At 32.1% G+C, this 121573-nt stretch overlaps 6 protein-coding genes across 12 annotated transcripts; 1 reads left to right on the top strand and 5 right to left on the bottom strand.

Moving 5' to 3' along the window:
* Positions 1 to 2800: 2800 nt before the first annotated feature.
* LOC134716017 (uncharacterized) lies at positions 2801 to 4677 on the bottom strand. Its single transcript, XM_063578684.1, has 2 exons — positions 4555 to 4677; positions 2801 to 4108 (listed from the first exon to the last, which is right to left on the bottom strand). The coding sequence occupies exon 2, from the start codon at positions 4028 to 4030 to the stop codon at positions 3170 to 3172; it is 861 nt and encodes a 286-aa protein (XP_063434754.1). The 5' UTR covers positions 4031 to 4108; positions 4555 to 4677; the 3' UTR covers positions 2801 to 3169.
* Positions 4678 to 7833: 3156 nt separating this feature from the next.
* On the bottom strand, positions 7834 to 12737 carry LOC134714200 (fucose mutarotase-like). The gene is made up of 6 exons (XM_063575443.1): positions 12596 to 12737; positions 12264 to 12332; positions 11051 to 11121; positions 10109 to 10210; positions 8926 to 8999; positions 7834 to 8160 (listed from the first exon to the last, which is right to left on the bottom strand). The coding sequence occupies exons 1-6, from the start codon at positions 12675 to 12677 to the stop codon at positions 8109 to 8111; spliced, it is 450 nt and encodes a 149-aa protein (XP_063431513.1). The 5' UTR covers positions 12678 to 12737; the 3' UTR covers positions 7834 to 8108.
* Positions 12738 to 16775: 4038 nt separating this feature from the next.
* Positions 16776 to 27154, bottom strand: LOC134716016 (lipase maturation factor 1-like). The gene is made up of 10 exons (XM_063578683.1): positions 26942 to 27154; positions 24184 to 24493; positions 23690 to 23700; positions 22973 to 23121; positions 21378 to 21443; positions 20754 to 20921; positions 19595 to 19775; positions 19111 to 19264; positions 18524 to 18817; positions 16776 to 18131 (listed from the first exon to the last, which is right to left on the bottom strand). Exons 1-10 carry the CDS (start codon positions 27144 to 27146, stop codon positions 17942 to 17944), a joined length of 1728 nt encoding a protein of 575 aa, XP_063434753.1. The 5' UTR covers positions 27147 to 27154; the 3' UTR covers positions 16776 to 17941.
* A 10599-nt stretch (positions 27155 to 37753) lies between these two features.
* On the bottom strand, positions 37754 to 53354 carry LOC134716015 (carbohydrate sulfotransferase 15-like). Of its 7 annotated transcripts, none has more exons than XM_063578680.1 (8): positions 53256 to 53354; positions 47807 to 48149; positions 45986 to 46301; positions 44305 to 44421; positions 41771 to 41927; positions 40310 to 40469; positions 39792 to 39939; positions 37754 to 38255 (listed from the first exon to the last, which is right to left on the bottom strand). In XM_063578680.1, the coding sequence occupies exons 2-8, from the start codon at positions 48104 to 48106 to the stop codon at positions 38008 to 38010; spliced, it is 1446 nt and encodes a 481-aa protein (XP_063434750.1). In that variant the 5' UTR covers positions 48107 to 48149; positions 53256 to 53354; the 3' UTR covers positions 37754 to 38007. The 7 variants fall into 7 exon arrangements, with proteins under 7 accessions (XP_063434750.1, XP_063434746.1, XP_063434749.1 ...); XM_063578676.1 differs by lacking the exon at positions 53256 to 53354 and adding an exon at positions 52906 to 53015; XM_063578679.1 differs by lacking the exon at positions 53256 to 53354 and adding an exon at positions 52961 to 52984.
* Positions 53355 to 56553: 3199 nt separating this feature from the next.
* Positions 56554 to 109413, top strand: LOC134716014 (Fanconi anemia group I protein-like). Its single transcript, XM_063578674.1, has 33 exons — positions 56554 to 56599; positions 57991 to 58233; positions 59634 to 59709; positions 60403 to 60533; positions 60906 to 60991; positions 74648 to 74773; positions 75958 to 76123; positions 76636 to 76724; positions 77174 to 77303; positions 77761 to 77853; positions 78408 to 78544; positions 78817 to 78991; positions 79935 to 80022; positions 80803 to 81004; positions 85041 to 85155; positions 85746 to 85868; positions 86221 to 86289; positions 91758 to 91859; positions 92381 to 92554; positions 92907 to 93028; positions 93802 to 93978; positions 94575 to 94754; positions 95237 to 95394; positions 96385 to 96446; positions 97221 to 97389; positions 99867 to 99994; positions 100770 to 100932; positions 101208 to 101395; positions 105312 to 105428; positions 106209 to 106295; positions 106552 to 106647; positions 108257 to 108391; positions 108845 to 109413. Exons 2-33 carry the CDS (start codon positions 58150 to 58152, stop codon positions 108983 to 108985), a joined length of 4089 nt encoding a protein of 1362 aa, XP_063434744.1. The 5' UTR covers positions 56554 to 56599; positions 57991 to 58149; the 3' UTR covers positions 108986 to 109413.
* Positions 109414 to 115648: 6235 nt separating this feature from the next.
* Positions 115649 to 121158, bottom strand: LOC134714199 (hydroxylysine kinase-like). The gene is made up of 5 exons (XM_063575442.1): positions 120355 to 121158; positions 118683 to 118787; positions 118154 to 118281; positions 116931 to 117105; positions 115649 to 116196 (listed from the first exon to the last, which is right to left on the bottom strand). The coding sequence occupies exons 1-5, from the start codon at positions 120605 to 120607 to the stop codon at positions 115769 to 115771; spliced, it is 1089 nt and encodes a 362-aa protein (XP_063431512.1). The 5' UTR covers positions 120608 to 121158; the 3' UTR covers positions 115649 to 115768.
* Between the last annotated feature and the right edge of the window lie 415 nt (positions 121159 to 121573).

Raw genomic sequence — 121573 nt, 5'->3', positions numbered from 1 at the left:
GGTCAAAACAATCAGGTTTCTGATAAAACGTCGCATTCATAAGTTGAAAAACTGTGTGAATGATCGACCTAAGTCCATTTTCAGTGACAAAGAGGCTGTGAAATGTCTATCATCTCTTCAAGATAAGTATGTTGTTGTTCCTGCGGACAAAGCTTCAAATAATATTGTCTTTGTATGTAAATCGTATTACTACGAGTGTCTTATAAAAGAATTAGGAATAAATGAACACTCAGGTAATCCCACATACAAAAACATATCATTTGACAAGGATGAGATTTTGGCGAATCATAAGTCCTTCATGGCTTCTATGAACATTGCATTGAACGACAAATCGGAGGACTTACCTTGTTTGTATTGGATACCTAAACTTCACAAAATTCCTTACAAACAACGGTACATTGCCGGCTCATCTGCTTGTTCTACTAAAGAATTGTCCATTAGACTGACTAAAATTCTGTCCGCAGTTAAAGAGGGTCTTCAGATATACTGTGAAACTGTTTACTCTCGTAGTGGTATTAACCATATGTGGATTCTGAAAAACTCTAAAGAACTTCTTGATAATTTTAAATCTCGGTCTTTTTCTGAAATTAGTTCTATTAAAACTTTTGATTTTTCAACCTTGTATACAACCATTCCCCATGTGAAATTGAAAAACCGTCTAAAAGAAATAATCCACAATGCTTTTCATCATAAAAATGGTAGCATACGCTATAAATTTATCACTTTGGGATACCATAAGGCATATTTTGTTAATAAGGAACAAAAGGGTAAAACATACTACACAGAGGAACAAGTGATCAGTATGCTGGAGTTTCTTATTGACAACATATTTGTTGAATTTGGAGGTAGACTTTTTCAACAAATTGTCGGCATTCCTATGGGAACGAACTGTGCGCCTCTCCTTGCTGACCTCTTCTTATTTTCATATGAATCGGAGTTCCTTCAGACACTTGTCAAAAACAAGAAGATCAAAGAAGCCAGGTTATTTAATTTCACTTTCAGATATATTGATGATGTTCTTTCCATTAACAATCCGAACTTTTCTGATTGGATTCCATTAATATACCCACCAGAACTAGAAATTAAAGAGACCACAGACACGGCTTCCTCCGCCTCATTTTTAGACTTATACCTCGAATTTGACATACACAGTCATCTCAGTACCAGAATCTATGACAAACGAGACGATTTTAATTTTGAAATTATCAATTTCCCCCACCTTAGTAGTAATATACCAACTTCACCTGCATATGGAATATACATTTCCCAACTTATTAGGTATTCAAGAGCTTGCAGCTCCTATTCAGACTTTGTAAAACGTCACCAGTGTCTGAGCAGAAAGTTGATGAACCAGGGGTATGTCAAAGAACGTCTCGTCCTTTTTCTAAAAAAGTTCATCGGAAGATACCAAGAACTTGTTGATAAATATTCCGTATCAACTTCACAAATAATACAAGATGGTCTTGAGGGATAGATTTTGCGTACTGACGTTTGTTATCATCTTAATTACGTATTATAGAATTCTTTTATAAGTCTTTTTTAGATAATCATTTGAAGTGACTCAGTGGTTATGTAAAACCACATACTTTGAACGGCAAAATTATTTCATTGATTGATATTACTTTTACTTAAAGATCTTGAATACTATGAATGACAAAACTATTTTATTCAATAATACTACTTTTTCTGTTTAGTCTGTTTTGACGTGAAACTGTACTTATGTATCCCGTCATACTTTGAACCACACCATTATTTTATTTATTATTATTACTTTTACTGTTAAGTTTGGTTTTTGGTATATCTACTTTACGTGAGTCTGTATTTATGTATGCCGACATACGACAAAATTATTTTTTATGTCTACCTGTGCGAATTTCAAACGCGCTATTTTACACCAGTAATGAAAACCTTCTATCATTTATGGGTAGACTTTACATAGATCAATTCAGCCGTATTTGACGTGAAACTGTTATTATGTATCCCGTCATACTTTGAACCACACCATTATTTTATTTATTATTATTACTTTTACGGTTAAGTCTGTTTTTGTTATATCAACTTTACGTAAGTCTTCATTTATGTATGCCGTCATACGACAAAATTATTTTTATGTCTACCTGTGCGAATTTCAAACGCGCATTTTTAAACCAGTAATGAAACCTTCTATCATTATGGGTAGACTTTACATAGATAAATTCAGCCGTATAAGAAAAGCAAAATGAGAATGTTAAATTAATGTATGCCTTTTTGTGCTTCTTTGTTACATTTGTTGTTTATGTAGAGATATTAAGATGATAACACAATATTGACTGTTGTACCCCTATTTTTGACATTTTTACTCTTTGAGTATGTTTGTTTTGTTCATGCATCGTTGACAATTTAATGGAATTTGATGCGACTGTCATATAAGTGAGAGGTTTAGCTAGCTATAAAACCAGGTTCAATCCACCATTTTCTACATTAGAAAATGCCTGTACCAAGTCAGGAATATGACAGTTGTTACCCATTCGTTTGATGTGTTTGGACTTTTGATTTTGCCTTTTGATTTTTGATTTTCCTTTTTGAATTTTCCTCGGAGTTCGGTATTTTTGTGTTTTTACTTTTTTCCCCCATGCATCTTTTATAAAAAATCAAATATATTTTTTTAATCCAAAATAAACTTAACTGCATCGTAATTAAGGTCACCTGAAGTACAGCTACCAAATATTTACAAAGTTGGATTTTTTTTCTGTTTATTTTTTTCTTATTCATTCATTTATTTGATATTCATATATTTCAAATAAATAAAAAAACAATCTGCTTTAATGCAAAATAACAATTTAATATAAATTCAACAATTTTTAACAAAATATTCAACTATCACATTCTGTCAAATATAGATTTGTTTTATAAATGTGATTATATATTTAACATTATAAGTTACATTTAATCTAACAAATCATTCATAGTACCATATAACAAATATCCCTGATTATCCCTGTGGAGAACATACATAATAAGCTTAGGTATACGATAATACTGAGGTAAAATTAAACATATATAAAATCTTGACCATCATAACAAACAATACTGATTATGAGCGTTTTCGTAAAGTTTGCTTGGAAGATTTTGATTAATTGTATGCGGTTGTCAACGAAGCCACGACTGGATCATGGTCAAAAAGAGAATTTTATGCGGTTGTCAACGAAGCCATGACTGGATCATGGTCAAAAAGAGAAAGTACACCATCTACTTTCGTCTCAGTCTTTAAGTCTAATGTTTTGATGTTTGACATAGATAAAGATTTGGAAGAAATGTAGAAGTCAATCACGCTTTCTTCGTCTCTTCTTTTAGTCGGTGTGTATCTGTGCAGAGCTAGAGTAGACGGTATAAGTTTTTCGATATCTTTTATCTTCACATTGAAATCCCCGGCTATGACAAAGGGTAGCGCTTCTTTCTCTGACAGTTTAAGGATATATTCCAAAAGCTGTTTAAATTCTGCTTTCAAGTCCTCTAATTTTGCTTTATTATGTCTTCCATGCCAAGAAACATTGATGAACTCGACAATCGGAACTCCTTTTGTTTTAACATTAAGAAGACACATTCTTGGGATTGGCGTAAAGCCTTGTTGAATTTTACCGATCCGAATAAGTTCCTCAAGTGTGCTTTCTAACAACCTTTGTGAATATTGCATTACTACAACTTCATTTATGTCAAAAATAATGCTTGCGTCTTTATGTCCTGTATATTGTAAATTATCTGGCCATTCAAATTCATTCCAAGCTCTACTACGGATACTGGTCCATCCAAACTCTTGCAATAAAACTAAACTTGCTCTTGATTTGGAGATGACGTCATAAATTGCTTGTTTTCTTCTCTCTGTCGGTTTCTCTCCAGTGTTCTTTCCGCCCGTATTCATAATAATAAATTTTAGTGACGAACTACTTGGAGATCCACGGGTGCCAAAAGTGTCACCCTTGTCTGATTTCCTTGGCCTTCTCGCCTTGTCTTTATCTTTTGATGTGTCTTTTCCTTTAGGTTTTGAAGCCATAGTTGTCAGCTTATGTATATCTACAGTATTTCACTGCTATGTTACCTCATGTAATGTTCATGACTTCATTATGAAAATCTGAAATAAATCACGGAAAAGTAAAGTCAAAATGTCTAAAGATTTTGTGAAAATTTTCAAGTTTTCTTCCTTGTGTCAGAAGATTATTTCCTTATTGTTCCTCTACAGTTTTATTTTTGTACAAGTCCAAATAAAGACTATAGTTATATATAGCAGCATTCACAATATTCGACATTTCTGCTTAATGTGTTAAAATTTCTTATTGTTGTTAAAATATTATATACGTATCATATTACTTTTGAAACAAAGATTTTTTGTTTTGGCTTAGTCAAGGGTTGTTATTATTGATATTAAATATCAGTTATTGATCGTTACCCTGACCTGTGCAAATATTATTTTTGCAAGTGTGTGTTATAATGTATACGTCTTGTTAAGAGTAATGAAACATATTAATGAGAAAAATATTGAAAGTACTAAAATACGAACGAGGAAGAAATAAAACTTACCATTACTAATAAATGTTCAGACACTTATTTTATCATCACATTTTATAAGCATCCCGAATAAATATAACACAACATCTAATGGTCATATGATCGAGTGTACAAACATGCTGAAACAAAACAAACCATGTCCTGATTGGTTAAATACCAGTGTGGATTTCCCTCAGGATTTCCTAGTTAATCATGATTTATAGATATGGTTTACATGTGAAGATATGCGGGTTATTTAAAGTTACATTTAGTCCATTAATGTATTTGGGAGCTCCATTAGCAGAACAATTCCTTTCTTAAAGAATTATTGATAATACACAAAATAAAAACACGCTTCAGTGTGGTTACTAAGGAAACGTTGAGTACAATGTAACATAGTTCTGTAAACAGAAAAGAGTAGAATATTTTATTTACCAAATTATGGTTCACATATTGTATTCAGGGCCGTAACTACATTGAGGCAAATGAGGCAAATGCCTCATGTTAGAAATTTTAAAAAAAAAAATAAAAAAAAAAATAATGAAACAAAAGATTGTCTTCATATATATCAAATTGTATTCACTCAAAGTGTCATGCAAGAAGCAAGTTCTCTTCACTCTATGGTGTCGCCAAGGCATGTTTTTCGTGAACCATGTTTCAATTTCACTTTTAGTCTATTGTTTGTACTTGACTTCTGTGTTCCGGGTTTGTTTTTTGTTCATTTATTGTCCAATACTGTATTACTATAGTCTGAGTGTTGAATTTCATTTGTAACCGTCAGATTTTGCTATGTTGCATGTCCACTGATGTCCAGGCCTACCAGTCATAAAATTTTCGAACATGATGTTTGTACTCAGACTCGAGACTCAACCAACCAAATTGCTGGATTTCATGTTTCGAGCATGATTTGTGTGCTCCGAGCACTGAGCAAAGTTTTATGCCTTCAAGGCCAGATATTGTGCGAGAAAATATTTTAAGACTATACGATGCTACTGATGACTGGACACAGAATAAAAATGGTTGTTTCTACATGGGGAATTGAATTTGATTTCAAAGAATACAAAACTGGCTTTTTTGGTCGATAAGACTAGATAGCTTACATGGTTTAAATTAAAGTAAGGTCACCCAATTTCTGGTATCAAATAATTTGAAGAAAAACAACAACAATGTATTGCCATATGACCCTTTACATTGAAGGGTTAAACTTGCATTAAGTCGTGTTCAGACCCTTAAACAGAAAATAAAGGAATATGGAGTAAACGGGCCGTATCCCACAGAAAATCAATGCATAGTAAAAATACAAATGATCAATGGTCAAAGTCTTTATTTCTGTTCTTCATCTTGAAAGTTGCTGGAGGGTCTTCAACGATAAGAATCATTAATACCGTAAAACAGGGTCAAGATGGTCCCTTGTGTCGATTTAAGCAGTATAAGTACTTTAAGTATAATGCACTGTCACTATATTTTAATCTAGTCATTAAAAATCACCAAAGTCTGAGCACAATACAAGACAAAAACAGACAGACAGATCTGGTACAAATGATTATGAGAATTACAATATTTGCTTCATCCTACATATCGGTCTTTTAATGGTGTCTCTAAAACCTAAAAGACTTGAAGTCTTAAATTACCATGAATCTATGTTTTTGCTTTGAGACCAGAATATTGTCGAAAAATAGATAAAAATTAAGTATGTTTCAATGTAAGAAAGAGTCCGGGAAAAGCTCAGAATGCACGATTTTGCGTTATTTCGCTCCGAGCTTCTGGGGGCCTTAAACGGCCCCCAGACCCCTCGCCCAAAATTTTTCGCCTCGCTACGCTCGGCGAACATATTTTGCCTCACAATTACAAGAGGCTAGTTACGGCCCTGGTATTCATTGGTTAGTTGTACTGTAACACCACTATCACAAGATTGGGCTGATCGGCGCCATAAAACTAGTTTAACCTTGCCATTTTCTGTTTTGCCTCTCCAAAATCAGGAGTCTGTAATTTAGTGGATGTTGTATATCATATTTGTTATTCGTTAGATGTGTTTTGTACATAAATCATTCTTATCCTAAATTTGAACTTAGAACTGTCACTAACCAATAGAATTGGTAGGTTGACTGTGACAAAAAAAGAAGACAGCAACTGAAACGTCATTCCAGTTATAATAACTATATTTTAGCAAATTTACCAACAGGGGTGACCAGGAAGTCGAACAGCAATGTTTCCGTGTATTTATACATTAAAACGGACACCGCTACTTTATCATTTTTACAAAATCTAATGAAAAATACCAAACCGTCCATTAGATAATATAAAAAAGTAAATATGGCCCGAATGTAAAAGAAATATTTAAGGGTAGCGAAATTTTACAATTTACTTTTTGGTAAGCTGTTAGGGGACAACATGTGATATTCTGGGGGAGAGGTCAGCAGGATTTCGAAAACAAATTAACTGAAAATGCTATCAGTAAACTGAATACTGTTTTCAAATACAACGTGGAAATGAATATCCTGACCAACGCAATTTTATAAAATACTTTTTTGTTTAAATAATGAAACTAAATATTCATACAACATTGACAAAAAATTAAAATATCGGTCCTCGCAATTACCGTCTATCCACCAGAATATCAACAAAATTATTACAATAGTATTTTCAATTTGAATAACACTGCTTTTCAAATAAGTCAACGTATTCGCGTTTTGACCACATTCTTTTCAGTATTCTTAAAATTGGCCATACATTGAATATTTGAAATAAACAGAAATAATTTTGCTGCTTCTCCACTAAACCTGAATAGTATAGTAAAAAGAACAAAGTTTCACTGGTTACGACATAGTCAGAATAATTTGTCCATTAGATCCGTTAGACTTTCTTTTGTGAACAAGTAGGTTTAAAATCTGACACATCATTACTGTCTAGTACAAAGCAGGCTTAATATTCGTACAACATTTGCATATTATCGTCCTTATAAGCATGTACTATTTGCCACTAAAAGTTAAACTTCACTCCACCATCATCCAAAAGTAAAGCCTTTACCAAAGGTTCCGTAACAGTTGTGTCAATGAACAGTCTAGTGTAGCTTAGACGTCTAAACACCTTTTTAACTATTATTTTTCCTGAATGTAATATAATTTATGTTTAGCCAATATACAGAAAAATCCATGTTTCATTTAAGATTCGTGGGAAAAGCTTGCAGTATTCTTTTTTCAAATACTGCTTTGCCGTAACGTGACTCGCTTAATGGGCAACTTACTATTCATACACTTTTATGCATCTTCAAGTAACAATGTGGTGCAATGAAAACATTGGAAAGACTACTAAGCCAATATACATATTTTATTAAACATTCATGTTTATTCAGCAATAATATTAACATATACCCACCTTTAATACATCATTACTTTCATCACTATTTTATTATCATTGTAAAATTTATCCCAAAAAATTAATGTATAAAAATAATATTTTAAATAGTTTTTGTATATTGCACCGAATTAAATTATATTTCGGGAATCCACTTCCTTTCAGCAAGCAGTACATCTTTAAAGGAAAATGGTTGTCACAGGACAGTTAATCTTATGTTGACATTAAACAATTTAAACAGCAACTCCCTTTTTCAAAATTATATTTCCATACTGTGCAGTCTCCCTGTAGAAATACATAAAAATATTCAATATATGATTGTTTATTCCAGAAGTATGTTTATACATTCATTTCTTCTGAACACCTACTTAGTAAAAGATCAGAAAAAAATTGGTATGGTAAAATAATTATAAATAATATCCACGTGGCCTTATATTTGCAGTCATTTTATTTCTAGGAAAATTAAACCTTAAAAATATTCAAGGAATATAATTATATTGATGTCTTTCAATGTGATGAAGAACATTGAGCAAGAAACGATTATGATTGTTCTTATTCCTGTTTCAATTATGAACGGAAGTGCAAATAGAATCATTTTCATAACAGCATGGACAAGACCATAGTTTTGCGCACTCAGGTTATCAATTGAGTATCAAATTTTGTGAACTTTCGTCTGTATCGCCTACTTTTCATATCGCACGTGTTTTATAAATTTAAACTGTGGGGTCGCCAAAGAATCTAAACGCTTAAAACAAATAATACCATAACAACGTCAAGCAGAGGACTAAACCTTGTGTTGATAAAAATGATGAAAACTTTTTTATCTCGTGCACCTGCATGTACTTTACCCTTTCATTTTATTAAAATCCCCACTAGGAGTCCTCTGACAGACTCTGACAGTGAGCGTAAAATCACGATAGCCGATGACAAACAATTTAGATAAATTATTCAGTATTATTGCCATCATAAGTGTTGCGGTTGTACACGCGGTTATGGAATTATTTTAAGAGTATATATATAGAATACCTATGTGTTAAAACAAAAACATACCCTGTGTGAACAACTGCAAATGCCTTCTTTGCTTTTTCGTAAAATGCAAACCTTTCAACCTTTTCTGTCTGTATCTGTAATAGGACATCAAAAACATTTATTTGACCATATTAAATTTGATCAGATATAGGATCAATTTTAAGCTATAACATGCCTTTGCGCCTGTCCCAAGTCAGGAGCCTCTGACCTTTGTTATTCTTGTATGATTTTTCAATTTTAGTTTCTTGTGTATAATTCGGAGTTTAGTATGACGTCCATTATCGCTGTATTAGTTTACATATTTTTTAAGGGGCCAGCTGAAGGACGCTTTTGGGTGCGGGAGTTTCTCGCTACACTGAAGACCCATTGGTGGCCTTCGGCTGTTGTCTGCTCTATGGTCGGGTTGTTGTCGCTTTGACCCATTCCCCATTTCCTTTCTCAATGTTATCTTCTCCTTATAAGATAGACATTGGAATGCATGCGGATTTCCCTTTTTCTAAAATTGAGAGTGAAATGTTTTGTCCCCATTTCTATCCCAATTAGTTAATTGAAGGAATGTAATAAGAAATCAGCTCTTTACACTGAATTATTTCTGTTCCAGAAAGATTACCAATATAAATGTAACTGGCTAACTGCTGATATTGCTTTTTTATGTATGACTGATAGTATTTGCTTCACAAAACCTATGTTTTAACTGGGAATGAAATTCTGCCCTTTGCAACCCCAACCTAAAACACCATTCTTGAAATACATTTATATCCCGTTAATACTATGTTGAAAGTTATTTTGCCTCATTTATGGACATTATTTTTTCTGATCTGTGTGTTCGTTCGTCCGTCCGTCTGTCCCACTTCAGGTAAAAGTTTTTGGATAAAGTTTTTGATGACGTTGAAGTCCAATCAACTTGAAACTTAGTACACATGTTCCCTATGACATGCTCTTCCTACTTTCAATGCCTTATTATAGTTTGACCCCGAATTTCACTGTCCACTGAACATACAAAATGACGGTGCGAGTGAGGCATCCGTGTATTATGGACACATTTTTGATGTTTTAATGAATTTAAAATTCTTTTGAGTGATGTGTTTTGTAACACACCTGAATGTATTGTGCGTATATTAAGTAGAGACAGGCTGAAAATATTTTCAACAAATAGGTTATTATGAAGTATTGAAGAATTACTTAAAAATAACCGTGCGTTTACCTTTGAACTCTCGTGTTTATCAATTATTTGTCTATATTTTAACCAGACTGGGGTCTGTAGGTTGCGATCTTTATCACTCTGTACTAAATCCATTAAAGAAACCTACAATGTACAACCACAATATAAGTTAAATAATATCCTTTCAATTATGTCTTGCTTTAAAAATTTAGGTACTGGAGTATTGAACATCCGATGACCGGAAGTTCTGGTTGATAGTCACAGGTTCTTGTCTCTGAAAATAAAAACGCATCTCTATACCTTAAAGTAGGGTTAAGTTACATAGTTTATATACCTTTTTTTCTGGAACAAGTTTCTGTGTGGATTTATGAAAACATGACAGAGAATCTAACATCACAGTAATAATCATTATATTGTAGTGATATAATCATGAGACAATCATTTGAAAATTTTGTCATTTGTTATCAGTTTAATCTGGTTTGTTGTTATATATTACAACAGCTACGTGTTGCGCAATGCTAGGTGGTGTTGTCGTAGAAGTGGGAAATATAAAGTACAGGTTCCACTCGGGGAGGAAGTTACGAATCAGATTTACTCTCAACATCGTTAGGTTGATTTCTAAGCACTAGCAGATCATCTTAATAGCTGGCTACGCCGGCAATTTTTCATCCACTTTTACCATCATTCTTTAGATAGTACCGTGCAAGTGCATGGTGTACCTTCTGTAATAAAAGGTTTGATTTGTCACAGTATCCTTGAGATATTTTCCAGCATTTTTTAATATTCACGAGAGGACATGTAATCGACTTTTTATCTGAAAACGATGGTGCGTGTTTTAGTTGTGATGAATGCACCTAGCTACGATCAACCGTATTCTATCAACTATATAAGGTGTAATATGTATGTTATTGAAACTTATATGATACAGTTAACTAAGATAAGCCGAAAACCGAATTCATGTATAAAACTTTAAACCATACGTACTGGAAAGTTTTCGTATTGGTCTAAGGGAAGTAACTGTAGTACCGCATCTAACAATGTAGGAATGTCCAAACCTACAAAACAAACCAATGAGTTAAGATATCTCAGTTTTTTCACAACTGGATTCAATGTTGGAAGAATCATCCACTTGGTAATCCCAAATTATAAATAAACACGTTTATTGTCCCAACTGTGTCATTTTTAAAATATACTAAAACAAATGGTGTGTTATAAATATTTTGAGAATGATATATTAGAAGTACACTTATTATACTAATAGATCGGCCCTAGTTGTCTTTGTGTTTGTGATGGTGGAGTGCGCTGGATGTATAACAGTACATGGCCGCCAGACAGTGGCTTAGCTAGACCGAATAATCTGTCTCTAGTGTGGGTACATTTGTCATTCCATATTTTCTTTTCATCATTTGGCTATTTTATATTTATTTTATTTTTTTGTGTCCACACGGACACAAATTTTTTTTTTATAAAATAGCCAAATGATGAAAAGAAAATATGGAATGACAAATGTACCCACACTAGAGACAGATTATTCGGTCTAATATTTTTACCGATACAAAAGGTTTGGGGTGCGCAGTTGTTGTCAATTTGAACAAGAAGAATAATTTAAAAATCAATGGATATGTCGAGTTCAAAATTGTCCTGAGTCCGCTATATAAAGTGGTGTATGATGAAAACCGAAACTATTTATTCCACAGTACAGTCATCTCAAAGTTATTAAAATAACAAATCACGTGAAGGAATCACATACAAGACATATATCTGCCAATATATTTCCAAGCCGTCGGAAATCGTTTACAATATTAAAAAGGATATATGTTGTTCTGATCAAATGCCAATGCTGGAACTACTTTGCATAAAATTTAGAATGGAAATGGGAAATGTGACAAAGAGACAATTAACACTCCGACCACAAGTAAACCTATAATATACAACCACAGAAGGTCACCAACATGTCTTCAATCATGTCAATGCATCGAGAAATTCCCGCACCCGGAGCTTCACCTCCGAGGCGTCCTTCAGCTGACCCTTAAACAAATATATAAGTTCAGTGATAATGTACGCCGTACTAAACGCCAAATTGTACACAAGAAACTAAAATTAAAAGACTAATAAAGGCCAGATCGAGGCTCCTGACTTGGGACAGGCGCAAAAATGCATGCTATATGTACAGTATTCTATAAAGGAAAAAACGAACCATCAGCTCTAACTTCAATTGGTCCACTTCGACAGATAGAGGATGATGGAAAATGAGCATCTGCCAAAACTGAAAATAACAAAATAAAATAAAAGATCTATTTCAAAGAATATCTGTAAGCCAAGTTATATTATGAAGAATATAATTTTTTTCATGCTTTAATTCAATTAATTAATTCTTAAGGAAGAAGACTCGGTAACACTTAGACGAGGAAATACTAAGTACTAAGTAAATAATTTGATAGACCTGAAAATATATGCAAGTACATCTGGACACATGTACAATCATAGTGTGATTACATAATAAATATTATATAACAGTTTTGACAATACCTATTTCGTCTCCGTGTCCCATCAGTGCTAGGACCTGTAGCAAATGTGGAGATAACACATTTGGAATCGTTTTCAACGGCATTTTTTAATATTTCGATCAGCTGTTTTCGTTTGTAAACAACAAATGGGCGGTTAACTCTGATCAAAACCAAGGGAGATAATTATACCTTGATAACGTTTGTGTACTTTTTTCTAAATTAGATATATCAGTATTCATCTTATATCCTATGTTTACCATGTTGTTCTAATGTAAACATGTTCAAACGTAGTAACATATCCCATGCGGAGGCTTTAGTGAAATAAAATGTAATATGTCTAAAATATGTTATTTATATATAAAGATCCCAGAACTTTACATTATATGTTCAATACTATATTTTCAAACGGTTCTCGACTGTTATACCACCTACTTTGTTTGTTTTTATGAAATATTGATATGGCAGGTTTCAAAATAAAATATAACCATCAATGCAATATAACATATTTTATTTGTAAGTTTTGAAAAGTTAAACAAAAATACTGTACTCTGAGGTAAATTCAAAACGGAATGTATATATCAAAGTAAATGGCAAAATCAAAAGCTCAAATACACCAAACAAATAGATAACAGATGCCATATTCCTGACTTTGTACAGTCATAAAATGATTTTCTTAAGTAGAAAATGGTGGAATAAACCTAGCTTAATCTCTCACTTGTATGACAGTCGCATAACACATACATTAATTAAATAGATGTTGAATATTTTAATTGCTGGTGAAGCAGACTGCAATCATTTTTACGTTTCTCAACATCTCTTTTTTATGACCACTCCCTTATGTAGTACAAAATGGAAAGGTCGCGCATATTCAGCAAAAGAACCAGCAGTATTTTGTTTGTTCCATTTTTTAGAGGAAGACTGAAATGTAGGTACCGTCTAAATGCACCAAGGCAGCGTATGTTGAAAAAAAAAAACTTACGCATTTCTGTGGATTTGCGTTGAAACTCATGCATAACTTACCGTTCGCTTTGATATAATAAAAAAACATTTTTTAGAAGTAGACTTAATTGGTTTAAAAAATGATAGCTGTAAAAAAAGTAAACCATATTAAATTATTTTATTGTAATTTGTAAGAGATTGTGCTATACATTAATGTATTTCAGAGCACTTGCGCGGATATGTTATGCACCCCTACCCCCCAGTCGAATTACGAATTACGAGAATCTTGGGTTTGTCGATTGCAGGATGTAATACATGTGCCGTAATGGCTATTGGGTTTAAACGAATTTTAACAACTCTCAACCCCGCTGTAACTCTTTCCTTTTTCTGTGACAGTCGATACGTGAGGGTCTGAAGTGTGGGTAAGAATAGAGAAAAATGGAGAAAAAAGAATTGAGTAAAATAGGCCAAAATTTAAGAATAGAAAAAAACAGGCTGCTAAAATATTAAGAGGGGGGAACTCATAAAGAATAGCAGTGGCGGATCCAGATATGTTCATAGGGGGACCACTGACTGCCTATGAGGGTCTCGCTCCAGTCATGCTTCAGTGATTCCCTAAATAATCAACCAAAATTAGTTTCTTTTGTTATTGACAAGACCAAGAAGACAAGATAGATCAGAAAGGGCAGTTGTTGGGCTTTACATATCGCTTATCGACCTCCTGTTGATGCCTTATGTGTTCAAGAACACAAAGAAGATTAAGTAAGTAAGTATCGACCTCCGTCTGTTGGCATTCATTAACTCAGTTTCCTTTGAAACTACTAGGTACTAGGACGAATTCAACAAAATTTCATCACAATCATCATGATATGGGTATCTAGTAAAAAGCATGTTCTTCGATGACCCCGCCTGTATGGTGGCATGTAAGTGACATCGACTTGTCAAGATAGCAAGATAATTTATAATGATATTTTCATTATTAAGTCGACTTGACAAGATAACTATCATGATAAGTTGACATTTAATTTCAGATAACCCTAACACCACTAACACTAACACACCAAACCATAACCTGCAAACCAGCATGACAAACCTGGCTAAAATAGAGCATAGTGATAAAATGTGTATAAAATAGAACATAGTGATACAATGTGTACAAAATAGAACATAGTGATACAATGTGTATAAAATAGAACATAGAGATTAAATGTGTATAAAATAGAACATTGTTATTAGAATCTTATTAATAAAATAATAATAAGTTTATTGCAAATCAGCATAAATAAAAAACATAAAGATTTTTATCTGATGACATCACAATCACAAATACGTCATTATATGTACTATTTTCACAAAAATGATGAAAGATACAGAATTTATAGTTTTCTATCTTTATTTCCATTGTGGCAACATCGTGCGCAGCCAAAAATCAACAACATGATTAAACATAAGCTTTATTATAACTAATGACATAATCTCACCAAATATAAAGTTGTGTCTTGGGTGCGCACATACTTTTGCAATCTAGTATATACTAAAAAATTTGATGAAAAAAACAGGAAAATCACGAAATTTTATAAAATATGCAAATTAAGTCATGATTTGTTGCAATGGTAATTTGTTCAATGTTAAATTTGTTTTGCTTTTCTGAATACTGGGACAAATTAAACCATACAGTTACTTGGCCTAAATCATCCTTGGGATATAAGGTTTTAAAAATGTGTTCGATGAACCGGCCAAACAACAAATGCTTTGTTGGGTTGCTGCCTTGGAATTTGTAATTTTGAGGAAATTTTGCAGTTTTGTGTTCTTGTCTTGAATACTATAATAGATAGAGGTAAACTGAAAACAGAAAATTGTTCTTCAAAGTAAGCTCTCCTACAAATCGGCTAAATTGTCAAATGACCCCTTCAGGAGTTTTTAAAAAACTACTGGGCCAAATTTTATAGATATAAATAACTGATAACAGGAAGTATGTTCAGTAAAGTAAGATCTACAAATAAGTAAGCATGACCAAAATGTAGGAATAATAGACAGCTTAGTAGTGGAACCGTTGGGCAATTGCTTGAAGACGAAATCCATATATATTTCGGAAGCTAGTAGATAGTTGAAACTGGAGTCTTTCATATTAACATTCCAACTGACTCAAGTTTCAGCTATCTACTAGCTTCATATACACATTCCAACTGACTCCAGTTTCAACTATCTACTAGCTTCATGTTAACATTCCAACTATCTCCAGTTTCAACTATCTACTAGCTTCATGTTAACATTCCAACTGACTCCAGTTTCAACTATCTACTAGCTTCCAAATTCAATCTGGTTGTCCTTGCCTGTATAAGTCCTTCATTGTTTTCGTATTCGATATTGCAATGCATACTTAAGCATCCAACATCATTAATATATGGAATCATTCTTCCTATAGAACGCCCTCTATTTGGGAATACCTTTGATTGTCTTAGTTGCTATGGTCATTAAACAATACAAATGCAAAACATCTTGTCAGTTCAATTTTGTTACTAGAGAGATCCATAAAGCTTTTTGTTATATTTGCATGTTCATGCCACAACCATCGACTGTATTTTTATTTTTGCTACTGTTCTACTGGTCTCTATCACATACACCATACTGGTCACTAATTTAAACAAAACATTTGACCAATAAACTTTTATTGGACCTCTAATTGATCCAAGAGCAGCTTTATCAAAGTTACCAAACACTCACAAGATCATTTATATCCACTTCTGAAAATTTACTAAAAAAAAATGAATTTAACAGTTGTTTACTATTCTTTCCCTTTGTTGATATGGTCAATCATTTGATTTTGTCCAACCCTTTAAAATTTACATAAGGGTTTGTATTTTTGTTAATACTTTTTTATGGATTAGAGAACTAAGAATCTGTAGAAACTAATTAAGTTGAATATGAAAATATTTACTTTTAACAGAAGACTTGTAAAAGAAATTGCTCAACAGCAGTGTTTATTTCTGAAGTAAGCACTTGACTTTCATTGCGCAAAGACAAGATAACTAGTATTAACCCCTATTAATGTTAAACAATACCACGCTCAGTCTGATGATGAAAGAAGAATGTTAACAAAAGACTAAAATGCCAATAAAAACATTTTTTATTAAAGAATTTTCTCAATAGATGTTTTATAAAGTTTTCTTATTTTTTCTTTACTGACATACTACTGTATATCTCACTTGATTGAAAAGCATTTCTTGAAAGCTGGCGTAATCAGTAAAACATATGGAATTTATCATTTTAATTCTATTACAAGTTTGAATGCAACAAGACATTTTAAAACATAAATTCCACAATATAATAGGTTTACATCATGCAATAGTCAATAGGGTGCTTATCTAAAGGCTTGAACAATATAAAAGAGATGAGTTAATATCAAAATAGAAATATGTATGAAGAACTGTTCACACAAATTTTACAAATAAATAGTCACTGTTTTAATTGCATATCAATAGTTGACAATAACTGCTGCTTCAAAAAATTATAAAGTATGTGTCCAGGAATGTAAATATGGTCATTGTATCAAAATCAAAACTTAGAAAAGTCCCTGCATTTAAACAATGCCGGTTTCTAAATTTCCATGTTAATTGTCAAAATAGTCAAAATAATTAACAATTAAATCAGTAATGCATAGAAAATGTTGGCATATTTGCAGTGAAAAATATTTCCTCTTTTAAAAAATAACTAATTGAACACATTATTAAATTAACCACTACATACAGTGATGTAAGAAGTATTTCAGTTCACAAGGGAATTCATTTTGCGGACAAAAGACCTTCACCAAAATATTTTTTTTAAAAAGCTTAAAAGCGAATTAAAAGTAAAATTTAAAACCCTTCTCCCTGGTACTCATACTAAAATGTATTATAATTATGCCTATTCTTATCAATGAGATTCAGTCCGACAAAACTGTTATAACAATTAAATTTATTGAAATTATCCAACTCATTAAAAAAATATCTTTTGAATTTTGGCAAAAAAAATGTTGACTTTCCAACTTTTGTGTCAATAAAAAATAAAAGCTGCCCTATTTATCCTGATATATAAACTTTTGTTGCATTCTATATGCTGTTAACAAAGAAATGAGATCAATTAAAACATTCATCACCTGGTATACTGTACATATCTAACAAAAAGCTTTAAACTAATTCAAACAAATAGCCTATTATTTGTCAAAAAAATCCCTAAAGCAACAATTTTATGTGACAACAAAAATAAAAACACCAAATTTAAAAAAAAACAACATGAAAATAATGTTTGACGAAAATCTTTAAATGTATAACTTGTTTATCTAAATAATGTCTACACCTAACATAAAATGGACATGTGTGACATGTCTATTCAATCTGGCTCCAATAATTCCAATGAAAAAAGACGTAAACTTCATTTATTTTCTCTGTTCTCAATGCTTCCTCATCTTTCTAATTCTTGGCATGGTGTAATCCATTTGTTTCATAAAATCTTTGACAGAATCTAATGATATAGGAGGTAGATAACTTCCAACTTTTGTCCTTTTCCACCATTTTCCAGCTTTTGCTTCTTTGCTGTTAATTTTGGTATATCTATATCTGTAATGTTCTGCTCTTATAAATCTGAAAAAGAGTAAATAATGTTAGAAGTTGATGAATTAAACCCTTTTGTAGTTAATTAAAGATTCTTGCAAAACAAAAATAAGTATGAGAGTTATCGGTCAAATAGTTTCATAGGAAGTTAGTCACATTCACAAAGTGTAATGTTATCATACTTATTGTCTAGAGAATACCAGGACAAATAATCCTACCAAGTATTCAAGCTCTCTGTCAAACAGTCATTGAGTATTGGTGCATTTCAAAGACAGAAAACAAAGATCATTACAATTATATTACATTACAAATATATTACATTACAAATATATTACATTACAAATATATTTCATTACAAATATATTACATTACAAATATATTACATTAGTTTTTATAAGACATAACACTGATGTAAATCTTACCTTGGAGGTGACTTTCCTTCAAAAGGATTATTTTGAATCAATGATGTAGCATCTTCATCATTAGCTAGGAGTTTGACACCAAGATGAATTAACCAGGGATTTCTCTGATAATTCTGAAAGGCTGCAAACCACATGAGCCAGTCCAGACGATAATGGTAAGGTGATATTAAACATGGCGCCCTTGTTATATTTCCAGGTTTACATTTAAACTCATACTCCTCCCATTTAGCTGTAGAACCATGAGGATCACCATAAGTTCCTTCAAATACAACTTCTGTTCTTTCTTTTGTTACACTGCCAACATAAATTAACATCTTATATCCATATGAATATGTTAAACAAATACTTTTGCATTAGCAACTTTAAAATTGAGTTCATGGTATTACCTTGTTTTAACATCTCCCAAAGTTGAAAATATGCAGATTATCAAAACGAATTATCCGAACAATAAATTAAGATAACTTAACTCCCTCAAAAAATAATCATAGTAAATAAATTCATTCCACAAAGACTCCACATGTATACTCCGGGCCAAATATAAATCAAAACAAGTGAATTTAACTCCAAAAAAGAACCAACCAAGTTACCTGCCAAAGGCTCCATATGTATTGACTAATCTAAGAGGATCAAATGAGGTATTCATAGCCTGCCTCTGTGATAGAAGATTCTGTACTACTGGAATGCTCAGATAGGCTATTAAACCAGCTAAACTCAAATTAAATACTTGTCTAATATAACAACCTGAAACAAGTATAAATATGTAACAAATCTTAAAAAATAAATTATGAGGTATTAAATGCATGGTAACATAATAATTTTTACTGAGACCTATTATGCAAAAAAAAATTTGCATAAATGCTACATTGTAAGTACTGCACCTTTAAAGAAATCCATATGCAAGTATACAATTAAAATTAAAAGCCTTTCTATGACTGATCATTGTCTTTAGAGATAGCTGTAATTTTATAACACATAAGGAAGTTAAATCATAAGTTATATAAATTCAAATTTCCAAAATAAAGACTAGGTCACTAGATATGTTTATAGTTGCTGTGATTTATACAAACTTACCAAGTCTTGGTGGTTGTTTGGAATGTTTTATTTCATTTTCTACTTCTCTAACTTTCCATTTAACACCATTTCTACTGTTGCTGAACAACCATGAACAACTAGCATCATCAAAACAAGCCAAGCTAGGAACTATTGTCAACCAGTTGAGGAAACTTAAATTACCACTTATAATCAAGACAACCTGAAATCAAGCGTTAAAAATTACACATAGCATTAATTTTGACAGGAGGTTACAGTAAATTATTTTATACCATTTATTTTTTCATGTGACTTTATTAATTAAAGTAGTATTTATAGAAAATTCAAAGCTGTTCTCATTAGTTAAGGGACAGAAAGTCACAGAACAAAAAGTCACAGGACAGAAAGTCATAAATTTGATAGGAGATTAATTAAATTCTAATCATGCAAAGGATATATATCTTAGCACCATGAAGCCATTTAGCCATTTAGTTACCACGCCACTTTGCTTTTGTTTTCTAAACAATTATTTTACCATTATCGATATTCTTTAATAAATTTTGTAAACTTGAATCAAGGACTTATATATATATATATACGTCCCTGCTTATTATTCAAAGAAAAGAATCTCAAAAACTCAATTGAGACTTTTTGTCCTGTGACTTTTTGTCTGCAACTTTTTGCCCGGTGCCCTACATTCTTACTCATCGAAACATACTATGAAAAGTTGAGGTCTTTGCCCCTTGTGCATGTTTGAATGAAATAAAATGTTGACCTTTAGTTGCAGTACATTATTATTTTAGTCAAGAAGCACATAATGCTTTCAGTTTATCAGCAATGGGAGCAATATCTAAGAAAATATCTTTACATATATATAAATCATACAATGAAGAAGATTGAGAATATACTCAGTAACTGACTATAGATAGATGAGGGCCCTCATGGGGTTTTTGATTATGTGATTACTTGGCCGTTTTTTTAATGATTATTTGATTATTAAGCCAAATATTTCATGATTATTTGATTACCTATATATATAGGACTGTATTTTTAGTTTATGATTATTTGATTACTAAAGATAAGCAAATATTTAATGATTATGTGATTATATTGGCAAAAAAATGGTGATTATGTGATTACTAGGACCCCCCCATGAGGGGCCTCATAGATCACTCCTGAGCATTAAAAAATAATCACAAACCTGAAACAATATCTGTATAGCTCCTCCAACCATACATAACCGGCGTGGTAAAAAAAGTAGAAAAGGAACAACCAACTCTACAAAATGATTTGTTAATGTCTCAAACTTGTGGAAAACTTCTGGTGACTGGTGCATAAAGTAACTAATTGGGTTTGGTACTGGCTGCGTCTTGAAAGAAAAATATATATTTCTGATGTACAAATGATTATAATCTTGCTTACCGGTATGTCATTTCTAATAACTTAAAATCACTGAAATTTTCCATTGAAAACCTATAAAAACAAACATTGTAACTTTTGCTGTAAATTCAGAAATTATTGCAAGGTTTTTATTCTTGCAAAAAAAGCAACAAGAGTTGTAATAGCAATAATTTTGAAATATTTTGAAATATTGTATATGAATTAAACAGGACTTTTCTCAAAATCGTAAATATTAAAATTGCATTTTGGTTTAAAATGACAAAAGTGTAATAATAAATGCATGCAATAATTTCTGAATTTACAGTATTCTATAGTGAGTATTTGGTCAACTGTTTGATGATATCAAAAGTTTAAAAGAAGGTTTTGAAATGATTTTAAACTGTGTACAAACTTGTGTGGTACCAAAACATCCAACAATACTAACCTCATAATGATAATTCATACAGGTTAAATCCCTCCAACATTGATCTCCCCTGATCTTTATCATGCCCTGGAAATATTCACATATTTATATATATTATATTTTTTGACAGGTGATCAAATTGATATGGCTTTTAAATGAGCAGGTAAAAAATAAAAGTTAAAAGCAATGAAGATATCTAATATAGCTTTTCTTTTTAATACAAGAAAGTCATTATAGATGTTATGATTTTATCCATACAAAGTAATTGTTTGTATTTTGTGTGTATTTGGTATTCTTGATGTCCATTAATCATACAGTTTGTGTTCATGGTGTTTAGAATGTTCTGATATGTATACTTTACTGTTTTATATAGTGCAATTATATGTATACTTTACTGTTTTATATAGTGCAATTATATGTATACTTTACTGTTTTATATAGTGCAATTATATGTATACTTTACTGTTTTATATAGTGCAATTATATGTATACTCTACTGTTTTATATAGTGCAATTATATGTACAGTTAACTCTCGTTGTCTCGAACTCGGTTGACTCGAAATTTCGGATGAGTCGAAGTTTTCACGTGGTCCCGACCTTTGTTCCATATAAATGTATGTAATTCGACTCCTGATGAGTCGAAATGGGATATGTCGAAATTTCGGTTGAGTCGAACTAAATTTACGATTCCAAGGTTAACAAAAGCATTAAAAATTCATTATTTATCTCGAACTAATACACATATGTCAAAACATGACCTCCGGCATTTAAATGGATTGAAGAGTTAATCTGACAATACACATGTAATTAAATTTCCAGTCACTGACAACTGTATTGATTTATGAAATGCTATTTCCACGAGTGTTTACCTAAGATCATCTTTTGAAAAAGTATTTAAAATGTTTACAAAACAATTAATTGTGATTTACACTAATGAGCTTGGGTGTGTATAAAGTAAGGATTATGACTTCCTTTGATGATCACCTAAAAACTACTCATTCTGCGTCTTTAATCATGTTGTATTTTCTTTTATTAAAAGAAAGAGTGAGATAAAACAAAATGAAGAGGAATCTAAATTTTCTAAAGTCTTTTTGTATCCGAGAATAAACAATTTTGTCAACTTTAAACGACCTGAATAACGAAACTATCGATTCGAAATTACTCTCTCGGATAAAAGCCATAGGAAACATTGTAACTGAAACAATTGAATAAGTAATACAATGTTATTATAATAACGAAAGACCATGACATACAAATACATCGATCTAATACCAGAATATCGATCCCCTTCCCATATTCACCCGGATTTATTTTAGCTTTACCATGCTAAGCAAGAGTTGTGTCCCTTGTTCAGTCAAACTTCCGGTTTTCGTTTGAGTCGAACTATGTGTATCTCGAAATATTTCTCCGGTCCGGCTGACTTCGAGATAACGAGAGTCGACTGTATAATTTACTGTGAAAGTCTGTTTAGAATGTACTTATATACATATACTTTACTATTTAGAATGTACTAATATATACTTTACTGTTTAGAGTGTACTAATGTATTATACTTTACTGTTTAGAGTGTACTAATATATACTTTACTGTTTAGAGTGTACTAATATATACTTTACTGCTCCAATCATTATCCTGAAGATGAGCCATCTGTATGCCATCAATACAATCCAGGATGTTGGAGTGTGTTTAGGAACTGATGCCACATTGCAAATAGGACATAGAAAAATGGCCAAAAATCCTGTCTCTAAAAGCTGAGATTCCCATCCTGGTGAGAGAAAAAACAAGATGTTGATTTTTATTAAACATAGTTCAGGACTATTATAGAGTTATTAACTCAGTTTATTCTTTATCTATCCTGGTACATGTATGTTTTCAACATTACCTGTTCTTCTGGATTCTTTACCCTAGTTAAAATATTTTATATATGGAAAGATTTGTAATGTAGTTGTTTATAACCCTAATTCATATTAGACATTCCAAAGACAAATTACACATGTATATGCATGATATTATAGTGTCAAAATCAACTCATTCTTCAAAATATGTACTTTGCTCTCCTTTCTCCAGTTAATGACACATAACCAGCATTTAGTTGAATTGTTCTTTGTATCATTTTTGATACTTACTTTTTCAAAAAAAATGCAGACTATAAAAATGCAGTCTAAAATTTGTTTTTTGTTGGAATTACAGGGGTATTAAGATATTGCAAGTTTACCGATTCTACGATTTTTTCATAAACTGACCAGCAAAGCAAATATGATAAAGCTCATTTACTTTTGACAAACTAGAAAGCAAACTAACTTATCTTTTGAGAAGAGAATATCAGTACTTACCAAATCCATACCTAAAAAAACAAAAAAACAAAACATTTAACAAATTTTCATTAAACAAAATAGAGAAAAATAGGTTGTTATTTTTTGGTTATAACTACATGTATTGATAAAATAAAAGGAATGGAAAATAATCATGATAATAGGCAAACAAAATAAAAAATGTCCTAAAATTTAAAAAAAAATAACTATTCTAAGATTTCTTTTGTTCCCTTTATAAAATAAATAACAATAGTACAGAATATGAAAAAAGAAATACCCTAAAAAAACATTCAGTAATAAGTATAAACATATTAAAAAGAAGATGTGGTATGATTGCCAATGAGACAACTCTTTATATGAGACCAAATAACACAGAAATTAACTGAACATGTAGGTCACTCAGTGACTGTAAGGCATTCAACAATGAGCAAAGTCCATATCACATAGTCAGCTACAAAAGGCCTCGAAATGTACCTTTATACATGTAACATACCATGATAATATTTTTTACTAACCATGTGCTGCCGATGTTGACAATGGAATGATATAATATCCATAGTGTCACCATTATTAACCAATTAGCTCCCCCATTTAATATGACAATTGATGACAATACAAGGCCAACATAAGCAACAACATCCAGGAACCAGTCCAAATCTGTATCAAAGTCAATCATCCAAACCAGACTTGGAATCCAAGTATATGTGTCCAAATTTATACCACCTGTTGAATTCTTTACTTTGTTAAGGAAATTATTGGCTGGAAGTAAACCTTTGTTTCCAATTAATTCCTTATTCTGGTGTAGAGCAACAAGGAAAGCAACAACTGTAAAAAAACAAAATGCCCATCAAAATCCAAAAAAGATTTTATCTTTCTGAAATACAAAATGCATTTAACTTTTATCATGTTTATATAAAATAGAATATTTTAACATATATATGTCAGGTAAATGCCAGGACTGAGGTCTTTAAATTTTCCAACTGCACACAAAGTCTGTAATCAGCACAGTTTTTTAGGTGTTATTAAAATCTAAAGCCATTTTTGTTCATTTTTCAAAGTATTGATGGCATTATTCTTTTTAATCAGATATACAAAAATGTGCAAGGGCACTCCTACAGTCCTATGTCTTGCATCAACTACATCATAGCAGTAGCTGTCAACAGAACAGGGACAGGTAATGCAAAAATAAAGTTCATGATTTTCAGTTCATAATTTAGTACAATGGATATTGATTTTTTTATATTGATTTTCTATATAGATCTGCTCTTGGGTACTTAAAGTCAACCTATAAGTTAGTCCAAATAATTATGACTTCTTGAAAGGCTATTATATTTTTAACCTTTCAAGATGTCATAATTATACACCTTATCGCCAGGAAAAACAGTCCTTTATACAACTTCCTGTTTGGGTCACCGGCTGAAAAATGGAGGTCATCAGTAGTGAGCTGAGGGAGAAAAAACTTTAGAAAGTGATCATCAAGAAACTTTGATATAGTACATGTAGTATGATCCACTTTTTTTTAAATTAAAAGTGAAGTAAAAAAATATTGTTTGAAGTATTTACGGTAGTTTAAATGGGTCTCATTAATAAGTATCATGCATGGTGAATTACTGGATGAAAAAGTTGTGTAATTTTAGAACTTATCCGGAATGGAATAAATAGCCATTAGGTGTATTTGGACTACCTATAGGCTATAACATTGTTTGTATAATGTAATGTAATCCCATTGTAATTGGAGATACAACAATAAATTCCCTTTTATTTGCAGATGATATAGTTTTATTATCAAATTCTGAAAAGGGACTACAAACAGCTTTAAATGTTCTTAGTGATTTTTGTAAATGCTGGAAACTAGAAGTCAACATAAACAAATCAAAAGTCATTATATTTAACTCAAATGGAAAAACCCATAATATTAAATTTTTTTAAATAGTATAATGAATTCCTGGAAACTGTCAAATCATACTGCTACCTTGGCATGACACTGCAGCACACAGGAAATCTAAATCTGTGCAGCTCATTGCTTGTTGAAAAGGGTAGAAAAGCACTTTTTAAAATAAAAAAAACAATTGGACTTAATAACCAATGCAAGCTATTAGAAAAATTATTTGACTCCCTAGTTGTGCCTATTGCTCTATACGGTAGTGAAGTATGGGGAATAGGCAAACAGCACAGGGATTCAGATCCCTTTGAACACTTGCAGTATAAATTCATTAAAGAAATTCTAGGAATACATTGTAAAGCATCAAATGCTGCATGTTTAGCCGAGCTAAATAGATTGCCTTTATATACCAAAATAGAATTTTCAGCAATAAAATATTGGCTTCATATACTTGAATCAAATAATTCACTTGCCCAAAAAATTTATAAAGCAACTGAAAAAAATAACTCTTGGATAATAAATATGAAAAATCTCATTTCAAGACTTGGATTTCATTTTATTAATCTAAATCCTATTGATATTAAGATGTATTTAAAACCCATTCAAGAAAGAATCAATGATATAGCCTTCCAAAAGCAAGAAACTGACATCAATCAAAATAAAAAATTGATTTTTTTTAATATACTTTATAAACCAAATAAAAGACCATCGTATGTTGATCAATGCAAATCCAAAAGTGATAGATCAACATTATGTAAATTGAGGTTAAGTGCTCATACTTTATCTATTGAAAGAGGGCGATATCTAAAAATACCAAAGCAGAGTAGGGTATGTCTTTGCTGCAACAATGGAGACATTGAAGATGAACTTCACTTTCTTTTAAAATGTTCCTCCTATAAATATGTGAGAGATAACCTTATTAAAAAATTAAATAATGTTCTATTGAACAACAAATTTCCTTCCTTATCATATAACTTGCTTATATCAATTCTAAATAGTAATTCCCAAACAATATTAAAAATTGTTGTCAACTATTTGAATGAATGCTTGTTGGTGAGAAACTCATTATTAAAAGGTACTTGATTTCTGTAATAATGTATATGCTTCTCATTTTTTTTTTTTTTATATATATTTCTCTCATAATAATATCCACTGTCACTCCTTCATTGTATATATGTTATTGTAGTTAGTCTTTAATTTGTTGCCATAACCATTTATTGTCAATGTGTTAGTGCTAATAAAGTTATCTTATCTTATCTTATCTTATAAAGAAAGAAATCTAAAATTGTGCATGCTATGATTCTCAATAGGAATCGATTTATAGTAAACATAAACATTTTAAAAAATGAAGGCAAGTTTTCTTTCATTTATGTTCAACTTCATGAACTTACAATAAATAAATCCAATATAACGTAACATGACAATTCGAGTTAACCAGTATGAACCATAACCAAAACTATCTTTTGTCATTATCTTTCTGTTGTCAGAATCATTGGTGTTCTTTTTTGTTTCTTTAACTTCATTTTCAGAGGTTTTTATGCGTTGCTTAGTAAACCTTTGTCGAATATTTTCTGACGGTTTCTGCAGCTTCTCCATCTCAAAAGTACAACCCTTACATCAATGAAAACAGAAGAAAGATCAATCCACAAATAACAGTTAGAGAAAGGATTACCCTTAAAAAAAAATTTTTTTAAACACAGCATGTTTTGTATTGTAAAGTATAAAAAAAAAGTAATTTCAAAAGAATTATATACATATAATGTATTTGTGATGATGTAAGCATCTCGAGAAATGACTTAAAACCAAAATTGCATTAGCAGTTTAAGAGAACACCAACGGTCTAAAATAAATTATTAGTCTTTTTCTTTACTCTAGGAGACCCGTATTTTAGTGCATTGAATAGTATATAGTTAGACTTAGATGAGTATTTATAAAATATTATGATAAGGCTAAGGTTTAGGGCTAGTATAAGGGTTATCCATGGATAATGGTTACAGAGTCATGATTTGTTATATAGCTGAAGTTACACGGATTTACTTGAAGGGGCACTAGCTAAGAGATATGGAAAGAATTAGAATGTGAATTCGTTTGGTTCAATCATTAATTAAAATAATGAAATAATAATTCGGTTTTTAGTAGCAAATTTGATTCAATTTTGTCAAAATAAAAAAAGAAATATCACCGATAAATTATTTACTTGCAAGTGAATAATTCTACCTCATAAATTCGTATTCATGTGGAATTCAAATTAACCCATTATCTAAAGATTGGTTACTCATGCATGAGTGGTTTCATCCATTCAAAAACAACAGGTACTAGTATGCGTTTTATGTCATTAATTTGAAATTGTTTTAGTGCACGAACTTCTTTAGCCTTCTGCGCCCAGTATAGTGAAGTGCAAGTAATGATGCCCCGACGTATAAAAACAATCGCTTGTGAATTGTCACCATTTTGATTTTTTTTCCAGAAATAAATAAATGTTGTTCTCCTAGCTTTTGGTGTACAACAATATTTCTATAGCCCTCTTTCTCATAATCATGTTATGAATACGAATTTAAAATAAGGGTGGTGGACAACCCTTCTATCCACATACTAGAGCAGATGTTCTGCCCAATCACACATAGAGGAAACAATTCTAGGTCTATTCAGGTAAAAATCACCTGAACCATATAAGAAATTATCAATCAAGGAAATAAGTGTAAGAAAACAGATACTTGTGTGTTTTCCCTTAGTTGGCCAAGGTAAAGTAATTGTAGCGAACTCGTTCAATTGGATTTTCCTAGATCTGTTTGATTTCATATTATAGGTTAAAACAATATGTTAATAATCGTTTTTACCTGTATGAAAATGAATTTGTAGATCAAATCTTTAGCTAAGAAGTTCAATTGAAGTTCACATGAATACGGATTTAATGAGGTCGAATTATTCACTTGAAAGTGAATAATTCATTAACGACGTCTCTTTGCATATTTTGACAAAAATGAACCAATGTGACTGCTAAAAGCGAATTTTTACATTACTATTTCACGTTCTTTAATGATTGATAAAATATAATCTCATCTTTTTCAATATCTCGTAGCTAGTGTTCCTTTAATGCTAACAAACCTATTTGGCACAACTTTTTTGGAATTTTGGGTCCTCAATGCTCTTCAACTTTGTATTTGTTTGGCTTAAATTAAACTGTTTTGATCTGAGCGTCACTGATGAGTCTTATGTAGACGAAACGCGCGTCTGGCGTATTAAGTTATAATCCTGGTACTTTTGATAACTATTTATATTAATCCAAAGGGAGGATTATAATAAAATTAAACAAAGCTTTACCTGTTCAATCCCAAAATTCTAAAAGCTAAATATATTTGAATTTCTTCAGCGATGTTCACATAAAAGAATGTACTCTAACACCAACACAATGCACATCTCCCCTTATTATAATACTACGGTTCCAATCATATCATAAATCATCAAACATGGGTCTCTGAAGAAATTACCTTCTCTAAAACATATATTCAAAAGCTTAATTGGTGATTGTTAATGTAAAGCTTTTGCAACAGAGGTATGGTAAGTTAACAATGAGAAAACGAAAATCGTCACGTTTGCATAGATCCCAGTACGAAGTCGTTTATTCAGTAAATTTTAAAACAGGACATGAAGCACGTCTTCTATTTTCGATAATATCATCAATGTAATTATAAGGTGTGCTTGCGTATAGGGGTTTGATGATGATAAAACCCTTAGATTTATAAAATAATGTGCAATGAAATAAGTACAGAACAGGTTTCTAAATTGATGAACTCTGGGCAATTAACAACAAAAATTCGAAGCTTCTATTTTCGATAGTATACTCAAGTAAAGTTCACTTGAATATATGATTTTGATGAGGGTAAAACCCTCAGGTTTACTTTAGTATATAAAAATGTAAATAAAAATCGGTACAAAACAGATTTCTAACTCTAGGAACACGAGACAATTTTAAGGAAAATAATAAAGTAACAATAACATAAAAATACCATATTGTAATATTAAAGTATAAGTTTTAAGATTTTTTTTAGAATCAAATGGCTTTTACATTTTCATACTTTTATTTATAACAATTGACCACCTTACATGCATCATCTTCATTGTTATAAAAGCTGTGAATATAAATTCTGATAACAATGTATCTTTGATTTTTTTTTTTATAGTTAATCTTTTTATTCTTCAAAGCTATATCCAGATCTATCAAGGTATACATCCTGTATTATTGATTTGTAAGATTGGTAGTAGAAATCGCACGTATATATCTCAATTTTATATAAGGATGTCAATGTAGATTTAATTTTCATAAAATGACATATTTTTAATGTGATGGTTATTTCAAAGCATAATCGATTATAAATAACATTGTTTGCGTTTATTAAATTTGAAACGCGTGTAAAAATACTAATGAAAAACAATTTCACGTTGCAGACAAGTAAATCAATGAGTCTACTATTTCTTCAAAGGTTTCGTTTCATAACGAACCAAGTTCATCATACGGTTGACATGCAATAACATTGAGAAACATTTTCGGTTTAAGGCTTAACGTCACCTATACATTCACCAGAAGCAAGTTTATGACATATCTCCCGAGTTTCTATATGGTTAAAAAGAATTAGTAAATTAAACCTTTGAATTTTTTTGATTTTTTGATTTTTTTTCAAGCAAATAAGTAAAGGCAGCAGTAGTATACCGCTGTTCTAAACTCGTTAATCGATAGAAAAACAAATCCCATTTTCAAACTAAAACTGAGTGAAACGCATTAAATATAAGAGGAGAACAACGACACAACATTAAAATGTAGCACACACAGAAACGAACTAAGCATTAGACAAAATCCGATGAAAATAACAAATATAACATCAAAACTTAATACATGAATTTGGGATAGAAAAATGCCGTGACACGTCTAAACATCTCGTTTTGTTTTTTTGCATTTATGTTGCTAGAATCTAGATTTTGTGCCTGATAAAGATAAGATTTTTACAGACGAAAAGCAAGAATATTAGTTAGCGTCCCATTAAAGTTGTCTTATTGGTATCTTAGCTTGAAGCGTTTTATGGTTTAATTTTACAGTTCCTTTCATGTTTCCTCGAAATCTTTTTTTTCTGGACCATCAATACAACTTCAATTAAATCATGATGAGGAGCGATATCAGGGTACTGGAGAGTTCTCCTGAACAAATCTATACTTCCACACTTTGGTTGTCCAATAAAAAAGACGTATGGTGGACAACTGATTTTTTTTAGGAATTTAATCCCTTGTCAGTCATATGCTCCATTGTGTCATCAGACGAATCATGCGGCTTCACATGTGAAACGGTGCTATTGAAAGGTCTGTAATACCTATATGCAAGTTCGGATCTAGAAATGTTTCAAAGGGTACTTATTAGATAAAGGAGTTCAAACTGACTGTTTCTCTGTTTTTACTCTAAAACCGATAGACTCAAAAGGTTGTAAATCTCTTTATATTTTTGCCACATGTAATCTACAAACTTGTGTACAAATAACAGGAATACAAATATTCGTTTTGCTTCATTTGTGTAGAATATTATTAGTTATCAAAGGTGCAAGGATTATAATTTGATATGCCAAACGTGCTTTTCGTCTACATAAGACTCACCAGTGACGATCGGATCAAAATAGTTATAAAGCAAAAAAAAGTACAAAGTTGAAGAGCATTGAGGACCAAAAATTCCCAAAAGTTGTGCCAAATACGGCTATGGAAATTTATTCCTGGTATAAAAAAAATCCTTAGTTTTTCGAAAAATCAAAGTTTTGCAACAGGAAATTTATAAAAATGACCATATAATAGATATTCATGTTAACACCAAAGTGCTGACTACTGGGCTGGTGATAAATAGGGACGAAACAAACAGTCGCATGTTTCTATTCTAACTATAAATATTACTAAGATGTAAGCCATATCCAAGTAAGATATGTATCGCCTGCAAATATATGGACTATTATTATTATTATGGGGTTCGTGTTGTTTATTCTTTAGTTTTCTATGTTGTGTCATGTGTACTATTGTTTTTCTGTTTGTCTTTTTCATTTTTAGCCATGGCGTTGTCAGTTTGTTTTAGATTTATGAGTTTGACTGTCCCTTTGGTATCTTTCGTCCCTCTAAATTTTTTTCGATATGTCATTTATGAAACAATGACTTAGGCATGGGGAAACTATCGAAATCAATTATACTACTACACAAGAAGTGATATATTGAAAGAGTAGAAAGTATGCACTACCTCGTCAACCAGTTTTCATGAAGTTGCATATGAAAACTGATGTTAAGGAAGAAAATGCCTATGTCATGTTTAGATAAAGGAAATCGAAAAATCACTCAGATCATATAAAGGCAACAGAAGTATACCGCTCAAATGCCATAATCGATTGACAAAACAAATTTGGATAACAAACTTAAACCGAGGGAAACATTATATACTATAAGAAGGAAATAGCGAAACAAGAGAATCACTGCATTGCAACGAAAACAAATGACAATGCAATATGCATAGAAACGAACTTTTAGATAACAACTGCTATACTCCTGACTTGGTACAGGACATTTTAAGAAAATAAAATGGTGGATTGAACGTAGTTTTGTGGCTCGCCAAACATCGGGCTTTATGGCAATGTTATTGCACAACGTTAAAATGATAACATAATACGACAGGAATACAGTACAAATAAATGCAAGCACACTCATGACAGAGAAATACACAAATAAATGAAATAACAGTTCATTTCGACATGTTAAGTACAGAATAACAAGGAATACGTAAAATTGATTTAGGACGCTACACAAAAACAGCATAAAAGAATTAAGAAATGTGTGTCCCACGACGTATCCACGCCACAAAAAAGTGACCCAACAGGTAGATTTCTTTAAATTGAATATTGAATATAAATCGAGAATTACTTTGTAATTATGTGGTTAGATATACTTATAACAAAACAAGAACAGTTTTGATAGTTATTAAAACAAAACCATACAAAGAACTTTAATTTTACATACAAATAGAAAATAAGAAGGAACAAAATAATTGCAAGTACAAACGATAAGACACAAACAAATATCCGATCATAATTAAAAATAAAACATCATAACTCAAAACTTGAACGCTGGATAAATAAATACTGAGACATGTCTTCTAGCAATGCAAATTCACCCAGCAAAACCATATTCGGAAATAGGTCACGTTCGGTACTAAAAAGACCATAAAATAAGAAAAAAGGAGCACACCTTCGTGCACAGTAGAAACTACCTATTAGGGTGAATTCTCTCCAACTATATTAATTTATTTAAAAAGTGAGACACGGGCGATGACGACGACGGATCATAAAATAATATTAAGAGTTTCAGGTATTTTTGTTTGTTCCTGATGGAAAAGAAATGTCTTTGGATGAACAAAATTAATTTTTGTCCTTTTTGATTTATAAGCTCTTCATTTTTATAAGTTTTGGATTTTCAAATAGTCTGGCCGCGATAATCACTGCAGATGCGCATTTTGTGCAAAAATATTGTTGCCGTTGATATTATCACTGCCACTGGGTCCTTCCGTGATGGACTGTAAGTTATCAGCAGAAATCACAAACCCAGTAGCTATATAGTACTTCGGTATAACCCTGAAAATACGAATTATGATGTGTTATTAGAATTTGTTGTTACAAACTTGTGAAAATTGTTTTAAATTGAAAACTATACCTCCCTCACGCAAAGCCCGGATAGCCAGCATGTATGGGTTGTACATTTTGTATATATATAAGCACGCATTTTCTAATGAGTTTTGGATTTTCAAATACTTTGGCCTCGATCATTACTGAAGAGACATTTACTGTCGAAAAAAGTGCATATTGTGAAGAAAAAAAATGATTATAATTCTGTTCTTATTATTAAACTGTAGAATTACATCATGTTATTGATTGTAATTGGATATCATGCCTTTATCCAAAATCAAGGTCGAATTCCTGAGAGACTGTTTTTCTAGTTCATGTAATGCTTTATGTGTCTTCATATAAAATGTCAGTTTTATTAGTTAATACGAGAGTAATTTTCACTTTAGCACATGGCTCAGCATGTAAATATTTTTTAAATGCTAAATTGTCGCATTAATACTAAACAAATCTGACAAAATACCAACAAAATGTAATTAAATACAGCAAAAACTGAACATTCGGTATAATGGTTTAGAAAAAAAAACATATCTGACAAGCTCGTTTGGCTTTTCATTTTTTGACGAAGCTTTCTCGGAATACATGTAACAGTGAATCCATTCTACGTGTTTGTCTGGCGTTTGGGATCTACTGCACCCCGATTACATATTAATCTAATGTTTATGATCTTCGGTGTACCCATTTAAATACCAATATGACGTTTGTCATCAAACATGTACTCTATTGAAATGTATATATAACGTTTGTGATTAAAGATATACTCCTTTAATTGTAAATGTTATTTATTTTATGTCGTGTATACCTATAATTGATTTAAATACTTATTAGTAAAGTAACTAATTTGGTTATAAATGAAGTAACAACTTATACATACGGATGTTTAAATTTGTTTAAAGCTACATGATAGAAAGGTATCTTAACCCTGTGCATTAAAACAGAACACTTGTGATCATAAATGAACAACTTGAACACGTAATTCGGACGTTTGTTGTCAAATGTGTACATCCTTTATAGTCCAGTCAAACTAAGGTTTAACCTCAAACTAATTGCAACAGAAAATGTTTTAGTTCTGATCTTTAGCATTAAGCCCCAAATATACAAAGAAAAAAATCTATCTTGAGGAAAACTGAAATCAGCAATTTTAATTTCCTATGGAAACTAACATTAGAAGGGAAGATAACTCTGCAAAAAATAGTCTTTTTTGTCTTTTTTTTTTGGTTGATTTTCTTAAAATAAATGTAAAGCATGATACTCTGATTGGATTATAAGTTATTATTTGACTATATTACTAGATTGAAGCTTGATGAAAAATTTAAAACATATTTAGAGCTGTTTGTTATACCATAAAGACGGCTAAAATATCAAAAATCAATACATTCTGTTACAATAGTTATCAAAGGTACCAGGATTATAATTTAGAACATATCAATTTTCATTGAGTTTTTTGCCTTTTTTGCCTCCATTTATCTCCAATTTCAATGCAAATCTCCATAGGAATTCTAAAATCGTTATTTTTTAGTTGTTCTGAAGTTATATTTTGTTGGACTTTTTTCTGTGTACTAGTATATTTAGGGTAAAATGCTAAAGATAAAAACTGAAAAGTCTTCTGTTGCAATAACTTTAAGGTACAGTTCCAATTTCTGCCTGATTGACTGAACTATTACATGTATCTCAGGCTTTTAAGTATAATTCGCTCCCACATTGTTGTAATTAAAAATTATGTCTATGCGACTGTCATACACTTGAGAGGTTTAGCCAGTTTTAACAAGGTATAATCCTCCATGTACTACATAAGGAAATGCTTGTACAACGACAAGATTATGACAGTTGTTTCTTATTCGTTTCCTTTGAGTTCGGTAAGCTTGCTATTTTACTTGTTGTGATCAAAGATGTACAACCATCACATGTAAATATGACGTTTCCAATCAAACATATACAACATTCACATGTAAACCTGACATCTGTGATAAAAATATACAACTTCTACTTTTTCGAGCGTCACTGATGAGTCTTTTGTAGACGAAACGCGCATCTGGCGTCTTTACAAAGTTTAGTCCTGGTATCTATGATGAGTTTATTTACAAAAACTGGGTCGATGTCACTGCTGGTGGAGATTTATTTCCCCAAGGGTATCACCAGCCAAGAAGTCAGCACTTTTTGTGCTAGCACGAATTAGCATTGATATGGTTATATTTATAAATTTACTGTTTACATATTTTTAAATTTTTTGAAAAACTAAGGCTGTTCTACCTCAGGCATAGATTACCTTAGCTGTATTTGGCAAAACTTTAATGAATTTTGGTCCTCAATGCTCCTCAAATTCGTACTTTATTTGGCTTTTTTAACCTTTTTTTTATTCGAGCGTCACTGACGAGTCTTTTGTAGACGAAAAACGCGTCTGGCCTATTTCCAAAGTTAAGTCCTGGTATCCATGATGAGTTACTAGTAATTACATGTAAATCTGATTTTTTTTATCCAAGATGTAAAACTTTAATATTTAAACCTGATGTTTGTGATCCAAGATAAAAAAAAAACTTAAAATTTAAATCTGACGTTCGTGATCCAGGATGTACAACAAAACAAGTTAAATCTGACGTATGTGACCAAAAGAGGAGCGAAAGATACCAAAGGGACAGTCAAAGTTGTACAACTTTTAAAAGTACATATCTGACGTTTCTGATCAAAGATGTACATCATTTTCAATTGCTACATATACTATGTAGTACTGTATCACATAAATAAAGATTGTTCAGTCGCCAAACAAAAAAAAAAATGTTCCTATGAATTTCCATGTTATTATTCGTTTGGTGTGTTTGGGTTTTTGATTTTGTTAGATACGGACTTTCCGTTTCGAATTTTCCCCAGAGTTCGGCATTATTGTTAGTATACTTTTTATTGTTCAATATACAAGGCCCCGTTCCTTATGGAGTTAATATGATATCATCTGTTTTGTTTGTTACCTTGGATAGTCTCTTAACCGATTTACGAAATTAAAACATCTGTAAACTGCTGTCGCTTTAATTTAGGTACTTTTCGTTAGCTCATTTTAATTATACAGTAAATATAGTTTTTTTTCAATGTGTAAGCTATAAAAGCGCCAGTGTAGATTAAAACAATACTAGTAAAACATCAAATTCTTAAGTTATTTTCTGCAAACTAGAACCCTATCGGTATATATGTCTTTTTTTCATCTTTATACTGTAAACCAACTTATGTTTGCAAGCGATTGATTTTCGCGACATTCGCGAGTAGAAAAATGACGCGAAAATAAATCTTCGCGAAAAACTTTGATCTTTCCTAAACTAACAACATGGAGTGAATTTTAAATGCGCTTTATTAAATCGCCGTGAGTTGGGGTAAAAAGGGCTCAACGCGAAATAAAGTATACGCGAAACTAAGTTGGTTTACAGTAGTTCTGTTATTTTGTAGAATTTTGTTCAGGTGACATGTCTTTTGATAGTTTCTGCATAATTATTCTTATTACGAGCAAAACATCTTTGTGCAGACATTTTGTCTATTTTTGAAAACCTATAGATATGGAATATATCCCGTGTTGTTTTTTTCATATGGAAGGAATATGGCAGTTGTTATCTATTATTTCGTTCCTGTGTATGTTGGCGTTTGTTTTTGTTGTACTTCAGTGTTAATGGTGTTCCTTGTTTCCATCGATTGTAGTTTGTAACCTGGATTTGTTTTCTATCAATCGATTTATGACTTTTGACAACGGTAAACTACTGTTGCCTTTATTTCTCCAATTAAGGAAAATATCTCTCAAGCTAGCTTGTTTGAATAGTTATGTACACTTGTTTTACTTATGGTTGGTTTTTGTTTTTATAAAACCCAAGATTATGTCAGTAGCAATTATTTCTTTCATTTTTGGAAAAAAAAATTGAGACCTGGTTGTTTATTGAAAGTTTTTAAAATAACAAATTACGCCTTTTTTCAATTTTCATTAATTTTATTATGCTTAAATGCATTGCATTTGCGAAACATTATAATAGACATTTAATGTCAACATTAACTTATTATGTACAATATAAAATATACACATATGAATATCTTAAAGGTAGCATTTATACATAGTATAAAATATTAAATAAAAACAATTGAAGTGAAATTATAATTTATAAATGAGTATTTCGTCATATATTTATATATAATTTGCATCCAATAAAAAGAGTTGACAAGAGTCATGTTGAATGTCTATAGCAGTAATGAAATGACAATAAAATAAGAATAATTAATGATAGTTGATGGGGTTGTAATCAGTAATTAAGTTTTACTGAAAAAGAAACAGTACCAACAGAGGTTGCTCCAACGTTTACAGATGTTCCTGTAATTAGTTGGTCTATATACATAATACTCCAATGGCAGTACACACATATAAACAGCCTTAGTTCACAAGTAGGTAAAAAAATCCTTAAAATATGAATGAAATTAATCCCATACATTTTAGAAATATAAAGTGTAAAGAGTATGGAATCCCTGACGTTAAGATGATTACAGCATATAATGTGTACGCCAGCTGCTTGTTTGTTTTTATGTAATGTTGTAAAGCCTTATTTGATAAAAATCGTCATTATTATAAAGTATAGGAGCATATATGAGCCAGCTGTTAGTAAGCCCTTACATACATATTTCTGTTCTGAAGCATAATTTGATCAAAGTCGTCATTACCATCAACTAAAGCACCATTTTTGACGCAGATGTTATCAGATACCCTGTCATACTTTGTTTGTTCTTATATTATGATCTGACGCACTATTTGTTCACAAATAATCATTATCATCAATAACGGGAGCATTTTTGATGTAACTGTTATTATGCTCTTCTGTACTTTCCCAGGAAAACTCGTAGCCAAGGATTTCTGATAATTCTCTATCAAACTGTCCATAAAATGTCTCAAGCATTTCTTTGGTTTTGTTCATCATAGCTCCCAGTTTCTTATCTTTAAACTTTCTTTTATTCTGCCTTCTAAGCTTTTTCATTGCTTCAGATTGCTCTTTCGAAAGAGGTCCTATTAAGAAAAATAATATGTAATAGTACAGAAAATCAAATAGTTACAAGACCTTAGCCTTATTTTCTCAAACAATGTTAAGTGACTCTTCTCACAAAATGTGTTACAATTGAATAACACTGGAACTGTCGTGAAATATGAATATTTTTTCTTAGAGATTTTTTGGAAGATTCACTGATTCTATTTTTTTATATTTAAAGTCTTCGGCTTGTTCAGGAACAATGGCTCCACACATATTTTATTAAAGTTCCTGCTAAAAAGCAATGTTTGGTTTGCACATGAACGCCACCAATGCAACTAGAAACATCAAAGTCAGTTCTTATTGAAACTATAAGCGCGTTACTGTGCCCGATTTATTGTTGCAGTATATGTACACTAATTATTTGAAAACTATTTGTCTTGGTTAATACAGTTTAAGATTATGTTGCATCTATGTTGGAGAATATACTATTATGGACATATGAGCTTTTATCAAGCTTAAATGCTATCTACCCTCAAGCATAGATTGCCTTATTGGAATACTAGTAATTGTTTTTAATGTTCTTTAATTTTGTACTTGATTTGGCTTCCCAACTGTTTTTTTTTTAATTCAAGCACCACTCACTGACGAGGCTGATTAAAAAAAAACGCGCAGCTGAAGTACCAACTTGTTATCCTGAAATATTTGATATCACGAGTTTTCATATTCAAACATTATACTACCTTAAGCAAAAGGTGACTTTCGGTGGATTTGGCTATTTTTGTCTTTTTTTGTCATTAGTTTCGGTTCTTAAACATCATTGACTCTAAAATATGTGGTTTCAGCCTTCTCTGTTGAAGATAAATCCAGAAAAGCGATTTGAACGCATGAAATTTATAACGAGACGTTTTCTTTTTTTAACTTGAAATAAACAAAATAATCAAAACGAATTAACATTGTTTTCATTCATACATGTTGATTGTCATTAAACAATGAACATGCATCTATTATTTGGAAATTTGTTGACAAAACATACTGACTGACATCATAAACATGTCATAATCATAACAATATCACTGGCTAAATGACAGTTGTAGAAACAAATTTTAGGTCAACTATATTTTTTTTCTAAAATATACTTTTGCTATTTGTTTCATGTATTTGTAAAACTTTATGAAAGGGGCGCCCACTACACATTCGTCATGGAGGTAGGACAGGTGTTTTGCAATATTTTGGTCGTTAAAGATTGATGTATTATTGAAGTCAAAATCACCACTTGAGACAAAGATATCTTATATATTATAATCCATACTATCTGACTAGTAAAGGCTGGTTGTTGTTATAACGAGTTTGTGAATATTTAAGACCAAAACATGGCAATTTAGTAGTTCTTAAAGTGAATGAAAAAGCTTTAGTTTTTGAGCTGAAAGCAAATATGTATACATAATTTCCATTTTTTAGATATTTTCTTAAATGTTGTATTACTCTTTGCATAATTAATCTGCTCTCAGCCAATCTTTAAATAGTGATTAGCTATAGGTGGTATTTGTCAGAGTCGTACTGTATGCACTACTTACGGAGTTTCAGAAACTTGAATACTTTCTTCATGGTTTTTAGCATTTTTCCAGAGTACTCATTCAAAGTAAGAACAAGAAACTGTTCTCGTGGATATAATTTCAACCAATCCTTTAAATACACGCTATAAACTCCTATCCTAAGTCGTACCTGTTCCAGAAAAAGAATCATCATTAAACTATTTTTTAAGCAGTTGATTCAAACCTTAGATGTTTATTTTTCATACTTTTTGTCAGAGCACCAGGTACTACTTTGGTATAAATAAACACATTCAAAAGGAAAACATTTTAACAGCGGTGAACTACTGTTGCCTTTATTTATATTTCTTCCCAAAGAAAATGTTTAAGTGTTGATTTTGAAATGCAAGCATAATTTAATGTATTTCATGTAATCTTTTTTAAGACATTTAACAATATGGAACGGGAACTATCTATAACACAATTGGCATTACTGTTAAAGTAATGTATTAAAGATGTACCTTCAAAAAATAAGCTAAATATCTCTGAAAAATCGAACTAACCTGCGATGCCATGCCTATTGTGTAGTTATAAAGACAGTGGCGAATGGAATGGTTATTAAAACAATTTTCATAAAGTTGCACAGAAAAGTTGACTCTGTTGTGGAAATCTTCTAATGACTTATTAGCTGTGGGATTGAAGTAAAGGTAATCTGAAAATAACCTGGAAAAAATCGTATTTTCGTAATTGATTATTTTTCATCAGTCATTAATGTAAGTGAAATAATGTTACATTTTTAATAAGGCAATTGTTTAAATGATGGTCGTTTGTTCAATGCACGCCTTTTGTAACAAATGGTGTGTACTAAACCAATTAAACAATGAAATACCTAAGTAGTTTCTACAAAGTGCGTCGACGAGGATGAAGATCACGAAATTTAAACTACTTCTTGAAGAAATAGTGCAATAAGAGTAAGAGAAGAAATGGAGACCTGAAGGAGATCATCACAGACGTTTCACAGTTTAATAAGAAGGTTTTCGTTTCAGTATGATTCCTACAAACGTAACATCTGATTAACGGCTCAATTCCAGTGGATTTATCTTTAACCAAACAGACATACCATTCTCTGCAGCACTGGGCGTGATTTGTTTAGTTTACCATCATTTATGTACCCATTAAACCTTTTTCAAGTTCGCTGAAAAAAACCAACACATTCGAACATTTCGAGTGGTCCCTTCTATAAATCTATTATTTGTGCAGGATGTTTTTAACGGTAACCGATCCACCGAGTACTCTCAGATCTATACTTTGTTTGTTTTGTATTTGTGCTGAGGCTTCCTTGTGCTTTGTATCGATCTGTTGAATTAATCCCTTTTAAACTGATTTATACAACTTGACGTTAAATTGTACTATTACACCTATCTATCAGGTTTGGTCCAAGCAAACTAGTTAACCACGCCACATTATTTGGTGTGTATGTCTAAAGCCAGTAGTTCAGAGGTTACCGTTTGTTTCTGCATGTCATTGTGGTTTTTTTTTCTCGTTTATTATCTTTCGAGTTTCACTTTTACATTCATCATTTCGGGGCTTTTATAGCTTACTATGGGGTATTGGTTTAGCTCATTTGGTCTCTAGTGGAGAGTTGTTTCATTACCTATTATACCACGTCTTCTTAATACTATATATTCCAGATTATATGTATTTCAGTTCGCTATAATTTCTACAACGTACAAACAAAGCACAACAGTACTCTTTAAATCTTGTCTGTATAATCATGATAATGAACAACACGTTGTATCGTATTGTCGTAGTAAGAAAATCACATGGCACAAAAGCATTTGAAAACAGGCAGTATCAATGTGACTGATCCTAAAATTGATGTCAATCGTATTCTTGAATGATAAAGACTAAATGTGAAGAGTTTAATGAACATATCTGTTATATGCGAACTTGCGGACAAAGTTAATACAATATAGCCCATGTTCTTTGAATAGGGATATAATTAAGTGTATTTCAACACATACCTTTCTGATGGGTTTCTCAAAATAATTATAACTTTCAAATCCGGTATAAAGTGTTTCATATAATCAGCGTTTGTGTACAGTGGTTCATCTTGTCCTATATTTTCTGGTAGATGCCACCAATCATCATTCTCCCACATCACTGAAACACTGGCTTCACCTAAATCAGTGAAGCGTGAACATGTTTTAAAGTAAAATATATTTGACATTATAAAAATGAGATCGATTCATGAAAGTAATAATGTTTGTGCGTTTAAAATAAAAGTCACTAAATAAATATATTGGAATTTGACATCCATTATTCTACAATTGACATTTGTTTATCAAAAACTATAATACATAGTTAATGGGGGAAATGATTTTGATTATGTGAAAATGAATGACGGTATATGTTTTTTAACGTACTTTGACCTATAATGGTATACTTTTACAAATTATGACTTGAATGGAGAGTTGTCTTATTGGCACTCATACCACAAAACAAATGTTATAAAGTAAAATATTTGTAAAATTTACTAAAATAAGCATTGCAGAGCTCATGAAACAACTATAATAGAATTGAAAATGGAAATTGGGTAGTTGTCAAAGACACAATTACCCCACTAAAGAAATAAGATTAAGTGTACCAATGGGTCTTCAACATAGTCATAAAAACCGCCCCGCACCAGTAGTCTTTTTTTAGTTAAAGTAAATATAACTAGAGGCTCTAAAGAGCCTGTGTCGCTCACCTTGGTCTATGCATATTAAACAAAGGACACAAATGGATTCATGACAAAATTGTATTTTGGTGATGGTGATGTGTTTGAAGTTCTTACTTTACTGAACGATTTTGCTTCTTATAATTATATCTATCATGAACTTTGCCCATTAGTAACAGAGAACTATATTTGGTAAAAATTTACATAAATTTATCAAATTAATGAAAATTGTTAAAAATTGACTATAAAGGGCAATAACTCCTTAAGGGGTCAATTGACCATTTAGGTCATGTTGACTTATTTGTAGATCTTACTTTGCTGAACATTATTGCTGTTTACAGTTTATCGCTATCTATAATAGTATTCAAGATAACCAAAAACGGCAAAATTTCTTTAAAAATTACCAATTGGAGGGCAGCAACCCAACAACCAGTTGTCCAATTCATCTGAAAAATTCAGGGCAGATAGATATTGACTTGATTAACAATTTAACTTCTTGTCAGATTTGCTCTAGATGCTTTGGTTTCATAGTTATAAGCAAAAAACTGCATTTTACCCCTATGTTCTATTTTTAGCCGTGGCGGCCATCTTGGTTGGTTGACCAGGTCACGCCACACATTTTTTAAACTAGATACCCCAAAGATGATTGTGGCCAAGTTTGGATTAATTTGGCCAAGTAGTTTCAGAGGAGAAGATTTTTGTAAAAGATAACTTTAATTTACGAAAAATGGTTAAAAATTGACTATAAAGGGCAATAACTCCTAAACGGGTCAACTGACCATTTTGGTCATGTTGACTTATTTGTAGATCTTACTTTGCTGAACATTATTGCTGTTTACAGTTTATCTCTATCTATAATAATATTCAAGATAATAACCAAAAACAGCAAAATTTCCTCAAAATTACCAATTCAGGGGCAGCAACCCAACAACCGATTGACCGATTCATCTGAAAATTTTAGGGCAGATAGATCTTGACCTGATAAACATTTTTATCCCATGTCAGATTTCCTCAAAATGCTTTGGTTTTTGAGTTATAAGCCAAAAACTGCATTTTACCCCTTTGTTCTATTTCTAGCCGTGGCGGCCATCTTGGTTGGTTGACCAGGTCACGCCACACATTTTTTAAACTAGATACCCCAAAGATGATTGTGGCCAAGTTTGGATTAATTTGGCCAAGCAGTTTCAGAGGAGAAGATTTTTGTAAAAGATAACTTTAATTAACGAAAAATGGTTAAAAATTGACTATAAAGGGCAATAACTCCTAAACGGGTCAACTGACCATTTTGGTCATGTTGACTTATTTGTAGATCTTACTTTGCTGAACATTATTGCTGTTTACAGTTTATCTCTAACTATAATAATATTCAAGATAATAACCAAAAACAGCAAAATTTCTTCAAAATTACCAATTCAGGGGCAGCAACCCAACAACCGATTGACCGATTCATCTGAAAATTTCAGGGCAGATAGATCTTGACCTGATAAACATTTTTACACAATGTCAGATTTGCTCTAAATGCTTTGTTTTTTGAGTTATAAGCCAAAAACTGCATTTTACCCCTATGTTCTATTTTTAGCCGTGGCGGCCATCTTGGTTGGTTGACCGGGTAACGCCACACATATTTTAAACTAGATACCCCAATGATGATTGTGGCCAAGTTTGGTTTGATTTGGCCCAGTAGTTTCAGAGGAGAAGATTTTTGTAAAAGTTAACGACGACGGACGACGACGACGACGGACGACGACGGACGACGACAGACGACGGACGCCAAGTGATGAGAAAAGCTCACTTGGCCCTTCGGGCCAGGTGAGCTAAAAAGTAATACATAAATAGTACCTGTAACAATTTGATGTTTGGCTTCGTCGCCTCTTCTTTCTATCTGAACTGCTGTCTGATCAAACATGTCTATATAGTCTGACAAGGGTATTATATCGGTATAGTTAAGTCTTTTACCTGTTAGCAAATATAATAAAAATACAGTGAACGCTGCACGAGACGACTGCAACCTCTGACATTCACCTGTGAGATCAATTGAAAATCGGTCTCCTGTTTTTATATTTATTTACTGATATATGGATTATTTATCAGATCAAAATGCAGGGGTTTTTTTATTACATAAAAAAATAGTCATAATCTCGGTTAATGAAACACACGTCTGGCGTATTAAATAATAAGCCTGGTACCTCTATTAACAATAAACAGTACATGTCAAAGAATATTTTCTTCCGAAGACTTTGTTACAAACAGTGCTATAGTTAGTTGTTGTTCTGCGGTTTACATACTGTTTCGACTTTTATATAATTTGTTTGCGCTTTTCTCTGTGGTGAATGTTTTAACGTGTTTGTGTGCTGTGTTTCTGTCACGTAGTTCTGTCTTTTCAGCGATAATCTTTTTTAACATTGCCACAAAGCGGGATGTTTGGCTAGCCATTAAACCCGGTTAACCCACCTTTTTTCTCAATATGTCCTATACCAAGTCAGGAATATGGCAGTTGTTATTAAAAATGTTCGTGTAAGCTGGCGTTTGTTTTTGTTGCACTTCCGTGTTCCTGTTCTCCCCCCCCCCCCCCAAACCCCACCCCCCCCCCAACCCCATCTTATAGTTGATGTGTTTACCTCAGTTTTAGTTTGTAAAAAAAGCACTGGGTCGGTGATTGATGAAAAATACCATCTTGGACGTGTCATTTTCCCAGTGTGGAACTACTAGGACAGTTAGTTTACTGATTGATTGGTGGGTGCCTATAAACGTCCAATGGTAAGTTTATTTACAAACGAGTATCCAGGTAAACAAAATCTTCATTGACGCTGCTTGGGTTAGACCGACACGGCAAGTCTATATTTAATGTGCTAGACCACAAGGTAAACAATCTGTATGAAGAAAATGACCAAGACGACATTGTATTCAAACTCAAAGCTGATCCGTCCATATTGATTTTACTGCTTATTGATGTCATGGACTAAGTTAAAATACAACAAATACTATTTTTTAAGGTTTTTTTTTATCTAACCAGGTCATGATTCAAACAGATAACCCCCGTACTAGACGCGTTCATGCTAACATACGGCAGGAAACAGGAAAGTAAGACTATATATACATTGTACATAATCAGAATGTACTTTAACAGTAAGAGGATTAAGGTCAAACATCTCAAATCAAATACGAAAGTTTTAAATATTTACAGTGTACACTTATTCAAAGTTCGAAACACTTATATAACAAGCCTTGTCGGTTTATGATGATATATACATGCAATGTATAATACGTACGTCACCTATACATTCATATGGTTTATAAAAAGGGCTTAAATAGATTAGAAATCTAAATGCCATTTTTCGCAAAATGTATAGATCTCCTGGGGTCAACTATATGTATTTCACCTATATGAATATACCTATTTCCACTTACATAAAGATATGATTATTACAGATGAAAAACAATATTTTCATTTTCATAGAAAAACTTCTTCAAATTAGATATATTATATATCCTTGGTTATTCACAGTCACAAGATCCTTACCCATTCTGTTTCTGGACCACCAATGGAGCTCTTTAATTGGAGGAGAGACTACATCAGGATGTTGTATAATTCTCCTGAATAAGTCAGTACTTCCACATTTTGGCTGTCCAATTATAAAGAAATACGGTAAACATCTAAGTCTTTGAGGTATTTGGTCCCTTGTAAGTCGTGTGCTCCATTCGGTCATTAAACGAATAATGGTGCTACGAACATTTGGTGACAGTAAACTGTATTTATTGTTCTGATAAACATTCGTGGTGTATAAAGGTTCATGCCAACATGGATTCTTGTACTTCTTTAAAAAATGGAATGGTTCCTAAAACATTGAAAGCGTTTAATCAATAACACGGGCAAAGGAAACAGTGCATACATGGTATATTTTATAAATATTCATACAAAATGTATTGATATCATCGTCTAAGGCATAAATAATACGCAAATGATACATGAAATGACAGATTTGTAGTTTTGGCACACTAAAATGTATCGCCTGTTTTGTCAACATTTTGATTATTTAAATGTCATTAAACTTGAAAACTAGAGCCAAATGACACTCATCAATCTTGTGAATAAATCTATATACGTGACAATTCTACATACAATAAATGTTTTATATACAAATATCGTATATAGTTTCAAAGAAGCAGATACATTACAAAAACTTTAAAATAAAACAACACATGAAATGAAATTATAAGGGTACACTGATTAACTCTTAAACAATAAGACTTTAGTATTAATTTTTTTATTTGATTTTATTTTTTATCACTTTCAAAAATTGTCCTCTTTTTATTCCACTCCACTTATCGACGAACAGACTAAATTATCTAATAATTAAAAATAACAAACGACTTTAGAGCAGAACATCAAGGTGACAATGACGAACTATTATGCTTTTCAAGTCAAGTCAAGTCAAGAGCCTGTACTGTAATTCAGTGGTTTTCGTTTGTTGTTATATATCATATATATTTGTGTTTCTTGTATTGTTTTGTACATTTCTCAGGCTGTTGTAGTTTTCTCGTTTGGATTGTTTTAACTTTGTTATTTCGGTGCCATTTATATCCTGCTATGCGGTCTGGGTTTTGCTCACTGTGTGTGACGTCAAAATAGGCCGTTCGGTGATAGTTGCTACTGTCTATGCCATTTGCCATTTCCGAGCAGTCAATGTAGTCAAACTACTGTAGCACTAGCCTATCAACACCGAGGTTGTGAGTTCGAATCCCGCACGTTCCCGGTGCGATGGACAACAAACGTAACTTGATTTTCGGTTTCCTTACCGAAGGTTTGTGGTTCTCTTTGGCCACTCTGACTTTCTCCACCAATAATAACTGACCGCTACGAAATACCACAGTAGTCATGGTAGTGCTACAAGGGTCATTAAACATCAAATAATCAATCGATCAATCTACGTCATTTGGTCTCAGGTGGATAGTTGTTTCATTGGCAATCCTACCGCAACTTCTTATCTATATATAAACCAACCACTTTTTTTATCAAAGCAAAGTTAACTTATCTCGAATTATGAGTTGAATGTTTCATTCAGCACATCTACTTCATCATTTCTGACAAGAATAGATGAAGCATTGGTTTCTTTTTCATGCTATCATGGCTATAGCACATTGATAATATCTCAATTCGCATTTCGTGAAAATCGATTATTTAAGTGACGCACCATCATTTATCTCAAACTTTCATATTGCTATATTTTCAACTGTTTATTTCAGGAATTTTAATCTCTCTTTGTTTTTTTTTTCTTTCATTGTCTCATAATCATCATTAAGGTTAGCATTAGAATGAAGCTAAAATTAACAACTTGTTTACCTTGTTTAATAGGTCTATTTCTGGATGTGTCCAAATGAACTTTGTTTCGTTTCTTTCTGTGGTGTTGGTAAAGTTCGTGCCATGAATTCCCGTGTCTGACAGAAAGTGAATTGACCAATGGTGAGCAGGTGGTGAAGTTGTCGTATGAACATGGAATATTTGAGAAAGTGACATTAGCATTGTTCCCAGCACACATACAACAGCAACCACGTATAGAGTCGAGGCTGTTGTCCGAGGTCGGACTAGCCATTTTAGTAGTATTTTAACAATCTGTTGAGTACAACATCGGCCATATACCATTTCCTTTGGATCCTCACCATTTAGGCAATATGTAATTTATAACCTGAAAATAGTGTTGAGATATTTAAAATACACAAGTTCTAATAAGAACACATGATACATTCATCTAGTCTTCCACACGTAATCATATTTTTTTACTTGGAACCCATACGTTCATTTCTGCAATTATTTATATATCCCCCCGAAAAGGGTGAGCAAACATTTATGAGGCGATGCGTTTTAAAATATTATGAATTATAATTTTTCATCTGGTAATATTCCAAAACTCTAGGGAAATTTTAATGTGATTTTTTAATCATACAACTCATCCTACATTTTTTGTCTCTGAACTCGATGGTATACTATGAGTATATTTTCAGCTGTCTGGTCTTTCAAAAATTCTGGATCCGCAGGTGCTATATGCAATAATAGTCATGATAGTGTGAAAAAAGTTAAACAATAACTCTAAAAAAAAAATCAAAACGAAAATTCCTTTATCAATGCCAAATTAAAATGCTCAAACACATCAAACGAATGGAGAACAACAGTGTCATATTCCTGATTTGGTACATACATGTATAAAATGGTTGATTGAATATGGTTTCATAGCTTTTAAAACTTCTCACTTATATATGACAGTAAATAAGTCCTAACCTTACGTGTACTAGTATTACGGTACATTGGATTCTTTATGCTCAGTAAAATAAAAGGAAAGATCTTCCTCGTGTTCCTTATAGTTTCATTCAAATTTTTCTGACTTGTAATGGTAAATTTGGGACTTATTTGAAAAATTCAGAAATCCCCGTACCTTAAGTTTATACATTTAGAAATCGAAGACTCGTTATGGTTTTGAAACAACTCTCGTGCTCGGTTTACCTTTTAAAATTTCGAAATTCATAGCCAACATTCAAATTCAAATTCATCTGGTCGTTATGGTTCCACTCCTTTTGGAATTTTCTTTGCCGACTAAGAAATCATGAAAAAATGAGATGAAGAACATCGATCGTTCGTTTTGTGTTTTTTGTTTCTCGTGGGTTTTTTCTGTGCATTTTAGATTTTGTGTCATAGATACCCAATATCCTTTCTTAACTATTCAATTAACTTATGAAAATGAAACGAACGAAAACACAAATGTAAACACTAAGAGGTGCGTTTAATTCTTATAATTCTTTAATATATCCAACACGTGTGTATTCGACTACTATAAACAATATGAACACATTTTAAAAGTACATGCGTATGGATGACGTACGTGTTCTTACAGACATTTTGCTTATATTGGTTGCGTAAGTCTATTGTCTTAGCTTCTATAGCAATAAATAAACTGCAAAAAACTGTCGAAAACCGGAAGGAAGTCTTGATTATGTAATTCATGTCAGAATTATTGTATTAAATCACATGTATGCTCTATAAATATTTACTTACTGGTACATATAGCTTATGGGAAGACTTAATACGTTTTGTTTTAATTGTGTAAATAGTAAGGAAATGGATTTTTTTAAATATCATGACTAAGGGGGAAATAGTTTTAAAGGATTGTGAATATTCATTTACAGTTGCTCATGGACATTAAGTACATATAAATACAATAATCAATGTTCTGGTTTCATAAAATATATGATTGGATTATCCGATAATAAAAAGCTAATATGTTAACAGTTTTACTTGGAAAGTATTCACTTCACCAAACTGTTGGTCAACCCTAACCACATCCAACCCTAACCACATCCAACCCCAACCCCTGCGTGTATATAATATTCATTTTCGCAATCAGATTTTTTTTTTACATCAACTGATTATTTTATTTATTTTGTATGCGTTCAACTACCTTCAAACGACTATGATGACCAGCAAAATCAAATTTAAGTAAAACTTACCAGCGAAATCAATTTACCAGGTTAACAATATATACAATATTTATGTAATACCACGAATGTATAATAGATACATAATACTCTGGGGTTAGTCTCAAATGTTATAAATATGTTTGACACTTGTTCAAATGCCAACAGTTTATACTAACCATTGTCATATGTCATAATCATGATATTATAAACGTACACGTTTAGGGTACATATGTTAGTATTTTACTGTACACGAAGCTCACTATATACTGCTGATAACTATATATAACTGCTTTTTAGTTTGAAAACATGACACTTGTTGAACTATCAGCTGGTCATATTTAACATATAGCATGAAATGTTGTGCATTTTCAAAGTACGGAGGATTTTCCACATCTGATGGTTATTTAGTAGTGCTTTGTAGTCTTAAAAAATGACATTTGTTCAACAACCAACTGTTCATACTTAACATTTATATTAAAATTAAGTGAATTTTCTCAAAGTACAAAGATTTCTCTCTTTGTAAAATATTTGCTACTAAGTCCGTCTATTGACGTATAATCTACTCTGTTTACATCTTTTATCTATCGGTAAGATCTTAAGGTTGATGATGCATGTGCAATGGCCTTGAACGAGGAATGTCCCTAACCTTGGCCTACGCATACAGTATAAGTATACTTAAGATTAATTTATATATCACGATACCTACTGCTTTAAACACTTTTAAAGATAATTGCTTTTGTGTTCGTGTACAATCTATGCGATAAGATGAAGTATAGAAGTTACATGATAATCATTTGTTCAGATAACACTTTTAGTCTTTAAAACTTAGTAAGATTACAGAGTATGTAATTTTAGATGAAGATTATATCAACTTACTGTCGTTACAAATTACACAGTAGCCCATCGTCAGTGACAGACATTAGATAATCATTTATCCTGATTTATATACAACTGTGAAAATACGACAATGAATCATGACAATTTGCCAAAATCAAAATTTTAAACATGTTAACTTAAGGTCTATAGAGATCAAATGTTACTAAAACAAAACAATTTAAATTACTGTGTTAAACGGGGTCCCAAAACTAAGCAAAAGAAGTTGATAATATTATGGAACATGCAAACCAGTAAAAGTATAATAATCAATCATAAACAATAAATGAATATATATAATTGGAAATTAACTCACAGTAAACATGTGTGCGGCTACTGGCTATCCATCAAATAAGATAAATAATGATGTAGTCAGTCCTCCGGAAGTGATTACAGCCAGAGTTGAACGTTGATCGTACGATGTTCAGATCATTTTGACAAAAGCATGCCAACTGTTTAATGCATTTGAGGCACTGGGTTATTTTGGCTTAAAATCAGATCAATTTTGGAGTCTTGGAGACAAGTGACGTAATCCAGTTTAATGCTTATGGCAATTAAAGAAAATGTAAATGGCAAAATATAACTTGTAAGATGGACTATATGATACCGATGAAAATGATAATGGGTCGTTTTGGATTCAGATACTGCCTATTAAAGTTTAACACACTCAACTTTTGTTTTAAATAAATGATTAAATCATTATGAGTTTTTGTATCGATCACACAGTTTCTTGGAACTAGGGTAGATTTCGAGGTAGATTTTAACTCTATTGACACAAATAAAGAATGTATTTCTGTGTGCACATTTCTGAGACACATTTAGATTTTATCAGACTTATCAATTTAAAACAATCCTCTCCAATCTGTCCTTTCCATTTTATGAGATCCATTGTATTTTATAAGTTTTAAATATCAAGTCATGTTTATAAGAAGTTTTAAGTTTTATTCTTTGTTTTCAGTCTCATCATCTTTCAGAGGTCGCATTCAAGGTCATGTATTTACAAAATTCTAATTACCCACCCTTGAAAGGCAAATAGATCAAGGTCGTGTCCAGTTACTACAAGTACCCATACTTAATGGTAATAACTCTCCTTATTTACGAAATATGATTCACTTCAAACGAGGAATAACTATTAACATGCACTGATGGATATCAAAGGGGTGAGACAGTACATAACCATCTTATTTGAACCTTGAATGACCTGTTAGCAGAATACAAGAATTGATTTAATTAAATAATTGCGTATTTGTGTAGCCGTCTAGAAATTACTATTATTGTTTTTATTTATATTTTTCATCTGTTCTTAATTAAATTTGAAATGCATATCAGTGTTGATTTTTGTAAGAAGTGTTGATATAACTGGTTTAAAAGTGCATATTGTTATTAGTAAATTTACAAATTATGTTGTTGATATACAAATATAAGAAGATGTGGTATGAATTATGCCAATGAGACAACCCTCCACAAGTGATCAACGGACATAGATTAGAAAAACTGCATATGTCACTGTATGGCCTTCAACAATGAGAAAAACCCATACCGTCAGCGCTTAAGTATAGACAGCAATAAAAGGCGTCGAAATGACAAATATAAAACTATTCACACGAGGAAACTAACGACTTAATTTGTGTATAAAAATGAACGAACTTTTATGATATCAGAGACATATAATAGACACACATCTCTGATGATATACAGCAAACATGCATCAGCAAAAGTTAAAGAAAGTTTGAAACTAAAAGTGTATACTACTATCTTTTTAATAGGCGATAATAGTTGTGTTTTATCAATGAGAAAATATATCGTCTCTATGTTTGTTTTTATTTTCACGTTTGTATAGTTTTAGAGACATTTATGTGGCTGGTATTTTGTAAAGGATTTGTAAAAGATTTGATTAGAAACTTTAGTTACATAAGTATGGAATGACTGACGCAGAATTTTTATTATTGGTATTGCAATGGCGTTGATTATTTAAGGTCATTATCGGTTTTGTATGAGAGTCATACTACTAATAGTAGTTACATGTAGTAAAGGGCTTAATAAATGTTGTTTATTTACTTTGTTAACTAAAGGATTCTATTATACAAACAAAACACAAACCTTCCAGTCGTAAGTTCCTTAAGTCCTGATATTTACCTTTGAATGAACAACTTACTATCGTATAAATTATCATGCTCGTTAACAAATGGTTTGAATACCCGGGTTAATTATCCGGAATTCGATATTTTATTCAGCCAGGTAAAAATGGTGGATAAGGGGTTACCTGAGAATATAAATAACAACTAAACCATGTTTATAAATACCCCGAGAAAAATAAAAACGTGTATGGCTGTATACATGTGTGGACAGACTGGCAGTAATCAAATTATCAAGTGTGGTCAAGGAAATAGGTCAAAAATAAAGAACAAACTTTTGATTTCTTCGAAAATATTCCCAAAAGACAAACTTACCTGTTTCCTACTATTTTTAAAAGGTAAAAGATATAATGATTAATACCACACATTGGATTAACTATGTTTATCAGATTTTGATTGGTCTAGCAAGTCTCGCCTCATGAATGAACCCAAGCTAGATCAAACTAAGCTAATCGTATGTCCCTGTTAGGGTTAAAATAACGAATAAGTCACTATGAACTATCATTTATTCACAGGGCAGATCTTGATCTTGATCTTGAGATATCTTCCTTTAAAAGTAACATTTCCAGTTGAAACATTACAAAAACCTGAGACTACTATAACACTGTGTTATAGTAGTCTCAGCAAAAACGTAAAAGAAAAAGTTCAACCATCCCTTAATAAAGGTGGTATGGGTGTCTAAAATAAAAATGATAGAATTGTTCATACTTTGCCAAAACGTAGTATCTATTGATATATGTTGAAATATATAATAAAAATGATAGGTCACCGCACATTTTCTCAAGCTACAGGACACGACAAAATGACACATTTTGTAAGGATTATACAGGAAAAAACACCATTTTGTGGTTAGAAACTAAACAAAATGATAGAATTGTTAAATACTTAAGGAAAAGATAGCTTTCATACAATGCTTTGAGAATTTATAAAGAAAAGATGGAGTCACCGTGAGTTTTTTCCTGCTAAATTACAAAATAGGAAAATTCTATGAAGAATCCTTTAGTAAATGCACTATTTTCGAGTTACCTCCCCTTAAAATAGCAATTTAAAAAAATAAATAAAAAACAAACAAAAATAATCAATATTTGCAAAAGTATTAATATTTATAAGCTATATTCTTATAAATTTGTTATTTTAAATGAAAATTCATATTAAATATCTGCATTCCTGCATCAAATTTTGCTAACTTGATAGAAAATCTGGACATTTGGTTCACTGTTTTTTACAATCCAAGATGGAGGAAGACACCCATACCACCTTAATTAAGGGCATACGATACAGTTTTGAATCTGTATTTACAAGTTGATGAAAATTTGCATATAGGCTATTTTTTACCTGATTAATCAAATATGTAATAAAAAATATACCTTCATGCGCTACTTTTTGAGTAAAATTAGGTCGAAATTTTGTATATTTGCTCAAAATTCAGATTTGTGGCCGAAATTTCTTTTTCGAAAGAAAGACATAACTTTTTTGTTATAAAAGATAAACACAAATTGTTTTTTGTTAAATAATCTGTAATTTCTGTATTTTATAAGTATCTTAAAAGTTATGCATTTTTTTATTCAGAAATATCTCATATTTATCAAATGTTCATGAATTGAGGAAAAAACGTCATTTTTTACTGCATGTTTATCGAAATTAAAAAAACTCCTCTATTTACAGTTTTATAAAATTTGGGTCACATAATCTTCCTGCTAAATAAAACAAAATGCCGTTTTGAAAAATAGGGGTCCATGAACTCGTTTTCAAATTAAATCAGTTTGAATGATAAAAATCAGTCGAAAAATGCATCTTTTCCCGATATGTCACAGTTTGACGTCGCGAAAATAACATATTACGTTAGCAACGTCATTACCTTCTCTGTAACTGTATCGTATGCCCTTAAGTCCACCCTCTCATGCAGCGCTCCCGTTTTCCCGAAAGGTTTTTAAATTTTATATGAATTGTCACACCCATGCATGTATCGGTTTAGTTGAATTGAAAGAGTGTAAATTACCCAGGGTTCGAATATCATGCTGGGATAAAAACTCTTTTCAATATACAGCTGCTGCATTCAAATTGTAAGGTTAAAAAACTTACTCGGCATCTAATTTTACCTGTTTTATTTACATGAATTTCTATGCGAAAATAACAGTTTAATTAGAAATACAGTGTTGTTCATGCCTAAAATGGTGTTCTTGAAAACGTCAAATGAGTACTTCATGGAAACGTATATTTTGAACTCGTCACATGTTTCTTTGAACAGGTACCTGATTTAGATGATTTGAAGAGCATCTAATTATAAGGATAATAACCAGCCTTAAATAGTAGCTACATTTTCAGGGATCAGTATCATACATCTTTACTATAGTAAAATGTAGAATTTGACCATATATTACTTAACATTAGTATTTTCTATAGGTTCAGGGATTACCTATATCCGGTGGTGATGCCGCCGCACAGTAATCATATTTTCGTCATTAAATTCGAACTTAAAAGATCTTAGATATGGGGTGTGTCTAGACGAAGTGCTCTCCATCAGGTTGTTGCATGCTTATATAGGTATTTTTTCATTTACCTGGTTTGCTAGCTGATATAAGTGTGTTGATTTTGTATTAAATTCGTTGTGTAGCCTTTTACCGTTTTTCTTTCTGAGCTTTCAAATCTGCTATGGACATTCAGTAGTTTTTTTCGTGGTGCTGTCTTCTCGAAAAGTTTGCAATCGACTTGGAAAAGTCTAATTTGGTAATTTCTGTTTACATTTCTGTCAGCCGTTAATGGGACCTATAGGAAGAGCAGCTGTCCATATACAGTGCTTTCATGATGGATTGAAACACAAGGCTTTGTGGTAATACACCGAATGCTCACTTCAAAACAAACGACAGGGGTCGCTTTTGCAGGTATAGCGCTAACCATACATTCTATGTCAATCTTTTTCATAACCATTTAGTTTTGCCAAGTCTGTCGTATATCATCGATTTTCTAGCTTTTACCTCCGAATCCAAGTAGAACATCAATTTTGCCGTGTGTTTCTCATTCTCATTTTGTTTGCTTGTGGTGTGGCGCCACCGCGGATTCGAATGCTTTCAGTCATCAGTTTAAACAATCTCCACCATCACACACAACTGGTCATTCACTTTCATTATGGGGACCTGGGGAAAAGTTGTCTTATTTCTTATCTTCACGAGAAAAAGCATATGAAAAAACTTTGGATTACACTAGATTCACTTAAAATATTACTATACGAGCATGAGCAGAAGTCCACTTGTTGTATTTGGAATATTATTTCAGGAACCAAGACTGTGCAAAACCCCTACCAACGAACATAGAACAATATCACCAGCTAAAAAAACAACCGTGACTCCCCCTCCTCCCTAAAAAAAACAGGACTAAAAAAAATACTTTTAATAGGATATTTCCATATTTTTTTATCCTTGGCTTGTCCAGATATATATAAATACATGTCTCTGGCTTGTCGAAATGATTTTGAATAATATCCAAATCTATGTCTTAAAAAACGGAGGATTAAAAAAAGAAAAGAAAGAAAAAAAAAAGTTTCAACAAAAAATAATTTATAAGTCTAAGGCAGTGCTTTGTTGTTAAAGGTCTGTGTTTGGTTATTAGCTAATAAATACCGGAAGTGAAAAAGACGCGCACTTTTTGGATTGAAAAAAAAGGTAAACATTAGTAAAAACTGTATAAGAGTTCAAAGTTGTCACTGACATATAATTCATGTCAAAGGATTTTCCTTAAATGAAGATAATGCCTCAAGCAAGCAGAGTGTATCAAAAACTTATATGATTTATAGCTTAAAGGTTAAAGTTGTAAATTAATTATGTTATAATTTGTCTTTATCACACAGGCACTTGTCTCTAATTTAGGGTCTAAAGATATAATTTTGATGAAACATTTATTTTACTAACAGTACCCAGACTGATAACAATACATAAAATCTTTAAGGGTGTAAATCATACTTTCTTTACAGGAAAAAATTGGTAGGTAAACAAATCAATTTTGAAAATAAATTAATAGTATCCAACCATCAGTCATCTTGCTAGTTTGTTTGGCATTGTGCTTGAACTTAAATCACAGGGTACTTACGCATTGACTTCACCAGGGTAGAAAATTAGTGCAGAATACATTTTAACTATTCTTTTGAATAAAAAAAAACATATCTAAGGTAAGTTTTCATTGTTTTCTCAATTTTTTTTAATGTTCAAAAATGACAGTTTCAAACCTGACTTCTAAATGTCTACAAACATTCTAGAAGTTCACAAAATCCCACTTCCGGCCTCCATTGCTTTGTGTACGTTCCATTCAGTATCATCAATCTTGTGGCAGGTAATACAGGTCAAGTAAATCATATTTTTTATGAATTTCAAAATGTCAAGCTCCTTACGTCTTTTGCAATTTTCCTGTGAAAAAAGCCCAACCAAAATGAAAGAAAACTTTATAAAAAACAATGTCCATGCCATAACTTTGTGTGCAGGAATCTGGAGGAATAAAAAGTAGGTTAATAAAAAACAACTTACATTTTTGTTGTACATTTATTTTTCATAGAAAAAAAAATTTGATTCATTATAAAAAGATCGATATTCGTTAATACCATCATGACTGTAGGTAAAGATTTATACATAATTCCATTGACAAAAGAAATAAAAAATCAAAGCTAAGTGTACAGAAAAAATGTCCTAAGGTGAATGACTTACATGTATCATGATAGCTGGATAATAGAATTATTTTAACATACCTTTACACTTAAAGGCAATATGAAAATAAAAGAAGAAAGACCTTGCAACAATTAAAAAAAAGAATGAACAGAAAACCTAAACATATCTATATGATAACATGTAAGGTTGGGCACAAGTCAGAAAAAATTGGATATTCCCTGATTTCAGGGTATAGAAATCACCGCACTAAGTCAACAAACTGATAATTAATCAAACACTCAAGGAGACTTATTAACAATGGTCCGCAAATGGTAAAAAAATAACATAAGGACCTATGAGCGGTTCCGCAGCTAAGATTACTAGGTCAATGAGATTCTTTTTAATTCTTTCTATTGCAGATGTTTTATTGTAAAACATTTCACCTAATGCTATTGTTGCAGCAATGATTTGTGTAGAGTTCTAGAAAAAAAACCAGTTTCATCTAAATACATATTTGTAGTTATCTACAAGTTTTCCAAAAAACAGTGTTGTAATACTGTTTGGAAGAGGAATTTGTCATGGACAAAAAGTTAGTGAACACAGCCAATGAAGGAGATTCTCAGAAAGTGGCTGAACTTTTACAGAGTATCAGTGAAGATGAGGTATGAAATAAACTACACTAAGAATTCTTTTATTCCAGAAATATCCTTTTCTGAAACTGATATAATGTCTCTGTCAGAATCCTGAAGAACATTCAAATGTTTTTTTAACATAGATCTATAACATGCAGTTTATGTACTTGACTATAAAGGAGTAGGTCCGGTAAGGACTGATTTTGGTCTCAAATTTCAGGTTAATCTGACGAAAGATTTTGACCACTTTTTAAACACTTAAGTGTCTATTTCATTTCAATCAATTAGTTTATGTGAAAGATTTTAACTGATCAAGTCATTGAAAACGGTCCGATTCAAGCTTAAACATGTTAAATATGAAAAATCTACCAAATATGCAGGGGGGGGGGGGGGAATTGCAGATGGTTTTTATCAAAAATTAAAGTGGCCTCATCCGTGTTCATCCTCAACCTTTATATATCTTATGTATTATCATAAAATGCAACTTACATTTCAATATTAAGGATGAACACAAAAACGTCTAAGATTTAACTAAAATGCTAAAATTGTGAAGATTTCAGTAATTTAGTATGATTTAATGGTGCTAGTTCCCGATATATGTGCATTGTATAGTCAAAAACAGCCGATATTTATGTAGCAGAAGCATTCTACTGTCCAATAAATAACTAAACGTTTACATTTTAACAATTTTGTAAAACTGCTATATTTTGGGGCCAAAAAGGGGTCTTACCGGACCTACTCCTTTGATTAAAGTTAAAAGTGAATCATTTGATACAAAAAAAACTATAATACATGCATAGAGAAACACATGAAACAGTACATTGCAAAAATTACATTTTCCCTGTTTTTGTTGGATTTTTTGCAGAAAATTAGTACTTGGAGACAAGCTGGAAATATAAAAAAAAAACATAATTATTCAATGATATCAGCATAATAACACAATCTACATATATCTATAAGGCCAAAAACATCAGTCAACTCCTATATGAGTTATTGCCCTTGATTGACAATTTTACTTAACACACACATTTTCCAGAATTTGCCAAGAGGAATTTAGAATATATATATGATATAACAATACAACCAAAATATTAAACAAATATGAAGTATTTGATTATACTGTCCTACATGTTTCCATCTACAGCACTTTTGTCAAAAACATAAAATTAACATGTACATACATGTACAATGTATATGTAATGCTACATATGTTATCACACTCTCAGTATATAAAAAAGTTATGTTCCAACAGCAATTATAAAGAAAGTTATAATAAACAGTTTGCATCAAAAGATATTCTGTCACTCTATTGAATTGAAACAGGGTTTGTGTTTGGTTATGCAAGATATACCTGAACAAGAGTATCAATTATAGAATTGATGCAATTTGATAGATAAAGTATTCATAAAGAATTTATTGCTGTTTTACAGCTAGTCCATCTTATTCAAGGCAGAGCTTTGAGAGGAAAGGGTGATCCTGTTGAATTAGTAAGAGCTGTATTATTAGGTATGATTTACAGTTTTTTATTATACTAGTTTAAGGTGGTACCCAACCACCTAACCTAAAATCAATTTGGCCTGTTTAGTTTTCTAAAAAATTTTAACAAAGTATTTACTTTGAATCTTTGAAAAAAATTAAAAAAAATTTGAACCAAACGTTTAATCAGAAAAATTACACTTCTTATATAGCAGTTTGACAAACACTTATTTTGATCATTGAGAAGCTTGATATTCGCTTCCCTTCACAATACAACGTAACTAAAACGTTTTGCTGATTTTACAGAGTTATCTCCCTGTAGTGTTAGGTACATGTACCACCTTACTGTAACCATTTTTCAATGTCATTGTTATGAACTTATGACTGTATGTACTGTACTAAATATAGATTATAACATTCTGCCACGATGATATATTCAAAATTAAAGTTGTTTTCCTTTACATTGTCATGTTGTACAAGAAGCATATGGTGTCATAAATGTTGCATTTTATTCAGAAACAAAATTCAGTTTTAGAATTCCCATCTGTTGTGTTCAACCAATCAAAATAAAAAAGATAATTTTTGCATCTTGAAGATAAAATTACAGAATTGAATTTGTTAATTACCACAAATCAAGTATACAGTGACCACAATTATAAAATTTTGAAAGAATCTTAAAAAGCTGATCCCATAACAATATATATTTGCATTTTTGCATTGAAGGATCATCTGATGGCAGTAGTAAATCCAACAAGATCAGAATACAAGTATACAAATTATGTGTCCAGTTACTGGAGAAAAATGAAATGCAGAACAAACTGGCCTCAGATCTTGTTGGTTTATTGATGTTACAGGTAATAGATTTTAATTTTGAAACCTCTGTAAATAGTGAACAATTTTATACACTGTAATTCCAGGTACTTTTTGTTTTATCACCTCTCAATAATAAAATATTTTTTCAAATTAATTGCTCTGAATGATACTTGTCAAAGGTCATTTTGAATTTTATACTTATATACTATATATATTATATGTATGAGTGAATGTTTGTTTTTCCCCAGTTTGTCACAAAAATGTTTTAATTTGTTTACATGAAAATAAAGATTATTAAATACTTTTTAAAAGATTTTACAGTGACATTTGCAATGTCTTTAAAGACATTTAAATGTAGTTGCCAGTATTTAATGTTATATCTTATACTGAACAACTTCTCTCTTTTTCTTTAGGCTGATTCATTGACTGGTCCAGCTTTGGTAGAAATATCCAATGTATTTTCAGATCTGGTGAAAAATGGACAAATACAGTCTGGCAGGTAATTGTTTTAAAGTAAATGACTGGATTGCTTCAGAATTTGTAGTACAATAGTACAAGGTTAATTGTAGAAAGAAAAACATACATATTGTAATGTAATCTTTTGGTGCTGATTGAAAGATTAAGAAAACCATTAGCAAAGTAAAAATTCACATATCATCAGGAAAAAGAGATTTTTGATATAATTTTCAAGAACAGATGGAGTGAAATGAAATCAAACCATTAAGAAGGAAAGTTCTATAGAAGATGCATACACAGTTTATACATGTATATACATATATGATGAATGAAATGTTTTTTAGAATGTCCAATCACTGGTAGACCTATTTGGCAAATGACCGCGATTTTTGGCAAATCTCCGCGGAACGGATAATAAATAAAGGTTTATCGTAAATTTTCCGTTTTACAGAATATTTTGCGGTTCTCCGGAGATTTTCCGTGTCTCAGGGAATTATCCGTTTGTCCGATTAAACTGGTGTGTATTGAGTCAGTGATAGAACCAGTGATGCGTGAGCGACGGTTATTAATAGATCGTTTGTATAATCCGTTATCTGTGAGCAGCGGTTATTAATAGATCGTTGTGATTATATACACTGTTTACAGTCAGATAAAAATAACCGTCTTATTACCCTTTTCAGTCGAGAAATAAAAATCGGTGGTTTTGATATTAAAGTTACTTGCAATTTAAATATCGAATTTAGTTCAATAAAGAATAATCTATTTAAATGTGACCAATGAACAGGAAATGCACGTGGTAACTTTGCAATACTACAAATATGTTCACCTTACAAAATTCTTCTTTATTGTCGTGTTAAGATAAATCAGTTCCTGTAAAATCAGTAAAAACAGGGTCTTAATTACTGCAGATGCCGTAATCCGACATAATGTCATACTGATTTGACACTTGTCTACTGTGAGTAACACCTGCTGTGATATTTTTGCAATACAACATGGACAAGCGGAAGGTCGTAAATCAATCTGTTGATCCGAATTTAACTTTACCTGTGCAGATATTTATTTATGGAGGATATCATAGATACATGTAATAAATTGTATTGTATTCAACAGAGATAATTTAAATACACAATTTAATTTATTAAGACATATTTGCAGGTATACATTGAACATGTTTATTCCAACCAAGAAGGTTTGATATTGAATGTTTGGTTTTTTTTTTATCAAACTTCGATCTGATCAGTCTCGTAGATTATAAACGAGTAATACGTTTATAGTTACACATTGTTACTCTTCTAACTCTTCTGACGTCTTTTTCTTTGTGCTATTAAAAAAACCTCACAATTTTCCACATCAGATCGACATTTATATATATATGAATACTGGAAATCTGTTTTCCGTCCGACACCACGCTCCCCACAAGAGCCCCAAGATATAATCATACCTGTCAATCACTAGCCTCAAGTTGAACATTTTGGTCAGCCTTCCTCGTGCTTTCAATTATGACATCGTTGCGAATTTTTTTTTTTTTAAATTGACATGTGAAAAGAATAAAGTGATGGGAAGTTTATTTTACGACCTATCAGAACTTCTTGTGATTCTAAAAAGATTTTTCTTAGGCCGCATTTCTTTCTAACAAGAATTTTGTAAACGTCGCGTGTGTTACTGTTTTCTAAACGCTACACGAGTAGAAACAAATACATCTTTTGATAAATCTTTAATGACCCTGTTTGAATTTCAGTAATGCATGCAAATGTTGTTGGTAACCAGACTTTTTTACAAACGTAGAAACAAATACTTCGTTTAATCAGGTTGAAGTTACAGTACATTCCGTGACATGGTCTGAAAAATGTCGCAGGTTTTAAAAAGGCTCAGCATCAGCGACTTAAATGTCGATGATTGATTACCTGTTGTCAATCAAATCATCAGCTGATAGTAAGTGCAATAAAATAAGCCAAGCGTGCATGGTCGGCCGCACATGCTACTTAATATTATGTAATTAGTTATGATAATGTAACAGGTAAAATCGATAATTACATAATAGACATTTAAAAGGCATGAACGGTTTTCAGATTGTTTCAGTTCTAATTATTTAATTTACCAATAAAAGAAATAGGTTTTTTTTTCAGGTCTGTCTGAGGAAGAAACATTCTACACATTATTGTTCTCTTATTTATCTTCTCAGTTTTTATTTACGATTCGAATATAAAATAAAATATCTTTTCCTATCCGTTCTTTTCTCATTATTTCTACATTTCGTCGCGAGTTATATGTTCTAGTAATTTCGTAGATTAGTTTTCTTTTAAAAAGACATGAGTTTCCTATCTTTATTCATATTTGTGAGGGAGGGTAAGAAGGGGTCCTGATCCCAAATGCCGGGCTTAAAAAACAAAATACCGAAATCCCGGACTTAAAATCACGAAATACCGAGGTCCCCTAATTCGAAAAAGAATTTCCGGTACCCGAAAGTGTTACTCTAAAAATCCCAAGCTTAAAAACACCCGATCCTGGAGTCCCGATAAAGGTCCTATCCCCCCTCTTATATATTCTCAAAACGTGAAATATTACTGTAACAAGAAATACACGAATGAAACAGCTGCTGAAACGTCTATTATTGAAAAATAGTTTTTCGTTTGTAAGATACGATGGTTATTTTTATTGTAATAAAATGTTTGGATTGGAAGAGAATTTGATCGAACATTTAAATGCATTGCTGGTGAAAGCGGGGTCAAGGTTGACACGATAATATCACGTGTGTACATGTGTTTAAAACTTTAGGGGTTTCCTGTTCAATTTCAAATCAAATCAAAGCAAATAATTTTATTGGTGTAAATTCCTATACAGAAATGATACCAGCCGACATTTACAAAATACAGATACAAATACAAAAATAAACAAACAAACAGACAAAAGCAAAAAAAAACAAAAAAAAACATATTTTCTCAATGATAAGAGATACATATTTTATATTTACATTGCGTGGAGGTGTTATTCATACAAAATTATTAATTCAAGCTATCAACAATTGGCTTTAATACTATAAAAGTTCTTAACAACATTATGTTTGCTTTAAATGAATGTTCAAATCATACATATCGCTTATTCCAGCTACACTTACAGTACTTATGTCTATATCATTACTTTTCAAAATGAAACTAAACTTATCTTGTTCACACATATTAGCAAAAGATGGAACTATATCACTTAAATTACAAAAGAGTACATTTCTATTAATTTCTAGTGCTTTACATTGATTGAGGAAATGGAACTCATCTTCAATTCCATCGTTACAAATTGGACAAATTCTCTGTTCTAAAGGTGTTCTAGTATATCTACCAACTTCTATTAGTAATTTACTATTACTAATTCTGATTTTTACCATTTTAGAAATAACACTTTTGTTAAGGTCCAGTAGAAGATATTTCATGGATAAAATCATCAATCGGAACTACTCGGCCGGCTTTTTGTTTGCACGAAGAAATAACTGTACTGTATAGCGAGAGTAGTTATGATTGATAAAATTATAAAAGATATTATTAGACTAGCATGTAACTATGTCCAGTGTGTATTCTTTGTAAAAAAAAACACAACGTCATATTCAACTGGCTTAAAATTCTAAGATAAAAAAAAAAAAAAAAAAAATCGAGATTTTTTTCTCAGTAAAATAGTTTGCAGCAAAAAAAAACTATTGACGAGATTTTTTCTAGGTAAAATAAAATGCAGCAAATTTTCTCAATTATAATATAAAACTTACTGAATAGCGTAAATATGTGTTTACAAAAAAAAATCGATATTTTCTTTTGTTCTTGAAGAACAAGACTATGTAGGATAAAAAAATCTTTACGTTTTAGAAATCAGTCACAAACAGTAGAGGGTCACTACTTGATAAGGCAATGGGTATAATTAGTAAAACTCTTTGAAGCCCCCCTTTGAGTGTACAACAAATTAAAGATATCTTTTTGAATGATTTGTGTAGCCTTGAAAAAGACTGTTATGAAAAAGTTTCTTCTGCATCTCTCGTAGTTCTTGACTTGGTTTTCTTAGTGTGGTAGGAGGTGTTCGATCTTCTTGGTGAAACTGGGGTCATCTAACTTGGTTTTGAAGTAACTTATCGATTTACCATAAGACCTTTCAGGAAATATTTTGCGAGGTACATCGGCTGTTGCACGTCCTTCTAATGCTATTACTACTGGGACAACTTTATATAAATGGTCAATAAAGCGGTTGCAGTACTCAATAGTAAGATCTCTGGTCCAAAACTCTTGTAGAGCTGTCTGAAGGTCATCTTTAGTTTTAAGGTTTTTTTTAGCAAGTCTGCGTTTCAGCATATTCCATACCATTTCAATGGGGTTGATATCGGGAGATTCGGAGGGCCAGCAGTCCCACCACTGAATGCCATTGTCGATCTTGAAACTTTTTGCAAGCTTGGAGCGATGTTTTGGGTCGTTGTCTTGTTGAAAACGGTGACCATCTGGATAAACAGATTTGATAAAAGGCAGAAGAGTCTTTTCTAAAATGTTTTCAACGAAAAAATCGGACTTAAGAATCCCGTCGAAAATCAGAAGACGTGTGGTTCCCCTACGACTAATACCTCCCCATACATGCACTTTTAATGGATGCTTCGGTTGTGGAATTGGTGTAGCAGATTCATTTCTTAAACGATAAACAACAACTTTGTTATCATGAAGTTGCACTGTGCATTCGTCGGTGAATACAATGTCATTAAAATTGTCATTATCTAACACAAGCTGTTTACAGAAATCTACGCGTTTGACTTTGTTGACTTCGCGGATCATTTGACAATAACGAGGTGCACTTGCAGTGTAGCCAGCTTCCTTGATTACTCTATGTACTGTGGTACTGAAACAAATGCAGCGTTTGTACTAACAAACGACAAACTGTAGACGTATTTTTAGCGTTTGCATAGTTTGTCAAAGTTTCTGTAAAATTTACAAACGTATGTTTAAAAGAAATGATCAAAACATGTGCGAGCTTAGCCGTTTGCATCGTTTGTGTTAGAAAGAAATGCATCCTTAATGAGTCTGAATCCGTAACCGTCAAAATAGCATGCTTTACAAAAAGATCAGCCAATTCAAACGTTTTTTTACACAAAGATGCATTACATGTAAATTAAAAATTTATTTAAGCATTTTTTTTTTCATATCTATCTTTTTCGTATCTATCAATTTGGTTACAGAGTTTATGCAAGTAAGTTGTACCGTGTGGTGCGTTTTCAGATTCATTTCTCAACAACTTCCTGTGAACCGAAATATTTCGGCGGGGGTATCAACGGCGGCAAGCTTACAGTTTAACTTGCTTGAATTTTATTTAAGTCAGTTTATTGAAATAAAATTGAAAATGGAAATGGGGAATGTGTCAAAGAGATAGCAACCCGACCATAGAAAAATTGCAGCAGAAGGTCACCAACAGGTCTTCAATGTAGCGAGAAACTCCCGCACCCGAAGGCGTCCTTCAGCTGGCCCCTAAACAAATATATACTAGTTCAGTGATAATGAACGCCATACTAATTTCCAAATTGTACACAAGAGACTAAAATTAAAATAATACAAGACTAACAAAGACCAGAGGCTCCTGACTTGGGACAGGTGCAAAAATGCGGCGGGGTTAAACATGTTTATGAGATCTCAACCCTCCCCCTATACCTCTAGCCAATGTAGAAAAGTAAACGCACAACAATACGCACATTTAAAATTCAGTTCTAAAGAAGTCCGAGTCTGATGTCAGAAGATTTAACCAGATAAAATAAACAAAATGACATTGTTTTTGCAGAAGATTAATTCAGACATTAACGTACTTTGGCTTCCCATTTGTTCCACTGTGTAGGATAACTTATTTACGCATTACATCATTAATAATTACCAATATTAAAATGCTGAAATGCAAGTTGTATACTTACTATTTTACTAATTTTCGTTTTGGTTCCGTTCAAATTTGCTGTTATAGCATGTATAGATTCCTTGAATTTCATAACTTAGACTTTAACTTATCTAGTTTCAGTTGTTAAATACTAGTCAGTAAAGAGCTAAATATTTTGCCTTCCAGCAGAGCCCCAACAATTAAGCATCAGACGTATACGTGATACATTAATCTTATATATATGTAATATCAGCAATGGACTCCTAGACTTTTTCTCTTTTTATAGCCGACTATGCAGTATGGGCTGTGCTCATTGTTGAAGGCCGTACGGTGACCTACATGTATAGTTGTTAATTTCTGTGGCATATGGTCTCTTATCGAGAGTTTTCTCATTGGCAATCACACCACATCTTTTTTTTAAACGGACTCATTTAGCATTTGTTATATTCTCAACGGTTGAGAAAAACTCCATGGATGACAAGTCAACTGGGGTTTTGAGTTGAACATTTTGATTGTGTATGTTTATTTGGGTTTGAATAGGATTTATATAGAAGAAGAGAAAATATATGGACAAAAAGTGCACAACAAAGGGCCAAAAAAGTAAATAAAATAGACACCAAGAAAACAAAGAATATAGAATAATGGGGAAAAATATGAAGACTACAGAAAAATTACTTACAACTATAAGACAATATTCAAGACCCTCGTATGTGTTCAAATACAATCTGTATACACTATAGTATATATCTTGCTATAAAGTTCCGTTCTCAATGTTATTTGCTCGAGCATGACTGTCTGATTCTATTTAATTTTTAAATTGATGTCCAGTGGCAAACATTTCTAGAGTCGTGTCATTCAGGAAGTAAATATAAGAAAAAATGAATCTGTTCATGAGCGGGTTGGTAAAAATAGAGCTCCCTACATGTATATATCTTGTTTAAAAAAATATTTATTTTACTCAGCTATCTTCAAGGCACTATCAAAATAATAAATTGAACACGGGTTTGACAGTCAGTAAACTGTCACACAAGAAATAGATTGAATGTTGCATGTACAATAGTCCAATTTGTAATGTTGTCTTTACGTCCTTCCACATTCTTTTTTTTCAAAATCCGGGATCCGCTTTCGAATATATTATGGTAGTCTGTCAATGGAGCCAGAGATACATTTAACGACCTTGACTGGCTACACAACCCTTTCACGGTAGATAAATACATCATACACAGATACACTGGCTGGTTAAAGGGACAATAAACCAGAAGTGTAAATTGCCCCAGGTATTTTAAGTATATTGTGTGTAATGTGTCAACAGCCACGTGTTAGTGAATTCAAAGATACTCAAAATGATCTAATTCACGTAGTAATCTACCATGCAGCTACGCATCATCGCAAACAACTAGCTTTGCATTGTAAGATATTTAATTATACCCCCGCTTTGAAAAAAGGGGGGTATACTGTTTAACCTCTGTCTGTCCTTCCGTCAGTCCATCAGTCCGTCAGTCTGTCAGTCAGTCAGTCAGTCCGTCCGTCCCATGAATATTTTTCGTCACATTTTTGTCAGAAACTACACTACCAGGATTTCTGAAATTTGGTTTCAGGCTTGATATAAGTCAGCTATACCGTGTGACGCGTTTTCAGATTCATCACTCAACAACTTCCTGTTTACCGAACACTTGTTTGATTTTACACATGATAGCCAAGTGGAAAATTTTTCGTCACATTTTTTTCAGGAACTACAATACAAGGATTTCTGAAATTTGGTTTAAGGGTTAATATAAGTCAGCTATACCGTGTGATGCGTTTTCAGATTTATCACTCGAAAACTTCCTGTTTACCGAACACGTGCATATTTTTACACATATAATATTATCCACTTGCGGCGGGGGTATCATCAGTGAGCAGTAGCTCGCAGTTTCACTTGTTTTATATAAACCAACATCAAATGCAAAAGAAATATTAGAGATGGACATTTCTGATTAACTGGTGAATTAAAAATTCCATAGAAATCTCATTTATCTGGGTTTATTTTTCCAAGTTAGTCAGTATAATAGCTTAGTCGAAGTGTTTGGTCCGAGGTTTTGTCTTAAAATGATTAGCCGTGTAATTTTTTTCTCAAAAAACGAACGGCAAATTGTAATTGAAACAAAAAGAAAATAAAAAAAATAAAAGTTATTACCGGACCATAGGTGATCATAGGTTGATGAATAATCATTTAATTTGTAAAATGAAATATATTTATGACCATTTAGGCACACATGAATATTCAATGTATTAAACGATCGAGGGATACCAGCTATTTCTCCGCGCGTGGCCCTGATGAAGCTCAGAGCATTTCACACAGACGGGCTAAGAATGTAAAGTAGTGAAAATATATAAGTTATTAGCTAGCACACCAGTGGCGGATCCAGAAAATTTCATATGCACTAAATGCATAAGAGGGGGCGGGGCGGCCGCTTCAGTTATTCCCTCTATAATCAACAAATTTTCTTTTCCAGCAAAGGAGGATCTGTGTCCTGCATTCTGTATAAAAATGCTAAAAATTAAAGGTATTAAAGTTTTATTCTGCTGGACAAGAGATCACCATCGATTTTAAATTTAGAGTATCAATTCTCTGCGTGTCGCCATGTCTATGAACCACAAAGGACCAAAACCATAGTAGCCTTATGTAGTCGTAATCGCGTGTCGATATCGTGTCAATCGTACGGTTGTTTTGTCCGACTAACTAACTTGAAACGGAAAATGGTGGTTTTTTTTTAAAAGTAACCAAGGTCTGTCGTTTTTAACTGTTTATATGGGAATTGGTAAAAAAGTCATAGTTCAAAGTCATAAATGAGCGTAAATAAGTGTTCCGTGAAAATTGTTTTCGAAAATCTAATTTGTTCATAATTCTTTTATGTAATAAACTTATTTAAATAAATTCGTACCTTCCCTTGTCTGATCACCAGCATGGCTAAAGGTATTACTCCCAAATGTATTGTGAGGTGACACGTTCAGGTATTCAAGCGATTTCCTGTCGGACTTTCAAGTTCATGCATCGCTTCACTTCTAAGGGTATTGATCAGTGTATACGACCGATAACTTGAAACTTTCCATTTTGAACTATCAGGTGTATAGTACATGTAGTATAAATCTATGTCTTGCGTGTCTGGTATACTAGTCATTACTAAACGCATAAGCTTGTTTATAAATTACATTTCTGGTGTAAAGAATATTGTTTATAAAAATCTAAATAATTCCCCCCAAAAAAAAGATTTGATAAAATAAAAATCTGTTTTCACATTTTTTAGGGTAAATTTGGGGAAATGAAAGTACTCGTTCTCAAAAGTGAAGGACAGTTTGAAACATACAAGAAATGTTGATTTAACAAAAATATACGCACTAATCGACCATTCTTTTATACGCCTTGATAGAAAGTTAAGGAACTATAGATAGTTGCAATTCAAAATAATTATACATTTTTACATTGAACATAAGAAAGAAACATACATTTTGTTTATTTGGGTTAAAAGTTTTGTAAATAAACTAGTCCTCGTATGACAACAGTATGTTATCATGGGATGTCGATGGACGAAGAAGAAGAAGAGAACTTATTTGAATTAAATACAGGTCGATATTTAACTTGCCTTGGGTTCATCGAAGTTATGGACATAGTAAAATCACAGATTTCTATTTCAACAAGATTGTTCTCGAACAAAGGAAGGAGTTCGTCATCACAATTGTTGGCTATAATGTATAATGATGTGAACATGGTTATGAAAGTACATTATGCCAAATTTCCTGTTCCGACATGCATGTTATATATGCCACTGGACAAACACTAATTATCCCCAAGGGATGTGAATATTTTGCTGGAAAACTATTGAGTATCAAAGTTTCAAATTAATTTCGGGATTTATTTTCCTTCTTGGTATTCAATATTCAATAACAGAAGAAAGAATAAACAGTTTGTTCGCTAAATAGGGGTATTCTTGTTATAGTTATATTAAAAATAGGGATATATGACATTAAATTGGTTCTGTCTTTTTTTTATACATCGTTAAAAAGATGTGTGTTTAAGGTGAACGACACAAGAACCCTGTAATATTAGTACGAGAGTATAGCATGTAAACATTCCTTCTCAATAATATGGTTGTATTGGAAATATTTTCATACAGATTGACAACTCATGGTCCGATATGCATGTAATATTTGCCACATGACGCCCATAGTTCTTTCTACCATCATCATCTTATTCTTTGATATTGCTGTAAACATCGATGGTTCACACCAAAACAAAATGGGAGTAATGTACCTTCTGATAGCTTGTCCGTGTTATACACTTGTGAAACTTAATATATAGACGAAATTTCGGTATTGAAATGAATCTACATCTCACAAACAGGATTTTCAAATAACGATTTTGAGCAATCGTTGTAAAAAAATCCCGAAAATTAAACTTAAGAACAGTAATTGAAACCCCCTCCTCAAACAAATGTACCTCATGACCTGTATTATGCTGAGGTACAATTTTTTTGGTGAAAAAAATATAGAATGCTGGAAGTGTTTCGATGTGCTATTGGAAAATCCTTTGAAAAAAATGGGTAGGGTTCACCTGGCCACGGCTTAGGTAGCACTTCACAGAAAATATAGTTGCAATTGAGCCACAGAATGTTGAATGACCTTCCAACCCTGGCCTTCTAATACGTTAGGCCAACTGTTAGTGTCATACATGCAAAACTACAGACCTATCTACGGAGTGCTACCATACTCACATGCTACCGATACTAGTATGCTGAAGAAGTAATGAAATTAATAGAACCAGAGCCGGATTTAGTGGGGAATGGCGTTGATAGGAGTTTTTAATAGTCTTGATTTGATTGATTGATATACATGGAAGTTTTACACTGACACAATGACTGGCTATACAACACATAGAAGTTTTTGACGACATTGACTGCCTAAACAGCCCTTTGAGTTTCTCAGTCGGCTATAAAGGGGGAATGACACGGTGTCCGCCCCTTTTGTTGAAAAATAAATATGGATTATGTAGGGAATCACTTGAGAATGATTGGAGCTGGTCCTCTCATGACATTATCAGTTAGTCTCCCCTCTCCTTATATATAAAAAAAATCTGGATCTGCCACTGAGAACAAGTTTAATAAATTAAAAAAAAAGAATGTGTCACTAGTATACACGGATGCCCAATCCGCACTATCATTTTCTATGTTTAACAGACCAGGGACTAGAAAGTCCCTGAGTGGACTGACGGAATGAGGTAATTCTAATTTGGCATTAAATTTAGAAAGATCATATCATTGTGAACATGTGTACTAAGTTTAAAATTGATTGAATATCAACTTCATCAAACACTACCTCGACCAAAAACTTCAACCTGACGCGGGACAGACGGACGAACGAACAAACGAACAGACAGACAAGAAACAATGCTGAGAATGGAACATCCTAAGTATATATTTTTAATCTTTATTTCAAAATTACACCCATAAGAGTCAAGCAATATAAACAAACATTTGTAAATACAATGTAATATAAGGTAATCTTATACACTCCCAGTCCTGAAACACAAACAAAATTAAAAGTCATCTGATTGCAATCTTATAACTGTTAATACTGATGAAGTCGCTTTATCATTGATTTATAAGATACAAGTTGTGACCTTCGAAATTGTTTTATATTATTTTATTTGTATATTTTCCTATAGACTTTTAAGGTACCTCCGTTGTCTTTAAAAAAATCCCTTCCATAATATCCAAAACTTCATCGTTGATTTGAAAAAAAAAATGATTTTAGATTTTCGATTATCAATTGAAATGAACCTACTAGAGCCTCAACTTCCAAGCGCACGATAATGTCAATCATTACACATCACTTTAACCCTGAATTGACATTCCACAATCGGTCAGTATATAACATCACCTGTGTTTATAGTTACAGGGTATTTCCCGCCGTTGGAAAATCCCGTGCAGTCGACACAATTGATTTTTAACATTCTCTATCATGAGCGAGGTCAAGTTTTAGATCAAGTTAATTACATATATTTTTAACGTTAATTATTTAATTATTAAAAAAAAACGTAACATCATTTCTTTTCTTTTCTTTTTTTTTGCTAGTATAGTAAATAAATCTCAGTCCCGGAATGTAGATACACTTAAAATTAGACCTGGAAGTGTCTTCTTATAAAAGGAGAAACTGTCTTTCACATTACAATTTAAAAGAATATTATCGCTCAGGCATATTTTAAATTTTGTAATAAGATGATTGATTGTTGGTTGTTTAACTTCCAGTGGCAAATATTCCATAAATGTCAGGACGAACTTAGTTTTAAGATCGAACTCTCAAAAAATAATTGAAAAACAGTAATGATGACAGAAGAACTTTAATACGTGTGAAATAACCATCCAATCTTTTAAATATAACTTATTTATATTTCAAAAAGTAACAGATTAGTTTACAAGACTTGCATTGACGTACTTTCATATCTTTAAAATGGAACTTCTTTGTCTAAAAGACAACCCACGAGTTGTCGAAATCCAGTTGCATGCATACTATATACTTACATATGCACATTATGCATCGACGATCGTTGTATTACGTTACATACTGCTATACCAATTGACCCCTGATATCAACTAAGGTTAGAACTTCCTATAGGCCGTTCATTTTATTTTTGTTCCAATAAACGGTTCTTGAATCAATTATAATTTCTGAAGTATTTACGATGAAAGCATTATTCTCAAATCGTCTTACACAATGATAAAATTGTATTTATACCACAATTGAAAAGTAATTTAATAAAACAAATGACAGATGAACTGATTAATTATAAAGATGAATGTATGTCCATATGCTCATATATATACACATTCGGACTAAAATTCGCAACTTGTCATTATCTCATCGTAGCATATTGTTAATGTTGCTAATATATGCCTTCAACCCCAAAAGGTATAAATGTGCATTTCATTCTGAAAGATTAATGGATCAGCAGGTGATCAAGATCGTTTTAAAAATTCCTATTTGCCAATGAAGTTTAAATGATCTTCTGCCTCAGACATACACATGTATTTTTCAATCATAAAAGTAAACCTTTAACCCCGAGAAATATATAATCTGTTTCTCTCTAAATTTACAGAAACATTATGTGATAAATTTTTGAAAATTCCGTATATCTTAATCGATTAATGATAGTTCTGTAAACTTCTACATATATTACAATCTGTACCTCAATACAACCGTCCCTCACACTTAACGGATAATACAACGATCAATTAATGATTGAACGTCGCTCACGCATAACGGATTATACAACCGACCTTTTAATAACCGTCGCTCACGCATCACTGGTTCTATCAATGACTCAATACACACCCGTTTTATCGGACAAACGGATAATTCCCTGAGACACGGAAAATCTCCGGAGAACCGCAAAATATTCTGTAAAACGGAAAATCTACGATGAACCTCTATTTATTATCCGTTCCGCGGAGATTGGCCAAAAAACACCGAATATTTTACAAAAATCGCGGTGATTTTCCAAATAGGTCTGCCAGTGAATGTGGCCAAAAAGGGGTTTGAGTTCTTTCTTGGTAAATACTTTAATACTATCATCAGATATAAAGGATTAGATAAGCTAACTGAATTAGGCATGCTCTTTTATCCAGCACAATGTTTTGTACTATTAAGGGTGTTGGTAATATTTAGTATTATTCCTAATTATTTTTGAATAAAGTCAATGAACATTGAAACATCCTAAGAAAAGGCAAAAATTCAACTGAAAATGTGGAAAAATTCTTGTCATTTATTTTAATGTGTAATATTGTTGTAGAGGTTTGGAGTTGTTGCCAAAAATCATGTCCTCCATTGCTGCAGAAGAGACTGTTGTTTATGGTGATGGGAGTATGAAGGGAACAGAATATAAAAGTCATATACAGAACAGTCTTTGTGCATGCAAGTATGTATAAGATCAATAGGTTGTGTAACACATACAAATATTTAAAGATTATCTCAACCTAAAGAACAAATTTGGGGAAAAGTCTCATTGATGTAAACAGGAACATACATATCCATCGTCAGCTGTTAAACGATATTCCAACTTTTGTCTTTAAATTTTAAAACTTTATTTAAACAAGGTTGGCAAAAAAGCGGTCAATACTAGTATTGACCATGCCAGTGGTAAATACCGGTATTTACCGGGAAATACTGGGAAATACCGGCAAATACTGGTCGATTGAAATTTTGAGTGGTCAATACTATAAAAACCTCTATCTACTTGGTCAATTATAATTACAATTAATAATTAATTTATATAGAAGGTGTTCAAATCATTTTTAATGCTTTAATTTTGAATTCTATTGTTAATTCAAACAGGAATTTATATTGATTAATGTGAACATAATATTATAGTTAAAGGATAAAAACTGTTTGTCCCTTAACTTCAAATTTTCATTTCCAGCATGAAGAAGGTTTTTATCTCACAGTTAAATAGCTATGGACAGGAAATAATTTATTGTTTAGGGGAGTCTTCAAATATCAATTTTATTACTTTCAACCCATGTACTGTCAACTTTTATTGGAGGCTGTTGTTTTAGTAATTAAATTTTCACACCTACAAATGTAGCAATGCCAGGTGATAGGTAAAAAGACCCATGTAACTTCATTTACCTGTAGTTTTATTTACCTTTAGTTTTAATTACCTGTAAAATCATACATTTTGAATAAAAAATCATTTATTTAAACATGTTTAAATAAAATATAAATTTGTATATATATATATATATATCTTAAGTATGTTATATTATAATTCATAAAAACTAAATTTTAAATCAGTGACAGCTGAGACTACTATAACAGTATAGTAGTCTCAGGTGACAGTAAGAAAAAGTGTTATAGATGTATAAAACATATCAAATTCATTAATTTTATAAGCTGACACATTATATTTGACTTTTTATCAAGATTTTACTTCAATTATTAGTAGAAACAACCATGAAAATTTCAATTGACCAGTATTTGCCAGTATTGACCACTTGGGTAGTATTGTCCGGGGCGGTAAATACCGGTAAATACCACTGGTAAATACCGGGGGTGGTATTTACCGCCCAACCTTGCTTTATTAACATCATTTTCATTTTTCAGATGGAGTTCAAAGAGTGTATTACATCTAGCAGCCATGTTCAAAGATGTGCAGATGTCTTTAGATGAACTAAAATTTGTCATTGACAAAATTATACGTCTTTTCAAAGACACTGACTTACAAGATTTACCTGCCCTTATTTACCAGCTGCTTTTATTATCCACAAAGGTATTACATCAAAATTACAAAGAGATAAACGTTAAACCTGAAGTGCTTTTCCATTCCATATAAATAAGATACATCATATATGTATTTGTAAAATTTAAGGTGTCTATTTCCAGCAAGGATCACCTCTGTATGAAGTTCATTTCACTTTTTAGTTAGATCCTGGTTTATTCATCTGAAATTTGTAAATTTTATTTGAGAATGGTTTTTGTTTTCTTGCATAATCACTTTGTTTCATATAATAATAAGATGAATGTGTACGAGCAAAAGGAATAGCTTTTTTACTGTGGTGCAGCTTTATTCTAATGTTCCTAAACATTTCTAGTGTTAATTTTGTTATTTATTGTGAAGATGATGATTCTTTATATTGTCCAAAATTATAACATGTTTCTAGGAATTATAGAAATGACATTTTTATCAAGTGATTAAAATATACCTTGTAGAAGTAATTCCTCTGACTCAGATATGACAAGAGCATGAAACATTTTCATTGTTATATTTCCTGTTTATTTTAGGGACATAAACGACTTGTCATTGAAGGTATCATTAATTTCTATGTAGACCAAGATAAACAGAATCATGGTAGAACTGAAAATGAATTGAGGTTTGTTCTCATTTTTTATTGATTAATTAAATTAGCAATTGGGAAAAGAAAGAAAATAAAATCAAGATTAAATACTCCAAAATGAGACAATTAATGACAAAAAAAATAAGACTTGAAAGAAATCTGTACAAGATCTACAACAAACCAAAATAGATTGGCAAACCACAATAAATTGAACTTTAGCATGGTTTATAACACATACATACAACTCTAATGGGCACATAAAGCATTATGTTTTAAATGTTAATGTCTAAGAGCTTCTTTATCATTAATTTGAATTTATTCGTTTATAAAACAGGGATGTTCGGATGTCAAGTGTCAGGAAAAATAACTGTACCTAACTAGTTATGGGGGATTTTGAGTTATAATCAGAATAAGCCACTGGATTAAAATTAAAACCATAACAAATGACAAAAAGATTTTACAAAATAATTTTAAAACTTTTACAGTGAAGATTTGATGAGTGATGCAACTGATATAGAAGTATTGAGGCACACAGAAGGGACTGTTATTTTACATATAAGTTTTGCTGTTAAACAAGATCAAGAACTAGGAAGAGAATTTATAAAGTTGTTGAAGGTATCTTTTTTCCTGATTTGATATAGAGATGTCGATTAGATAGATACTTAGCAAAAGAACAAAATTGTTTTCATGAATATCAAAGAGTGCTGTTAAAGTCAAAATTAGGAACAGTCTTTTTGCTCAAATTCATTAATTTCTATACAATTCAGTGAACATGTAGAGATCATGCTACATTTTCCAAAAACATAATTACATACCCTAATCTTTATTATTAAAAAATCTTTATTAAAGAAACAGAATAGTTTAAGCTTACTTTCACATTAATTTCTGAGGTTTCATATTAACCAACAGCTGAAATTCTAGGTTATTTTAAAGGATTCAAATAAATTGAGTTTGTTATGTTTTACATAAAAACCAAACACTATGTAATCCATATTATATGTGATATTCATTGAGTTTTTACCTTCCAGAGCAATGACTAATGAGATTTTCAAATTTCATACTTTTATTTCAGAGCAATCAGATGAGATCAGCGGCTCAAGTTTTATCTCCATTTAATTTTGCATTGGCTTTGTGTCTAGCCCGTATTCATAGGTTTGAGGACCAAGTAAGATATAATATTTAAAATGTCTAATGATTGTTATGTTCTTCTAATCACTCGCACTACACAAGCCATTAGATTTAATGCCTCCATTTAGACTGGATGGCACCCAAAAACTGATGTCACAGGAGAAGTCTGACAATATATACCATATTTCTATACCCTAGTTAATCCATGGGGTGAATGTTTACAGGAAATATGAATAACCTTAATTTATCTGAAAAAAACAACAAATTTCCCAGTCCAATTTTACACAAAATTCAAATATTTTTATCATAAATCAACTGATTTATAAGTGAATTGACTTATTCACAACAAAAATATAAGATACATTTGAAAAACAAAGAATGGTAGAACTTTACTTCAGTATTAAGACAACAGTTGATCCTTGTTATGTCGAAGTCGAAGAGACAGCACCAAATTATTTGAATAATCTGAGGTGGAGTGTGTTGTCATAAATTTGGAATGCTAAATCAGGTATGAGATTTGTGTTAACTAGATACTTTGATCAGTGTAACATTTTTTTAGTTAAATTAAATGTATATTTTCTCTCCTGGCAGATTTATGACCTGATAAAGACTATGATATTAAAGAGTTTTAAAGATGGAGAGAAACAATCGTCATCTCAGTGGGTCAGAGAAATAGTACAGGACACTTGCCATGTGGAAGAATTTGCTTTGGAAACAATTAAAAATAGGTAATTATTGTCTTTTTAATATTTATGTGACTCAATATAGGTATTGCATTTTGATTTACATTTGAAAAGTATATGGGCATGTTCTTTAATTCAATTGAATATATCCATCAGGTTATTAATTACAATGTTGTTCATTTACTGTTTAGATCGTGATTGCAATATTGCCATGTGTCAAGAAAAGATGCTATCCCACAATAAACAAATGCATTTCATTGTATATGGCCTGGATCTACTGTCTAGGATTTTTTATGGCTCGTATTCCTTTATTGTAGTAAATATGGATGGGACCATGTGATACAAGGTTTGGTACATCTAGGCTTTCTACTGATGGATTCCTTTGGTCCTAAGGCAATATTTGGTAGGATAGAGACATCAGCAGTACCACAAACAGGACCAACTCACTTAGCTTGTCAGCTTGGCAGTCAAATACTTCTTAATACTTTCAAGGTACAGTAAGACAATTTTTAATAATGACAGTTTGCAATTTATTTTCACATTTGTCCATTTGGCATGTAAGTGATGAACTGATTAAACCAACCAAATTCCCAGTAAGGCAGTATATTTTGTGTTAATTTGAAAACAAGTTAGCCTTATGTTGTTTTTCCATATGTGTAACTATCAGGCAAAAACATACCCTTTTCCATATGGTAAATTATGTTGACACTTTAAACAATAGACTTGTTTTGAGTTTGATGCATTTCCGTCAAAAACTTTGGTTTTAGTGAACATCATTTGTGCATTTAGGATTGTTGTCACTTCCATTCCAACGTTGAGCGAGTCTTTTAAAAACTAGGATGCTATAAATGAATAATTTGGCAAATTAAATTCTTATAATTGACAATCAGCACTGCTGTCATTAGGGAATTGTGATTAAGTACCTACAGACCAAACATTATTTCCAGTTTTACCTGCACAATTATGATCTCTAAGATGCTTGATGAATGTTTATAGTGCAGGGTTACAGACGATCCCCTCTATCTGGTACTGTGGATTCAGTAATATTCGTTGGATACCAATTTTCGTGGAATTCGTGGGTACAGGAGAACCACGAATTCAAATGTTCAACGAATAACAAATTTTCTAAAGGAATTAGTGTAGACTGTTCCAAAACCACGAAATTAAATATGCACGAACATGTAAATTTTCCTCAAACCACGAAAATTGGTACCCATGAAAATAAATAAATCCACAGTAAATGAAGTCATAAAGGCACGCATAATTGACAAGTTTTTTCAGTGAGGAACAAACTGGAAAAAGGTCTATTGTCTCAGACACATTATAAGAAAAACACATGTTTTCTTCTGAACTCTCAACATTAGTGCAATAACTCAAAGAGAATAAAATAGCTTATATTAATATAATTTCAATATTTGACTTTTCTGATTTTTAGCAACATGAAATGGTGAGAGCTGAGATATTAGATCAGATTTTCAACAGAGTTGTAACTAAGGCAACAACACCTGTCGGTCACTACATGGGTAAGATGAAAGAAAAGTTTGCATATAAAGTGAAATAAGATAAATATAAATTTGATAAGTTTTAAGAAAATAGATATATTCTTTCATAAGATATATAAAAAGAAGATATGGTATGATTGCCAATGAGACAACTGCCCACAAGAGACCAAAATAACACAGACATTAACAACTTTAGGTCACAGTACGGCCTTCAATAATAGTTTTTCCTAGGGCCTTATAAAAGCAAGTGACCCTGTTGCTATCTGAATTGATTTTCTATTATGTATTGTAAATGTGGAACTATAACTTGAGGAAACCACATCTCTATCAAATTCAGTTATACTATAAGAAAATACCAGTAGAAACAGCCTTACATCTCAATTTTCTCTGACTGTTTTGTATTAGTCTCTGTGTTATATAATTTTCACTTTTATTATTTTGCTGATAGAAATGTAGCAAATAAATAAACTAGTTTTAAATTTGGTCTGATACAGTTCAGTTCACAGTTTCTTTATAATGTGAACTTTTTATGGCCCACCTACGAAAGTAGAGGGGCATTATGTTTTCTGGTCGGTGCATCTGTCTGTTTCGCTTCAGTTTTTGGTCAAGGTAGTTTTTGATGAAGTTGAAGTCCAATCAACTTGAAACTTAGTACACATGTTCCCTATGATATGATCTTTCTAATTTTAATGCCAAATTAGAGTTTTGACCCTAATTTCATGGTCCACTGAACATAGAAAATAATAGTGTGATTGGCACATTCATGTACTCTGGACACATTCTTGATTTTTTTTCTTTTAGAACTATTATCCAGTGCAGTCTTGTCAGCACCACAGATTCTCTTGGAATCAACACCTAAAGTACGGGAGATGTTGGACTATCTGTCATTCTTGTCTCCAGTGTCTGCTGAAGCACTTCTGATGGCAATTCATCCTCTTCTAAAACTCAGTTTAACCCTCAAAGACTCACTCATACTCATACTCAGAAAAGCTATGTTTTCAAGGTTTGTGAGTTAGAGTTGAGAATAGTTAAAAGTAACATTTTTTATTGCTTGATTGTTAGTAAATACCTTGAAATAATACTTTATCAGAGCTCCAGATAAGAATTCACAAATTGGGGTTTTTACCCACCATTTTCTTATATAATTGGGTGATAAAGTTTTTTAATTGCATTATCAATTCCAATTCACCCCTCAGGTTAATATCAAATTGGGTTTTTCACCACCAAGCTCCTTAATGTATTGTTTTTTTTCATCGACACAATATTGAATATTTAGGCAATATCAAAACCATTTTTTTTTTCCATCTTAAATTAATATGTTTCTGTCTTTGTTTAGCTCTTTTATTTGGTTTAGGGTTATGGTTAGGGTTATTTGCTAGCTGTTTTATCTGTTTATTCAATGAGGAGCAATTGTAGGTTTAATTTGTGTCCCATTTCAAACCGTTTGCCAGTTTTGTATTTTCTCACAAAAAAGGATATGTGTATTCACAGGCACTCGTCTTATACCTTTATATAATAAATTCTGAGACCAGTGCCTGATCAGTGGCTGTGTGCATGGTGTGTGTATTCATTAATTAACCGTAAAATGAATAAAAGATAGTATGTAAACTCTAATTATACTTGAATGATTTTTTTTTATTCAATTTACCTAAATCTGGGTTTAGTTGTCTTTTATTAGAACTTTTGGTTTCATATGCTTTATCATTTCATAAATGATTTGGCCTTTCACTTTTTCCAACTGAATTCGCAATGTTCTCGTTATGGTACGCACACACGCCTGTGCATTCGATGGACGCTTCCTCAAAACACTGGCTGAGTCTTGTTATCATTATAACTTTCCCTCAGTTTTCCAAAAGAAGCCGAAAACATGCTTCTATTCAATATTTTAACCAGACATTCACTTTCGTTTTAATTCAATGTATGTTATGAAAAATCCCGAGCAATGCGAAAAAAATATGACTACATGACACACGCTAATTGGATAAACACCGAGAAGATCGAAATGTTTACAAAAACATGTGTACCTATTGAGCAACGGAGAACTCAAACAGGGACCCATTTCAGCTACTTGATGCAGGGATCTATTTTTAGAACGACAGGAAATTTCCAATTATAAATATTATAAAAATAGTCTACGCGACGACTGTAAACAGATAAGGGTCAATAACACAAACGGTAGCCAATAAAAGGGTTGAGAACTCATGGTTTTGGCATATAAATGGGTTTTCTGTTGAATTAATTGGGTTGTTGAACCCGTCAATGGACAATTGCATTGGGTTTTCTATTATTTGTATTGCGTGATCACGCAAATACGCAGCTTATCTGGAGCTCTGCTTTATACATATGTCTGTAAACAATATATCAAGACATAAAAAAAACGATTAGATTTTTTAGACAGATATTATGCACAATATGCAGGTTGATAAATGTATCTAACAACAGATTGCCTGTGAAACCTGCTGAGGAGATGTTACACAGGGTTTTAACATCAGAAAAGCAAGAGATCTGCCAAATAAAACATTTTAGACGGTCAGTTTCAAGAATTGCTGGATGAATTATATTTGTGAAGTCATTATGTGACAAATAAGACCTACCAGTAGCCTATAACAGAACAATTGCATTTATACCTTACATACCTGCCAAATTTTGGAAATGCCCATGGGGGTTTTAGCGCTCGACAACAATTTCAAAGGTTACAATTCTTTGCGATGACTTTTTTGCGCGTGCTGTTTTGTAGTCTAGAAAAAGTGTCATATTTGTAAGATGAGCTTACATGCCTTTTTCTTAAGTTTATTTGCATGATTCTAGTAATTATATCAGCAGAAAATGTGAACATGTAGCTGTAAGACAAGGAATTATTTTCATGTTTAATGATACTAAATAGTTGTTGACTTTTCCAATTTAAAATTATACACAAAGAAGGACCTTTATCAGATTAGGAACAACACCTAGGGATCCCCCCTCAATGTTAGGACATTAAAAACCACCTTTTAAGTACAAATGAGCACACATTCATATTATTTGAAGAAACTTTTCCCAAAGAACTATACATCTTATGATCTATCTGGTATTATATGGTCAACACATGTCCAAGAATTTTGATATGTTCTTGGCCTTATATCTTCTTCATTATTCAAAATAATAGGACTCTTCATTTAGAAAAGCTGTTCCAAATATAATGTCAGAATTTCCCATTTTTAAGTTAATAAATCTACATTTTTCTATTTTATTTTTTACAAGAGTGACCCCTTGACTTAGGGTAGTCCCTCATTTAAGGGATTCCTCATGTTGATTTGGGGGGGGGGGGGGGGGGGTGTCCATGTGAAAAATAATGAATAGTACATTATACTTTAAATGATTGAATACATAAATAAAATTATGTTACAGCAAGTGTACATGTAATGTCAATAAATTAGTGAATAAACTACTATTTATTATCTTCATGGTAGAACTGCATCATTGAAGTTTGTCAATCAGCCATGCTTTTATTCTTATTCTGTGTAAGAACCTCCTTGCAGTTGAAAAATCATTTGCCATGTTCACGTTTTTACAATTCTGACCAACAAACAGAGGTATACAACACAAGTTCAATATCTAGCATGTTAAAATAATCTTGAGAGAAAACGTTTTTGATTGGCTGATTAATTTGATCATGAGAAACACACAGTTTGATTGGCTGAACACGATTTTCCTCCATTGGACACAGTTCAAAATCGGGAACAACAATATTTTTCGTGTAGATTTTCACCAAATCGTGTTTTAGAAGGTTTTTCTGGAACACGATCGTGCAATCGTGACAAAGGGTCAAAATCATGTAGTACACGCCTAAATCGTGAAAGTTGGCAGGTATGACCTTAATGAAAGTTTATAGAAGTCTTAGACTGCTTAGGGGTTGAATTATTATACCCCACACAACGAGTTGCGGAGGGTATAATGTTTTTGACCCGTCCGTCTGTCTGTCCGTTTGTCAGTCCTGTTTCTTCTCATCGCAACTCCTCTCAAACCACACAACAGAATTACACAAAAGCTTTTCAGATAATAAGGACATACTATGTAGTTGTGCATATCGACGGGAAATTGCGATTCAATTTTTTTTCTAGGAGTTATGCCCCTTTGAACTTATCTGCTTCAATGTACTACTGCAACTGTTTGTCATCGCAACTCCTCTCAAACCACACAACAGAATTTCACGAAACCTTTTCAGATAATAAGGACATACTATGTAGTTGTGCATATAGACGGGAGATTGCGATTCAATTTTTTTTCTAGGAGTTACGCCCCTTTGAACTTATTTACTTTAATGTACTACTTCAACAGTTTGTCATCGCAACTCCTCTCAAACCACACAACAGAATTTCACGAAACCTTTTCAGATGATAAGGACATACTATGTAGTTGTGCATATCGACGGGAAATTGCGATTCAATTTTTTTTCTAGGAGTTAGGCCTCTTTGAACTTATTTGCTTTAATGTACTACTGCAACAGTTTGTCATCGCAACTCCTCTGAAACCACACAACATAATTTTACGAAACCTTTGCAGATAATAAGGACATACTATGTAGTTGTGCATATCGACGGGAAATTGCGATTCAATTTTTTTTCTAGGAGTTACGCCCCTTTGAACTTATTTGCTTCAATGTACTTCTGCAACAGTTTGTCATCTCAACTCCTCTGAAACCACACAACAGAATTTCATGAAATTTTGTAGATAATAAGTACATACTATTTAGATGTGCATAATGGCAGGAAATTAATTTCTCTGATACAATTTTTTTTTCTTACACTTATTTAATTTCTCCAATGACAATGTGGGAACGTGGGGTATGTGAGCGTGCTCACTAAGGTTCTTTGTTCTTAAGGTACTAATTTAAAATAGCCACCTGTTTCGCACACGATACATATTATGTAAATGATACAAATTATCTTGCAGTGAAATTATAAGAAAAAATATTCATAAACACTTGATTAGAGATTCATTCTTAAAGATTGTTAAAAAAATTGAAGCATCCTGAATTTGTCTGAATGATTTCATTTCAGACAGTTAGATGCCAGAAAAATAGGCTTACAAGGCTTTCTATTGATACTAAAACATTTTAAAGTGCTAGGAGGTCTTCCATCAAGTCAATCTAGTCAACAGTTCTCAAGTAGTCAGGTAATTAATATGTCTGTGTATACTGTCCAATAAGTTTGAGTTTTAAGTTTTATGAGTTATTCCAACCTAAAAGCAAAAGAAAATCATTAACACTTATATATGGGACATTTAAACTGAAAACACAATGAATTCAGAAATGTTTGCATGCATTTACTAGTATAATTGTTGAATACAGGACATTTAAACTTTTATGATTTAAGGGAATGTGGAATATAAGGAATTCAATCAAAATTTAAAATGTGATTTGATTTGATAACCACACTGAAGGCAAGCATCCTAAAATGATACCAGGAGGTGTTCTTATGTCAGGCATGATTGATATTGTGTATTTGATTCGTATGCAGTGACATGTGAACCCACCTATTTAAAAACACTTTTCAAATGCATATAAGATAGGTATGTGATGCAGATAATATGTACAACAAATGTCAAACAAAAAAAACAACTAAAAAAAAACATTAAGTAGATTCTTTTTTTTTATTAAAAAATACATTACGAACATATAGGGCTCAATTTCCACTATGATAGGCTGTTCTAAAATCAATCACAGAATAAGAAGAAGATAATGTGTATTACTGATTTGTTTTTAGGTCCAAGTAGATATACATGCTAGATATAATCCAGCCAGTAATGAAGCTCTGTGTTTAGAGATCATGGGTAACTTGAGAAGAGTTCTATCACAACAAGTGGATGTCAGGCTTATATTATATCAGGTTTGACTTCAATATAGTTTGATTTAATTTATAAATGTTGGGGTTTGAGTATTCTAAATGAAGTTAAATTCATAAAAGTGCTTCAAGTGCACAAAATTAATTGTGCTATTTTCATTTTATAACTGACCATAATCAGGCTGGGGCATAAAGATTAATACAGCTAGTCTGGAAAACACAAATAATTCATGTTTTTTTTTAAATGAAACCTTGAGGACCATTTTGATGAAAATGATGACCAGAAAAAAATATTACAATTTAAATAATGTTTGCAATGCCAACTGATATAAATAATTAATTTGATAGCTAGAGTTCTATATTTTGCTCTGATTATCGTATATGCTGATTTTTACAGGGACTATATGATGCTCTTTGCCGAAATACACAGCTTCAGGGACCAGTTTTAGATTTACTGAAAACTCAGGTAAAATATGTTTATAAGAACAAAGTAAATAGTCTTTAAAATCTTCATTTACTGGAACACAGTTTTATGAATAAAAGGATATGTAGGTTTATGTCAAATGAAGATGTATCAATTTTTATAGAAAGAGAAAATAAAATTTATAAAAAATGTATATCCAGTTAAAATCTTTAGGGGCGTTACAGTTTCAAATGGAAAATATTTAATATGTTGGCTGTGAAAATTGGATTTACTTAGTTCATGACTGAGACCAGAAGTTACTTTAAGGTATTCATTAGTATAAAAATAAGGAGATAGGTATAATTGCCAATGAGACAACATACCACCAGAGTTCAAATTTAGTGGGATTTGAGTAATTATTGGTCACTGTTCAGCCTTCAATAATGAGGAAAACATTTTATGCACCGATTTTTCTCTTTCAGATAGTTGACAAATTTGATTCATGTGAAAGTAAGATGTGGTATGATTGTCAATGAGATAACTTTCAACCAGAGACCAAATGACAAAGATGTAATACATATTTTAAGTCCCAAGTCAGGAGCCTCTGGCCTTTGTTAGTCTTGTATTATTTTAATTTTAGTTTCTTGTGTACTATTTGGAAATTAGTATGGCGTTCATTATCACTGAAATAGTATATATTTGTTTAGGGGCCAGCTGAAGGACGCCTCCGGGTGCGGGAATTTCTCGCTACATTGAAGACCTGTTGGTGACCTTCTGCTGGTTTTTTAAAGGCAGTGCTTTAAGGCCTGACTTTTAAGTCATGAGGTTCATCTTTTCATACGCAATCTTTACAGGGGGTCTTTTGGCCAGAAATAGATCCGGAAATGTTTGAATTTCTCCTCTTCTTTTTATGGTATGATATGGTTTTTATTTCTTTCATTTACATTGGGGACTAAAGAAACGATCAGTGTGTTTTGTTTGTTTTATAGAACTTGTTATGAGTGTGTATTTTGCATTATAAGCAGTCAACCTGACTACAAACTATCATTATGTGTATTCCGTGCGGAAAGAGGTCGGGTCAATTTCGAGTGTTATCTGACATCTAAAGATTCTTTAATTAGTTCAGATGTTGATATAACAATGAAAAGTCGACTGAACATGATTAATATTGCATCTTCTATAATTCAAAGCGGAATTCGGTTTATGAACGAGAAACTGTAAAGCGTTTTCAATTTCGTTAATTAGTTATGTATGTTGTCTACGTATTATCCTGGTTCCCGGTACTACGTTCCGGTTATTAGCTTTTTGTGTATGTGATGTGTAACATTACGATCGGGTACCAGCCAATCTACGTGTGTATGTGTACATGATTTCCCGCCAAAATGACCGTTTTACAGCTATGGAAAAAATAGTCCATAAACGTTCCGTATAATGATATGCAAATTCATAATTAATTGTAACTTTTTTTATCTTTGTATAATAAATATAACAAAATGGATTCCACAAAATTGAAAATAGCATTATTTTACGAGGATTTCTCATATTTTCTTCGGGCGCAGTAATACGTATGTTTTGAAGAAGCTCGAAGAATTTGACAAAGTGAATTGAGAAGGAAACGGATAGATATACGTCCTTGCTATCAGGTAAAACAATTGAAATGTACAGAACAAACACATTTACTTCACACAAATAGTACAGGCTTAAGCTTTTTATTGTCTTATACACGACTGTAGTCTAGTCGACGGCGGTGACCTACAAGGTACGGGTCATACTGGGTCAAGTCTAAATATGTAAACATATCCACGTGCTATTAGGTAGAAAGCATCGTAATGCAATATCTACAATTTTTCCTCCTTTATACATCGTTTAAACAGATATATTTCTCCTTTATAAATCGTTTAACCCGATATATTTCTCTCAAATACACTTATTAAAACACGGGTTGTATGTACGTATCTTTTCTATATTTTTTATAGTGTTTTCTTGTCCTTATTAAAGTTCATTTGTTGATGTTTAAATATTTTTGAACGACTGAACACAGGAGTGAATGAATGCAACAATTATATATACTGAAGACTTGGGCTGTACAATGATAGTGTACATATATCATACTGATAATTATTCTAGCAGTAATTATGTTAATTTAGGATGTAATGACAGGAATTCATGAGCTATGCCTCAGGCTTTCTGAAAAAAATATCAATGACAATGTAAACAGGAACAAAACATTGACACGAATGCTGCTCTCTTCTATGTTATAGTTATTTAGGTATGTGTGTTGCACAAGTTTCAAAAAAATTAAGTTATAAAACTTTTTTTCAGGGCACAAACCCACTTTAAAGAGACTTGTCTACTGCCATACCCATCCTAATTTCATGCACCATTTGCAAGCAAGAGACTGAATGGTTTGCAAAATTAAAAATCAGGACGGTGTCCAATTAAAACAAAAGAACTAAACTGGATGAATATTGTAGGAGAAATCTAGAGGAAAGTTTTGATTTGTGAAATTGGTTTTCCTGAAAAGTCATTCATCCTAGCCTGCAGAAAGGAACTATAACTGCCCACCACCAACTGACGAGCTAATGTTGAGCTTCACATATGGAATTACTCAAATACCATCAATGTCTGTGTTTTCAGCACAGATTTCACAAGTTATGACACAGCTGTGTTTTTTTATACCTGTTTATAGAGTTGTATACTAAATTTTTTTTTTTTATCAATAAATATATATTGTGTCATTTAAGAACTTGTATTTTGCCAAAAGATGCATACTAGTGAATGAAAGTGGTGCAGTTCATTTTGCTTTGGTATATAGAATTGAATTACAATTGTTCATGTTATTGGAATGCTTTTAAAAATAAGGAGATGTGGTACAATGTATATGATATTTAGTGAGTTAATCGAGCAAAAGTGAATAAGAAATTGGTATAAGCAGTTACAGGTACATGTACTACTGTACAATCTCAAACAATGAGAAAAACTCATACCGTAAAGAGAATTTCATATTTACAAGTAAGTTTTGTTTTTGCGTTGAATAATTCTCTTCTATTGTTTTAATTGCAAATATTGGAAGTGGTTAAAATGCTAATGAGACAGCTGTTATGGCCACAGAGCCTTAATTGAAAACTTCTTTTTCATTCATACCAGTAGATTTTGCCTGGAGTTAGAAACATATCTGCCAACTTTTCAAAATGCACATGGGGGTTTTACATGAAAGATGGTTCATATAGTCATACAAAACCTTCAAGGGGGCCTTCAAATGGAAGCAGGACAAGTCGCCCCACTGGCTAATCGCCCCACTTTTTAAAAAACCGCCACAAACTGATTTATCAAATCGCCCCACATGTGAAATTGGTTAAATCATGTTTAATATTACTCCTGCCAACTCGCCCTACTTATAAAAAAACGGTAATATTTAGATTAATAATATATATATAATTAAAAATAAAAACTCTCACCACTTTAATGAAAACTAATGTACACAGAATACAAACAAACCGAAAATTAATTTACTTACTATTATTGATATATACTGAAATTATAATTCTAAAAAAACCCTGATTGTTGAAGAATAACTAAGTTTTGAAGCTTAGTTATTTGCATAACAATTGAAAAGAAACCTGTTAAATGTATCATAATGCAATATATGGAATTGAACTTATATTCGATGGGATAACATCTTTTTCCATAAGTGGGGTGAGTTGGCATTACTAAATTCATCCTGGTTAATAGTATATTTATCTAGATTTCACCGATTTCCATTAGGTGGGACCAGTTGGCAGGAGTAATATTAATGGGATTTAACACGGTTCACAAGTGGGGGCGATTTGGTAATCCAGGTTGGGGCAGTTTTTTTGTCGAGCCTCAAACTTTTGTCGCAGAAAGCTCGACATATGGATAGTGATCCGGGGGCGGCGGCGATGTTAGCTCAGTTCTTAAAAGCTTTATATTTTAGAAGGTGGGAGACCTGGATGCTTCATACTTTGTATATGGTTGCCTCATGTTACGAAGTTTCTGTCAGTCACATGTCCAATGTCCTTTCATGGTTCAGTGACTACTTGAAAAAAAAGTTAAAATTTTTGTAATGTTAAATTCTCTCTTATTATAAGTAATAGGATAACTATATTTGGTATGTGCGTACCTTGCAAGGTCCTCTTGCCCGTCAGACAGTTTTCACTTGACCTCGACCTCATTTCATGGATCAGCGAACAAGGTTAAGTTTTGGTGGTCAAGTCCATATCTGAGATACTATAAGCAATAGGTCTAGTAAATTCGGTTTATGGAAGCATTGTAAGGTGTACATGTCCAACTGGCAGGTGTCATCTGACCTTGACCTCATTTTCATGGTTTAGTGGTTATAGTTAAGTTTTGTGTTTTGGTCTGTTTTTCTTATACTGTTTGCAATAGGTCTTCTATATTTTGTGTATAGAATGGTTGTAAGGTGTACAGGTCTACCTGGCAGGTGTCATATGACCTTGACCTCATTTTCATGGTTCAGTGGTCAAAGTTAAGTTTTTGAGTTGGCCTTTTTTTCTAATACTATATGCAATAGGTCAACTATATTTGGTGTATGGAAATATTTCATGATCTACATGTCAGTCGCGCAGGTTTTATTTGACCTTGATCTCATTTTTTACAATTCATTACTCAGTGTTAAGCTTTTGTGTTTTGGTCTGTTTTTCTTGAACTATAAGCAATAAGTCAATTTTATTTGTTGTATGGAAGAATTGTTAGCTGTACATGCCTACCTGGCATGGTTTATCTGACCTAGACCTCATTTTCATGGTTCAATTGTCAATGTTTAGTTTTCTTGGTTTATGTTAAGATTATGTGACAGTTGTAATAAAGCTTTATTATTAGGATTATCAACATAATATCAATGATTAGTAAAGAAGGCGAGACATTTCAGTGTGTGCACTCTTGTTTTTAAAGTGGGGCGATTTGTCATGGATTCCCTTCAAATATATTCTAATGTGGTTTTTGGCTTCTTCGTGCATTAACAAGCTCATAGCCATTGTTGAATTAATTGTTTTCTTTAAAATAGTCGACAAAATTGCTCTTACAAAATTTCCATTTGGGAGCCTTGAGCTCGATGGGGGTCATAGAATATGCGTATACAATCAATAATTAAAAATAGTCTATTTATATTGAAAAGGAAAAGTTCTTATATGTCTAAAGAAGAGGAACGAAAGACACCAAAGGGACAGTCAAACTCATAAATTTAAAGCAAACTGACAAGGCCATGGCTAAAAATGCATTTCATGGGAGGCACAGAAAATATACTGTAAACATAGACTATAGATATAGGTGAACTAGGTACAAAAGAACTCTGAATCTTAAATTCTACAAACCACCTCTGTTCTATGGAAGATAATGGTATAACTGGACTAGAAATACACACAACCTGTAATTAACTGCCTTTACAGCGCTTTCGCGCTTTGATTTTATTTGGTCAGGTTGTTGTCTCTTTGACACATTCCCCATTTCCATTCTCAATTTTAATAATTGACTATGTATTCAAACATTTTTAGTTCAAGAAATACTATGAACCATCTGAAGATGTCAATCCACCCTATAAACTGGATTTGTGTATATCAGCTCAAGGGGATCAAGTTTTCTTGGCAGAACCTTTGGTAAGTATATATACTTGGCATACTGTAGACTATATTCTGAATTTGATAAATTCCTGTGTATTGAAAAAGTTTCTGAATCCTCTTTAAATATTATAGATTTATATTGTAAACATTGTTCAATTTAAAAATAATTTGAAGTGGTATGATTGCCTCTGAGACAACTATCCATCAGAGACTAAATAGTGTGTAACTATAGGTGACTGTACATCCATCAATAAAAAACACACAACATATGGTAAGCTATAAGTTCCCTAGCCTTACAAAAAACAAAACAATTCAAAAGGGACCCCCTACCCCCCCCGCTCCTTTCCAAAAAAAAAAGATATACACCATGTAAATGATTAAAAGCACATGCCTTATTGGTTTGCTTTCATATTTTGCTAGCATTCTCTGTGTTTGGTGTAGACCTGTTTTACTGTCTAAAGATCTAAGGCTTAATTATTCTGATATTACAGGCCCTAGTTAAGATACTGAATATATGTAGACAAACTAACAGTGATTTTATTATTCTAATATTTCAGGCCCATCTTATATGTTGTATACAGTTATGCCTAACAAAGATAATGGATATACGTAGACAAACTAACGGTGATGAAGAAGAAGAGGACGTAACACGTAGCCACACAGAATTAGAAGATATAATGGATTCACTTGTTAAACGCATGATAAAGTCCGAAATGGAAGACTTTGAACTGGTATAAGTAGTTAAAAACAAATATTTGATCTTTGTTTATTTGAATGCTTCTTTTTTAATTTTGAGGAATGGACAGATGTCTGTATTATTGTAAATTTATTTAAATGTGCTATCCCTTGCTATCAACTGATGAAAAGCTACATGTAACAAAATATCATGACTGGTTAACTACACAATGGCAAATATAATAGTTTAACATGAAAACTATATCAAAGATAAATTAATTTGATATTATTAAGGAGACAGCACAATGAAAAGCAGATCCAGAAAGTTTTGGAGTTGTTTAAATACAAATAGTGTAAGTGAATAAAGATTTAACTGTAAAGTCTAAACTAATAAAATTAATTTTTCAGGACAAGTCAGCAGATTTCTCACCCAATAACAGTGTTGGAGTAAAAAACAAACTATTTGCTATACTTGTGATGGGTACTTATGAGGTGTTGATTGAATATATATTCAGAACAGGACATAATAGGTATGGTTTATTATTCATAGACAGAAAAAATAATTTCTTTGTTTCCAACAATCATTTACTGCACAGTTTACAATCAAATTCAAGATTATTTATTTTGTTTTTATTTTTTTTCTGATACTTTTATTTGGAGAACCTATTTTTTTTCATGAAAATTGAATTTTGAAACAATGGTGTAAAAAGGTTTGTCTAAATTCCCCTGGATTTATTTTAAGCCTGGGTTAAATTTCATTACTTTTCAAGGTTGCACTTATGAGAATATTGACAATGTGATTTCCCATAGGAACTCCCTTTGTAACTAAAACTGTGCCCCTTTTACTTTTTGTAAACCATTATATCCTAGAAAAGAAAATTGATATGCAGTCCTATTTTTTTCAAAGGTCAAAACATATTTGTATTCTATAAGGTTTTGAGGACATTTTGTTGTTTTTCCAAACATGAAAACAAAAACAAACACTTAAAGATGGCCATTTTAATAGACTTTTAAGCAATGTTTGAGTTTTCTAATATGACAAGGACATTCTTAACCAAAAACCAAATTTATTATTATGTATTTTTTTTTCAGATATAGATTAATATCATTTTAAATATAGATCTGCTTCTGTGGAAAATTTACAAAAATTTAAAAGGCAATGTATACAATATTGCTTTTGAAGAATTAAATGTTAGAGTAATTTATAAATTATTGATACAAATCTATGATATTATGAATAAAATAATAGTAAAAATTGTTTCATTTGATTTAAGATGAAAGTAATGTATGTTGGTTTTTTCAGTGATACAAGTTGCAGAGAAATTTTAGAACTGTTTGGAAACTATACAAAACTTTATGATATTTTAAAAGAAAAGTCCAATCAAACTGGTGGAAAGAAAGGGAAGACAACTTCAGTTAAACCACCATTGAGCCTCATGTCAATTAATTGTGTGTCATCTCTTCTGGAGACCTTGATAACGTAAGTTATTTACATAGCTCAACTGGCTCAAATTGTAGGTGTGAGTTTTCTCATCCTTTGACATTCATTGTTGGTTTGTGCTGACATTTGTACTATTATATGGATTCATTATAATTCATTATTATTTGTAGGGTACAAAATATCTTAGGTTTAGTTTAACCATCAATTGAAATCTTCAAAAAAGTTATTACTTCCTCTTGGGTCATACTTTTTAGTTCACTGACAGCTGTAGTTATTTTAATAATTAGTAGTAATATGATGCAGGTGCTACATGTGAAAGAGGACAAAGTCCCATACATTATTATTAAAAATCTGATTTTACTAATGATGACATTAAAAGTACCAAAAAAAATAAGTTTAAAACAATCTGTAACTTTTGAGATACACTACCTCAACAGCTTCAACAAAGCTAAACAAAACATAAGCCTTCTGTAACCAAGTTCCTAAGAAATGAATTCACAATTTATTTCTAATTTCTATTGAAAAAATAACAACTCTAAAGAAACTTTTCCAATAGTGTTTTTTATTTATATTCTAATAATTATGATATCCTATACCTGAATTTGTGATAATTATTGATCTGGTATGTTTTACAGAGATTCAGCTCCCAGTAACAAAGAAAATTTGTCAGGACTGAGAGAAGATATAGGATTTTACACTCATGTGTTGAATATAGCACACCAGAAAGTTCATCAGATACAGGAAAAAGGAAGATGTGACGGACCTGAAGGGAAAGAAAAGAGTAAACTTATGAAATATGTGTGTCAGCTTGGCAGGTATAGTACTTGAAAAAAATCTTTTCTACTTTGTTTAAAGTATAATTTAGTAACCTGAAATTTTGCACTGATATAACAAGTTGTGTTAATAATAAAATCAGAATTCTTATGACCTCATTTCCATGGATCATTGATCATTTAAGTTCAGTACTTTTCTCAGATGCTGTAAGCAAAAGGTAATCTTTATTTGTTGGTTTAGAAGGATTTTAAGATGCATATGTCTTTCTAATTTTTGGTTCATCTGACCTTGTCCTTATTTTCATGGATCATTGATAATTGTGAAATTTTTTGCCCTTATACAATATATTTACATTGTATTACTATATAAAATATTGGATTTTACCATCTGTTAAATTTTCTCTCATGAATCAGTAAATCAGGAGAGACATTTTCAGTGTGTGGGCTTTTGTTTATCATATATATTTTTTTTCTTTTATATGCTTATAATAGAGAAATCATGGATTATCAATTTTTATTTGTAGATTATTTCTGAAATACTATACAGAGAATCAGAAGACAGGGGAGGAAGGAAGGAGAGGGAAAGTATTGACAGGATTATGTTTAGAGGGATTAACCAGTGTAATCACAATCATTTTACAACAGTTTTCTAACCAGCTGATGCAATGTCTCTGTGATATAGGTATACTGCTTGAATTTTATAGTTATTTTATTTTTCACAGTATTATAAACAAGTTGACTTACCACAAACAGCAAAATTGTAGAAAATGTTACTGTTAACCAACTTATTTCACATAAGCACTAGAGAGCCAATAGAGATTTGAAAACTGAATACATGTATTCCAATTTTCATAAAGAAATATCTATGTTTGATACATTTTGAGAATTTATATCTGCAAAAATAAGTTGGTTTCAGAATTTATTGATGCTGGTATTTGAGATCTCACAAACATGCTTAACCCCGCTGCATTTTTGCGCCTGTCCCAAGTCAGGAACCTCTGGCCTTTGTTAGTTTTGCATTATTTTAATTTTAGTTTCTTGTATACAATTTGGAAATTAGTATGGCCTTCATTATCACTGAACTAGTATATATTTGTTTAGGGGCCAGCTGAAGGACGCCTCAGGATGCATGAATTTCTCGCTACATTGAAGACCTGTTGGTGACCTTCTGCTGTTGTTTTTTTCTTTGGTCGGGTTGTTGTCTCTTTGACACATTCCCCATTTCCATTCTCAATTTTAAACATACATTGAACCATATCTCACTGAAGTTTAAAATACAAATGGCAAATGTGTGACTTTGTGGTAAAAAACTTTTTTTATCAGGGTTATGTATTGTAGAAATGTTATGGAAACTGAAACGTATACACATTCTATTTATGCAAGCTATTGGTACAACATATGCACTAGGTACTTGCTTATCAAAATCTGCTGTACACCAATTGCAGATTCAATTGTAATTCAATGGCAACCTGAAAAACAGGCAAAAAATAGCTAGTGGGAAAACACTTTGATATATAGTTATAGAGTGTGCTGTAAATATTTGTATTTTTATGGAAATACTCTTATGTCCAAAAATAGAAAACTTTAGAAATAATGAAAGTAGACATACACACTTCATGTATATATGATATTAACATTAGAATTTTCTTTTCTTTTTCTTAATTGCTCACAGCTGATACTGATAACCAAACAGATAAACAGGAAGTAATATACAGCATTGTAAAGAAATGTCAGGTTTGTAGCATATCCATATTAACATTTTTATTTTGCCTCACCTAAGATGAGATTAAAATTTCAGGGGGGGGGGTTGAGTTTTTGGAAGCCCTTGGTAGTTTACCAAAAATTGTGATCACGTCAACTTGAAACTTGGGGTTAAATTGGTATGACTTTGTCGTCTCCTGCACAATCCAAAGACACTTTGGTTTCCAGGCAATAACTTATGTTAAGGTTCCACTAAAGTCAAAATATAGGACACTTCATAAACATCTAAACTTTGCCTGTATTGTTCAACCTATAATGAATAAAATCCTAAACTATGAGAACATATGTTCATTTAAACATACTTAACATATACATACTTTTGCTCCAGGTTTGGCCACAACATAACAATTGCAAGTTTATTTACAATTTACAAAGTATGTATATGTTAAGTATGGTTCTTTTGAAAATTGAATTGGGATAGTGTCAAGTCTTAAGGACACATGTTGATGTTTTTTGGCTAGTATGCAGACTTTGGCAAATCCCTGAAATCAGGTTGCACAAAGATAAATGAATCAACTACACAATTAATGTTATTTTATTTAATCATTATCTTAAGATTATCCTTGGTTTATGAAATAAAATTCAGAATGCATGATAAGAGTGCAAAAATAAAGCAATGTTGGTAATATTGATGTATTTTATTATGACCTTGTCAAATTGGATGAGAGTAGAAAAGGGGGCTGGTATTTTTAAAGCTTGTAAACGGTGATTAGATGAATAATTAATTAAACTCAAATTACATTGTAGCGATTAACTATTAATATATTGTCATCTACTGAAGAAGGAAAACATTGGAAAGAAGTTGCCTCCCTTTTAAATATTATCCATCAGTTGTGTAAACAGATGACACACACGAGTGATCAGTATGACAAAGTAACCAGCTGGATCCTCAAGTTATGTCAAGAACAAGAAATAGGTTAGTTTTTATTTACAGTTAAATAATTTGAAAAAATCATTGAATTTGAACAGTTTGTAGATTTCTTATTTATTTTGACAGTTTAAACAATATTATAATTTGAAACACGTGGTATTAAAATAAGTCTTGGATTTAAGGTTACCGTATTTTTGTTGTAAATAACATTTTTAGCTCACCTGGCCTAAAAGGCCAGGTGAGCTTTTCTCATCACTTGGCGTCCGTCATCGTCATCGTCGTCGTCTGTCGTCGTTAACAATTTTTCAAAAATCTTCTCCTCTGAAACTACTGAATGGATTTGAATGAAACTTAGCATGATTGTTCCTTAGATTATCCTGCACAAAGTGTGTGCTTCGATTTTTGATCCGTCAAAAAACATGGCCGCCGTTACTTAAAATAGAACATAGGGGTCAAATGCAGTTTTAGGCTTATATCTCAAAAACGAAAGCATTTAGAGCAAATCTGATAGGGGTAAAAATGTTCATTAGGTCAAAATCTATCAGCCCTGAAATTTTCAGATGAATCAAACAAACCATTGTTGGGTTGCTGCCACCTAATTGGTAATTTTATGGAAATTTTGCAGTTTTTGGTCATTATCTTGAATATTATTTATAGATAAAGATAAACTGTAAACAGCAAAAATGATCAGCAAAGTAAGATCTACAAATAAGTTAATATGACCAAAATTGTCAATTGACCCCTTAAGGGGTTATTGTCCTTTAATGACAATTTTTCACAATTTGTTTGTCATTTATGTTAACTTTAAAAAATCTTCTCCTCTGAAAATACTGAATGGATTTGAATGAAACTTAGCATGATTGTTCCTTAGATTATCCTGCACAAAGTGTGTGCTTCGATTTTTGATCCGTCAAAAAACATGGCCGCCGTTACTTAAAATAGAACATAGGGGTCAAATGCAGTTTTTGGCTTATACCTTAAAAACGAAAGCATTTAGAGCAAATCTGACAGAGGGTAAAAATGTTCATTAGGTCAATATCTATCAGCCCTGAAATTTTCAGATGAATCAAACAACCCATTGTTGGGTTGCTGCCACTTAATTGGTAATTTTAAGGAAATTTTGCAGTTTTTGGTCATTATCTTGAATATTATTATAGATAAAGATAAACTGTAAACAGCAAAAATGATCAGCAAAGTAAGATCTACAAATAAGTTAAAATGACCAAAATTGTCAATTGACCCCTTAAGGGGTTATTGTCCTTTAATGACAATTTTTCACAATTTGTTCATCATATTTGCTAACTTTAAAAAATCTTCTCCTCTAAAACTACTCAACCAAATTCAACCAAACTTCAACTGAATGATCAGTAGGGTGTATAAAATAAACTTTGTGCTTTATTTTTTATTTCGTCAAGAAACATGGCCGCCATGGCTAAAAATAGAACACAGGGTAAAATGCAGTTTTTGGCTTATATCTCAAAAACTCCAGCATTTAGAGCAAATAAGACAAGAAGTTAAAGTATTTATTAGGTCAAGGTCTACCTGTCCTGAAATTTTCAGCTGAATTGGGTAACTGTTTTTTCAGGTATAATGCCCCTGAATTGATGATTTTACAGAAATTTTGCAGTTTTTGGTTATTATCTTGAATATTATTATAGATACAGATAAACTTTTAATAGCAAAAATGTTAAGCAAATTAAGATCTACAAATAAGTCAATTTGACCAGAATTGTCAATTGACCCCATAAGGAGTTATTGCCCTTTAAAGACTTTTTTCACAATTTGTTCATCATGTTGACTTACTTTAAAAAATCTTCTCCAATTTCAGCCAAACTTAGGCTAAATGAGTTTCAGAGTATCTAGTTTAAATTTTATATTTCATTTCCTTGTATGTCAGAAACATAGCTCCTATGGCTAAAATAGAACATAGGAGAAAATGATTTTTTTTTTGCTTTTGAAGAAAATAGGACGATTCAAAGAACATTTAAATAAATTGAAAAGCCAAAATAATCATTGATGAGAGATTTAACCAAACAAATTAAGGTGAGCAATTCAGGCTCTTGAGAGCCTCTTGTTTATAATTAAAAAAAATTGTGCCATGAAATTACTTTTTATTACCAGCAGATGGAGTATCTGCCTCTTGTTTTCTTAGGTTTGCCAAACTTTTGATTTGTTAAATCAGGTTAACAAATAATAGACCACTTTCGAGTTCCGTCACCAGAAAAAACTCGTCAACTATGCACGCCTTTGTGACGTCATTTACCAGATAGCGGGGGTCGCCTGTATCCCTGCACTATAAACGTTCATCAAGCGTCTTAGTGATCATCATTGTGCAGAATAAACTATAAATAATAGGTGTTTTGTAGGTAATTTATCACAATTCCCCAATGACAGTAGTGCTGATTGTAAATTATTAGAATTCAATTTGCCGCATAACTCGTACAATATAGATCTATAGTTTTCCAACCACTCGCTCAACATTGGAACGGAAGTAAATTTATGTGTGTTGTCTTTTATTTTAGACGATTTACCAACATGTAAATTAATGTTATCAACATTGATTGATATGACACAACAGATGAAGAGTTGTTCCCCTTTGTTGAGAGAACTTTCTCAAGATATTCACAGCCAACTAGGAGACATTGATCAGGTGAGAACGTAAAACCTAGCCACAGTTTCATTTTGAAAAGAGAGTAAAATTTTTGGATATTTTCTATTTCATAAAATAGAGTTTCAACACTTGTACTTCATTTAATTGATTGATTGATTTATTATTGGTGTTGAACACCAATATCAGCACGTGTAGCTATATCACGACAGACAGTGTTTTTTTTATTAATGGAGGGAACCAGAGTACCCGGAGGGAAGCTAAAACCTTTTGCAAGAGAATTGGCAATACTTGTCATTTAAGAATAGTGTTGGAAAGCAACTTTTTGAAAAAAGGGTTTGAAACTGACAACCTTACTGTAGACAGACAAGGGATGAATTTCTAGAACAAATGGCCGCTGAGGCACCAACCTCATAGATAGGTAAAAGAGGACTAAGGGACAATCATTGACATCTCTTAATCACATCCAGTTCTCTTATTTAATGTGTCATGAATTTACTATATCCAAGTGTTTTTGTAGTTATATCTAGATGAGTTGCCTGATAGCTTTAAATAATCATTCTGCATAATCAGAAGATTTAATAAGGAGGTATAGTCATGTATTTGGAGTACAAAAAATTATGGATTCTTTGAGTAACTGTAAACCACAATAAAATTAAGGTATTCAGCAAAGTGAAAAAATTCTGACTGATAGTGATAGCTTGGTAGTTAATAATGAATTTTTATTTCCCCCATCTGCCTTTAAGTATGGTTATTAGTATCCTTAATCTTGCATTAATCAATTATGGTTTATTTTATGACTTTTATTTTGTCATAGGAAGTTGAGGTTGAAGACAGAACCAATTTTGCACTTTTAACCCCAAGGTCTGCAGCTCCTATGGTAATCCTCCTAGTTCTGAATCACATGGATAGAGACTTAGATGACACAGAATGGGTGGTCAATAGATTAAAGGCTGATATCCTTGCAGAGAGTGCCCTTGGTGAGTCCCTAGTTACTGAAAAGGAGTTAAGTTTTAAAAGAAATTAAATCTTATATGACGAGAAATTTCCACAAAATTTGTTCACAATCATGGCCAATAAAGTTATACTTTTTTAATTTAAATTTAAGTTAAATGAGGCAACAACAATGTTTTTAAAATTCATAGAATTTATTATTTTGAGCTTTTTGTTCATTGTCAGAGTGTTCTAAAAATTGGCAAACAACCAATTATTTAATTTTATACATTTCAAATATTCAAATCTGATGTATTTTCAGAGGATGATACTGGAGTTGATTTGACCCAGAGAGAAGGACGTGAAAAATCTGTGTGTACAAGACTTTGTGTAATAGTAACAGCCTTTCATGAACTGGTTCAATCTGCCATACCTGTTGGCTCCTGTGCTGAAGTTATTATAAAAGTGGTTACCAGATTATTTACAACTATTACACTGCTTGTCAAGTTTGTAAGTTCGGTAAAAAAAATCATCTATAGTTTAATTTATTGATTTCAATGTGGAACTTATGCTTTATGATAAATTTGTTCAGTACATAGGAATAAGTTAAATACCTGGTAAATAAATGACCAGACATCAAAGTCTAAAATATAAAAGAATTTTTAAGCATAACAGTTTCCAGGAAATCAGACAAATTCTGAAATTGCATAAGATATTCTTCTTTCATATGCACGCATGATGGTGTTTGTTTTTCAATAAGGACTGTTTTAGAATTAAACACAGGGTGTGGGAGTCATTTTCAAACCCCAACAACCCAAACATATTAAACTTTCTCTTTAATTTTTATTTTCACCAAATTCTAAGGAAAATGCAACCACACACAATGAATTAATGTCAGTACCTACCATCCCCCCACCGTGATCATTTTTGTCGAGCCTGCAACTTTTTAGCTGCAGAAAGCTCGACATAGGGATAGTGATCCGGCGGCTATGGCGGCGGTGGTGTTAGCTCCTTCTTAAAAGCTTTATATTTTAGAAGGTGGAAGACCTGGATGCGTCATACTTTGTATATAGATGCCTCATGTAACAAAGTTTCTGTCAGTCACATGTCCAATGTCCTTGACCCCATGTTCAAGGTTAAGTGACTACTTGAAAAAAAAGTTAAGATTTTTTGTAATGTTAAATTCTAAAATCATAAGTAGTAGGATAACTATATTTGGTATGTGCGTACCTTGTAAGGTCCTCATGCCTGTCAGTTAGTTTTCTCTTGACCTTGACCTCATTTCATGGATCAGTGAACTAGGTTAAGTTTTGGTGGTCAAGTCCATAACTCAGATACAATAAGCAATAGGTCTTGTATATTCGGTGGTGTATAGGAGGACTGTAAGGTGTACATGTCCAGCTGGCAGGTGTCATCTGACCTTTACCTCTTTTTCAAGGTTCAGTGGTTATAGTTAAGTTTTTGTGTTTTGGTCTGGTTTTTTTATACTGTATGCAAAAGGTCGACTATATTTGGTGTATGGAATGATTATAAGGTGTACATGTCTAACTGACAGGTGTCATCTGACCTTGACCTCATTTTATGGTTCATTGCTCAGTGTTCAGTTTTTGTGTGTTTGGTCTGCTTTTCTCAATCTATAAGCAATAGGTCAACTATGTTTGTTGTATGGAAGAATTGTTAGCTGTACATGTCTGCCTGGCATTGTTCATCTGACCTTGACCTTATTTTTGTATGGTTCATTGGTCAATGTTTAGTTGTCTTGGTTTATGTTAAATTTATGTGACAGTTGTAATTAAGCTTTATATTTAGGAATATCAACATAATATCAATGATAAGTAAAGAAGCATACCTGCCAACTTTCACGATTTAGGTGTATACTACATGATTTTGATCCTTTGTCACGATTTCACGATCGTGATCGTGAAAAACCCTCTAAAACACGATTTTGTGAAAATCTACACGAAAATTATGACTGTTCCCAATTTTGAACTGTGTACAATGGTGTACAATGGAATACAATTGTGTTCAGCCAATCAAATTCTATGTTTCTCATACTCAAGTTAATCAGCCAATCAAAAAAGTTTTCTCTCAAGAATATTCTAACATCCTAGATTTTGAACTTGTGTTGTATTCCTCTGTTTGTTAAAATCGTGAACATGGCAAATGGGTTTTCACCTGCAAGGAGGTTCTTACACAGAATAAGAATAAAAGCATGACTGATTGACAAACTTAAATGATGCAGTACTACCATAAAGATAATAAATAGTAGTTTATTCACTTATTTATTGATATTACACTTGCTGTAACAAATGTTATAAAGTTATGTATTCAATTAAATACCAAATTATTTAAAGTACAATGTACTGTTCTTTATTTTTCATATTGACAAAACAAACAAAAAACCACATGAGGAATCTATTAAATGAGGGACTTCCCAAATAGTCAAGGGGTCATTTTACTCTTGTAAAAAATAAAATAGAAAAATCATTAAAGGTAGATTTTTTAACTTAAAAATGGGAAATTCTGACATTATATTAAGAACAACTTTTTAAATGAAGGGTCCAATTATTTTGAAAAATGTAGAAGATATAAGGCCAAGAACATATCAAAATTATTGGACATGTGTTGAACATATAATACCAGATAGGTCATAAGATGTATAGTTTTTTGCGAAAAGTTTCTTCAAATAATATGAATATATATGTGCTCATTTTTACATAAAAAGTGGTTTTTAATGTCCTTACATTGAGGGGTTACCCCAAGGATCCGGAAATTATTTCACCTAATTTTGGTCATTTTCATACAACTTAAAAGTTGATGCCCCTCTTCAAAAAATGATTGTCAAAATCACATTACTGCACGAGACTCATTATGAGTATGCTCATACTCGATCGTCATGTTCATAGCATCAACAAACTTGTTTCACTGTTGCATCGCATTTGCTTCATGATTTGTCCTACCATTTTCCAAAAATCGATCAAGAGCAATTAAGGGAAGGCAACAGTTTAAAAATAAAATGATTTTAATGACTCAAAACGATAATATTCTCAGTTATCACTTATGTTTCTTTCGATTCTGAAGTCAAAATTCAAACCGGATGTAATGCGACAATACGAAAACGAACAATTCCGGACTCAATTCCAGGATTAGATCTGTTTACCCAAATCACAGGAAATCATCGGCTTTTTAATATTTTACCTTTAATAGTGCAAGAATTTTAATTAAAATAGTTGCACTAGCTTTATATAGGATGAAATTATTTTTAAATTTACGATTAATTGTTTAAATCTGTGGAAGAAAATTTCAAGCATGCGTATTACATAGTAAACAAAGCACGTGTGTTAGAAGTAAAAAAAAATGTTTCTACTTAATTAAACCAAGGACTATATACGTCCCTGATTAAACCAAGTTTTAATTTAATTTTAAATCATAAATCATAATTGACAATTGTCTGACCTGTTGGGTAATTAAATAATGAAGTCAGTTGGTATGGAATTTTTATTTCTTTATAATAATAGTTTGGAGCTTGTGATTAATTGCCAGGTGTGAATTAAAAACACAGGTAAAGAGATTAGCATTCATTAGCCAATAGCTACCCGAGGCATTAATATAGTTATTAGGAGGGCCCTCAGGATTATAACACTTTATTGGAGTGGCGTTTTAATTACAGGAAGTCGATAACAAAATAAAAATATGTTCAAAATGGCGATTTTGAAAGTCAATCTCAACGAAATGACCGAAATTATTACTGTTGATAAATAAAATTTGACCTAAATCCCAATTAAAAGTTTAGGACATTATAGTTTCAGTTTAGGACATGACTGGCAAAATGACCATTTTCGGACCCTTGGGTTACCCCTAGGTGTTGTTCCCAACCTGTTAAAGGTCCTTCTTTGGGCATAATTTTAAATTGAATAAGTCAACAATTATTTAATATCCTTACACATGAAATTAATTCCTGGTCTTGCAGCCACATGTTCATCTTTTCTACTGATATATAATAACTAGAAACATGCAAATAAACTTAAGAAAAAGGTGTGTAAGCTCATCTCACAAATATGACACTTTTTCTAGACCACAAAACAGCACGCGCAAAATAGTTTTCGCAAAGTATTGTAACCTTTGAAATTGTTGTCGAGCACTAAATCCCCCATGGGCACTTTCAAAAGTTGGCAGGTATGAAGAAGGCGAGACATTTCAGTGTGTGCACTCTTGTTAGACTTGCCCTTATTATATTTACATTGTGATTTGTTATAAAATGCAGGTTGTAGGTCCATAATGACTTTATATTTATGGGAAGGGGAATATTGTAATGTTCATTTTTTGCAGAAACTAAGAGGTTAAAATTTGCAGAATATTTTTTTACATGTTGTTTCATGTAAGCTTGAAAAGTAAGTTTTTTCTATTTTTTTTTTTTTTATTTTAGTATTTAAGTCTTTACAGTAGCAAAGCAGGACACCTGTCAGGAAGGTTTGAAAAGTTGATAAAACTTATTGGTACTCAACTGACACCTTATGTGTATTCAATGATCACATATATCCAGGTAAGTCAAATTTTTATTAGGAAGTTTTATACAGCATATCCATTCAATAAAAATATAAAAATGTGGTTACTTTTGAATTTATTAGAATTAATTGTTTATGCCCCGTTTTATGGGCATTGTGTTTTTTTGGTCTGCTTATGTTCCTTCATCTGTCTGTCCTGCTTCAGGTTAGTTTTTGGTCAAGGTAGTTTTTGATAATTTTGAATTCAGATCAACTTGAAACTTAGTGCACATATTCTCTAAACGCCAAATTAGAGTTTTTATCCCAATTTCACGATTCACTGAACAAAGACAATGATAGTGCATGTGGAGCATCCCTGTACTATGGACACCGCATTCTTGTTAAATCTGTCAGATATGAAAATTTGGAGCAGACCTTAAATCTAAAATGGTCTCCACCATAGGTCTTAATAATATACTTATGATCCGATATATTTTGATACCAGTTGTGCTAGAAACACATACAAGAAATATAGCATCCGTTAGGAAAATGCTGCCTTTTAAAAATATCTTTGATTATGTTTAATTAGAATATTGTGTTCTTTACGGTACAGGGAGTTATTGCCTGGAACTTGCATATTAATATGCACCATAACACTCAATTTAATTTGAACTTCTACACCTATTTTTATGGAAGCCAGATCTTAAGTGTGGGAGAGCATGTTAAGAAAATGAATTGAAATATAAAGTACAAAGAAATCATTAAAATGACTATCACAATTTTTTTTTATAAAACATTACATTGACAGAAACTTCATTTTACATGATCTGTCCTTATAGACCACAGAGAATGAACAAATACAACAAACCATGGAAAAGGGCAAAAAGGACAAGAAAAAGAAGACAGCTGCTGCCAAGGCTGGAAGTGTAAGTTACTTCCAATATTATAAAACAGTTTCTCAGTTTTTAATCAACTATAATTATTTATACATGTTAGTGTCCTTGCTGGCCAAGTTATCTAAGTAGTAATTACTGTTATCACTAGCCAGTCAACACTGAGGTTGTGAGTTCAAACCCAGGTGCATTGGACTCTCCAATCTTAATTTTTGATATAATATCTTTTGTAAATACCAGATATTTAAATAAAGATATGTTAAACATCTGTGATTTATTGTATTTACAGGCAAAAGTAATGAAACAATCTAGAACAGTTCCTAACTTGATATTTGCTATAGAAACATGTGAGAAGTTCCTTATACAGCTCACTAAGAAGTCAAAGGTTAGTATAGTTATCTAAGTAAACAGGCAATGTTCAGGCTAAACTTCTTGAACAGAATATCAACTTAGTGTTTATAATAGTATAAAGGACTGTATTACAGTCTTTATTATGAGCAATTGTTAAATTTTGTAATTGCACAGTTTTAGAGCAATCATTGACGCGAAGTAGACAATATTTGGTGGTATTTGAAAAAGCATTGACAAATTTTATTTTCAATGAGACTATTTTGCCTAAAACCCCTCAGCCATTGTCCATCGACTTTTGACATTTTTCATGGTTTACTTGTTAACTTTTAGCCATTTATATTTCAACTTTCCATTTTATGATATAAAAAAATATCTGCTCACCTTTGTGTCAGTATTTATTTTAAAGTTATAAGAAACCTCAAATTAAAAAAAATAATGCATATGTTTTTTATAACTCAATGGATAGTTTTCACTATAAAACTTATGTACATATACTTTTTTCTGAAGAAAATTCTTTAATTTATTCATATTTAGAAGAAGTTTACTTAATTTTAATTGCTTCCTTCCAGCAATTCCCCAGTTGTATTTTCTGTATGCAAAGTGACCTCAGTGTGACCCATCTCCTAAAAATCCGGTGATCGCAATTCGCATGGATGTACTTAAAATAAACTATTATCTGAATTTACATGTTAAACACATGCTTAATTTCCATGCTTTATGTTGATTTTTTTGTCGATTGTTGACAAACAGGTGACAATCGTTAAACTTCGGCTTCAAAACTCAAACTTTAATTACCTGCCATATTTTCACAACAACACTGACCGATTGAAAAAAAAATGGACGATTATACGAAATTTACACGAAAAAATGATAAATTCATGCACAGAAAACTAAGTTTTTGATGTTTGTATGCATTTGTTCAAGAATTGAAAGAACATTATTTTTTAACGGCCACTCGTTTCTTATGACTTTAACTTTCACTTATATTTGATAAGATTTTTTAATGATTAGGCCAAAAAAAATATATGTCTGTTTACTGTTTCCGACCGACCCTGACTCAAACCCCCCGACCCTAGATCTTTTTATTCAAATCCGGAAAAAAATCGGTTCCGGTCCGATTCAGATCCGTATTTTACTATGCCCAAACAAAGAGCGGCTGCTCCCAGCACAAATGTGCCACAATAAACGAGTTTAAAAATGTCAGCACTTGGAGGATTATTCAATTAAAGCTTCTTTAAAGGGATTAAATCATTTTAGGGTACATGACCCTAACCAAACATGACATATAACCGACTGCAAATCTGACAGGAAGTGCCAAAAAAAAAAAAAAAAAAAAAAAATCCCGACCTACCGACCCTGTTTTTTTGGCCTTGGAAGCAGGAAACAGATATATATTTTTTTTTGGCCTTAAAAGGTTGAGGTATTGTTTATTTAGGCTTTTCATAATTGATTCTGTAACATTCTACTTCCAAAAAAGGAAGTTATAGTACAACAAGTTATAAAAGTGGAAAAAGAAATCCCTTAGTAAATTCCATACTTTGAGACATATTTGACATATTTAAAGTCAAAATCCATTTGCTTATGACTTAAAAAATTCAGTGGTTAGATTCATTTAAAAACTTATTTTTCTAATAATTCCCCAGGTAAATTTGATGGAACACATGAAACACAGTACCTCCAGAGATTTCCGTATCAATGTGGCAGCTCTACAGGAAGCCTCCGGAAGTGAGGAAGAAGATGAGGAGGAGGACGAAGAGGGAGATGAAACACAAGAAGAGGTAACAATTCCTTAATAATTAACCAACCAAAATTTTCTTATTTCCAATGTAAGATTTTTAATATTTTTGAATAAAAGATTTTATTTGCCGAAGTCTGCATAAAAGCCTAAAGAAAATTTGTAATTTGTTGAACATTTAATTTTGTGTTTCAGCTGTAACCACCAAGTCCACGAAAATTGGTATTTAAAGTATAATAATATTGAATCCACAGTATTTAATATTTCAGATACCTCAAAATCTTTATATAATTAATTTTTCTTCAAAATTACTGTGATGCTTAAAGTGTGCAGCCATTCTTCTGCATTTTGGAAGACGTTATAAATGTAAGGAGCTTTTATTAGATATATTTTTGTGAAAAACACAATTTTACACTCAAGTTTCATATGAAACATACAAGATGCATGAACATTTGTTTTCCAACCTCATACATTTTGCCTTCTTGATCCATTGCAGCAACCAATGGAAATTGTAAGTGATGAAGAAACTGATGAAAACCAAGAACCTCCAAACAAAAAAGTTTGTAAAGAAACAGAAAGACCATCAAAGAAAGGAAAACTATCATCAAAAGGGAAGAAAAATGTGAAAGTTACGTAAATATTCCATTGAAAAAAATCATTGGAAAAGAGTTATTTCAATGGAAAATAAATATATACATTTGTACATTTATCAAAACCATCACTGGTACTATCACCAATCAATCATTCATCATTGGAGTAAACTAAATAATAAATGGTTCAGCTAGAATTCATTGACTAAAATCACAGCAAAAGTTCTATATGTGAGTGTGACTCAGAGAGATTCAGAGTGTTCTGTATAATAAATATTCAAACAGTAAAACTTTTCTGCAGATGTCCCATACCAATATTTGATATAGTGAGATCTCACCTTTAAGACTCTTGTTAATGATGTGCAATCTCATATCTTTGTTTTATTGTTTGTTGTGAACTCATCAGATTTCAAATATTCATTAAATTATATATACTCATTGTTAACCATAAAGATGTATGTAATTCTATCACAAACTTGTGTGTTTTGTTTTTATGTTTCTGAGACTGGGACACCCATTATCAGATGAAACCAGCCCATGAAATCACACTTCAATAATTACAAAATCAAGAGATAACATTATGTTTCAGTGTTTATATAATAGAATTTTGTAATAATCTCTTTTTTAGCTCACCTGGCCCAAAGGGCCAAGTGAGCTTTTCTCACCACTTGGCGTCCTTCGTCGTCGTCGTCGTTAACAATTTACATTTTGAACTTCTTCTAGAGAACCACTGAATGGAATCGAACCAAATATGGCATGAATGTTCCTTATGAGGTGCTGACCAAGTGTTGTTACTTTGTAGCCGATCCATCATCCAAGATGGCCGCCAGCAGTGGACTTAGTTTAACATAGGACCCTATGGGAAATGCATACAAATGACTTCTTCTAGAGAACCACTGAATGGAATGAAACCAAACATGGCATGAATGTTCCTTATGAGGTGATGACAAAGTGTTGTTACTTTGAAGCCGGTCCATCATCCAAGATGGCCGCCAGCAGGGGACTTAGTTTAACATAGGACCCTATGGGAAATGCATACGAATGACTCCTTCTAGAGAACCACTAAATGGAATGAAACCAAACATAGCATGAATGTTCCTTATGGAGTGCTGACCAAGTGTTGTTACTTTGTAGCCGATCCATCATCTAAGATGGCTGCCAGCAGGGGACTTAGTTTAACATAGGACCCTATGGGAAATGCATACAAATGACTTCTTCTAGAGAACCACTAAATTGAATGAAACCAAACATAGCATGAATGTTCCTTATGGAGTGCTGACCAAGTGTTGTTACTTTGTATCCAATCCATCATCTAAGATGGCTGCCAGCAGGGGACTTAGTTTAACATAGGACCCTATGGGAAATGCATACAAATGACTTCTTCTAGAGAACCACTAAATGGAATGAAACCAAACATAGCATGAATGTTCCTTATGGAGTGCTGACCAAGTGTTGTTACTTTGTAGCCGATCCATCATCCAAGATGGCCGCCAGCAGGGGACTTAGTTTAACATAGGACCCTATGGGAAATGCATACGAATGACTTCTTCCAGAGAACCACTAAATGGAATGAAACCAAACATAGCATGAATGTTCCTTATGGAGTGCTGACCAAGTGTTGATACTTTGTAGCCGATCCATCATCCAAGATGGCGCCAGCAGGGGACTTAGTTTTACATAGGGCCATAAGGGAAATACATACAAATGTTTTCTTTTAGAGAACCACTGAATGGATTGAAACCAAACATAGCATGAATGTTCCTAATGAGATGCCGACCAAGTGTTGTTACTTTGTCGCCAATCCAACTTCCTAGATGGTCGCCATAGGGGGGACTTAGTTTAAAATAGGACCCTATGGGAAATACATACACATATCTTCTTTAGAGAACCACTGAATTGAATGAAACCAAACATAGCATAAATGTTCCTTTCCTTATGAGGTTCTGGCCAAGTGTTGTTAATTTGTAGCCAAATTTTATCTTTTTTTATATGAATTTAAAAAACCCAGGTTGTTTCAGGTGAGTGATACAGGTTCTTGAGAGCCTCTAGTTCTCAATTTTTGTTGATTTTATTTGTGGAATGGTATCATTGAACAAAAACAAAAATACGGAGATGTGGTATGACAACTTTTCTGCAGAGACCAAATGACATAGATGTTAGCAACTACAAGTCTCTGTAAATAAATATAAACATTAGGAAATGTGGTATGATTGCCAATGAGTCAACTATCCATCAAAGTTCAAATGAAGTGGATGTAAGCAGCTATAAGCAACCATATGGCCTTCAATGAGAAAAAATCATATCCTTAGACCTATAGTCGCCTGCAAAAGGCATTGATATAAACAATATGAAACAATAGACCACTTTCAAGTTCATCTGTCACCGGAAAAAACTCGTCATTTATGCACACCTTTATGATGTCATTTACCAGAAAAATGGAATCGCCTGTATCCCTGCACTATTAACATTCATCAAAAGTATGAGTGATCATCATTGTGCAGGATAAGCTAGAAATAATGTTTGTTTTGTAAGAACTTCATTACAATTCCCTTATGACAGCAGTGCTGATTGTCAATTATGAGAATTTAATTTGCCGATTAATTCGTGCAATATAGTATTATAGATTTTTCTAACCACTCGCTCAACATTTGAACGGAAGTGACAATGCCCCTAAATGCACGAATGATGTTCACTAAAACCAGTTTTTGAAAGGAAATGCATTGAACTAGAAAGCTGTCTATTCAATTGAGAAAACTAATGGCCTTATTTATAATAAAATAATTTATGAAGATGCTGTTTGTAAAAAGTTAGGTTTGTATTCAGTATGTAAAGTTGGATTCTAGTCATTTTAATGTTGGCCCATTAAAGATCAAAAGTAAAGTTATATTGTCTTCTGAACAGAAACTTAAAATATTCTTTAAATTTTTAAACCATTTTGTCATTTATTGAAATTTGAAGTGTCTCCAAACTAAAAGTTCATAAAGGTTAACAGGCATTGGTAACAAAATCAGCTTAGAGAATCTTGAAACACTGTTTATGGTAGCTTTTAATACATAATCTACATATTCTTTACAAGGTAGTGAAGTGACTCTGATAAGTTCTTTGATGATAGTTAAGGAACTAGTTAATAGCCTACATTAGGTGTTTTTTTTAAGTCAGTTACTTGGTTTATGTGAAAAAACAGGTCTACTAAACTGTATAAATTAGTTGCAAGGTGAACTACATATAATTAGAAACAAGTTATGGTATGATTGTCAATGAGATAATGATCCTACAAAATATTTGGTCACTTTCTCTTATATTATAGGTAATGTTCAACTTTCTTTCATCAGCAGATTAATTGAAAGATGTATGGGTTTTTTTTCCTGAAAACTTAACACTATAAGGTATTTGGAAAATCTGAATATAGAAAAAATCTCCTTGACCCCAATATTTAAAAAAAAAAGACATAACAATATAACACATCAAATCAATATCTTCAGGCATGACAAACAAGAGAGTGGAATACTGATGATTATTTGCTTAAATTCACCTTGTTAGAGGACCATTACTGTGTCAAAAAATCATCTGAACAGAACAAAATTCGAATTTGAATGGTAACTTTTGGTATACCAAATAGCAAATCAAGATTTTCAGGAATGTTAAAAAAAAATACAGGTAGGAAAAAACTGGTTACTCAAATTTTTTAGTCCCTGGATCATTTCTCTACTCAAAGTCATCAGTGGAATAAAATTCAAACTTGATCTGGCAAGGGAACGACTCAGCAAAATTAAAGTTTTCTTACAATCTGCAAGAAGGGGACTAAAGCAATAAAAAACAGACTAAACAGCAAAAAATATCAGCAATATCATCTTCAAATTTTGCCTATTCCTAACTTTAACACAAAAAAAATCCTTATAAGATCTACAAAAATACAAATAATACTGACACATCACTCATTATTATCGATCTTCATACAGGAGTTTCTAAAGCAAGAAATGAAAGAAATTAGCATTGTGCTTTACATCAGAATGCAATGAGTGTGTAGGTAAAGGTAGAATCTTTGGTTAGCTTGCTTGTTAGCTGAATTGTGAAGTCATTATTAGGTCAGATAAACTATCCTCCTTTCGGAGAAGTCTAGCCGAAAGACAGATAGAATGGTTATCTGTTGGACTATTGTATTCGCATATTTAATATGATATTCCTGGGCTTGCGTTTCCGATCATGATTCCCTTGATAGAGGGTTGCTATTGAACCAAGAGTTTCAATTGGTGAGGTTTAAATCATCCTTTTGTAAACTTTACGGACACCATTATAAGTTAGTTGACCATTATGGAATTTCTATTTTACAGATGACGATGGAAATATAGCACTTATCGTAACCACAATCCCTCCTCTTTCAAAGTCTCGTAAAGGAACCTTTTACATTGGGTTTGTACTTACATGTATGAGCAACACGGGTGCAATTCGGCGCAGATCACCCCGTTTTGGATTGGGTTTTTTTGGGGGGGAGGGGGAGTTTGTGTTGATCAGACTTTAGATTTCTGTTATATTTTGTTAACTGTTGTTTGTCCTTTTGATCTTTTTCTTTCTTTTTTCAGTTATTTTCGACTTTGATCTTTCAGCTCCCTTTTATAAGAGTCACACTCACATGACAAATGTAGTTTGTAAATAAAACTTATGATATATCGACCAAATTAGATGCCATACTAAAATTGCTTGTAGATGATAGCAGAGACATATAATACATTATATGTCTCTGATGATAGGTTTTAACTTGAAAATGTTGTTGATAAGGGAAATGCTTATTTCGAGTAAATCATACAACACATTCAGATTTTAATTGGATTTATTCAAATATTGTCTGTCAATAATGTTGTACGTTTTGGATACTAGAATTCGAAGTATCTTAAAATTAATCACGAATTGAAACTTTGAACAGGCAAATTTAGATCTACAAATCATTTCATTTTTGTCGTGAAATATTTGGTGACTGCATAATAAGGAAGATAAATTGCTTATTCTAAATTTTGTCTACGTCAATTTATTAAATTTATGTTAATTAACTAGACCAGTCACCAGACCTTCCACATGTTAGAGTCTCTTAATGGGATGTTAAATCCGATGCCTTGTGTAGAGAGAGAATGTCTGCCCGTGAAGAACCCTAAGGCTTGCAACAACTCTTCAAGTTAGAAGTCCGTAGGTCATTGTGGTCATTTGCAAGGCTGAATTTCTGTCCCTATCCAATTAATACTCATTTTCCAGTGGCTTTTCAAATTTCCTCATCACGGTTGACTCCAAATTATAGGACCTAGCTATTTTATTGATTTTAAGATTGTTTCGTCTTGAACATGCATGAACTATTTGTCACAGGACGTTAAGCAAATCACAATAAAGAATCAGGAAAGTAGAGACAGACAAAGCCATTTGAGCATCGTCTTTATATATAAGTTATAGGTGAAAATAATTCAGTGTTAAGAACCAACATTAGGTGCCCTTTTCCATCTAACGGATTGCATTTGACCTTGACCAAATTTTTATTCTTTTAAGTTTTCCTGATTAGACTGATCAGTTTCTTGGTTACAGTAAAACAAATACTAAGTATTACAATGTGTATTATTTTCGATTGTTTTCGTTTTGCACATGCATGAAATATTTGCCATTGTACGTTAAGCAAACTACAAACAAATCAATTACAGAAAAGGTGAAACACAACATTATTTACTCATCTTCATTATAAAATATAGGTGACAAGAATAATAAAAAAATAGTGTCCTCCCAGTGTCCATCTAACGCATGCATTTGACCTTGACCAACTTTTCTTGCTTTGTTGATAAATGTTAAGTTTTCCTGATTAGATTAGTTTCTCGGTTACTAGAATATAAACATAACATAACCTTGAGGTTGTTACATGTACTGTGATTATGCTAAAAAAAATGTAAAATCAGAAAAAATACTGAACTCCGAGGAAAATTCAAGACGGCCAAAGTCCTTTATCAAATGGCAAAATCAAGAGTTCAAACACATCAAACACATGGATTACAAATGTCATATTCCTGATTTGGTACAGGCATTTCCCTACGTATCACGACCAAAGAGTTTGGAAATTGATTGCTAAATTTGTATATATGCAGTATCATTGTAAGAATTGTGTCCCCTCATCTTGAACTCATTTCAATTGACCACTGCTATTATTAGGTTTTTGTGATACCCGAAATACATTGATATCTCCAGAGACATATCTTTGTTAAGTTTTTTTACCTACTTAGTCAATAACACTGATATTTTACTTGTCTTACCAACCAACGGGTATCGTTAGTAGTCGGCACTCCTCTTTACATGTCTATTTCTATCAAAATTTTCAAAAACAGGAAAAGAACAGTATGAAATTCCATCATTCAATTATTTCTTCGTAGTCTATATAAACATTGGCCAAATTTAGATTTGAAAGAATTTTGTGTTTTCAAGCCTAAAGTTAATAATTTTGTTTTCAAACTGTTTTGGAGCAAGTAGTTTGAGAGCTACTGGCGTGTCCTATCTACACAGATCGGGCATTAGCTCTCTTAAAACAATTAGTATGTCGATATCATTGAAAGTACCGAATATCAGCTGCTCGACACAATATGAAGCCTTTTTGAAACCGTTGACGCAATTAAAATAAAATGGGAATCTACAATACTTGTTTACTAGATTTAAAAAATCCGGGAATTGTCATATTCTTTTTAATTCTTGACATAACAAAACTTTGTCTTTTTGTCTCTTTTTTTTGTGAATTTGAGTATATCTCTAAAATGCACATGAAAGAATACGATAGCTCGATATAGTTAATCTAATTAAGTTTACAATTTAGTCTAAAAGCACTTGTTCCATGTTTCTTTCAGTTCCGTGGCTGATTTGTTCCATACCAACTTCAACATATTCCAACCCTTTTTGGAAGTCTTCAGAACATACTCAGAATTTTCAGGGTGCATTGCAGTGGAATAAAGTCCCATGATCAAACTCTGAACTAGCCTTGCACAAATGCATTCTTTGAGTACATTCAGATTTGATTCAGGTATGGGAAATTTTGCTAGAAACCCCGCCAAAGTGTATCCTCCAGCTATAATTGGATCTAAAATGTCACTTTCTAGCATGATGTAAACCATGGCAATAGCCACTTCAAAAATATAATAGGAATACGCAGCATCACCGAAGTCTAGAATTCCTGTCACATGATAGTTGCAATTATAATTCTGTTGAACTAAGATGTTTTGTTCATTAACGTCACCATGAATAATGCCTGAAATCATTAATATTATCTTTATTACATTTACAATGTTAAAATACATCCTAAGTAGGGGGAGGGGGTCGGAGGGTCCTGATCCCGAAATCTCGGGCTTAGAAAACATAAAATCCCAAGGTCCCGAATTTAAAGAAATTTAAATCCCGAAATTCGAAAAAAGAAATCCCGAATCCCTAAAGGATCAATCAAGAAATCCCAAGCTTAAAAGCACCCGATCCCGACGTCCCGAAAAGGTCATGCCGCCTCATTAAGTAAGTGCATTCATGAGAGTTAAGCGCTGACAAACATGTTTAATCCCGCCACATTCTATGTGTGCCTGTCCAAAGCCAGGATATTGTAGTAAGTGGTCAGTGACGTTGGTTCATGTCTGTCATATTTGTTTTTCGTTAATTGTTTTGTTATAAATTATATCGTTGGTTTTCTCTATTGAGTTGTTTCATATAATCAGAGACATATAATATCATGTCGGTGCCTTTTATAGCCGACCATTCAGTATTGGTTTTTTCACATTGTCGAAGGCCATATCGTTGCCTATAATTGCTTAAATCCATTTCATTTGAACTCATTGGAAATTATACCACACCTCCTTATTTTATAATGTTCAATAACAAATTACTCATTTCTAATTGTAACATTTTACAATGAATGCAAACCTTTAACTTAAACAGCTTCAGACTTTTCCCGAGACGGAAATTTAAAGGATTTTTTTTATGAATGAAATAAAAGACTACCTTTTTTAAGACTACTATAATTCTGAACAACATTTTTAACAAACACGTCGATGACTTCGCCGGCAAGATTCTTTAGTTCAGTGTCTTCTATATAGGAAAGAAATTCGAGAAGTTTAGGAACTTCTGTCAGGCTCCATATTCTTTTATGGTTGTCAAATCCTGCATGATGAAAATCCTACAAAGTGCAAATGAATTCTAGTAATGTATTATGACACGTTACCGAACGTTTCGTTTCTAATTATTGTAACATAGTTAAAAAGGGTATATACAAAATCTGCATATTACCAAAAAGGATTTTAATTTATTTTGTTTATAAATTTCACAATACATAAACTTGAAAGATATTTTCTTTATTAAGAATTGAATAAACGAAAATGTTACAACTTTCCCAAATTTCAATGATCTTCAATGGATTTCTTTAAAAACAAACTGTTTTAATGCTGGTCCAAACCCTCTTTTTTCTAGACAAGCATTCTTTAAAAATGTTTAGTTTTGGGATTTTTCTAGTAAGAACTTAAAACGAAAGTAAAATGTGAAAATCTTGTTTCGGGACACTAAACAATACGTCACACAGCTTGAAGCTACGATCGAAAGGAGTATGTCCAGTGAGGACCGATTTTGGCCTCAAATTTCATCTGAAGAAGATTTTGACCCCTTTTTAAACACTAAAGTGTCAGCTATTTCATTTGAATCAATTAGTTTATGTGAAATATTTTAACTAATTGAGTCATCAAAAACGATCCGATTCAAGCTCAAATATGAAAAAATCTACCAAATATGCCGAAAAATGTCACTTTTCAGATGTTTTTTTGTCAAAAATGAAAGTGGCCGCATCCGTGTTCATCCTCAACCTTTATATATGTTATTTATTATCATCCAATATAACTTAAATTTCAACATTATGAATGAATACGAATGCGGCGACTTTCGTTTCACACGAAAGCCGACTAAAATGCTAGAATAGTGAAGATTTCATTAATTTAGCATGACTTAGTGGTACTAATAACCAATATATGTGCATTGCATTGTCAAAAACAGGCCATATTTTAAATTATATAGCAGAAGCATTCTACTGTCCAATAAATAACTAAACGTTTACATTTTACCAATTTAAAAAAAAAACTGCTATATTTTGGGGCCAAAAAGGGTTCTTACCTGACCTACTCCTTTGCACAAAACTAAAAAAAAATATAAGCGTTCGACTGACATTTTAGAAAACTTACACAACAGCACTGGTCCAGCTCTCCGGTTAACTGCCCAACTTCGAATGCAATATCTTTAGTACATGACAAACCTGCTAAAATACGACCAGGCAGGTACTCAAACAGTCTAACAATATGATGTCGTCCACCTGAAATAGTCGGGATGTGTAACAAAAAGAATGGTCCTTGGAATAACTGGGAATAGATGGCAACAAAATGTATTTAAAAAATGACACTTCTGCCATGAAAATGTATATGTATAGTTCAAAAAGCAGACACTTCTTGGCAATCAGAAAATATAAAGACACATCATAATGAAGAATTTTATTTTTTGTCATATCTCCAAATTGAATATTCATCTATATATATTAGAAGGATGTAAACAGTAATTTTAACCTGGTTTCAAAGTCTGAAAGTTGAAATTATCAACCTTTCTGGTAAGGATATCATTTGTTTGTTCCTTTATTAATACTTGCATGTCCATTTTATAAAGTATTTGTTCGCTTCGAAAGGAGAAGAATCCCAAAAAACACTCGTCATTGTGATATACCTGCCAATGTTTCTGTTGACATCAATCTGCCATCTAAGCTTTTCAGTGGTTTTGGCGTGTTGATTCCTTTGTTGGCAAGGAGATGAATGAGAACATTTTGAGCTTCTGAAATACATATATTCTATTGATATAAATAAACAGAGATAGATGTATACGTCAAGAAGACAACAACCAAAGATAAAATAACTAAAAAGACATATAGAGGGTAACATATGCAGTCTTCAACAATTTAGAAACACGGTTCCGATGGCGGCGTCGGCGTTAACTGAAGACCGAAAAGCTTTTTATTTTAGAAGGTTGAAGACTTGGGTGTTTCATAATATATATATAAATGTTCTACTACATTTGGTGTTAGGAATAATTGTAAGTTGTATGTGTCCAACTGGCAGTTGTCATTCGACCTTGACCTCATTTTTTATGGTTCAGTGGTTAAAGTGAAGTTTTTTAGTTTTGGTCTTTTTTTCTCATACTATATGCAATGGGTCAAGTAAATTTAGTGCTTGTATATGTTTTATGTTCAACATGTCAGTCTGAAAAAGTTCATTGCTCTTTTTAGTTTTGGTCTGTTTTCCTTGTAACTATAAGCACTAATTTGGTGCATGTAATTGTAATGATTGTAACGATATACATGTATGTGGCTTGTTGCAATTTAACTTGAGTCTACCTCTTTCCAACAAATAGATATAGGAAGATGTGGTGTGAGTGCCAATGAGACAACTCTCCAACCAAATAATAATTTAAAAAGTAAACCATTATAGGTTAAAGTACGGCCTTCAAAACGGAGCCTTGGCTCACACCGAACAACAAGCTATAAAGGGCCCCAAACTTACTAGTGTAAAACCATTCAAACGGGAAAACCAACGGTCTAATCTATATAAACAAAACGAGAAACGAGAAACACGTATATATTACATAAACAAACGACAACTACTGTACATCAGATTCCTGACTTAGGACAGGTGCAAACATGTGCAGCGGGATTACACGTTTTAATGGATCCAAACCTTCTCCCTTTTTCTGAAACAATAAAGCATAACATCACAACATAGAAAAACATACGATAAAATATCAATTGGCAGACTTAACTCAATCAAAAAACGTATGATTACACAATGAACGAATAAATTTGGTCTGCGATATCTGAATACAAATACACAGTTAATTAAATATTAGCCTCCAGTGGAAGTGAAAATTTCACTGCTCTCATGCATCTTGGTAGGTCGACCTACATTGCAGAGCGTAACCTATATTTTAATTGTTAATTTGTTCTCGTCATGAATACTTGCAGAATTCAAATACTTGAAACTGGACGTTAAGCAAGCAACACTATACCAACTGGTCGTAATGTTAAATATGAGTGATAATAGATGAATTTTACAAGCTAGATTTCCGGCAGCTAGCAACTATCTGATATTATTTTCGGTGCAAAATGCAGAAGCTTGGGACCTCTCTATTTCTTGGCAAATTTTAACCACACAAAAATATACTTAAATTATACTGGACTCACAGGTACTTGTCTCTTAAAAATTACCTTTATAACTAATGCGTAATTTCCCCAATACAAGTGTCTTTGACTGGACCCCACAAGACCTCTTTTTAAAAGACATTCATGAAGATAGTTTCCCGAAAATATGATGGAGGATTTGCGCCTCAGCCATTTAAACTTACCCACCTATTGCTTCTCCAAATTCCGAATCCAAAGAATTGAGTATTTTAAGAACATATCCATCAGATGATACACTTTTAATGTTAGGATTTACACTCTCTCTTGTTACTTGCACGTGAAAATTTCGGTCATCATAACTATTCAGCTCTGTCATATCTAACACGTGCAAACCATAAAGACTCCATACTAATTGTGTAACTTTTTGTTGATCGATATCTGGTGGAACAATATTTCCAGGCGTTAATACAGTACTGGACATCCTTTGTGTATGCTATGCCGCACCATTAATCAAAACCCTTAGTATGTTCAGAATTGAAATACATATGTGTATATAAGTAATTATTTCAATGGGGTCAGCCGATGTGCTCTCGTTAACATTAAAAAGTTAAATCTTCTAGATTTTTTGCTCAAATTCACACATTACACGTATCTTATTACAGTATTATAAATACTTGTTTTTTAATATACCTATGTATTTTTTATTTATATCCGTTAAATGCCCGGGGTTTAATGCCACAGCACAATATGACTTCGCATTTTTCGTATTCATTAGTTGCCGAAATTAAGTCCGATCTATCTCTAATCTCGTACATAAATAGCTGGTGGTTGCAAATTATTCGTTAACCTCAGTGTGTATAGGTCTAGAACTTTAAGCAATTCCGAGCACATAATTCGAGATTGGTAAAAAAAACTTCACACGAAAATCTTACTGAAGCTTCACAGTGGCATAAACACCTTCACGCTCTTGACAAACAGTTTAATCCAACGCTTTTATTGCGGCCCTTCATCTTAGTCATGATGAAGTCTTCCAAACTGATTAATACCTACACATTTCACTGCAATTTCTTTTCCGCTGTAAATCAAATTTAAGACCACCGGTCTTTTCAAATTCTATAATTCTGTCCTAATTTGACAGATTGTGGTTCAAATATTTGAACTTTTGTATGATGTTTGTGAAAAGAATTTGGACGAGAAAAAAATATAGTGCACTTACAAGTGCTGGTTTTTCCGATTTTAAGTTCCCAGGTTTACAAGGGTATACATGTATATGGAAATTTCTGTACTTCCACATCCTATATATATAAAATCATCATGCTAAAAAAGACTTTTTGGTTGTGACAGATGTATAAATACGTCATACTATATTTTTTTCTCGTCCAAATTCTTTTCGAAGTCATTAACGGTAAGAATTCCCCACCGACGTTACATAAAATGCGGATTGTCT

The sequence above is a fragment of the Mytilus trossulus genome, chromosome 4 (genome assembly GCF_036588685.1).
Source record: "Mytilus trossulus isolate FHL-02 chromosome 4, PNRI_Mtr1.1.1.hap1, whole genome shotgun sequence".
In the NCBI taxonomy this organism is placed as follows: domain Eukaryota; kingdom Metazoa; phylum Mollusca; class Bivalvia; order Mytilida; family Mytilidae; genus Mytilus; species Mytilus trossulus.
The sequence above is the reverse complement of the archived record's forward strand: the minus strand, read 5'-3'. Positions and strand labels throughout refer to the sequence as shown.

Bases quoted from the DNA above. Each gene is read 5' to 3' on its own strand.
- LOC134716014 (XM_063578674.1), top strand. From the start codon at position 58,150: ATGGACAAAAAGTTAGTGAACACAGCCAATGAAGGAGATTCTCAGAAA. The intron at 76,124-76,635 runs GTATTACATCAA...TGTTTATTTTAG, and splicing joins TGCTTTTATTATCCACAAAG to GGACATAAACGACTTGTCAT. The intron at 76,725-77,173 runs GTTTGTTCTCAT...AAACTTTTACAG, and splicing joins AGAACTGAAAATGAATTGAG to TGAAGATTTGATGAGTGATG.
- LOC134716016 (XM_063578683.1), bottom strand. From the start codon at position 27,146: ATGGAGAAGCTGCAGAAACCGTCAGAAAATATTCGACAAAGGTTTACT. The intron at 19,776-20,753 runs GTTTGTGATTAT...GCTTGATTTCAG, and splicing joins CTATACAGATATTGTTTCAG to GTTGTCTTGATTATAAGTGG. The intron at 19,265-19,594 runs GTAAGTTTGTAT...TACTTGTTTCAG, and splicing joins CAAACAACCACCAAGACTTG to GTTGTTATATTAGACAAGTA.
- LOC134714200 (XM_063575443.1), bottom strand. From the start codon at position 12,677: ATGCCGTTGAAAACGATTCCAAATGTGTTATCTCCACATTTGCTACAG. The intron at 11,122-12,263 runs GTTCGTTTTTTC...TTTGTTTTGTAG, and splicing joins AATTGAAGTTAGAGCTGATG to GTTTGGACATTCCTACATTG. The intron at 10,211-11,050 runs GTACGTATGGTT...TGTACATTGTAG, and splicing joins ACCAATACGAAAACTTTCCA to GTTTCTTTAATGGATTTAGT.
- LOC134716015 (XM_063578680.1), bottom strand. From the start codon at position 48,106: ATGGTATATGGCCGATGTTGTACTCAACAGATTGTTAAAATACTACTA. The intron at 44,422-45,985 runs GTAAGGATCTTG...ATTTGCTAACAG, and splicing joins GTGGTCCAGAAACAGAATGG to GTAAAAGACTTAACTATACC. The intron at 40,470-41,770 runs GTATGTGTTGAA...GATTTTTTCCAG, and splicing joins TTGAGAAACCCATCAGAAAG to GTTATTTTCAGATTACCTTT.
- LOC134714199 (XM_063575442.1), bottom strand. From the start codon at position 120,607: ATGTCCAGTACTGTATTAACGCCTGGAAATATTGTTCCACCAGATATC. The intron at 118,282-118,682 runs GTATATCACAAT...CGACTATTTCAG, and splicing joins GTCAACAGAAACATTGGCAG to GTGGACGACATCATATTGTT. The intron at 116,197-116,930 runs GTAGTCTTTTAT...TAATGATTTCAG, and splicing joins TTATAGTAGTCTTAAAAAAG to GCATTATTCATGGTGACGTT.
- LOC134716017 (XM_063578684.1), bottom strand. From the start codon at position 4,030: ATGGCTTCAAAACCTAAAGGAAAAGACACATCAAAAGATAAAGACAAG.